At 44.6% G+C, this 143,390-nt stretch overlaps 5 protein-coding genes across 7 annotated transcripts; 3 read left to right on the plus strand and 2 right to left on the minus strand.

Moving 5' to 3' along the window:
• Positions 1 to 412: 412 nt before the first annotated feature.
• LOC128836481 (protein RIC-3-like) lies at positions 413 to 23,329 on the minus strand. Its single transcript, XM_054026807.1, has 6 exons — positions 23,101 to 23,329; positions 13,140 to 13,345; positions 8,249 to 8,318; positions 4,257 to 4,347; positions 2,467 to 2,576; positions 413 to 1,974 (listed from the first exon to the last, which is right to left on the minus strand). Exons 1-6 carry the CDS (start codon positions 23,255 to 23,257, stop codon positions 1,682 to 1,684), a joined length of 927 nt encoding a protein of 308 aa, XP_053882782.1. The 5' UTR covers positions 23,258 to 23,329; the 3' UTR covers positions 413 to 1,681.
• A 1,605-nt stretch (positions 23,330 to 24,934) lies between these two features.
• LOC128830567 (glioma pathogenesis-related protein 1-like) lies at positions 24,935 to 67,513 on the plus strand. Its single transcript, XM_054016430.1, has 6 exons — positions 24,935 to 25,111; positions 34,700 to 34,945; positions 43,918 to 44,021; positions 57,194 to 57,279; positions 67,195 to 67,221; positions 67,316 to 67,513. The coding sequence occupies exons 1-6, from the start codon at positions 24,935 to 24,937 to the stop codon at positions 67,468 to 67,470; spliced, it is 795 nt and encodes a 264-aa protein (XP_053872405.1). The 3' UTR covers positions 67,471 to 67,513.
• Positions 67,514 to 68,791: 1,278 nt separating this feature from the next.
• Positions 68,792 to 83,018, plus strand: LOC128830376 (glioma pathogenesis-related protein 1-like). Its single transcript, XM_054016198.1, has 7 exons — positions 68,792 to 70,030; positions 74,150 to 74,494; positions 75,443 to 75,688; positions 76,497 to 76,609; positions 79,197 to 79,279; positions 80,842 to 80,868; positions 80,965 to 83,018. The coding sequence occupies exons 2-7, from the start codon at positions 74,315 to 74,317 to the stop codon at positions 81,186 to 81,188; spliced, it is 873 nt and encodes a 290-aa protein (XP_053872173.1). The 5' UTR covers positions 68,792 to 70,030; positions 74,150 to 74,314; the 3' UTR covers positions 81,189 to 83,018.
• A 20,269-nt stretch (positions 83,019 to 103,287) lies between these two features.
• Positions 103,288 to 118,390, plus strand: LOC128836490 (glioma pathogenesis-related protein 1-like). Of its 2 annotated transcripts, XM_054026825.1 has the most exons (7): positions 103,288 to 103,427; positions 103,761 to 104,097; positions 107,522 to 107,767; positions 109,776 to 109,885; positions 111,869 to 111,951; positions 113,496 to 113,522; positions 113,611 to 118,390. In XM_054026825.1, exons 2-7 carry the CDS (start codon positions 103,918 to 103,920, stop codon positions 113,760 to 113,762), a joined length of 798 nt encoding a protein of 265 aa, XP_053882800.1. In that variant the 5' UTR covers positions 103,288 to 103,427; positions 103,761 to 103,917; the 3' UTR covers positions 113,763 to 118,390. The 2 variants fall into 2 exon arrangements, with proteins under 2 accessions (XP_053882800.1, XP_053882792.1); XM_054026817.1 differs by lacking the exon at positions 103,288 to 103,427 and having other exon boundaries at positions 103,685 to 104,097.
• Positions 118,391 to 121,798: 3,408 nt separating this feature from the next.
• On the minus strand, positions 121,799 to 133,022 carry KRR1 (KRR1 small subunit processome component homolog). Of its 2 annotated transcripts, none has more exons than XM_054026838.1 (10): positions 132,939 to 133,022; positions 128,738 to 128,913; positions 128,297 to 128,431; positions 127,831 to 127,956; positions 127,653 to 127,736; positions 126,370 to 126,426; positions 125,453 to 125,623; positions 125,235 to 125,312; positions 125,002 to 125,095; positions 121,799 to 122,997 (listed from the first exon to the last, which is right to left on the minus strand). In XM_054026838.1, exons 1-10 carry the CDS (start codon positions 133,009 to 133,011, stop codon positions 122,855 to 122,857), a joined length of 1,137 nt encoding a protein of 378 aa, XP_053882813.1. In that variant the 5' UTR covers positions 133,012 to 133,022; the 3' UTR covers positions 121,799 to 122,854. The 2 variants fall into 2 exon arrangements, with proteins under 2 accessions (XP_053882813.1, XP_053882821.1); XM_054026846.1 differs by having other exon boundaries at positions 128,738 to 128,910; positions 132,939 to 133,014.
• Positions 133,023 to 143,390: the final 10,368 nt, after the last annotated feature.

Consider the following 143,390-nt stretch of genomic DNA (forward strand, 5'->3'; position numbering starts at 1 on the left):
CACGTCGTATTACGGACGATTTGCGACCGTATCAAGAAATGTTTGAGCAGCTCAAGAGACAACAGCGACAGTGCTGATCACCATGTTTTTCTCGAAAAACAACCAGCAGCAGATGAGCCTACGCAGTCAACTTCTCGAGCTGAACCAGAGCCAATCACTTCATCTATGACTCACTCTCAGTCACCTCTGTCTCCTGGATCGACATCAAGCCCTGACGACCTCCCAATAGTGTTGTCAGGGGAAGAGGAAGACTACCCATCGGAGTGTGTACAGCACCCATCTTCATCATCTCATCGTTCATCATACAGGCGCTGTACTAATCAACATAGTCGTCGCATCACCATTGTCATAATCGTTGTACCACCATTATCATCTTGCTAGTCTACAACAACAAATATCCAGGATGGAGTGGTTAGGTTTACTGTTTTCCATTTTTATTCTTTCAATCTTCCGTCTCTCTCATGTAATTAAACTAAAGTTATATTTTGCATATGTACTCTATTATATGCTGTACATTACTATATACATTATACATACAGTATTACTGTACAGAGTTGTATACTGTACTTTATGGGCGATTTAAGGGATTTTCAAGGGTAATTTTGACTATATGCAATTTTCACCTTACGTGCTGACTTTAGAACCTAACCCCCGTGTAATATGTGACTCCTTGTAGAAGCAATAACAGACAGAACAAAGCAGATTACTGAGCAAACAAAACAAAATATGCAAGCTAAACTCAATATACTTAAACAGGTTACAAAATGTAATTTCTTACCCTAAGTGTTATTTTAGGCAGGTTGCAAAGTTTCTGTGGTTCAGAGTTCCAGGTATATTTCTTTTCAGACTGGACCCCTGTCTCAGTCGGGACTCCCCACTTGCCCTTCCTTCAGGTGTCTTTAGCATTCTTTCTTCCTGGGCAGACAGGCAATGGAGATGAGAAATCCCATTTGCCTTCCTCCCCACCCTTAAATAAAGTTTACATAAGGCTGGAATCCTTTGTTTCCCAAACTTGACCCCCTTTCCATTTCAGCGGAAAGTTACAAGAAGTCCCAGATAATGTTTAGTATCAGTTGACAAGACCACCTGACCTAGTAGTGTCACAGTTACATCCCTGGACGCCTCCCAGGAGGGAGAGAGACTAGTATCTTCACAGTTTTATTGTTCCTTCCTGATGGAACATCAAATCTGATGGCCTGTTTCCCTGCAGGGAAGCACAGGAATTCTACAAGGGAGCTATTTTCTGCAGGCACCAGAATCCCCCCTCAGCAGTATACTTTCTTCAGTTTGCATGTGCAACTCCAGAAAAAGACATTTAAATTACTCTAAGATTTCTATATTTAAAATAATCACTATGAGTTATATCCATTCCTCTTAGTTTTAATTAGGTATGAAAACAAATATTGTATTAAAATCTTGATGCTTTAGTGGAGCACCATGTGTAATTTCAGTGTATTATATACAGATAGTACAGAAATATTTTCTATAGGAAAAATAAATAGAACTATATATGTGTAAACATTTTGGGTGAAAGCCTGCCACCCACTGAAGTCAATTGCAGAACTCCCATTGACTTCAGTGGGGCAGGATTTCACCTCTACTTTGAAAGCATATAGCAGTGACAGAATATTTTAAAAGTGCATACAATGTTATGTGCAACAATTCTTTAATTTTGAACATTTTATATATGCATATTTAATTCATATCTATTACGCCGCCTTAATTCAGTCTCTTCTGGTTCCAGTATCTCTCTATTTATTATTTCTTGAACTTCTATCACCTTTGGCTCAATCAGCTGACTAAGTGTGAATTCACAGTCACACAGTTCATGCTCTTCCTTTCTGTAACCACCATCAGTATCTTCAAGCAGATCTTCAATACTATGATCTTCATTGTCATCTGCTTTTTCCTGAGTATGTTTGCCAAATGACTGAATGAGATCTTCAAGTTTCTCATTACATGTGTGATTAACATCTTAGTTTACAAAAAAAGAAAATGAAGATTTAAGATTAGTGACAGGGTTCTCAGTTTCAGAAGTCATTCTTAGAAGTTTCAGTTTTAATTCCTCCAAAAAGTCTGACTAATGCATTACCAGCCTATTGAGGTTGAGAGCTCATGATGCATTCCGTCAATTCCAATCTCTCTAATAAAGCAGCAGAGGACTTCTGGCTCTAAATGCAGCAGTGCATTCTGGTAGGATTGAGCTGTGTTCCCACCTCTAGAGATCCAACATCTCGATTTGTAACTAAGTACTCATCAGGTAAGTGAGCTGCTACTTTTATAGACAACTTGTGGCAAAAAATAAGATTTTAAAATACCATCTGATAATATCCACTAGTCTGGAAGTAAGAACCATATTGCATCCAAGATGTAAAGAATTGAATGTTCAGTTCATACAACTTAAGTAAGCTAAACACTGATTTACTGCAAGAAGGATCTACAACATTGACTGAAAACTAGAAGTACCTTTTAGTTTCATTTCTGATTTATCCAATCCACTTTCCTTCATCAGCTGTCTAATGGACTGGAGCTGTGTCATTATTTCATCTTTCTGTTCACAAGCCAAAGCATTAACACTGAAATGAAGAGACAAGAAGCTGAAGGTTCACCTGAGCAACAACTGGAAATGAATACTTGTCAAAATTGCACCGAAAATATTATTCGGACTCCAGAATAGATCGAACTATTTTTTCCAGGTGAATTACTACTATCGTGGTTGGATGAGTGACTAAAAACCAGTTTTAAAAACTTGCTGGCAACCATCACTACATTTCCTCTGAAGATTGAGGGGGAAAAAGCAAAACTGAAATCAGCCAGTAGCTATATTTCATTACTGAATTTTTATGATGGGTGTTCTAGTTGAAGAAGTGCCCACTGAAAGATGGAATTAACAATGAAAGCTATTCTAGACAACTTGTCTAAATAAGACCTCAGAAAGGGAACATTACAGCTTGGATAAAAGTGTCTTATCAAGATGTTTTGTTTTGAAGAGATTGCTGTTAGAGTATTAACCAGTTGCAAGTTTGACATTTAATTTTCTGATTTAATAAGGAGCTTCAACCTACTAAATTTAATGTATTGAAAGTTAAGTTCAAGAACAGCACCAAGGTAATACATTTGTTTTAATTTAATAACATAGTTCTCATGAAAGGTGTCAAATCAACACACAGCCCCTATCTGTGTGTGAACTGAGTACTCTTGATTGCTGATGTACAACACTCCCAATTAGTGTGCCTCAACCCTACTTCAGGGAAGGTACTTTTCTAGAAGCATAAGTAGCTCTTGTTAGTTATTCCCTAGTTTTCTACTGAGACTACCAATGGATCAGAAATTATGATAATTCCCTATGATATACATTCATAGCCACCTAAACCAAGTAAGATAAGTTCCTAAAGGCCAAATATGGTAGCTATCAAATGGTAGTTACTTTTGGTCACTACCCATGATCTTCAAGGGGAAGAAACTCCATATTATGTTAACAGTCATGAGCCATCCAATCCCCAGCAAAGAATTTCAAATGCTATTTAGGTTTACTTTGTATTTAGAAGAGATTTCACTAAAAACAATACTTATTTCTCCTTCCTCAGAATCTGTATTAAGTTTCAATTAAGATCAGTTTTTCTACAACTGGGCTTCCCATAATTTTGAAAACAATCTTTATTAAAAGTCATTTGCGAAACCAGGAATTTTACTTAGTACTTAAGATAGTAGTATTGTTTCTAAAGAACTGAAGCAAAATTGGTGAACATTTTTTACATGGGTGTTTTGAATGTGGAAAGACATGAAAATACCACTTTGCAGTATTATCATCCCATTACTATGCTGCTTACATCTGTATGTCAACAAGGGAACTGTCTGTAGTAATGCCTGTTTAAATCTGCAGCGTTGGCTACTGTATGTACAGCATTATACAAATGCTACATTACAAACAAGAACAACAAGGAGTCTGGTAGCACCTTAAAGACTAACAGATTTATTTGGGCATAAGCTTTCGTGGGTAAAAACCTCACTTCTTCAGATGCAACCGCCCAAATAAATCTTTAGTCTTCAAGGTGCCACCAGACTCCTTGTTATTTTTGTAGATACAGACTAACACTGCTACCCCCTGATACATTACAAACAAGGTTTCTCTGTACTTTTCACCTCATAAATAAGATGATCTTTTGAGATGTTTGTAACTCCCTAAAAAGTTAGGGGTCAATTAGTATAACTTTATTTAAGGCATAACCTGTATTCCCTATCCTGAAATTACTCACCAGTTCGACAGTGGGTCTAACTGAGTCAATAAAGAATTTAAAATTTTTTCTGTCTGTGCTAGATGCTGCTCCAGTTCCAAAAGCTGATGTTCTAAAAGAGAAGACAGTCTATTAGACATGTGTTTGCACTGCAAAATGGCAGCAAAGAAATAAAAGCCAAATTATGTTTTTGGTTAGGTAGACATTATCAAAAAGAAATAAAGTAACCCCTTCTCCGTAAAACTTTGGAGTGACTGCGTGTAAAAGTTGCTCAGCTCTTGGCACTACCTTACCCCCAAAAAAGGAGGAACTGGAGTAAAAAAGTAAACTCCAGTTATCAGACAAATGGGGGGGAAAATTGACTAATGAAAAACTATACACAAATATTTTCCTAGGCATGATGGGGAGGACACACTAATAGGTTACAGGGATTTGAAGGATGTAAACACGGGCAAAAGCAAAGGAGTTGGTTAGGGTAGTAAATAAAAAGGAATGTAACTAGGAGCAATAAAGGGAAAATCATGACTATAAAAGCAAGACATCCTGATAGTAACTATTAAGCTTACTTCTTAGGTTCCCCAAAGGACTTACAGAAACCACATGACTTGGTGTTTACACTAGGCTCAATAAGACACTAGAAAGCGTGTTGTGGGGAACAATCCCTTATTAGTATGCAATGGTAATGGATTACTCCATTACTCTTTACTACATCTCTTCTATAAAGCTGTTATGATTTTTAACTACACTAAAATTTGACATGCCCAGTCTGACCTGCTCTAAAAATGACATTAGTTCATTAGAGCAGAAGATCAATGAGCGTGTGACCCAAAAAAGCAGGTTGTAATCTACCTAAACCGCCAAACTCCCACTCTCAAAATTACTTTATTGGAGAGCATTCAACCAAGCATAAGAATGGCCATCCTAGGTCAGACCAATGATCCATCTAGACCAGAAACCAGTGTTCCAACAGTGGCCAATGCCAGGTGCTTCAGAGGGAATGAACAGAACAGGGCAAATCCCCTCTCGTCCACTCCCAGATTCTCATAGTCAGAGGCCAGAGACACCCAGAGCACAGGATTGCATCCCTGACCATCTTGGCTAATACCCACTGATGTACCTATCCTCCATGAACTTATTTACCTAATTTTTGAACTCTGTTATACTTTTGGCTTTCACAACATCCCTTGGCAACGAGTTGCACAGGTTGGCTGTGCACTGCATGAAGAACTTCCTTTTGTTTGTTTTGAACCTACTGCCTATTAATTTCATTGGAGGACTCCTGGTTCTAGTGTTATGTGAAGGAGTAAATACCACTTCATTATTTACTTTCACCACACCAGTCATGATTTTATAGACCTCTATCAATCATCTCTTTTCCAATCTGAAGAGTCAGTCTGATTAATCTCTCCTCATATGGAAGTTGTTCCATACTCCTAATCATTTTTGTTGCTCTTTTCTGTACTTCTTCCAATTCTAATTTATCTTTGAGATGGGGTGACCACATCTGTGCGCAGTATTCAAGGTATGGGCATATCCTGGATTTATATAGATTTAATGTCTTATCTTCTATCCTTTTCCTAATTATTCCTAACATTCTGTTAGCTTTTTTGACTGCTACTTTGCATTGAGTGGATATTTTCACAGAACTAGCCACAATGACTCCAAGATCTCTTAGGTGGTAATAGCTAATTTAGATCCTATTGTTTTGTATGTACAATTGGGATTAGGTTTTCCAGTGTGCATTACTTTGCAGTTATCAACCAAGAATGTCCTGTTACAGCAAGTTATTCTAGATGCATGATGGGTCCTCATTGCTAAACAGAACGAGCCAACCAAAAACAAAAGTCATGCCCTTGGCATTTTGAAACCAAAGGCTCACAAATAGCTCCTTAATAACCTGAAAAATGAAAAAAGGAATTCTAAAAATGTGGAAACATGGACAAATTGTTAAGGATGAACACAAAAGAATAGCACAAGCATGTAGAGACAAAAATCACAATGCCTAAGACACAAAATGTGTTACACCTAGCAGGAAACAGAAGGCAATATGAATAGGTTCTAGAAATACATTAGGAGCAAGAGAAAGCATTGGACCACTGCTTAGCAGGAGAAGGAGATCTAATAACAGTGACAACAAGAAGGCTGAGGTGTTTAATGCTTGTTTTGCTTAAGTCTTCCATAAAAAGGTTAACTGTGACCAAATGCTTAATATTAACAATAAGAGTGAAGGAACAAGTTAGAGAATATTTAGATAAATTAGATGCATTCAAGATGGCAGGGCCTGACAAAGTTTACTCTAAGGAACTAGACATAGTTTCCAATGGCTCTGAGATTGCTATCTTCAAAAACTCATGGAGGATGGGTAAGGTCCCAGAAGCCTGGAAAACAGCAAACATAGTACATATCTTTAAAAAGAGGAACAAAGAGGACTCAGGAAATTAGAGACCAGTCAGCCTAACTTTAATAACTTGTTCCAGTATTTTTCCAAGCATCAAACAATCAATTTGTAAGTGCCTACAGGATAACAGGGTTTCATGTAATAGCCCACATGGATTCATCAAAAATAAATCCTGACAGGCCCCTTCTTTGATAGGGTTACTGGCTCACTGGTTGGGGGGGGGGGGGGGGGGGAGGGGAGGAGATGGGGAAGAAGTATGTGTGATAGATCTTGATGTTAGTAATGCTTTTGACAGTGTCACGTGACAGTCTAATAAGCAAAACTAGGGAAATGTAGTCTAGAAGAAATTACTATAGGGTGGATGCACAGCTGGTTGAAAGACCATTCTCAAAATAGTAGTTATCATCAACAGCTCACTGTCAAACTGGGAAGGCATATCTAATGGGGTCCCTCAGGGACCAGTCCTGGGTCTATTACTATTCAATATTTCCATTAATGACTTGGAATGAAGTGGAGAATACGCTTGTAAAGTCTGAGGATGAAACCCCTCCCAGCGTGATGTCAAACATTTTGAAGGACAGGATTAGAATTAAAAACAAAATTGAAGAATTGGTCTGGAATCAACAAGATGAAATTCAATAAAGACAAGAGCAAAATACTGCACTTTGGAAGGAAAAAAATCAAATATGTGAACACAAATTGGGAAATAACTTGGTAGGCAGTAGTATTGCAGAAAAGGATAAGGGCGTTATATATATAGTGGATCATAAATTGAATATGAGCCAACAATGTGAATCAGTTTCAAGAAAGTCTAATTCTGAAATTTATTAAGAAGTGTTGTATGTAACACAGGAGGTAATTGTCCCACTCTAGTTAGCAATGGTAGGCCTCAGCTAAAGTAGTGTGTCCAGTTTTGGGCACCAGGCTTTAAGAAATATGTGGACAAGCTAGAGAGTCCTGGGGAAAACAACAAAAAGGATAAGAAGAAGTTTAGAAAACCAGAGCTATAAGGAAAGTTAAAAACAACAGGACATATTTAGTCTTGAGAAAAGAAAGCTGAGGGGGGACTTCAGTCTTCAAATATGTTAAGGGCTGGGGCTGTTATAAAGAGGACAGTGATGAACTGTTCTCCATGTCCACTCAAGGCAGGACAAGTAGTAAATTGTTTAATCTGCAGCAACGGAGATTTAGGTTGGATATTAAGAAAAACAAATCTCACTAAAGGATAGTAAGCTCTGGACTAGGCTTCCAAGGAAGACGGAAATCCCTACCACTGGAGGCCTTTAGGAACAGGCTGGACAAACACCTGTCAGTTATGATCTAGGTATACTTGGTGCTGCCTCAGCAGAGTTGGTGGGCTAGACAGCTGCTCTGAGTCCCTTCCAGCCCCACATTTCTATGATTCTAAGTATGCCACTACTGAGCATTGCTCTATGCCTATCACATACCCAAGCACCTAATTTTAAATTAATAGTCTTGCTAATGTTCTTCAAAGCATTTTAATAAATTAAGAGACTGGATTTTGTTCTGCAACTATCAATGAATGTATATGGTTTTATTTTAGAAGGAAAACTAAGCATTTTGCAATTATGCATGTTCTGAACTGATGCCTTGCCTGTTTCTTTTGCCTTATCTTCTGCTGTATTTTTCTCTTTCTTGGAAGAGCTTCCTTCTTGAGATTTCATCTTAAAAAAAAAAAATAGTGAAGTTACACTTAAGCCAATATAATAGCTTAATATGCGTTTTAGAAGATAGAAACCTTATTTAAGCATCTAAATGTATTAACAGTTTCAGCTATTTACTTTGTGATATTTTCATTCACCCTTGATCCCCCCCCCACTTCTCAAACTAAGTCAAACACAGCAAAACTCACTGAAACTATCCAAAGCTTTTTGCCAAAAAAGTGACATTAACATTTGTGAAATAATGTCCATAAAATGTTTGTCCAAATCACTCTAGTTTTGCTAGTATAGCAGGTGTACTGTTGTTTTCTGCAGATGCATTAAAATTGTTTTTTTTTTTAATATATATTTGTTTCATATAATCTCACCAGAAGTACCTACTTCTGAATCAGACAATTTATTGCAAGGCTGCCAGAAAACAAGCCAAGGATAACAAAGATGTGTATATCTTTGAAAACTACATTCAAGACCTTAAATATGTTATCCTATCTCCTAGAACTGGAAGGGACCTTGAAAGGCCATTGAGTCCAGCCCCCTGTCTTCACTAGCTGGACCAAGTACTGATTTTGCCCCAGATCCTTAAGTAGCCCCCTCAAGGATTGAACTCACAACCCTGGGTTTAGCAAGCCAATGCTCAAACCACTGAGCTATCCCTTCTGCCCACCCATTGTTTATCAATGCACAATATTTTGACTTCTACCTCAAATATGTCATTGTAAGCACATAGAAAAAAAACCCCTCTGATTTACAGTGCCACATTTTAGTCAAAACAGTTTATAGAACTTCTCAAATCACTATATGAACAATGCATGAAAATTATTATAAGGCTATTCAATTGGGGAATTTGTTTTAGCAGACACATTAACACCTTCAATTTACATTTAACCACAAAAACCTTCAGAAATGTAACCTCCTAGACCAGGGGTCAGCAACCTTTCAGAAGTGGTGTGCCAAGTCTTCATTTATTCACTGTAGTTTAAGGTTTTGAGTGCCAGTAATAGAGTTTAACATTTTTAGAAGGTCTCTCTCTAGAAGTCTATATTATATAATTAAACTATTGTTCTGTGTAAAGTAAATAAGGTTTTTAAAATGTTTAAGAAGCTTCATTTAAAATTAAATTAAAATGCAGATCTTATCAGTTTGTGATCCTTGCCCTTGCTTTTCCTTGCTGAGTTTTCATGGCTGCCGGGAGGGTAAGTGTCTTAAAAATAGTGAATTGCTCAGCTACTGCAGTGATGGGGGCCAGACAAGCCAGAGAGTCCAGGGCCGGACGGGACCACCAGCTTATTTAGCCTGGTCTCCTGCAAGTCATAAGTCATCAGCAACTGAAATTAGACCAGGTGTTACAGCCAAAGCTACAGAGGGAAGTTACAAGACTGCACAGTGCACTGCAAAAAATGGAAAGCCATTTGCAGACGAAACCCCAGGCCAGCAGCAGAGTGCCACTGAAAAAAAGTCAGCTCGCATGCCACCTTTGGCACATGTGCCATAGGTTGCTGACCCCTGTCCTAGACCATATGATTATGCAAGACAATTAAGACTCAAGTTTCTGACATATCTATGTATGCTAACTACCTCAACTACAGTATGTTAATAAAGCTCTCTATATAGCTAAGTGATGACAATCGCTAAGTATGCAAAGAGTATAAACACCAAGGGTGCTGAGGAATGCCAGCATATAGGGTGGTAGAGAGAAATCTCATTGGGAGTGATAACATTATTAAAAAAAGGTATGCTGAATGAATGTCAGGAAAATTTTCTTGATAAGACCTTCCGAGCCCTGGAATTCTCCTCCAAGAAAAGTGGTGGAAGCCCTATCTATATCTCTAGCTAGGGCTTCCACCATTTTTCTTGGGGAAAATTCCAGAGCCTGAAAGGCCTTAAGAAAATATATCTGGGGCATTTAAAAGGCAAATTGTGTTGGGGGTTTTGCTTTTTATATTGGATAAGCAACGACCTTTTCTCTCCAACCATACAGTTAAGTCTCTTGTAGTACAGGCCCTCACCCTGAGTCTCAATTACCACTACCTCTTCTTTTCCAGCTTTGAGAAACGCAGTCTGCTCCGCTTATATTGCTGCAAAAATAGTTTTCATGGCTCACCGCTTTGACTATGTCAGCCCCCTTTGCATTCCTCCCTCTCCTCACAGAAAACAAGCTCCCCTTCTCCTCCTCCCATTCAATCCCTGGCTCAATGCTGTCACCCCACTAGCTCCTGTGCCCCCACCCCAGTCTGTCCCCCCCACCCTTCTGAATCCCAGTCTATGTGACCCACAGCAGCCCTGTGTGCCCCACTCTGTCCATTGTGCCCCACTCTGTCCATTCCCCCCCCCCCCCCCAAATATCCTGCGTTTCTTCACCTGGCCCTGTTGATGGGGCACTCTGAGGAATGCAGTGTCTCCCCTTCTCCCTATCTGCAGCTGACTGCTCCAAACCCTGAGCCAACTGCCCTCTGTTCTGGTGTCACAGCAGCCCTTGGTGGGTAAAAGGTGTAACTGAAGCACCTCTTCAGCAGAATCTATTTTCTGCAGAGAGAAAAAAAAAAACCCCACACCCCACTGTGGGGGACATGAATTCTGCACGCGTGCAATGCCGCAGAATTCCCCAGAAGTACTTTTGAGGCCTGTCCTCCATTATCTCCTATACACATGAAGAGGTCAATTTCAGCAGCATCTGCTGTGACAATGATACTAGTCTTCGTAAATTTAACAAATGTGTTACAAACAAGCACCTTCATGCTCTCTCCCATATTGCTCCTCATGCATGGGAGGAGATTCCCCATAAACATCCACAAGACCAACTGATCAGCCTCCTTAAAACTCTTCTCTGTCATGATGCCCACAAAAGAAACTTCAACAGCTGTCAGGCAGCTAGAGTAATGTGACAACTACTTTTCATACTGTCCAGTTTTGACTTATAACCTTATGCTCCTTGTTTGTTGTACCCACCCGTAGTCTCTGGTCTCATTTAGACAGTAATCACTTCAGAAAAGCTGGGACTGTCATTTTATTATGTGTTTGTATAGTGCCCAGAATGCAGTTGTCCAGTTCTAGGACTGGAGATCTTAGTAGCTACCACAATGCAAATAAATATTAGGACCTCACTTTGCTAGAAACCTGGATTACTACTTCTCTTTCAGCACTAAAAATAGATATGGTGTTATGTTTTTTAAACAAAATTCTCCATTGTTGCAGCATAACTGTTGGGATTAAATGCAAAAAAAAAAAAGTCTAGACTTCTACTGCTAAAGATTTCAGGGCGAGTCTATACAATGCTGCTAGCATGCTCTAGAAGGTACTAATTACATGAATTAGGTACCTTTGGACCCTATTGGCATGTTCTAGGACAGGGCAGGTAGATTTACTCCTGAGAATTTTGCACCAAAAAAAAAAAAATCCTACCTATTTTATTTGTCAAAACACAGCAACAACAATAAAATCACACCATTTTCAGTTATTTTGGTAATTTATTTAAAAATACTTGTCAGCAAATAAATGAAAATGGTGTGATTTTATTGTTGTTACAGTGTTATTTTGACAAATAAAATGGGCAGAATTTTGCAGAAATTAAAGTTTTTAGGCACAGAATTTTTAATTTTAGGTGCAGAATTCCCTCAAGAGTACCAGGTGCAATTTAGAAGCAGGCAGCTCTGTAGGAGATCCAGGTGCAGAGGGGATCTGTATGCACAGGGATTCATTGAGGGATTCTGGGTGCAGGGGAGTACAGGTGAAGTTGGTTAGGGCTCTGTGCGGGGGGGCCGGTCTGGATGCTGGGGAAGGGGTCCAGGTGTGGTGGGCTACCGATGCAGTGTGTGAGGTTTGGGGGGGGGGGGGCTTCTGATGCAGGGAGTGAGGTTCGGGAGGGGCTCAGTGGGGGGCTCCCAATGCAGGGTGGCTGGGTGCATGGGCTGGACCAGGTGCACAGGGGTTGGGTAGACGGGGGGGAATAGCTCCACATACAGGACCCCTCCCCTTGTGGAGGAGGAACGGTGGGGCCAAGAAGTGGGGGGGAGCTGCTCCCCCCATCTGACCAACCCTCATACCTCTGGACTCACCCCATACATCTAAACCCCCCAATGAGCCTCACTCTCCCACATGCAGAATTCTCTACCCATCAAGCCTCACCCCCTGCACCCAGACCCCCCCACTGCCATGCAGAACTTCCTGCAACCGGAGGGACCCAACCCTAGTTGCTCCATGTGAGGGAGGGGGAAACTCCATCTCCGTCATTGTCCTCCTCCTCTGCCCAGCCGGGATGAATGTCCCTATGCAGCCAAGGCATCCACAGACACACACACCCCTTTCCCTCCCGCAGCGAGACTTACCTCTCCCCCAGCTGCTCCAGGTGCCTTGGCAGATGTGCCCACACTGCCAGGGAGGAGTGAGCAAGCACTGGTGCAGCTTCTCTTTGCTTCCCCACAGAAACCATTTTTCTGCGGGGAAGCAAAGAGAATCTGCAGGGGGACACGTTTCTGCATGGGAAGAGAGAGAGTTTGAGCCGCTACTTAGGTTATGAATAGTACTATTGTATGAGACTGTATCGCCAAAGTCTTGACCCAGAGAGAGAAGTTAGGATCTTAGATTTGAAATGTAAGAGACAAGAGGAAAAAAAAGAAGAGTTAGAAAGTCTCCATACACACACACACACACACACGGCAGTCAACAGCACAGTTTTTAATTTGCAGCTCATCTTTGAAGCCACATGGGGGCAAAAAACCAAAATAGGTGTATTTTAAAGAACAATCTGCATGGACACAGGGGAGGAACAAATGACCTGTTAGGTCTTTACCATCTCTCACTTCTATGGTTAAGATATTTAATATTTACCTTCAGGAATTTGTATGCTGCAAACACCCCCACACCAATAGCATACAAGGGCATGAGGGTAAATGCTAAGTCTTTGCCACTGCCTCTAGTTCTCTCACTCTTCCTGTCCTTTTCCATTACATTCCTCATCTGCTGAAAGCTTTGGTATGTTTTACTTTCAGAACTTCCTGAATTCAGATGAGACTGATGAACTCTCCCAGAGGCACCTGCAAAATGAAATATTTTAAAAGAAGAAGTTTAGCCTCGTAGTTAATTTCAAAATGAGACTGTTCTGAGATTTTCCTCCTTGTAGATTCACCATTTCTTTAATATTGTGTCAACCAATAGAACAACCACATACAAGGTTACAATAGACCACCCTTTCACGTATGCACAGTAAAGGATATATTTAAAAATTCTTCAAAGCTACTAAATAAAACACAGTACAAATTACCAGGCAATTTCTTTCTTACCAATGGAAATAATCTGGCAAAGTAATTGCAAACTGCAGTTAAGTTAGATATAACCAGTAATACACGGACATTAAAATCAAAATGCAAATAGCAATTTGGCAGTGAACTCAAACCTACTGGACCTTCTTTTTATTATCAAACTTTCACTAATTTTTCCATAAAAAGAGCTTTGATTTCAGTATTATCTACCTTTAGAAACAGAAATTTAATGTTTCCCTATCTGAGCAAGGGACATTCACTGAAATAACCAGATTAGCATATGTAAAATACAGGTTTTAGCTGTAGGTTCAGTGTTATTATGAATGCTCTTTTACACATATGTAAGAGTGTCATCTCAGTAGAGTTAAATATTTAGTGGAAAAAAGTATAGTATTACACATGTGCAGTACAAATTTTCCAAACACTTAACTATTTCTAAAAAGGATATCCATATGTCTAATTAAGATGTCCTACTGACGATTGAATCAATGAGTCTGAAGTTTCAAAAATTAGTATATTTGAAATTTGAATTGAGGAGAGCAAGAATAGTATTGAAGCATGAAAAGTCTGCTTCCCACATACCAATAGGATATAGAAAATGTCAAATGAAATTTTAGCAACCTTTACATGGCTAACAAATATATACCCTTAAAACGAAAATAAGCATGACGTTTCAGACTACAGGTTATTCCCTCCCCCCCAGAAATAAGTAACAAATGCATTATTTGCTCAAGTGCCACATCCCAGTCACAACTTCTAATATCCTTCAGAATACCAACACTGCTGAGGATTTCTAGTGAGAACAATGAAGAACATAATTACAGCCAGTTCTCATGTGAATCATAGTAAGCTTACTACTTCTGCCAACAGTTGCTAGCCTATGGCCATATTTTGCTGCCTATTGAACAACGTGCCTTAAATTTTCCAGAGATGGGAGCCTTGTTTCATTCAACACCACTTCACAAGCAGGTGATACTGTACTTGAAAAAACACACTCCCTGGTATTAGCTTACATGACAATAGCAGTGTCCAGTGAATGTACAAGTGGGATTCAAGCCTTAAACAAAAATAGACATTGCAATTTTGCCACAGTCAAAGGAGAAAGATTACTAAAATAGATTCCTTTAGGTGGAAGAGTGGTTTTGATACAGATTTTAAAAAAAAAAAAAGTCAAGAAGTGAAAATATGAACTTAGATGCAGAGAGAAGACACCAAACCATGATATTTTACAAATCTAGAATAAAATGTCTAATGTGAGAATGATTCTTAGAGGGTTTAGAATTATTTTAAAATGCCAAAGCCCTCACCAAAAAACATTCAGACCTCTAATGATGAATTGGAATTATAATTAAGATTAATATCAGCTCTTCAGTGGAGTGGTTCTCAACAGCCCTTCAAGTCCTGTCATATTTAATCAGTTTGCAGCACCTGAAATTTGAGCAACTTTTACATATCCAATTGTTGTTCTTTGGAACATGAAGTAGAGCTGGGTAGCCATATTAAAAGATATCACATGAACTACTCCAAATAATGCAGACAGAACTTAAGACAACAAACAGCTACCTCAATCAAGTTCATGGATATCCAGACAGAGCTAAAACAGTTTAAAATGACATTGGCAGGTAGCAAACAACATTTGAATAAAACAGTTAACTCATTTGGCCATTTGTATTAACTCAAACCCAGGCAGATTTTGGGTTTAAGTATCAAACTTTTGGCATAGCTCTGATTAACGAATCAATGTTCAAAATTAGAAAGCCTGCTTTTTATAGAGCCGCAGTATTTTTAATATAGTATCCAAAAGTCACTAGATTCTTTCCTAACATATGGATGACAAGAATTTATAGTCTTAAACAAAAAAGGGTAAGGTGACATGGAAGGAAGAGCATGCAATAATTATTTTTAAGATATATATTTCCCTTCACCTAGTTATTTTGCCCATTAATAGTTAGTCTTTACTTTCTGCTGTTTTAACTTGTGCTCAGTCATAGCCATTTGTACCTATTTCCAGTTTTGTTTGTTTTCAAAACATTTAAATTACTTTAATCTCTTATTTCCATTTTTTAAAAAGCCATTCATGTAAATATTTCTATATGCTTAGACTTTGTTTAGATCAATCATCTGATGTAATCCTCATGACTAGGCTACAATTTAGTCATGGGTATTTTTAGTAAAAGTCATGAACAGGTCACAGGCAATAAACAAAAATTCGTGATCAGTGGCCTGTCCAAGGCTTTTACTAAAAATACCCATGACTAAATCTGGGGGAAAGAGGGGGGCGGCAACACAAGCGGCTGCTGCTCGGGGGGCAGGGGGAACACCACTCCAGCAGCGGCCAGTGTAGCTGGCTGTAGAGCCACCCAGGCCCCAGAATCCATGTCTTCTGTGATCTTTGAAACACACACAGACAAGTTAAAGCACTTTCTTCTGTCTTCTTTCTTTTGCATAAATAACCAATGGAAAAATAGGCAGCCTGATTTACTGGCCAAACAGCCAAGATGTGCGAGGGTGTTACCTAATGTATGGGTCAGAGTTTGGATATTTTCTGAATTGGCACAGGGAACTGAATACGTGGGAACTGCACAGCCAGCTAAAGAGTTTATTTTACTTTGTTACCATACCAAAACACTAGCTCCAGTAGCTAATGCACAGGAACTGTGGGCCAGATCCTAGCGTCCAGTCAAACAGGATGACTTGATTTAACTCACCGATTTTGATCATGATTTAAATCAGCAAGCTGGAAATCTTTATTTAAACAAAGAATTTTAATCTCATTTTGCATTTGCACTTTTTAGTCCTTCTAATGAAAAGTTGAATCTCACTGGTTGGTAAATATATTGATTTTTAATTAAATATAGGCTTTACTCTAAGTTTGGTGGTACTTCTTGCTAACAAGGAGGAAATGCTATATCTATTTAATTATATAGTTTAAGACGTTTATTCAGATTCTTATTTTTATTATGTTAAAAATGGCCTATGGCATCTTATTTACTAAATGATTCATATGCTGCCTGTGATGTTTTTCCAGCTGCATGTAGATAGGAAATTGGAATTAAAGATAACTTTAAAATGGTGGGGTTGTGTGTTTTTCGTTAAATAAAACCCCATCTTAAATTCACTGGATAGGCAAGAAAAAAGTTTATCAAGATATATTTTACATTTAAAACTAACTTATTTATTAAATAAAGGAAGTATTAGCTATAGTTCGAATTGTTTCTGGTCATCGTGTACTTCCAGATTTTAAAACTAGTAGATCACATCCCGATTTTATTCATAGATTGGAAGAGAAAAAACAAGCTTTCCTGCTTTTTCAGCTGCCAATCAACATCTCAGTTTTGAATGGATTAGTCACTGAAATGAAATACATGAATAAACTGAAATGAAGTGTTCTCTCTACACCTGAAGAAGAAACTACCGCTGTCAAAAGGTAGTTTAGCGCTTCAGCAAACTCTGATTCCAGAGTGACTTCCAACATTTCAGCAGTTTGACTCCTTAAACTTTATCAGCAAATATGTGCTGCTTGAATATTTAATTTAATTTAAATAGATTATAATAAATTCAGGTCTTAACATACGTTGTCAATCTCAAATTTAATTTTGAATAGTTTTTTTTAAATGCAATTTAAATTTTAAAAATCCATTTTTAAAAGTATTGATTTTTATCCATCCTGCAGCCAAGCCATCTTCAGTAATGGGCATGGAACATACTCAGATGCAGGAGGAATCTCTTGAAGTTCAATGGAAACCCCTAACATTAATTATCAGGGTTGATGAGCTATAAAGAGTTCTAGTCTTTAGTTCTTCTTGGCCAGATGGATGATGACCAAATTAAGGTGTAATTCTCAAAACTCCAAAAGGGATTCAGAGGTACCTAGTAAAAGAGAAAGTTCTTCAAGGGATTGCCCACATGGATTCCATTCTTGGTATGCATATGCCCCATATGTGAGAGACCAGATTCTTTTGGCCAGCAGTGTCCTTTGTAGCCCCAGAGGTCCTCACACCCTCAAAAGGACATACAGGGTATATTTACACTGCAATAAAACATCACTGGCTGGCCTGTGTCAGCTGACTCAGGCTTAGGGCTACAAAACTGCAGTGTAGATGTTCAGGCTTGGGCTGGAGCCAGGGCTCTGAGAACCCATGAGGGGTGAGGTAGTGTTCTTTAATATTTGTATTAATCAGTTAGTTGTTAGAGTCTTATATTTAATTGCCCCTGGCTTAAACAAACAAAACAAACAAAAAACCACACACCTTTCCCAGGTAGGTTTCCTTTAGGCTAAACACCATTCCCCACCCCTGTACAGAGACAGCAAAAGCTGGTCTCCAGGATTCAAGATATATCCTCCATGCTTTGATGCCTATTAACCATAGGCACTCTCAGTGCTTACTCTGCCTAGGAGAGGGACATATCCCAAGCAATATTCCATATGTTTTTCATTCTCCAAGAATGGGGGAAGCCTGCATGAACCTATTTCTCCTCGGGAGATCAATGGAAGCCTCCTTGGACACCAAGCGAAGGCCACAGCCAGGCCAGCCATCTCATCAGTCTCTCTGTTAGGGACCCCGTTACCAGAAATACCACCTCAAGCTCCTGGGTCACATCTACTCAAAGGCCCCATTCATCTGCCACTGTTCCAGTGTCAATATCTTCGGACGGGGCAGAAGGGCCAGGGAGGAGCAGGGTCGACGAGGAGGGGGGGAAGCCAGGCCCGGAATTCCCCCCCCCCCCCCCAGCAAGGGCAGACCAGCTAAGCAGGGCCGACCGGGGGGGGGGGGGGGGGGAAACGGACGACACGACCCAATACAAGTTACCGGGGCACAGTGGTCCGGAAGGGGGCCCGGGTTCCCCCTCTCCTCGGCCCTGTTTAGCCGGTCCGCCCTTGCTAGGGGGCCCGAAAAAAAATTTTCACTGGGGCCTGAACCCGCTCTCGGCGGCCCTGGGGAGGAGCCAAGGTCACCCTCGTCAGTGCCTTGCAAGCAGACACACAAGAGTCACCAACTCTTGCGAGGGCCAAAATCCTGACAAAGTCCCTTCAGGTGCTCTGATACCAGTTAGCAACAGAACACTAGTGGTAGCCACTACATCTATGGACCACGTCTCTCCTGGCAGAGTTCTGGGATACTAAGGGTACGTCTTCACTACCCGCCGTATCTGCAGGTAGCAATTGATTTATCCGGGATCGATATATCGGGTCTCGTTAAGACACGATATATCGATCCCCAAACACGCTCACCATCGACTCCGGAACTCCACCAGAGCGAGCGGCAGTAGCGCAGTTGACGGGGGAGCTGCGACTGTTGATCCCGTGCTGTCTGGACCCCAGGTAATTCGATCCAAGATACTTCGACTTCAGCTATGCTATTCGCGTAGCTGAAGTTGCGTATCTTGGATCAATTCCCCCCCCAGTGTGGACCAGCCCTGAGCGTGGATTTAGTGATGGAATCACCTCTCCTTGAAAGAGAGAGTGGCAACATCCAAATCACCAGCCTCTGAGTCATTGGCTAAGAGGGTAGCCGCAGTACCAACCTTCCTTCCACAGAGTCATGGCATTCCTGACAGAAGAACCCCACCCTTGGAGGGAATATATTCCTCTCCTCATCCTCCTCTATGTACACAGGAACTTTTTCTCCTCCTAGGGGTTGCAGAATTCCATGTGAAGCAATTTCTTCATCTCCCTAATTTTTCCACAAGCCTCATTTAGCTGCTCATTTGAATAACGACCCTATTTCTAAAACCTGTAGAGCAGCTACTTGGAGCTCAGTACACATATTTACAAGATATTTTCTTTGGTAGAGGCTTCCAGATCAGTTGCCTATTTTGGTAGAGCTGTCCTGAAGACCTTCTTTAAGTAAGGCTTTTAGGAACCACCTCCAAGCAAACAGATAACTGGCTATTAGTCATCAAGATTGAAATCAGTGTGGACAATCACTTGAAGAATAGTTATTGTAGGGTTTGTAAACACTCTTTGAGATGTGTTTCCACATGGATTCCAGGACCCTGCCCTCTTTCCTTGCTACTGCAGAGTCCTACTCCTCTGGGAACCTGCATTGGCAAAAGAACTGGAGGAGGACTGGGCCCACTCAACCCTTTATACCAGGGGTCGGCAACGTTTGGCACGCGGCTCACCAGGGTAAGCACCCTGGTGGGCCGGGCCAGTTTATTTACCTGCTGACGCAGCAGGTTCGGCCGATCGCGGCCCCCACTGGCCGCGGTTCGCCGTCCTGGGCCAATGGGGGCAGCAAGAAGTGGCACGGGATGTGCTGGCGGCGGCTTCCCGCTGCCTCCATTGGCCCAGGACAGCGAACCGCGGCGAGTGGGGGGCCGCGATCGGCCGAACCTGCCGCATCAGCGGGTAAATAAACTGGCCCGGCCCGCCAAGGTGCTTACCCTGGCGAGCCGCGTGCCAAACGTTGCCGACCCCTGCTTTATACCCACAAGTAGGGAAGCACGAGGGCAGCTGGAGCACAGGCCTGGCCCCAGTGGACAGTATTGCCCAACAGAACCCAATCTTGGCTGCATGCACATTAAGAGTGGAATCCATGTGGACAACATCTCATAAAATCATTACTGTAGTAACTGTTCTTTTCAGAGATGCATTTTTAAAAGGGGCATCACAACTGGCAGCTTAAATTAGAGCTGTTATTTTTACTCAGAGGCATACATACGATCTTTCTTGTATCTTGACTGCACTATGAGCCAGCAAACTATTGATATTTACTAGAATCCAGCTTCATCATTTGTTGTTGAAGAAATATCCCAGCAAAGAAGCTGTGATTTGTGTATTTTTCAAGCCTCCATTTGGAGCATATAGTTCTCATAAGAGCGTTTGCATCAATCTCATACATCAGCATTGTAGATAACCCAGACCACCCCTCTACTTCTTCCTCGGTGATGCACACTAAGTTTTAAGCAGGGAAAACTATAGTATTTAGCTTGGCAGTGGTTTTACATTCACCACAGGAATGTCTTAAACCTTAATTTCCCCTCCCCAAACTAGATGGACGATTGCAACAGATTCTAGTTACCCAGACAATTCCCATGCGTACTATATACGGGCGCTTGTATAGCTCCAAGAATGGAGCCATTAGTGAGCATTGTTTATTGAATTTTTTCTTTCCCTATTTCTTTTTGATGCCAACACCTCACTTCAGTGGCCATTTAGAAAAATCTAAGTAAAAAACTACCTTGTATGGTGTATATAATCAGGATTTTAATTATTTATTATGGTGACATTTAGAAGCCTCAGATCCATTGTGTACAGTGCCTAGCACACGTAACAATAAGACATCCCTGCCTCAAAGAGAAAGGTCCAGAAAATGTATAATTCTATAGCAGGGGTCAGCAACCTTTCAGAAGTGGTGTGCCGAGTCTTCATTTATTCACTCTAAATTTAAGGTTTCACGTGCCAGTAATACATTTTAATGTTTTTAGAAGATCTCTTTCTATAAGTCTTTAATATAACACTAAACTATTGATGTATGTAAAGTAAATAAGATTTTTAAAAATGTTTAAGAAGCTTCATTTAAAAATTAAATTAAAATGCAGAGCCCCCCAGACCGGTGGCAGTGTGAGTGCCACTGAAAATCAGCTCGCGTGCTGCCTTTGGCACGTGTGCCATAGGTGCCCACTCCTGTTCTACAGGTTAAACCTAAGCTTTAGGGCCATTCTGAATGGCACATAAAGATTTACACATTGTATAGAGGCTCATAAATTGCCTGTTTTATTCCCAAGTATTCAACAGTGAATTATTAGAAATCATATAATGTTTATGTTATTTCTCCTGGTTTACAACGGCCTTCAACTTATTAAATCATAAGGCTGTCAAGAAGTTAAATTGATCTAATTAATTACAAATATTAAAATCTGAATCTGACGAAGTGGGTATTCACCCACAAAAGCTTATGCTCCAATAAGTCTGAGTTTATAAGGTGCCACAGGACTCTGTCACTTTTTACAAATATTAAAATGGACCACTTGCCTTCAGAAATATAGGGCCAAATCCTTGGCTGGCATAAATTAGCACTATTCCATACCAATTTAGACCAGACAAGGATTTGACTTTAGTGAACAGCTAAAATCTCAGCACAGATGAAGATTATTAGTTTTAAACAACCATCATCCCCAATGCCTGTTTGGGGGAACACATTACCCAACAATCAACATTATTTGATTTCCTTATTGAGATTGTAACACTCAGCTTTTTCACACTTCCCTGCATTCTGTTTTTACCAATTATTTGGAATAAAAAAAGACTAAGAACACCAGTTGGTTACAAGCAATACCTTTTGTTAGCCTAATAAAATGTGTGCTTTTGAGAACAGAGCATCATCTACACTATTAGGACAGGAGGAATGCCCCCAGTTACTTCTTCTCTATTAAATGAAACAAAGTGTGTCTTATCATTGTCTCTATTTTGTGATTCCTTTATCACAACTTCATTCTGTTGACTGCAAATACTTATGTTTATTTTATGCACCAGAACACTGGGCGAGTGTAGAAAGTTAAATAGTTTCACTTATCCCAAGTTGATTGTCACAAGACTCTTTTCAAGCTAGCCTCTGATGTGTAGCTCTGTAAACAACATGAGAACACAAAGCAATTCCAACTATTGGCCACAGATAAGTTTACAGAGAGGGAGGAAAAGGCCTAGTCTACACTATAGGGTTGCGTTGACATAAGCTGCCTTACATCACCTAGCTGTGGAAGTGTCTTCACTTAAATTTGACTCCAGCTGACATAAGTGCCTTGCTACACCAATTTAGTAACATCACCTCCCCAAGCAGCCTAGAATCAGAGTCAATGTAATTAGGTCAACACAGCATCAGTGTAACACTGAGTTGCTTACATCAACTACTAGGTGCTTTCAGGAGCCGCCCCACAATGCCCCACACTGGCAATAAAATTGATACAAGCATTCCTGGTGGTGTTGAGGACCCACACCACCAACACAAGGAGCCAAGCCTGCACACACAGGAGCAATCTAATGTGGTGGCTGTATACCAACATAAATTAGATCGACATAATTTTGTTGGGTAGACATGGCCTAAACAGGTTGTGGCTTCACCCCCTTCCACAGACCCTCCTGACGGGGGATGGAGGGCAGAGAGACCAGGGTCACAAACTGCGCCATCTCTCACACCCACAAGCTTACCCACCAAGCGGGGGTGGGGGGGAGAAGGGGGCAATATAAGAGAAGTCGCAGCCTATTACCCTTTCTCCCACCACCCCTCCTCCAACTAGGGGAACAAGTGCGGGGGAGGGGGAACCAGACTGTTACCCAAAGCCGGCCCGCCGGCCGGTGTAGCCCCACAAAGTGCTCCCGCTCCCGTTTTGCTACTTTGGGTGTACTGAGCATGCTCATCCCCTCCTGATTCGCAACCCCATGGACAGGCGGTAGCAATTTAACAAACAGTTTACCAAACTGCTACGCTGCGTGGCAGAAACCGCTCCCAGTAGCAAAAGGGGAGGGGAGCACTTTGTGGGGCTACACCGGCACCACTAGTCTTCCCCGCTGCCGGGACAGACTGTACCTGTGGGGGGCGGATCGTAGCGACCGGGGCCAGCCTTGCCCCCCAGCAAGGCTCTCCCTGCTCCTCCTCCGCCCCCGAACAGCCTGGGCACCGCCACGAAGAGGCAGAGCAGCAGGACGACAGAGACCATGCCCTGCTGCAGCGCAGAGACCGCCATGGCTTAGCCGAGCGCGCCCGGAACCCGGTGCGAAGCCCTGTCCTGCTGCCCCTTCAGGAGGAAGAAGGAGTCGGACCTGCCGAGGAGCTGCCAGGGAGCCCGGGTTGAGAGGCGGCTCCAGCCGTGCTGCGGCTCCTCCTCCCCTGTCGGTATCGCCCCCTGCGGGCTCCAGCCTCTCCTCGGCTAGCAGCGGGATCGGTCCTGCAGTCGTAGACTGTCCCCAACCCCTGTCATGGGATAATAGAGACAGGGAGTCCCGCTCCCTCATTGCAAAACAGACAAAATATACACAGCCCCAAAACACCTCTGCACGGGGCCAACTAGTGCCTTACAGTCCTCCTAATACACCCACCACAGGAACACCACGTGGTGCAGGACGGTCCTGTTACACCCACCACTGAAACACCACTATAGGAGCCATTTCATGCCACAGCCAGGTCACACACAAACACCGCAATACTGAGCCTTTCAGTGCAGTACAATTATAGTAAACACACATTCTTTAACTAAAAATAAAAATGAAGACATGATAAATACGCTTCATTCACAAAAACCAAGATTTAGTAACGTCAAATGCCTTTCCCCGTGAGTGTTTTAGATTGAGACAGATGAAGTCTTTAAGAAATAAAATAATTATTATTTATTGGACTATTGTAGCTGAATAGATGAGAAATTTCATTACGTAATGGGAAATATCATTTACAATTTCAAAATAATTCCTTTCTCTCTACACACATACACTCGCTTACTTTTAATTCAGCATGTATCTTTCTTATTACTCAACAGTGAAAAATGTAATTAGGCAAGAACTCGAACAGTTCAGGTAGTTAGAAAGAATGGGGATGGAAATCCTCTGCGCTATAACAAGTATATTGGGAATACCGGAATGGACTTGACACATGAAATGCTTCCAGACTGCACCTGTTTCAAACATTTTCCAAGAAAGATCTCCAGCGTCTAAGCCCTCTCTGATTTTAAAGCCACCAGCAAATTTAACTCCTCATCCTGACATCTGTTTGTCAGGAGCTTGTTTTTACCAGTTTGCAGGAGGTACCTATGCATTCCACGGAGGCAAAGTATATTCTCATTCATACGTCTACAGACTTGGTGGCAACCAGGGGCTGACAAATGCCCAGGGGAAGGGGCTCTTTGCTGCCGCAGAGATTGGCAATGCTGCTTCGGGGCAGGTAATAACAGTTTTGAGGAGGGGATGGTTTTCAGGGAGAGGAGTAGAGTTAGTGATGCTATTATGTGTGAGTTCCAGGAAAGGAGCGGGTGTCCGAGTGCTGTAGCTAGATGCCAATGGGAGGGAAGGGGGGCTCTGTTAGTGCTTCCAGTGACTCTTTTTGAGGGGGATACAGAAAACGCTGCTGGGGAGGAATCCTGATGCGGAGTAGAGTCTACACTTGGACGAGTGGCGGGGATGACTTAGAGGGGGACTGTCAGTGCATGGACGTTGTGAGGGGGCACAGTCAGTGCTGAGTGTTGGACGGGTCCCCGGAGGGGCTCAGTCCGAGCGGGGGGTCGGGCTCGCCTCGGGGCGGGAGATTCTCTCTGTGACCGTTGCAGCCACAGCGCGAGCGCGCCCGGGGAGCCGTTTGAGAAGTTGACTGGGGCCGCGCCAGGCGCCGGGTAGAGGCCGCCTGCGACTGCAGCCTCGCTCGGACCGGCGGCGCCATGCGGCTCTGGCTGCTGGCCGTGCTGGGGCTGGGAGTGCTGGCGGATGTGTGCCGCGCACGGCGCAGGCCGGTCCTGCCGATCATCACCAACAAGACGTTCATCGACGCGTGCGTCCGGGAGCACAACAAGCACCGCACCGCGGTCCGGCCGGCTGCCGCCAACATGCTCTACATGGTAGGGAGGGGCCGCTTGGAGGCGGGGGGGGGACACGAAGGGAAGGAGCAGCTGGGCTGGACAAGAGGACAGGTTGGAGGGGGCGCTGTCCCACGGGGGACGATGGGGGTGAGGCTCATTGGAGGGATGAAAGATCAAGGCTGGAAGCAACCTAAGAGCCAGAAATGAAAAATAAAAATATTAATGAATAATTGACTCTGAAATGGCTGGTGGTGCGAAAAGCACGTTATAAAGGGAATGATGACGAATAATTGTTCCTATTTTACAGATTAGACAAAAAGGCCTCATCTACAATGTAAATCCAGCGGGCGGGGAGCCATTTACACTACCATTAAATACAGATCAGCTGGTGCTGTGGACAGGACCAAAGCGTGTTTTAACCTTTCCAGCACATAAAGCTTCAGCCTTGAGCTTTGAAGAGTTGCTGCCCAGTTCAGGAACACTATTCAGCCCTCTCACTGCAAGGGTAAACCACGCCATAGCAGGGGCTACCCGGTTCTAACGGGGTTCTCCCCAGCCCGGGTGGATTTGCAGTGTACAGAGGACCTTTCTTGTTTAGAAGGGGATATTGAAAAGGGGCCAGGCGGTTGCAATTCTCCTTTACTAAAGTGGAAGCTGCAGCTTCACCTCAGGATCAGTCCTACACATTACATTCATCAGGGTTGAGTTTGAAGGAGTGATTAATTTATAGTTATATTGAATTATTTAAATATCTTATTTAATGGCAGCCGAGGAAACTTGATAAGAGAGATCTTAAAACAGGGAAATTCAAGCTACCTCTGGGACTGGGAGGTGCCACAGGGCATCTCTCTCTCTCTCTCTCACACACACACACGCGTCAAGCAGCTTGACTGGTGACAAATGTTTAGGGATCAAAGTGTGCATTGTTACTGGAGCCATGTTGGTCCCAGCATATGAGAGAGACAAGGTGGGTGAGATAATATATTTTATTGGACCAACTTCTGGTGAGAGAGACAAGCTTTGGAGGGGAGTTTACACAGAGCTTCTTCTTCAGGTCTGGGAAAGGTACTCCCAGCATCACAGCTAAGTACAAGGTGGAACAGATTATTTAGCATAAGTAGTTAACACAAATTTCAAGGGACTATTCAAAGTGAAGTGGCCAGTTAACACTAGGTCAAATGACAAAGGATGAATGTAAACAAACAACACAAGCATGTAGGGACAAAATTAGAAAGGCCAAAGCACAAAACAAGATTAAACTAGCTAGAAAACATTCTACAAATACATTCAATCAGAAGACCAAGGACAGGGTAGGACCTGTGTTCTTGGGGGGGGGGGGGGGGGAGACAATAACAAAAAATGTGGAAATGTCAGATTTAAGCAAAAAATTTAGTAGTGATTGGATGTCTAACATAGTGAACGCCAGTGAAAATGAGGTAGCATTTCAGGCTAAAATAGGGAAAGAACAAGTTCAAGATTATTTAGACAAGTTAGATGTCCAGTCAGCAGGGCTTGATGAAATACATCCTAGAATACTGAAGGAGCTGACTGAGGAGGGAGGGATAGCTCAGTGGTTTGAGCATTGACCTGTTAAACCCAGGGTTGTGAGTTCAATCCTTGAGGGGCCACTTGGGGATTTAGGGCAAAAATCAGTACGTGGTCCTGCTAGTGAAGGCAGGGGACTGGACTCAATAACCTTTCAAGGTCCCTTCCAGTTCTAGGAGATGGAATATAATTAAATTAAAGGAGATATAATGGCTCAGGATCTTTTAAAAACTCATGGAAAACAGGCTAAGTTCCCTGTAAGCAGGGCCGTCCCTACCCATACGCAGCTGCATACATAAGGCACCAAATTTCCTGGTGCTCTGCGCAGCGGTGTGCTGCTCCAGCCCCTGCCCTGCCTTTTTCCCATTGCCACCACCCCAGCTCTGCCTCTTCCCATCCCTGCTGTGCCCTAGCCCCGCCCCCACTCCACCCCTTCCCCAAAGCCCCCACCCTGCTCCTCCCCAGCTGCCACTTCCCTGAGGACTGCAGTAGAGTTGGCCCTGCACTCCCCAGCGGTGGGAAGTGCAGTGACCTGGCCTCAGCTGTGCTGCTGGGGGGTGGTTCCCCCCTGCCCTCCAAGCGAGGCCTGTCCCCCCACCCACCGTGGAGGCCTGGGGCTAGCCTCCCCCCATGGAGGCCTGCCCCCTGCATGGGGGTGTGTGCTGCGTAGGGCCCCAGAATAGCTAGGGACGGCCCTGCCTGTAAGCTGCGCGGCCACGCAGCAGCCTATTTAGCACCACGCAGGTCCCACCCTGGGACCTGCTGCGGTCGGGGGAGGGGCGCCTCTCCCCCAGCCCAACATAGGCCAGCCCCCAACCTGCCACAGTGCCCCCCCGGCCTCAACTATGCTGCGGCTTGGACCTTCCATAACTGGGGTGCCCCAACCCCAGCCTGGAGCCAGCCGCAGCCGGCGCAGCACGACCCGAACCTGGGCCCGGCCTGTACCTGTTGTGGGGCACCCCTCCCTGAATCCAGCCCCATCCGGACCTGCGGAGGCCAGGGGAGGGATGGCTATCCTGCGACCTCAGCCCTGGAGCTGCTGTGGTGGGGAGAGGTGCCTCTCCCCCCAGCCCAGGTGCTGCTGTGGGGAGAGAGAGCTGGGGGGAGACCTCACTCTCTGCTGTAGTCCCGGAGCATCTTCTGCACCCCTAACAACCTCATCCTCCGCCCTCCCCTGCAACAGCCTGCAGCCCCAGCCGGAGCCCTCACACCCCTGTACTCCAACCCTCTGCCCCAGCCCTGACCCCCCTCCCACACTCCGAACCCCTTGGCCCCACCCCCCACCACATGAATTTTGTTATGTGCATCGATATGAAGATGATGTGTCACACATCAACTCCATATTGGTGCACATAATTCATTCCGCACATGGTTGGGAAAAATTAGAGGGAACACTGAACACGGGAGAGATTCCAGAGGCCTGAAAAAGGGCAAATGGTCAATTTATAAAAAGGGGAATAAGGACAACCCAGGGAATTACAGACCAGTTAGTCAAACTAATCTAATAGCTTTCTTTTACAGGGTAACAATCCTTGTGGATGGCGGGGAAGTGGTAGATATGGTATATCTTGACTTTAGTAAGGCTTTTGATACGACCTTCCATGACCTTCCCATAAACAAACTAGGGCAATACAACCTAGATGGAGTTACTATAAGGTGGGTGCATAACTGGTTGTAAAACTGTTCCGAGAGACTAGTTATCAGTGATTCACAAGCTGGGAGTTCATATCAAGCGGGGTCTGATAGGGATTGGTTCTGGGTCTGGTTCTGTTCAATAGCTTCAGAAATTATTTAGATAGTGGCATAAAGAGTACACTTTTTAAGTTTGCAGACAATACCAAGCTGGGAGGGGTTGCCAGTACTTTGGATGATAAGATTAAAACTCAAAATGATCTGGACAAACTGAAGAAATTATCTGAAGTAAATAGGATGAAATTCAATAGGATAAATGCAAATACTCCACTTAGGAAGGATCAGTCAGTTGCACACATACAAAATGGGAAATGACTGCCTAGAAAGGAGTACTGCAGAAAGGGATTTGGGTTATGGTGTGTCACAAGCTAACTATGAGTCAACAGTGTAACATTGTTGCAAAAAATATTTTTAAAAAGCAAACATCATTCTGGGATGTATTAGCAAGAGTATTGTAAGCAAGCCATGAGAAGTAATTCTTCCACTCTACTTCATGCTGATAAGGCCTCAGCTGGAGTATTGGATCCTGTTCTGGGTGCCACATTTCAGGAAAGATGTGGACAAAGTGTAGAAAGTCCAGAGGAGAGCAACAAAAATTGATTAAAGGTCTAGAAAACATGACCCATGAGGACAGATTGAAAAAATTGGGTTTGTTTAGTCTGGAGAAAAGAAGACTGAGGTGGGACATAATAACAGTTTTCAAGTACATACAGTAAAAGTTATATGGCCCTTTACTAACTGGAAAGCTCTATAAACTAGCATTTCTAATCTTCATAGAAAGTCTGGTTTATAGTACGCTTGGTGTGGGGCCGGCAGGCTCCCTACCTGGCTCCATGTGGCTCCCCAGAATCAGCGACATGTCCCTGCTGCTCCTAGGCTAAGGAATGGCCACGAGGATTTCGGAGTACAGGAAGGGGTGCGGGGCTGTGGGTTGGGGCAAGGGAGGGGTGTGGGGCGCCGACTCTGGGAGGGAATTTGGGTGCAGGAGGCAGCTCGGGGGAAGGGTTTAGGGCACAGGAGGGGGTGTGGGGTGCCGAATCCGGGGGGGACTCACCTCGGCCGACTCCCCGCAAGTGGCAACCTGTCCCTGCTGCTCCTAGGCAGAGGTGCAGCAGGCAGCTCTGCGTGCTGTCTCTGCCTACAGGCACCACCTCCGCAGCTTCCATTGGCCACAGTTCCTGGCCAATGGGAGCTGTAGAGCCAGAGCTCGGGGCGGGGTGGGGGCAGCACGCAGAGCCCCCTCCTGCACCCAACTTCCTCCCAGAGCCCGCACCCCCTCCTGCACCCCAACCCCCAGCCCTGCACCCCCTTCCATACCCAAACTCCCTTCCTCTTAGTTAACCAGAATTTTTTACTTACCAGCACACCCCATTACCCCAACATGCCATATAAAAAGCTTTTACTGTAAAAGGCTGTTAGAAGGAGGAGGGCAAAAAATTGTTATCATTAACCTCTGGACAAGAAGCAATGGGCTTAAATTGCAGCAAGGGAGGTTTAAGTTGGACATTAAGAAAAACTTCCTAACAGGGTAGTTAAGCACTGGAACAAATTTCCTAGGGATGTTATGGAATCTCCGTCATTAGAGGTTTTTAAGAACAGATTACACAACACATGTCAGGAATGGTCTAGTTCAGGAGTCGGCAACGTTTGGCACGCGGCTCGCCAGGCTAAGCACCCTGGCGGGCCGGGCCAGTTTTATTTACCTACTGACGCAGCAGGTTCGGTCGATCGCGGCCCCCACTGGCCGCGGTTCATCATCCTCCAGGGCAGATTGGCAGAGGCCCTGGAGGTTTTTCGCCTTCCTCCGCAGCATGGGGCGGGGGTCGCTAGCTGGAGGATTCTCTGTGACTTGAAGTCTTTAAATCACAGGATTTGGGGACTTCAACATCTGAGTCAAGGGAAAGGGGGTGGGTCAGCTTTTGTGGCATGCGTCATGCGGGAGGTCAGACTAGATGATCATACTGGTCCCTTCTGACCTTAAAGTCTATGAGTCTATGAGTCTCTCCCTTTAATGCATACCTGGCAGCACAGGAGAGAAACCTAGTGTTCAAGGAGATGTGCATTGGTGAGGGTGCAGCTAACATTAATATTCCACTTGTGAGAATTATCCCAAACAGAGTCAGTCACTTGTGGTGGAATCAGTTCTGAATGTGCCTTAATCAACATTTGTCCCAGTAGACAGATACCAGGATATTCTGGACACAATTTCCCGGTATTTTCATGATTTCTGTTACAACTAATGGACTGCATTCATTTAAGCCAGTTTTCTTCACAGTAAGACTACACAAACAAGCCAGTCCTTATTTGTCAATAAACAAAGGATTAGAGTAGCCAATATAGTGGTGGGGGAGTGCAGTGAAGGGTGATGATCCCCAAACTGTGGGGCATGCCCCAAGGGGGGCATAGAGAAACATTCAGGGGGGGAGCAGTGAGGCCCAACCCTGCCCTGACCTCAGCTATGTGCCAGTCCTGCCTCAGCCCCGGCTGTGGCTCCACTTCCAGCTGCTGCCCCCACTGCAGCTCCAGACCAACTCCCAGGCGTGGCCCCACTCCTGGCCCTGACCGTGGCCCCCAGATCCTGGGGGCAGGGTGTGGACTGGTAAGAGGGGGCACAAGCAAAAAAGTTAGGGGACCCCTGGGGTGACCGTACATCCCGTTTTGACCCCAGATGTCCCAACTTCTTTGGCAAAACCAGTAATCAGTTGGCAAAAGCAAACGGGACAAATGCCCAGTTTTGACAAAAAGAGGCTTGGGGGGCGGTGAGCAGTGGGGCTCGTGGGGGAGGAATGGGGGGGGGGGGGCGGGCTTGGGCCAGCCCTGTGCGAGGGAGGAGGCTGGCTTGGGCGGGTGGCTCAGGCCAGCTCCACATAGGGGCAGGGGAAAGGGGTTTGGGCTAGCGCCGTGCCGCATGGGGAAATGGGAGCCGCCTCAGGTCAGCTGTGTGCCACATGGCGGGGCCCTTCAGGCCAGCTCCACATCACGTGGGGGAAGGGGAGCCCCTCGGCCAGCTCTGCGCAGAGCTTGGGTGAGCGGCTCCACACAAGGGGCGAATATGCTTACCCTACCACAGGCTCCATCTTCCAGCCTGGCCACAGGGTGGGGTTTCAGGGGGAAGAAGAGGAACAGGGCAGTGGGGCACCAGTTAGAGAAGAGGAGCAGGGGCCTGGTTCTGGTGCTCCTGCAGGGCCCCCAAATTGGCCGGGGCTCCTGGGCACAGGGCCCGTTGGCCCATGTGATAATGTGCCACTGGCTGGAGGATTTTATGTGTATTTACCTGTTTCCATAGGCTCTGTTTCAGAAAATGTGTTTTTTAAGAAGTAATACACACAGAACTGAAACTATGGTATTTATACAATTTGACATTTGCTTGATTGATATGTAAACACTAAAACTCCCAAATAAACTATTTGACAAAAAAAACAACCAAAAAAAAAAAACAAAAAACCACAGTTATGTGTGTAAAGTAATGTAAACAATTTCAGTAACTTCTTACTTAAAGATAAAAATGCATTTTTAAAATTTTATGCAGTGATTATTAGGTGATCTTGAAAACTAAGGCCATGTCTACACTCATGCCACACTTAGTACATTGCTTATGCGTATGCATACTTGGCTCCTTCTGGCGGCCGTGTGCATACTCACCAGGAGTGCTAGTATTGATGTAGTGTGTGGTGCATCATGGGTACGTATCTCACTGTGCAACTTGCCACCACTGGGATACTTAGGATCTCTTTTAATGTCAACATCAGTTGCCCAGGCACACAGGTGAGTGTTGCCTGCTACCAAGTAACCCAGGGAGGAAAGGGGTGGGGGTTTACACACACTTACAGAAGATTCCTTCCCCTGCATTGGCCCACCCCTGCTCGCCTGGTGGGACTGGCTGGACTGCAGGGGAGTCAAAAACAGATCCTGTCTCACTGCATCCGGTTCCCCTGGTTGCCTGTCTTCCATACACCTCCTCCTCCCTGTTCACGGCAGGGACCTGTGACTCGGGCTCTTTGGAGGTATCAGTGCTGTTGGGGGGGCGGGGGAGGGGGGGTCTCTGCCAAGTAGGGCATGCATCTCTTTGTAAAAGCAGGCAGGTTTGCATTCTGATTGTTGGCCTCCCTAGCCTTCTGGTATGCCTACCAAAGCTCCTTGGCTTTCATGCAGCATTGCTGGTCCCTGTTGTAGCCCCTGTCCTGAATCCCCAAGCAATATGCTCATAGATATTTACCATTCTATGGCTGGAGATCCAATACCTCCTGTCTGCGCATCTGGAGCATGTAGCTGGCATGGTCAGCTGGGCAGTTGAGTTCAACAGTGGAGAGCTGCTAGGTGTGCTCACCAAGCCAGGCAATCAGGAAAAGGAATTTCAAAAATTAACAGGGCTTTAAAGAGGGGGGAGGAGGGGGCTTCCAGTCTCTGTGACCTTTGGCAGTGGAGTTCACAGTGGTGACCAGAGCAGTCAGCACTGTGCATTGTGGAACAGCTGCTGGAGGACACTAATGGTCGACTTAAGTAATGCAGTATCTACACTCACACTGCGTTGACCTAAATACATGGCTCTATATCACTTGGGGACGTGGCGTTATTAAGTCGGCATCAGTGGCGTAGCCAGCTTCTAAGACGAGGGGGAGCAAATATAAAAAAGGCTCCCCCCCTTGGCTCCTCCTCCGGCCATGCCCCCTTGGCTCCTCCTCCAGCCGCCCCGCTCCTCCCTCCCATGGCTCCTCCGGCCCTGCCGTGCCACCCCCGTGGTCCCCCCCCTCGCTCCTCCGGCCACAGCTGCCGGCCGCTATGCTGCGCCCTCCCGCTCCTCCGGCCATGCCCACCGCCCCCCCATGGCTGCTGGCCACGCTGCGGGCTGCCAGTCTGCGCCCCCCCTTGCTCCTCTGGCCACGGCTGCCGGGCCGCTCTGCAGGCCGCATGCCGCGCGCCCCCCGCTCCTCCGGCCGTGCCCGCCGCCCCCCCATGGCTGCCGGCCACACTACAGGTTGCCAGTCTGCGCCCCCCCCTCGCTCCTCCGGCCGCAGCTGCCGGGCCGTGCTGCGGGCCGCATGCTGCGTCCACCCCCGCTCCTCCGGCCGCTTTCAGAAAGGCGGTGGAAGCGGCTGCTTCCCCTGCACCCCACTAGCTACGCTACTGGTCGGCGTAATGGGGCTCTTATGTTGGTGGGAGCCAAATTTAAGTGTAGAGACATGCACAACTAGGTCAACATAAGCTGCCTTGTGTTGACCTAACTTTGTAGAGTAGACCAGACCTAAGTTTTCTACAGCAACACAAGATAAAAAAGGAAAATGTTGCAATGAGTCATAGAAGGTGATTCATTCTATAACATAACAACTGTCTTTTGTTCTACATCTGCAGAAGTGTTAACTGCCCACTTCACTTTGAATGGTCTCTTACAACAATCTGTTCCTCTTTGTATTTAGCTGACACAACTGGATATATCTACTTAGCAACTGACACTTGTGGCTGGCCCATGCCAGCCAGCTCAGGCTCACAGGTAGGGTGACCAGACGTACCGATTTTATTGGGATTGTCTCGATATTTCCTTGTTTGTCCCGCATCCCGAACGATGTGCGGTCGGGACACTGGACAAACAAGCAAATACTCCGGAGCCCGGAAGTGCTCGCACCCCCCCCCCCCCGCCGCCCCGACTCCGCCCCCTCCTCCCCCCATTGGCTCCCTCCAGGAATCCCCGCCTCTTCCCCAAACTCGCCCTTCCTCCTCCCTCTGCAAGCTCTGGAGGGAGGCCCTGGAAACGCAGAGGAAGCGCAGGGCCAGGGTGAGTGAGAGTCCGGCCTGGCCCCGAGCAGGCAGGACTCAGTCGGGCGGTAGGGAGAGTAGGGGGTGGCCCACGGGGCCAGGCGGTGGCTGTTCTGCCCCCCGGGCAGCAGGACTCGGGAGCAGCCGCTGCTGCAGCTCCCACTGCCGCGGGGGGAGGAAGCAGCCGATGGCCAAGCTCGGCAGCTGCAGCTCTGGTGCCCCCAAGCCCGGGCCTGCTGCGGGGACCCAGCAGCGCGCACGCTGCGCCCAGCCCCTGGCCAGTCGCGTCTGGGCTGCTGCCCAGCTGGTGCTATCCCGCGGCGGCCCCAGAGTGGGGGCAGCAGGCCCCAGCCCCCCGTCCCGCTCGGGTCCCGCAGGGGAACGAACGGGGCTGGGCTGCCGATGAGTAAGTCAGTTTACATTTCTATACAGCTATCCTCAAGTTTAAAGACAGGATTTTGGAGTGCTTGACTGGATGACAGAAGGGGAACAAAATATTTGAATTGTATAGTTTTACAGAATTTACAGACAATTTTAGTCAAATTCAATATATAGCTATTCATTTTCTACTTTAATTTGTCTGATGGATACAAGTGCCTTAACTCTATGCATAGCTTCTTCAACTTTACTGTTTTGCAGACTTGGGATGCAGCTTTAGCACGGACTGCCAGGGCATGGGCAAAAAAATGCCTTTTTAAACATAGTCCATATTTAACAGAAAAATTTATGTCCCATCCTCATTATGGGCATGTTGGAGAAAATATCTGGACTGGACATTACGGGTTATTTGGTGTCACTGAAGCCATCAAATTATGGACCGATGAAGTCCAGCACTACAATCTTCAGACTAACAAGTGTACTAAAACATGTGGTCATTATACTCAGGTAACAATTTTAATTGCTAAAACAGTTTACACAGCTCAAAGCATAATCCTAAAAATAAGAATTGGTGGAGACAATAAATAATTACCAGTTAGTGGAAAATAGCTGTTATAATGAGTGAGCCATACCCCACTTTCTTTCAGTGTTCCATTTAGATACTTGTACAGCCCCCATCATCATACTGTCTGCTAACTCTTAAGATACAGTTTGAAAACCATCACCCTGGGTTACACAGCAACTGTGAAAAACGTCCTAGCTAATACTGCAATTATGTTAACTTTTGTAAACAGAAATCTTCTCTAACTTGGCGTTCAGTCTAGCCAAAGCACCTTGCTCCTCTTTTCTAAGTTTTTCAATCTTATAAAAAATAAAGAAAATTCTGTAGGGATAAATGGGGAGTGTGACAGGGCACAGCTCACCATGCTGATGACTCCTGCTGTCCATCTTGGGGATTAGCTCCGTAGGTCGGTATGCCCACTACCGGTGGAGCCATGCCCACCATCACTTCTGCTCCCAGACCCACGTCACTCCAAGGACCGCGGCATCTTCTTCATGACACAGCCCTCTGGCTGTATTATGCTCTATGCTCCCCCCTTTCAGGGGCCAGTACCGCAATCCAACTGTCCCAGCACTTCCCCAGTTGCAACGGGGGAGGGTATGGGGACCTGGACCCACCCATTACTCAGTGTCCCGGCACAGGGACCCTTTAGATGGCAGCCACGTGCTGCATCCCCTCCAACTCATCAGTACCTTTCCCTGGACCACTTTCCTGTGGCCCCAGCACCCTCTTTGCCCTTGCCTCAGGGCCTCAGCCTGCAAAGCCCAGCTGCCAGCCAGAAGCTCTCTCTAGCTCTCCTGGTCCCTGCTAGCAGCACTGCTTTGTCTAGGGTGCTAGCTTTTTTCTGCCTGACTAGGAGCCTGATTTTCCCTCCTTGAGCTCCAGGGAGCTACTGAATCTGCTCTGCCCCGCAGTCTTCTTATATGTGCCTGCCAGGCCCTGATTGGCTGCTCCTTGCAGCCCCTCTCCTATTGGCTGCTTTTCTCTCAGCCTCCCTAGGGCTCTATTAACCCCTTACAGGCCCTTGTGGGGCAAACGCCCCATCACAGGGGGGAAGAAAAGAGATAACTTGTTATTTGACAGAAATATAACTCTGTTTTATTTGTATCGAAAAGGTAAATAAGCTTTATTAAAATCTTAAATGATTGTGAATCCACATGAACTTTGAAACAGAATTGTTTTCCAGTATTGCAAATGTAGTCACATTTTACCTCTCTGAAGCAGTAGTTAATTTTGTCAGGCTCAAATTGTTAGCTAACAGCCAATAGAAGAGGATATTTAAAAAAAGACTTCATCCTTTATTTTAATTATGAAACACCAGATTGTGAGTTATGCTTATATGTTGATCATGCAGTGAAACCTATTAACAGCCACCAGAGTGACTGACAGTTCATCAAGTGACTTCTTCACTTATGGGACCAAGGCAGCTCTATTGTGAGCTTCCAGAATCTTTTACAGAGAAGTGTCAGTGGGGGCCACTTCCCTTCCCTCATATAGAGTTCTGAGGCTATAAAAGGGGGAGTTAGTCCCAACTGCGTGTTTCTTCTAATTGCCAAGGGTGCCAGATCATCTAATTGCCAGATCACACTCAATATCCTCAGTGTTTACTTTGGTTCCATTGTCTTTTTAAGATCCTGCAACAGGTTAATCCATTCACTTTTGAACTTCAGGTGCCCTGCTCTCTGAAGATTAATCTGGTGATTCACGTATCACTTTTGAAACCCTACACAGAAACCCTTTCCCTCACAGGACCCAGCTGCCTCATCCATCAGTACAGGTACAGGGCCACAAGAATTATTTATTTAATGAGATCCTGGACTCTAAATGTAAACATGTCAGACTCTGGTATCTTGTTGACTGGGAGGGGTGCGGTCCTGAGGAGCACACTTCAGAGTCTGTAGAAAATGTACATACTACCACACCTGTGTGGGTGTTCCACAGGAATCATCCTGAAAAGCCTGGTTTCACATCACACTGAGAGTGTCACTTGTGGAGGTGGTGATGTCATCAGAGACCACAGGGCTCTTAGGACTTGTACGTTCCAGCCTGCCATCCAGTGACCTACTAACAGTTTCCAGAATTGAAGCTGAACCCCAACAGAGATTTACAGTCCTGGAATCTAATTGGCAGAACGCTGAGGGACCTGGTTGGTTCACAACTTCTATATAAATCCAGCTCAGGAACAGGAATTTGTCCTTGCAACTAGAATCTCCCTGCTTAGGACTGCTTCCACTGCAATACCTGTTCTTGCTACTTGCCACTGATCTCCTGGTAACCTGACCCTGCCTGCCTCCTGACACCTGGCTCTCAGTTTTGCCCTTTGGCTTGCCTTGAACTCTGTCCTTCTGGTATCTGACCTGGCCTGACTCCCAACTCCTGCTCTGACCACTAGATCAGACCGCCCACGCTCTGGTCATTACAAGAGGCCTTGGTTCCCTTGACTGTATGTGCCACAAATGGTACTGAAATCTATGAACCTGAGTGGGTTGACAGAGTTTGGTGCTTATGTTCAAGCTTTGCAAAGAGCTGCTCAGTATCATGGCTCCATATCTGGATGGACTTGAAGGTCTGTGTTGGGGTTTCTCAGTGATCTGACTTTCATCCTAACTCTCCTGGGTCAGACCACAACTTGAGTTTTATCCTAGAACAGCAGGGGGAAAAGGGGTCAGGTCCCCCGTATCCCAGTTAAATCTTACTCACAATCCTGGTCTTTCCCCCATAGTTCACTCTGTCTCAGCTGCTACAGCATCTGTCTTCTTGCAGCCAGTCTCTCATCCACTCTCCCCATGCACTTGACTGCCAGAGCTTCCTTTTAAGCAGGTCCTCCACAGGAAGCATACCTGGCAGCTGCTGGGGGCAGGGCCTTCTTAGTCCAATACTGCTCCACCACTTCTTTTAACCTTAGTGTGGGGGCTGTAAGCCTCATCACAAGGACACAGAGCTTTCTCAGAAGCTGGTCAAGGACTCAAGGTGCATTTCTTTAGCCTTGCCTATATATATCAATCCGTGTGTACATATTTATTTAAAAGAAAAAAAAACACACTTACCAAAACACTCCACTCCACAATACTGGAGTTTAATGACTGATTTAGTGATAGTCTTTGTCTTGGATCGGCGGAGATTGAAGTCGAAGAGCTTGCCGTCCATTCTGTATTAGATGTGAAGTACAGAAGGGAGCTTGTCAGCGATGAGAAGGAGGATGACAGCAAGGAAGAAAGAGGGGTTGGAGTGATGACATAGTCTTGTTTTACTCCTGTCTTGACTAGGAAGGAGTCCGTTTTGTATCCATTGTTGACGACCATCACAGACATGTTGTCATGGAGGAGTTGGAGGATGGCAACAAATTTTGGTGGGCATCCAGATTTAAGGAGAATTCTCTACATAGCCTCATGATTGATGGAGTCAAATGCTTTCTTGAAGTCGATGAAAACCATGTACAGAGGTTGATGTTGCTCACTGCACTTTTCCTGAAGTTGGCAGGCAGTGAAGATCATGTCAGTGGTACCTCAGTGTGGTCTGAATCCACATTATGATATTGGGAGGATTTCCTCTGCTAGGGGGGCAGCTGGTTGAAAAGAATTCTGGCAAAAATCTTTCCGGAAATGAACAACGGGGCTATTCCTGGATAGTTTGCACAATCTGATTTATCTCCTTTCTTGAAGATGGTCATTATCATAACATTCCTAAAATCAGCTGGGATTTGTTCTGAATTTCAAATCTTGAGGATTAAGATGTAAAGCTGGTGAGCCATTTTTCTGCTCCTTCTTCCATCAGGTCCAGATGCCTTATTGTTCTTCATCTGTTTGATAGCTTTTTTTTTACCTCAACAAATATTGGTGGGGTTCTGAGGTCATCCTTGATAGGATATTAAGGGATTAAGTCAATAATGCTTTTGTCAGCATTGGAGACATGATTCAGGAGGTCTTCGAAGTATTCCTTCCATCATGCACTGATTGATTCATTGTCCTAAGGAGGTTGGCTCCATCCCTGGATCTGAGAGGGGGTTAGGGTCTGTAGAGGGCTTTGATGGCATTGAAGAATCCGCTCATATCATGGGTGTTGGTGAGTTGATGGATCTCCTTCACATTGTTCTACCACCACCTGTTCTTCACTTCCTTTAAACCTCAGCTTTCAGTTGATGGTGGACGTATTGCTTCTGGTTGGAATTGATGTAATTCTGCCAAGCACAGAAGGCCTTGTACTTATATTTGATCAGGTCTTGGATTTCCTAATTGTTCTTGTCAAACTGGTCTTTGTGCTTCCTGTTTGAGAAGTCCAGTGTTCCCTCATACACAACATAGACAGCCAATTTGAGCACTTTCCAGTGATCTTTGGGGTTCTCCATCTCGGTTTTGATATTCATCAGTTTCTTGGTGAGGCACTGCTGGAAAAAGGTCATGTATAGTTGGGTCCTTAGGACTCTTGACATTGATCTTCTGTCTGGCTGATTTCTTCCACATTTTTTGTTTCGATGCGAGTTTGATGGAAATAATGGAGCGGATAAAGTGATGATCTGTACAACAATTGTTGGCACAAGTCAGCACTTTCTTGATGTAAAGTCATCACAGTTACAAGTACAGACAATGCCATAGTCAATCAGATGCCAATGCTTAGATCGTGGGTGTTCCCACAATATCTTGTACTTGTTATTTTGGCAGAATATGGTGTTTGTGAAAATTAGGTCATGTTCTGTGCATATGGTCAGGAGAAGAATTCTGTTGGAATTGGTCTTGCCCACTCCTTTATTTCCAATTGTGCCATTCCAGAGGTCTGAGTCACATCCAACTTTTGTGTTAAAATCACCAAAGAGTATGAGCTTGTCCTCTTTGCAGATGGTGGAGAGAATTTGGTCAAGGTTGGTGTAGAATTCTTTTTTGGTTTCATCGTTAGCATCAAGGTTGGATTGTATGCACTGTTGAGTGTTGCATGCTGGTTCTTGGCAAGTTTAAGGTGGATAGTCATGAGTCATTCATTGATGCTAACAGTCATTGAACTCCAATATGCGGACGACTGTGCCCTATGTGCTCAGTAAGAAGAAGATCTTCAAAAAATATTTGACATTTCCTTGGAAGCCTACAACCAACTTGGCGTCACACTCAACACCAAGAAAATGTAAGTACTCCGCCAACAGGCTCCGAATCACAAGGATCCTGCTCCCATAATTCAGATTAATAAGGAGACCCAGGAGAACATGGAACCCCTTTTACCTCGGCAGCTATCTGTCACAGAAAGCTGACATTGACGAGAAAATTTGACACTGCCTTCAATGCGCCAATGCAGTTTTCGGACTCTTGAGAAAATGAGTCTTTGAAAATTGTGACCTCAAGAATCAAACCAAGCTTCTCATATACCAGGCCATTGTTATCCATGCTCTTTTGTACATGATCAAGGTTTTGGCACCGTACAGTAGACACTTCAAGGTTCTTGGACAATACCATCAACAATGCATCTGCAAGATCTTCTGAATCAAGTGGGATGACCAATGCACCAACATCAGTGTTTTGTTCCAAGCCAAAACCTCCAGCATTGAAGCTGTGATCATCTTCCACCAACTCTGTAGAGATGGTGACATTCTTTGAATGCCAGAGAATCTACTCCCTAAGCAGATTCTCACAATGGAGCCATGGCCAACAGATGAGGGGTGGGCAAAAAAAGCACTTCAAAGACACCCTCAAAGTTAACATGAACAAGTTCAATATTGACATAAACTCATGGGAAACCCAAGCCCTCAACCGACCAAAATGGAAAAGGACCTTTTGGCAAGGATCCCAGTATTTTGAGATCCAACTGAGATAACAGGAAATGGAGAAATGGGAAAGGAGGAAAGAATGCACCACAGCCTAACTCAACAATCCAGATCTACCTCTTCCATTGGGAAATGTCTGCCCCATCTATGGATCCCGCATTGGTCTCATTAGTCATCTGAAGATCCACCAGTAATAAGTAGCTATCGTTTTATGGAAAACAATCATCCTTGAACTCCGAGGGATTGACCACTCCACAAACCATTTCCCCCCGAAGAGAGGAAATGTAGTACATGTGACAGATGTTAGCCATGTTGCTTGATGCATTACTGGAAGATGTTCAAACACTACAGTGATAAGGTTGATACAAGAAAATATATAGAATAGAACAGAATACCTAATATCTGGTACTGGCTACTACCATCAGTGCTGTTTCGTGTGTTGCTGAGCCCTGCCTTGGTGCTACAGACTCCTAAGAACTTTCATCCTGGGTCTTCACTGAGCCCTTCTTTGAATGTGAGGAGTAAACAAGCTTCACATTTGAGAGGGTCTCTGTACCCCAGCTTAGAATCCCCTGATCTTGGAGGTGGCAGATATTCTGTTTCTGGACCGTGAGAAGTGATGAATATTTTTACACTCACTTGAACTTAGGTAAAGACATTGGCCAATGGGAAAAAACAACAGGCTGGAACTTTTGGATTCACACTTAGGGGTACAGACAAGTTGCCTAGGCTTATTGGTCTGTATGGTACATTCCTTGCCCCCGCACACCCCTCTGCAGGTGAGAATTGCCTGCTATAAAGCAGAGTTGGCTATATGACTTCCTCATCTCGGGATGCATTACCCTGTCATGTCATCTCTCAGGGAGCTGATTCAAGACAATGTCACTTTTCTGTGGATGACAGAGATAGACTTCTTGATTATTTCCAATCAGAAATATTTATTCTGCCTATGGTGTCTGCCCATCAATCACATTGAGCTAAAAGCAGCACATGTGATGAGACACCCTCAAAAAACATCTATTTTTATCTTAATCTGACTGTTCCAGGGAATGTACTCTGGTTTGCGTAGTAGGAGACCTCTATCAATAAAGCTGTATCCTACACTTTGGCCTTTCTACGGCACCAAGAGTTTTCACCAATTGCCAGACTGACATAACAATTTTTTCTCAGCTGTCAGGACATCCAAATCTATATCCAGACTTTGGCCCTCAAGAAAGTGTGCAGGTTCTTCTAGTCCTTGGAACTTCACACACGCAAATAATACTTTACTTTGATCCAAAAGCAAAAGGTAGATAGTCCTCCATATGCCATATTCTATATGGAAAATGTGGTCTTATGTGCATCATCACCCTAATTGCTGTCTAAAAAGGTGTCTGATTTCAGTTGCTTTCAAGTTACTAGCCTCTCTATTTCATCAAGATACATTAACATCCAGGGTGGTAGGCACCATAACTTGAATGTCCAAAGGTCCTTAAGTTATCCATCTGGGACCAACCTGGGGGACTGGATAGAGCCACTTCTCCCTTTCCCTTCCTTTCTCCCCCTTCCCTCCTCTCCACTACTCTGCACAGACCTGATTGGCTGGAGGAAATGCCATTCCAAAACAAGGCCACAGAATTAACTACAGACCACCTGGGAGGGTTTGAGCCAGTGAGGAGATGGCTGGGGAGAAGCAGGACAGGGAACAAGCCTGGGAAGATTTAGAAAGAAAGAAGGAAAGAACATAAGCAGCAACTCTGAGCTGAGGCAGAGACGGAGACACCACCAGAATGCAGGAGTGCAGAGCCTGAACTAGGAGCTGCTTGGAGTACAGCCAGCTGCTGCACTGGGGCTTGCAAAATAGGACTCTTACAGCTTGAAGCCAACAGGACTGTTGAGACCACGCAGCAAGACCCACCCTCACAATGCATGCCAGCATCAAAGCGCACAAACAGGTTGGGGGAGAGGGGAGATTTTTATTGGTGCAGAGAAGACAGTCAGTATGTGTCTGTATGTGTCTAGCTGGCAGGATGTGTGTCAGTGTGCTGTATACTGTATCGGGGCAAAGGAGTCTGTGTAGCCCCTACTACAGTTACTGACCTGGGCCTGTTCTTGGCTTTGCCTGGATTAAGTAAAAGGGCTGTCCTATTGTTAAATGTGGTACTTGTTCCAGTGGTTAACTCTGACCCGCTCAGAGGGAGGGTTGGTGTTTGTGCAGAGATGTGTGGTTGGGACCTGGGACCCCTCATCCAATCCTGGCATTCCCCTACACAACAAACCTAGCCACAAATTCCCTACACTATTAGGGGGATGAAATCAAGGATCAGTCCATCGCAGCTCAAAGACTGGCCAGGTGACTCAGACTATGAATCACAATTCTTATGACTTAGCATATGTTCAACTACTTGGAGATAGCAAAGTATACTCAACTAGATTCCAAGAAGGTTCCATAGCATTCCTTCACATTGTCGTCATCATAAAAATGTACAAGGATGTTAAGCAAAATTCTATACATGCATCAGGTAGCTCTTTTTGGCAGCTGAGGCTTCATTTAGGAGAGCGAGAGATGCTGTCACTTCTATTATACTCTTGACCTGGGATCCAGAGCTGATGCTTGTTTTGGCAGTTTTGCTGTCTTTGTCACCTAGAACTTCTCAACTTGCATTCCCAGTGGTTATACTACTCGCTAAACTCCCGTAAGTGGGAATGTGCAAAGGTCATTTGAAGAAGAAATGGTTATTTACCAGTAACGAGTTTTTGAAGATCAGCTTGTGTACATTTACACATCTTATCCACTTTCCTGGAGTCTTGGATTAAGAATTCCTAAAATTAGTGGAAGGAATTGAGGAGTAGTTGGGACCACTTCCCCCTTTTTACCGTGGGAACTCTACATAAGGGGAGGGGGAAACAGAGAATGAGTGACCAACTGACACTGCTGCGTAAAAGATTCTGGAAACTTCTGGTACACATTCCTTGATCCGACAAGTGCAAATGTGCAGAAGCTCATCCTGAAGAAATCCAGTAACTGGTAAGTAATTTTTATTTTTCTGGGTACCGTAACAGGTGGCTGTACAAAGCAAATAAATCGAAGAACTCTCATGAGAACTGAGATTCTCCTGCCTATTAGAATAGTTCACAGTGAGCACAGTTTAAGCTTTATTTCGTAAAAGAAAAAAATCTTATTTCTTCTAGGTTGTTTGGGATAATTCTCATAAGGTGGGCTGTGCTGTTGTTTTTTGTCATATAGCTGCAGGAATAAGAGATGCGGCACATTTTGTATGCAACTATGTACCAAGGTAAGCTATTTTAAAAACATTTTAAAATGAAGACAATATTAATAATATTTATTCCTCTAAAAATAAATTGGAATCCATACACATCAGTAGTTTAGTGTGTGGAATCAGGGAAATGATTCATTACTCAGTTAATTCAGGCATCTAAAGACCCATGAACTCTGATTAATGATGCTTGGCAGAGGTTGGTTGGCCCTCTAAACTGGTAAAAGGACCAGCCTACCTATGACAGGTTCCACCAAGGAGAATGGGGTAGCTCAGGTTCACATGGGAGTAGTTAACTGACTGGAGGTAGTTAGACAGGGAAGCACCTAGGCATGATAAAAGGTTAAGGACCTCAAAGGAGTAACTCCTGAGGAGAAAGGCAGTTTCCAGAAAGAGGATCCCTCCAACAGACTGGTGAGAAACTGCCTGAGAAACAACATTCCAAAGAGGGAGAAGAAGAGCGAGAGGCTTGGGAAGCCTACAGAGAAGGAGACGTAGCTGAAGGAGTGGCCAGGGACAGAGAAGGATTGGTTGTGGCTGTTCCAAACAGAGAGCCTGAGCTGGAACCCAACAAAGTGGACTTTGAAGAAGGACTTCGAAGAACGCTCTAAACCCAGAAGACCTAGGGCTGTTTAGCCACCACTAGAACCATGGAACTTCCAACTCCCCATTATCTTGAAGGGGACAGAGACTATTAAGAACTTATGCAGAGGGCTGGAAGACGAACACTTGAGTGTGATGGCATAAGGGGGATGGTGTCAGCTGGTGTAGCTTCCCATCTTGCCACAAAGGGGTGCTAAGGGCTAAAGGCCACATATAATACCACCTCTCAGTAGTTTTAATTTTGTGAGCTTTGTTAGTAAATCTTACACCTTCTAACAGAGGAGGGAACTTCTGCACTAGGAAAGGCCTTACATTACTCTCTGTGGATTAATTTCTAATTGCATGAACCAGATAATTGGTTCAAAGGTAGATGGGTGTTTCAGTGCCTGTAGCAAGACGGAGTGGCCTCCCTCTGAGACTGACAAGGAGGAACCATTCTCCGCTCTCTGGTGGGCAGAGCCAGGCCGGGCCTGTTCCTCATGCCAGAAGTGAAGGTGTGGGACAAGAAGTATAAGAGGAGGGGCTTCCAGCTCAGTTGAGCCAAAGCAGGAGCTTGCCACCTCTGCCTTGCTGCTGGCCCCTGCACCAGAGACTGAGCTGTACCGACCCCGCCCCTGGAGGAGGACCCTGAGGGAAGGAACTGCCATCTGCTAAGTACCCCAAGGAGCTGCTGGGACTGCCGGCTGCCAGGCACCCCGAGGAGTCTGAGAACCCATGAGCAACAGAGCCCTACAGACAGGGATAGGAAGTAGCCCAGGGAAACCAGACATTAATCTTGTTGTGTTGCTGAAACCACAGTTTGTGTGTTTCGGTAGGATCCCCGCTGACTCAGTGGTGGGATTCTGCACCACTGTTAAGGTCCTGGGCTGGGATCTGGTGGAGTAGGGTGGACCCCTACCTCCTGCTGCCAACCCCACCCCTAAGGTGGCAGCCTACCCACCTTAGGCTGGATGCCCTGCATTTGCTTGATATCTGCCCCAGCCACGGAGCTGGGCCAGGGATCGCTACTGCACTGTCATATCCAGAGGGCTTGAGCCTGACTGTTTGCTGTTTGCTCCAGCCCAGGAGCTGGGTTGAAGACTGTCAGTGTTCCCTCCCCACTCTGAACTCTAGGGTACAGATGTGGGGACCCGCATGAAAGACCCCCTAAGCTTATTTCTACCAACTTAGGTTAAAAACTTCCCCAAGGCACAAATTCTTCCTTGTCCTTGGACGGTATGCTGCCACCACCAAATGAGTTAGACAAAGATTCAGGAAAAGGACCACTTGGAGTTCCTGTTTCCCCAAAATATCCCCCCCAAGTCCCTTCAATCCCTTTCCTGGGGAGGCTGGAGAATAATATACCAACCAAATAGGTAAACAATGTGAGCACAGAACTTTATTATAAAGAAAAAGTAAAAGAAGCACTTCTGTAAAATCAGGATGGAAGATAATTTTACAGGGTAGTAAGAATTAAAACACAGAGGATTCCCCTCTAGGCAAAACTTTAAAGTTACAGAAAACAGGAATAAACCTGTCTCTTAGCATAGGGAAAATTCACAAGCTAAAACAAAAGATAACCTAACGCATTTCCTTGCTATTACTTACCATTTGTAATCTTAGATGCTTATTTCCAATACGGCTTTAGGAGATGTATTTTTCCTGTCCTGGTCCCTCTCTGTCCCAGAGAGAACAACAAAGAGAGCATAAAACAAAAACCTTCCCCCACAGATTTGAAAGTATCTTCTCCCCTTATTGATCCTTTTTGTCAAGTGCCAACCAGGTTATTTGAGCTTCTAAACCCTTTACAGGTAAAGGAGGGATTTTATGCTACCCTTAGCTGTATGTTCATGACAAAGACTAATTGCCCTGCTCTGCCGCAATGGGCCAGGGCCCTAGACTCTTTGCTGACACTTACCCTGCTAAACGTGTCCATTGGCTATCAGTTACTAGATGGTGTAGCGAGGCAGCGTGGCCTCCTTCAGAGCAGGGCCATCCTTCCCCATATGCAAAGTACGCAGCTGCGTAGGGCACCAGGAAATTTGGGGCAGGGACAGCAGCAGCTGCACAGGTGGAGCAGGGGGAAGGAGGGGCATCCCTGCTCCGGAGGAGTCATCTGGCTCAGAGGGCTGGTTGTCCAACTGCCCCCTGTAGCTCGGGTCTTCCTCCCAGCCCCCTCTCCAGCGCTGCTGCTTGTCTGTCCAGCTGGCTCTGGCAGGTCGGGTGGGAATCCAAACCCTGCGCACAGCGCCCTCTTCAGTTCTGGGTTTACAATGGCGTCAGTGGTGCCATGGAGCCGGACCCATGCTCAGAAGAGCAAAAAGCCCAGCCTGCTCTGCTGGTATTGTTCCCTACGACCCCGCCAGCCCGCTGGCTCCCCCGCACCACCACTTGCTCCTCTCTGCCCCCATCCGAGGGTTCCTCTCTGCCCCCTGGCCGGACCCCCGTGCACCTCCGGTTCCAGGCAGTCTCTGCTTCCCACCCTCTGTGGGGCCCCGCCTGCCTCCCCAGAGCTGAGCTGCCTGGGACTGGGGCAGAAGCCTGGCCAGTCTTGGCCAGTTGGGGGGAGACAGTGTGGGGGGCGTGGCTGGGCCCCTCCAGGCAAGTGGAGCCCAATTGCGCTACTCCCGAGGGGCCGGAGCAATGACCACCCCTGGTTGTGCTGCTGGCTCAGCCTGGCAGATATAGTCACCTCCCAGCAGGATGGGTGAGTGTGGCTGGGAGGCAAGGCATGGGGGAGTGGGTCTCTGTGTGGCCTGGGGCGGGTGCTGGGCTGTGAGGGGGCAGGGAAGAGCTGTGTGTGTTGGGGCACTAGGGAGTGGGGTTCCGTGTGGGGTGCTGGGCAGTTGTGGTGGAGCTGTGGGTAGGGAGGTGCTGGGCAGGGGTGGTGTTGTGTAGGGTGCTGTACATTTGTGGGGGGGAGTCTGGGGGAGGCGCAGAGCATAGCAGGTCCAGCGGGGAGGGGAGGCCTCTGACCATAGGGGTTGGGTGTGGGCGGCTGTTGCAGAGGTGCTGACTTTCTGATTTCCCTGGATGTGCTTGATCCCTGTTCTGCCTCAGACCCCGCCCCCCACTCCACCCTTTTTCCCCCAAGGCCCCATACCCACCCCACCTCTTCCTGCCCTCGCTCCACCCCCATCCCACACCCTTTCCAGAGTGCCCCCCTGCCTTCACTCTGCCTCTTTCTGCCCCTGCTCCTCTGTGGGTGTTCCAGCCCCAGAGCATGCACGGAGTCGGTGCCTGTGGTCTATTGGGCAGGGGGAAGGGGAGCTGTGTGGCACGGTATGGGCCCGGCCCCAAGGGGAAGGGGCATGCTGGCAGCACAGGGCCAGGCAAGGCGCTGTGCATCTGGATACTGCCGGTTTGTAAATAGTGCCCTCGCACTGGGCTGGGCAGAGCGGGGCTGCCCCTGCCACACCTCATTGCCCCGGCTGGCGCCTCACTCTGGGGAATGAAGTCCCCACACCATGCTCCATTGCCCCCACGGGGGCCCACAAATATGTTTGATGCTGGGCCCACAAAAAGTTAATCCGGCCCTGGCCCTCTTTGGTGGGCTGCCCTGGGCAGGGGCCCAGACAGCCAAAGGCCGGTCCTGCATACATGAATATAAACTTCTCAGCATATTTTAACAACTGGTAAAACTTTGTGGAAAACAAACATTCTTTGTGTTCACTGTTCTTCTTCCTCTATTAAAGACAGCTGCATTAAAATGCTACCTTTTTCTCCAAATAGAAAAAGGTAATGATTTATAAACCAAATCCTGCAGAAGTGTACAAAATTTCTTTAAAATGAATATCTAGCAGTAGAGCTTGGCTGCACCTGAGGTAGATATAATTGAGAATTTTCTGTAGGCAGGAAACTCAATACACTCCCAAAATAACTTTCAGCAAAGAGATCTGCATGCTCTTTACAACTGATTTAAATTCCTGAGATAAGGCTTTGCTTCACTAAAACATTTAAGAACTTGCTTAACTTGAAGCAAATAATCCTACTGAAGTCAATCGGACTTAAAATTAGAATATGCTTAAGTGTCTTGCTTAATTGGGACCAAAGTGCTTAATAAAAAAAGACCAAACCAACAGCACTGACTTCTCTCAGATCAGTGCAGGCTGTGAGTTGAAAATTAGGATATCATCCTAACTCTTGATGAAAGATTCATACGAAGGCTGTGTAACTGAAGTATGCTGGATCTGATAAATTCATCTGCCTGTAAGATTAATGCCTGAATATCACTCTGGAAGGCAAAGTGGAAGTAATTTCATACAAAGCAGATACCCCTATAAATGAACTAGTGAAATGGAGAGGAAAACTCAGATGGTAAAAATCAAATGTATTATGAAAGCTTGTCACAAATAAAAAGCCTCTGAAAGCAACATCCTTCTAGAATAAGGGTAACTTAAACTCAAATTTGATTGCAAAATGATTTGTTGGGGGGTACCAGTGAAACACATCCACACACCTTCCTATTAATGGAATAATTCCAGGCTAATTTCCTAGTTTTTTATTTTAAAGATCTAATGTGTACTGTAAAATGCTGTAGAATCCCATTTCTTCTTCCACCACTAGATGACACCCTGTTACAAAATTCACACTCACACAACAGATCCCTGTCTACTATTTTTCCAAACTCGTATGTTCCCCTGCATATGTTGCACTGTCTTTTATTGTTTTTACATCATCCTTCTATATTTGTTATATTGAACAAAATAAAGAGGATGGCCAAAAAGTCCCTGTAATTTGGAAGTCTACTTTGGACAGTATTCGGTGGCAATAAAGACCAGGATATCAGAAAGAACCCCAATATTAGGTCAAGGAATGCAGAAACAAGAAGCAAGTAAATCATTGACATTAGAAATTGAGAATTACGATGCAGGTCATCTCCTGGTCAATGCTGGAGTGTTCAGTACAGTTTGTAGTATTTTGTCCTGTTCACTTTAAAGTGTCCCGAGTTCTCTTTGAACATCTTAATAGATCTCATTACCAGGAAAGGTTTTTCCTGATATTCACCTTAAGTTTTCCCTTTCTCCCCTGCGTAGTTATAGCCCCTTGCACCTCCCTAAATAATTCCTCTGCCTTGCTTTAATGTCTGCACACTTCAAGCATTTGTAGACTGTTTTGGTGTCCACATCCATTAGTTGTTTTAAGCTATATAATTTGTCAATCTATTCTTCTAATAACCGTTGCTCTCCCTGTTTGCCAACCATCTCACTGGTAATGTGGCGCTAAGAAATGAATGGAATATTCTGATACTGTTGCACCAGTATCATATAAAACGGTCTATTATCTCTACTACTTAGCCTCTATGTATGCAGCCAAATATTGCATTGACCTTGTGGAGTTTTCTGCTACATTATCACATTGCAAACTCAGGTCTAATTTGTTGTCCACTATTGCCACTCCCACAGCATTACTTATTTGCAGGATTCTCTCTTCATTGCATATCTATGGGTTTTGGATTACTTTCCAAAACACAAGTATTCTCAGCAAATTTCATTTATATGCAGGCAGCCTTCTTTACCAGATCACTAATGAAGATACTAAATAAGATGACCTACACTGATCCCTGCAGTCCCCCACTCTACACCCCCTCCCCAACTTCATACCTTTTTTACTTACAATCCTTCAGCCAGTTTCTAATCTGCAACAGGAGAATGGAAGGATATTAAGGACAAAAGGAAAAGAAGCATGAGTGGGGGAATACTTGCAGAAATGAGAGCAGAGGGGAAAAATGGGGATGAGTACTTGAAGAAGGAAGAAGTAATCCAGTAAAAGGGAAAGAAGAAAACACTAAAAAGAAGAAGAAAAACAAAGTAAATAGTTTGGAAATGAGGAAGCAGCTGAGAGAGAGGGAAGGAGAATTAAATGAAGAGCAAGACAAGTTTAAATATACTAAACTAGATTTTATTTAGACATTTGTTTTATTCTAAAGGTCATCCAAGACTGAGGAAAAAGAGGAAAAGAAAGGTTGCTCACCTTGTGCAGTAACTGAAGTTCTCAGAGATGTGTGTGGGTGCTCCACTTCAGGTTGCACCCTGTGCCTTTTGACTGAAGCTCTTTGGTGATCATTGAGCCCATACATGTGCCCTACACATCTTCATGCCCCATACTGGGGCTATATAGGGCTGTGCGAGTGAACCGCCCACAGTTTCTTCTCAACTGCCTTCGGACAGAGATGCAGTTTAGTGTGTGCCTGTTTTCTCTTTAGAGTTAGAATATAGTATATAGTGTTAGTTCTTTAGTTAGTTTATAGTATTAGTGTTTTTATAATTGTTGGAATGGTTGTTCCTGTTTTTCTTAGGAAAAAAAATTGCTTTACCCCTTATTGAGGGATCAAATGTTTTCTTATATGTGATTCTGGCCTCCCCAAGTCTGCAGTAGAGAAGGAACAGAAAAAGTCCCACAGAAGGAACTCCGAAGCAGAGAGGATGGTGGAAAATTGAGCAGGATGGGATCTTTGTGCTAATTGAGACCTGCTGAATTTCCTTTTCTTTCCAGGTGTGCATATCCCCAGGGATCTAAGTGTAGCTGTAGAGTACTTTAGGACATGAAGTGAGTTGTCTGAGTCCACAAAGAGCTGGTGGCCATTAAATGGTAAGTGCTTAACAATTAACTGTATCTTCCAGGGGAAAAAAACAGCTGAAGCAACAAAGCTCAGGGCAGGCCCAACAAAGAAAGTAAGAGAACACCACTAGCCATCACCTACAGCCCCCAACTAAAACCTCTCCAGTGCATCATCAAGGATCTACAACCTATCCTGAAGGACAATCCCTCGCTCTCACAGACCTTGGGAGACAGGCCAGTTCTCGCTTACAGACAGCCCCCCAACCTGAAGCAAATACTCACCAGCAACTACACACCACCCAACAAAAACACTAACACAGGAACCAATCCCTGCAACAAACCCCGTTGCCAACTCTGTCCGCATATCTATTCAAGGGACACCATTGTAGGACCTAACCACATCAGCCACACCATCAGGGACTCGTTCACCTGCACATCTACCAATGTGATATATGCCATCATGTGCCAGCAATGCCCCTCTGCCATGTACTCTTGCCAAACCGGACAGTCTCTACGCAAAAGAATAAATGGACACAAATCAGACATCAAGAATTGTAACAGTCAAAAACCAGTAGGAGAACACTTCAGTCTTCCTGGACACTCAATAACAGACTTGAGTGGCAATTCTTCAACAAAAAAAACTTCAAAACCAGACTCCAACAAGAAACTGCAGAACTGGAATTAACTTGCAAACTGGACACCATCAAATTAGGCCTGAATAAAGACTAGGAGTGGATGGGTCACTCCAAAAAGTAATTTTCCCTCTGCTGATACTCACACTTCCTTGTCAACTGTTGGAAATGGGCAATGTCCACCTTGATTGCATTGGCCTCGTTAGCACTGACCCCCCGCTAGGTAAGACAACTCCCATCTTTTCATGTGCTGTGTATATACACTGCTTACTGTATTTGTCATTCCATTCATCTGATGATGTGGGTTTTAGCCCACGAAAGCTTATGCCCAAATAAATTTGTTAGTCTCTAAGGTGCCACAAGGACTCCTCATTGTTTTTGCTGATACAGACTAACACGGCTCTCACTCTGAAAGCTCATCTCATCACTATTGTGGTTGAAATAGACCTGGATGCATCAAGTATGTAGGGATTCCCTCAGAGACCTCTTTCTACTCAACTTCCCAAGAACTCAGTTTGACTGTAGACTTCATCAGTCATGTATCTTTATTTAGCGTACAGCAATGCTACACTGAGATGATCAGATTCAAATGAGTCACGGGGCAGGGTGGATGCAGGTTATATTACAATTTCAAAGTTACACAGAAATGCTCTCCCTTTATACACATTGCATCACACATTGGCTTGGTTACTTTGCAGGCCCAAGTCCCTGTGCAGCATGCTCCGTCTATGCATTGTTCGTGTTCTATATACTTTTCACCCTATGTCTAAATTGGACAGAATAAGTTAGTATTGTTGTTCATAGTAAATGGTTCCCTGAGTGTTCTTTCTGATCTTAGCTGACTCAGACAGTGTCTTCTAGCTGACTGATCCATTTACTTATTAGCACAAACATTCCATTTTCAACCTATTGACCTAGTTACCTCTCTAATCCTGTCTTCCAAGAAATGTGGTGTCCCCCATGTTTAGTCATGTCAAGCCAGACCTACAAAGTGAAGCCTGCAAAGATATCTTGGCCAGGAGCTGACCCTCATTTATTATGGCACTAAAACGGATCTCCATGTTCCTGTTTGCTGGATGGTCTTGGCTGGCTCAAGAAGAGCTTCATTAATTGGTAGTTGCTATCCATGCTGAAGTAGAAGCATGCAGTATGTCCAGGAGCTTATGATGGGAATTTGTCCCAGAAGAATCTGAAGTGTGTCCACAACCCATTTCATCGGGTCCTAGAACTGCCAAAAGTCATCAGCTAATGATGGGGCCAGTGGCGGCAGCAACATCTTGCTCCTCAAAATGTCTCCTCTATCGATTCAGAATGGGGAGAAGGGATGGAAAGTACCAGAGAACTAGGTTTTCTATGTTCCTTATGAGAATAGTGGGGCCTGGTGAAACTGCTGGAGATACACTGCCCCCCATGGGTTCTAATAAGGCCAATGAGAAGGACCATAAGGCAAGGGGGAGGTAGCCATCATTCATCGACCCAAGTATTGATAGGCACAGGTCTTGTATCTACAGAGGAGAACAACATCTCTTCGAATAAGCTGGAGAGCTTTGAACAGAAAGCTCTGAGTCAGAATGCCCTCCCACATATTGTAAAGGAGGTGACAATACCTCTTCTTGAACGGTAGATGTTGAGAAGTAGTGAGTCTCAATTGAACATGTGCGGCTGGTGATCAAGTACCAAGAGGTGTCTGGAAGTCGCAACGTGTGGAGTCTCAGGCTCATTAGGTACCATGAGGTCCATGGGTAGCAGGTGAAGCCTCCCCTTGCGGAGGTTAGCCCTGTGCTCCACCTCTTACAGCAGAGGCTATGTCTCCACTTGCTGCTCTAAGCCCCTCTCCCCATGTCCCCAGCAGGGGGAGGGGACTCAGAGCTTGACTCCTCCCCCAATGGCCCCGGGCGGGGGGGTAGGGTTAGATGATGCTGTCTGAGGTGCTGCTGATGGTACCGCAGATTCTAATGAGGCTACTCTATTTACCATCATGGGTACTGATGGTAGCTGTAGTAGTAGTAGTAGGCTTCAGTATCATGCTCTTTACTGCCAAGATATGGGTCTTAGATGAAGTCTTAAAGTGCATCACGTTAGCCAAAGTACTCAGAGCCTCATAGCACTCCTCTCTGGGCCTGAGGTCTCCAGTGACCAAACCTTCTTTGAGGAGGAATTCTATTCTGTTCTTCTTATCCCCCTCCTTAGTGTTTGAATGGGAAACCCTCAGAAACAAATTCAGTAGGTTTCAGTCAGTACTCAAAGCATGCTGGAACCCAGTGTTTTGATGCTGCCTTCACCTTGGAAGCTCTCAGTGACTCCTCTCGACGTAGACAGGGCACTAACAGAACTAATGGGTCCTGGTTTGGGGGGTAGGGAGGATTCTTTGTACCTGGGTCTGAAGCTGGACTTAAGGCTTGCTCCATCATTAGTAGTCTACACTTCATTTTCCTGTTTTTATGGCACCTTCCCTTAAAAGAAGTGTAAATCTTACACTTGCTGAGGAGGAGAGTCTCTCAAGCAACAAATACACTGAAAATGCCAGTTGCCGATGAGAATCACTTCTTGACAGAATAGGCACATTTTAAAATTCAGGGAGCCCAGCATCCCATTTGACACATTGATAAGGGGTTAAATAGTTTTTATTTTTCTAAGAAAACAGGAAGAACAGTTCCAATAACTATACAAGTTGTAAGAATCCTATAAACTAACACTATATAGTATATTCTAACTCTAAATAAAAAAACAGGCACACACTAAACTCCATCTCTGGGCAAAGGAAGTGAGGGCAGTTCGCTTGCACAGCCCTATACAGACTCAGTATGGGGCATGGAGATGTGTAGGGTGCATGCATGGGCTGAATGGGCACCGCTACCAAAAAACTCTGATCAAAGGTGCAGGGTGCATGCACACCTGAAGTGGAGCACTCACAGGAGCATTGCTCAAAGAAGAATTTACACATTCCTGGAAAATGTATAAAATGATCATGCAGAAAAGGTATGGTCTTAAAGTTTCTCAATAGTTGTCAATTAGGCTGTTGGTACCACTACATTTGCGTATCCCTTTTGTAGGGTGTCACCACCTGCCCCTTTCTGGGCACACAGTTTGTTCTATGTTTGTGCCTCTGGGTCACTAGTACAGCCCTTTTACCCCTCTGAGCTTCCTCTCAGGACACTTGCTTATAAATATTAGGCAATCCTGGTTGCTTTTCCTAACTCTGTCTCAAGGGCCCTGCAGCTCTCTTCAAAACCTCGCCCACTGATTACTAAACTTTTGTTTAACTGGATTACTAAAAGTAATAGTATATAATAGCTTTTAGTAACCCCCTACTACTTATTCCACAAGGAAAAGCCTGATTTATAAGAGACTAACAGTGATTCTGTTCTTGATCACAGTTTAGGTCCCCAGTCCCGTCTCTGATCATATTCTCCCCCATCAAGAGCCAAACAATGATCCTTCAAATTCAACCCCCCCAAAATTCTAAAAAGGCAATCTGACTGGAGCGTCCATCCAGGAGTGCAAGCCTCTAGGTACCCAGCAGCTTCTGTCCTTTTTGGTTTTCATCCCACAACACACCCCATCATATGTTTTTGCTTAACACTTATCCTATAACATCTCATTTACAAAATCAAATTAAAACAGTCCTTTATCTACACAAGGATATTGTAGTCACCAAGCATATTGGCAGCTGGGTTTGTGAGGACTTAACAGTTTCATCAATAGGCATCAGCTTTTGCAAGCATGGTAGATAACTTTGGAAAAACTGCCGAGACTAAACCTGTCCTCTGTTAACACGGACAAAATAAATAGGGAAATGAATGACAGAACTTAAAAGCTATGTTTTAAACTGGGTAGGTAAATTGCTTAGCCCAGGACCTCTGTTGCACTTTCTCTCAAAAGCTATGTATTTCACACTTCTGTACTGATAAGTGCATCCAAGGAATCCCAATTGGTAGTTGAGAAGATGGTGGAGAGAAGAAAGATTTAAGTCTGCTAGGCTCTGGTGAACTCTGAAGTGAAGAGTATACCAAAAAGATGATCAATGCTGTAAGCATAAGAGAACCAGGTTGGTAATAGAAAGTTTTAGGTTTGGAGAAGACATGTTAAACTAGGAGTTTGGGGGAAATAGGTAAAGTTGACTACAGTTCCAAAGAGAAGTCAAAAGGCAGCATTCAGTTTCCAAGGATTTTACCAAGAAAATTATTCAGTTTAAAATCTGATTTTACGTGCCTATTCTGCTTATGCTTTACCCTGACTCTGCTCATGGCTGTTTCTAAAGCCCAGTGAGGTAGAGCCAAGTCAGAGGAGTCCATTGGAGCACAGCACATTATACAGGTTTGGTTTTGGAGTAACTGATTTGACTAACAGTTTGCAAATGAACCGAGGATTTTCTGTTATAACCAAATTAATATTTTCTCAGTCAGATAACAAAAGGATTAAAACAGATTTACAAGTTTCCGAGGATGTTGAGGAAAGTAAATATTCAAGGATTAATAATGTCCCTGCCTCCCTGGACTGGAAGTGTCCGCCTGTCTGCTGTGGAGTGGCAGGGGCTGATGTCAGGGTGTCCCCCCGCAACCTGTGCACCCAATTTCCATTGACCTGGGATGACAGGACAGGGGGAATCTGTGTCTCTGCTGCTGCTTCTCTGGGTCCGGAGCTGCTGGCAGCTGCTTGTATCTGAACACAAGCCTTCAGGATCCTGACCTTGAGTGCTTTTTTAAAGAGACAGCACACTCATATACTCAGGCACACATACACTCCCCTGAACACAACACACACAACACCAGGGCTCCCTGCATTCAGGACACTTCCCCACCTGGGCTGTGCTGAGGCATCATCAGCTGCTGCTCTCCTGCCCTCTCCTTAGGCAGCTCTGGAGGTGCATGGGGCGGAGGAGCAGCAGTCCAGTGGGGGAGTGAGCAGCAATGCCAGCTGCTTTGTGCATCCAGGTGGGTCAGTTTCCCTACGTGGGTGCAGGAGGGGATGTGGGGGTAGGGGCTCAGGAAGGAGGCGCAGGGGCTAGGAGTGAAGGGGGCACAGTGCAGGGGTTAGGGGCACAGGAGGGGAGTGCAGGGGTTGGGGTGTAGGGGGCACAGTGCAAGGGTTAGAGGCTCAGGAGGAAGGTGTAGGGGGTAAGAGGGAAGGGGACACAGTGGAGGGATTGGGGCACAGGAGGGAGGTGCAGGGATTAGGGGTGAAGGTGGCACAGTGCAGGGGTTGGGGGGAAGGGAGGTTGGGGAGCCCATGGGGGACCAGGGACAATGGGGGGCATCACACCCATATGGCCCAGGGGCACCAAAATGCAAGTTCACCCAGGGTGCCATTTTCCCTAAGCCTGGCCCTAAATGTGTTTAATACCTTAATTATATGATCTTATTAAAATTATACACAGTGAAATTCATCTAACAGAATTTTCTTCTGCCTTTGTAGCGGCAATTACCCAAGAAAACCTTATAAAGCAGGATCATCATGTAGTCTGTGCTCAAAAGAGGACACCTGTGTGGACAATCTATGTAGTAAGTAAAAGTGAATTTATTAGGCACTAGGAAGAGGCAAACAATATCCACCCTACTGATAAACTGTTCCTTATATTCTTTATGCCATCTCTCATAGCACTCTCTCAGGTCGCAATTCAACAAAGCACTTTAGTGAATACTCGAGTCCAATCCTGTTCAGTAAAGCACCTAATCAAGTACTTCATGTCTTACTGAATTAGCATCTCAATGAGGATTGCAAACTACCAGTCTGGTCATAGCCAGTTATTACTGCCATTGGGACAAGATGCTACCAATCACTGACTTTCTGTTAAAGGCTAATAAGCAATTTAAAATCACTGATCCAAGAAAGTAAAGTTCCAGCTAAGCACTCTTTGGTCAGCTTACATTTACTTGTTTGCTAGTATCCAGTCACTTTTGGGAAACCATTGTGACTAATTCATGCCAGAGATGTAAAAGAGTAACCTATCCCTTCAGATGTGCAGCCTGCAGACAATTAATCTATAGGAGTGGGCCATCCTTCACAGGGCAGTTTCATATAAATTTAACATCCTTGTAGGTGGGAAAATACCAAAGAAATCCAACACAGTAGCAGTTAACTTCAAAAGCGGGAAACGATATAAAAATATGGAGGCTAGTTAAACAGAAATTAAAAGAAACTGTCACTAGTGTGAATTGCCCAGAAGCTGCATGGAACTCTTTTAAAAACCACCATAATAGAGGTTCAAACTAAATGTATACTCCAAATAAAAAACAAATAAATAAATAAACAACACACAGCACAGTAAGAGGGCCAAACATTTTTTTTTTAAAATGCAACCATGACTAAACAAAGTAAAAGAGGCGGTTAGAGGCAAAAATATATTTTTAAACTTGGAAGTCAAATCCTACAGAGAAAGAAAGGAGCATAAATTCTTGCAAGTCAAGTATAATTAGGTAGGCCAAAAAATTTGAAGAGCAACTAGCAAAAGCCACAAACTAACAGCAACATTTTTTCTTTAAGTACGTCAGAAGCAGGAACCCTGGTATCCAATCTATTTATTTCCACTCTGTATGCATCCGAAGAAGTGGGCTGTAGTCCACGAAAGCTTATGCTCTAATAAATGTGTTAGTCTCTAAGGTGCCACAAGTACTCCTGTTCTTTTTGCGGCTACAGACTAACACGGCTGCTACTCTGAAATCCATTTAAGGCACTCAGATTCTATGGTGATGAGTGCAGTATAGAAACCTACATAGAATAGATCTTGTTTCAAAAAGTTCTTACAGATATGTAAAAGAATGCCAACGCTAAAGGCCACAAACTAGAGGTTTCCAGATGCTGCATAGATGTCAAAATAAAGTGAGGACTTGAGCTTGGCAAACTCTTTGGCTACATTTTCTTTTTCTACCAAGAAAATGCAGATTTGGGTCAACCAAAGCGTTTTGTGAATTTGTGTTGATTTCAGTAGTTCTTTTGGTCAAAACAAAGAAATTTTGAAAATTGTTAAACTATTTTGACATTAATGAAACAGCTTGTTTTGATTTTCTAGGCTAGACTCAAAAGGAATTTAAGTACAAAAATCATTGGTGGAGGGGGTGGTGCCCCCCAACTGTCCAGGGGGCAAAAGGAGCAGTTTGTCCCAGTCCTCTGTTCGAGAAAGTCTCCAAGCCCTTTGAGTGTGTGGTGTTGCGATCTGGTGCACAGAGTTGCAGTGCCAGTCAGTGCTAAACTTCAGGGATGCTTGTGACCCTGTGTGCCAGGTCTCAGTGCCTGGTGTGGGGAACCAGGCTTGTCCCTGTGGGACAGGAGCCATTGCTGCAGGGTGAATGCAGGGGCAGGTTCACTTTCCAACCCTCCACCCCACCATGAGACCTCCCTTCAGGGGTTTTTCACCCTTGAAAGGGGGTGACCCTCAGTTTCAGATTTTGTCCCAAGCCCCTACAAAGCTCTATGTAGTCCTGCCACCACTCCTCCCCGCGTAACCTTTAGCACAGTGGTTAGGGCACTCCTCTTGGGAAGCCTAGATTTGAGTCCCTGCACTGGAGCAGGGATTTGAACCCAGGTCTCTTTCCCCCCCCCTCCAGTGAGTGCTCCAATCACCACCCAAGTTCTGGTCCAGGGGTCGGCAACCTTCGGCACGTGGCCCATCAGTGTAATCCGTTGGTGGGCAGCAAGACATTTTGTTTATGTTGACCATCTGCAGGTACGGAACCCCGCAGCTCACAATGGCCGCGGTTCACCGTTCCCGGCCAATGGGAGGTACAGACTGAAATCAAGACTGGGCACTAGGAACGACCTGGGTTCTCTTTGACAATTGCTTATTGCCTTGCTCAAGTTACATGTAGATTCATAGTCTAAGGCCAGAAGGAACCATTTTAATCATCTAATATTACCTTCTTAATAGCACAGGCCGGAGAACTTCCCCAACATAATTCTAGAGCATAACTTTAATTCAAAGAACAAAAAAGGAATATTAACATTTATGATGATACTTGTCTCTTTGAAGGTTGAGGTAACCTGTATCTGAACTGTTTAATGGAGAAATTACCCTGTGCTAATTGCTAGGATGTTTGGAAGAAGGAGAGTTAGGCCTATTGTTTTCTCAGGCAGAAAGGCAGCTGGAAATGTATAAGAACCCTGGGACATGATCCTACTTCACCTCAGATCAGCTTTGGGTTTCAAGAGGGGGAAACCTTAAGCCACAAGGATTGAGATCCCCAGTCATTGACTGGAGCCACCCTCAATATGGACATTGGACTATAACCTATAGACTATCTAAAAGGACTTTTGGCAACTACAAACTCATCTCTCATATGTATCTGAACCTCAAGAATTGAATTCAAGTCTGTATGTATATTGATCTTTTAACCAACACTCTTTCTCTTTTCTTTTTAAATAAATTTTAGCTTAGTTAATAAGAATTGGCTAGAAGCATGTATTTTGGGTAAGATCTAAGTTGTAATTGGACCTGGGTACGTGGCTGATCCTTTGGGATTGGAAGAACCTTTTCTTTTATATGATGAGATAAGATTTTCAGTAAGCATCATCATATGTTTGATAGGTCTGTCTATACGGAGGCCTGAGGCTGGATACTTTAAGGGAACTGCATTGTTTGGACTTCTAAGTAACCAGTGAGGTACTATACAAGCTGTTCTGTGCTGGCTTGGTAAATCTAAGTACTGGAATATCCACCAGCGTTTGGGGTTTGTCTGCCCCGTTTTGTTTGCAGTTCACCCTAATTGAGTGACCTCAGCGGGCTCCCACAGGCAGCACCGTCACAGCTTGTCAAGCTGGTCAATGAGGAAAAGGCATTTCAAAAATCTCCAGGATTTTTGAAGGGGAGTATGGCTTTCGGTCTCCATGACTCCTGGGCAGTGGAGTTCACAGTTGTGGCCAGCACAATCAGTCAGCCATTGTGAGAAAGTTGCTGGAGGACTGTTAGGGTCGGCATCGGTCACGTGGTGTCTATACTCGCACAGTGCCAATCACAGTAGGTCGACCATGGCTCAACAATGTTCAGGGAGGTTGTGTTACTGTGTCATCATAACCAGGTACTTAAGTCAGTGGGAGACAAATTTGAGTGTAGACACATGCACAGTTAGGTCAATGCAAGACAACTTGTGTTGACCTAACTTTGTAGTGTATATTGGGCCATAGCCTGTTGGCAAACAACACAAAAAGTTAAGCTTATTTAGTCCTAGTACTGGGGCTCTGAGCCTCATAGCTGGATCAAAGGCTCCAAGTTGGAAAACCTTCCTATCATGAGATGCAGTAATTTTTTTGAATGATGGGCACATTAAGTATGTCTTGTATAGGGGAAGGTCATATCATTACAAAATGTGTGTAAATCATTTTTCAAAATGCAACCAAATAGCCAGGCTCTTAAATCTTTTCCAGATGAAGTTGATAAGGGGAGCATTTGTTTCAGAAGTTGTCCTGAGGAAAGAAGTTCCTGATACTTCTTCCAACTCTCACTCGGTGCTTTATCCTCAATAAATGTCTCAGGATTTCCAGGGATCAAAGACAGCTCGTTTATCAGCTAAGAGCTCAAAGACTTCGTCTCAGACACCTCAAAGGAGTCAGTTACCACTGCTGTCTGTGGGAGAAAGGAGCATTGCTTCCTATCTCCGGTACTGGGTAAGAGGAATCCAGAGTTTTTATTTTAGAGGACTCTGCTAGGTCTGTAGCAAAGCCAGTACTACCCTTAACATCAGCCCCAAAACCATTCTCTTCTGAATAGCTGTCAGTAGGGATGATTATGATACCATCTCTCACATCAGCATCTACAGTACTGACAACAGGTACCCAAATTTATTCCAAAAGTAGTCTCAGGGTATGTCTACACCACGAGAGTAGTTCGATTTTACTTAAAGCGAATTTGTGGAACCGATATTACAAAGTCGAACGTTTGTATCCACACTAAGGACAGTAATTCGACTTTGTGAGTCCACACTAAAGGGGCAAGCGTCGACATTGGAAGCGGTGCACTGTGGGCAGCTATCCCACAGTTCCTGCAGTCCCCGCTGCCCATTGGAATTCTGGGTCGAGCCCCCAATGCCTGCTGGGGCAAAAAATGTGTCGAGGGTGGTTTTGGGTAACTGTCGTCATTCAACCATCACTCCCGCCCTGAAAGCGCTGGCAGGCAATCAGTTTGCGCACTTTTCTGGTGATTGACAGCGCGGACGCCACAGCACTGCGAGCATGGAGCCCGCTGCGATCATCGCTGCAGTTATGGCCGTTGTCAACACCTCGCACCTTATCATCCACCTTTTTCAGAGGCAGATGCTGAGAAATCGGGCGAGGAAGCTATGGCAGCGCGGTGAGGACATTAAGTTTGAGAGGGGCACAGACCTCTCGCAAAGCACGGGACCCCGCGCTGTGGACATCATGGTGGCAATGGGTCATGTTGATGGTGTGGAACGGCGATTCTGGGCCCGGGAAACAAGCACGGACTGGTGGGACCGCATAGAGCTGCAGGTCTGGGATGAATCACAGTGGCTGCGAAACTTTCGGATGCGTAAGGGAACTTTCCTGGAACTTTGTGAGTTGCTGTCCCCTGCCCTGAAGCGCAAGGACACCCGGATGCGAGCAGCCCTGACTGTCCAGAAGCGAGTGGCCATAGTCCTCTGGAAGCTTGCAACGCCAGACAGCTACCGGTCAGTCGTGAATCACTTTGGAGTGGGCAAATCTACCGTGGGGTTTGCTGTGATGCAAGTAGCCAATGCAATCATTGAGTTACTGCTCTCAAAGGTAGTGACCCTGGGATACGTGCAGGTGATCATAGATGGCTTTGCTGCAATGGGATTCCCAAACTGCGGTGGGGCTATAGATGGAACTCACATCCCTATCCTGGGACCGGCCCACCAGGCCAGCCAGTACATTAACCGAAAGGGCTACTTTTCAATGGTGCTGCAAGCATTGGTGGACCATAGGGGACGTTTTACCTACATCAACGTCAGATGGCCAGGCAAGGTTCATGATGCTCGCGTTTTCAGGAACTCTGGTCTGTTTAGACGGCTGCAGGAAGGTATTTACTTCCTGGACCACAAAATAACTGTTGGGGATGTGGAGATGCCTATAGTCATCTTCGGGGACCCAGCCTACCCGCTAATGCCCTGGCTCATGAAGCCCTATACAGGCACCCTGGACAGTGAAAAAGAACTCTTCAACTACCGGCTGAGCAAGTGCAGAATGGTGGTGGAGTGTGCTTTTGGATGTCTGAAGGGGAGATGGAGAATCTTACTGACTCGCTCTGATCTCAGCGAAACCAATATCCCCATTGTTATTGCAGCTTGCTGTGTGCTCCACAATCTCTGTGAGAGCAAGGGGGAAACGTTTATGGCGGGGTGGGAGGTTGAGGCAAATCGCCTGGCTGCTGATTACGCCCAGCCAGACAGCCGGGCGATTAGAAGAGCCCAGCGGGACGCGCTGTGCATCCGGGAAGTTTGAAAGCTAGCTTCCAGAATGAGCAGGGTAACCTGTGACTATTAAGTTTGTTTAAACAGAAGCTGAACCTGCCCCCGTTTCTTTACCCACTTACTGTTGACTATCCTCTCCAGTTACCAACCCTCTTCCCCCCCCTTCCAACACACCTTTAAAAATAAAATAAATGAAACTTTGTTCATTAACACTGTTTTCTTTATTAAGGATTTTGTGGTAAAGTGTTGAAACTGGGACGCAGACTGTGGTGGGGAGCGGATGTAGTGATGGAAAGGACGCTTCTAAACTCGAAGAATGACAGGCTCCTGCTCCTAGAGCGGTCCGCAGTGGTGAACTGGTTGTTTCAACGGAGCCTGCCACCCCTCCTTTTCGGGACTCTGTTTGTGGGGGCTATGTGACTTTGTGGCGGGGGAGGGCGGTTACAGATCCCCTGCTGCGTGGCTCTGTCATCCAGGCTAAGGACCGCTGCATAAGATCTGTAACTGCCCTCCCCCGCCACAAACTCACATAGCCGCCCCCCCCACCCCAGAACGTGAAAACCACCTCCCAGACTGACCAGGGTGCCTAGTGACTGCAATGTGTGTGAGACCTTCTGCTGAACCTGCCCCCGTGTCTGTACCCTGGTAAAGGTGACTGTCCTCTCCAATTACCAACCCCCTTCCCCCCCTTCAAACACACTCTCCTCTAAAAGAACATGATGGAAACAGTAATTAACAGAAACTTATTTTTTATTAACAACTACACAGTTGGGGATGAAACTGAGACAGGGGCTTGTGTGAGGTGCTTTTGGAGTGAAGGAAAGGACTTATCAAATCTTTGGGAATGAGAGCCTTCTGCTACATGAGCAGTCTGCAGGGGTGGAGTGACTGTTTTCATGGCCCCTGCCGCCCCAACTTCTTGGGACTTTGGGTGAGGGGGAGATGGGACTTTGTGGCGGGGGAGGGCGGTTAGAGAGAGAATGCAGCGGGGCTCTGTCCTCCTGCCTCCGGTCCTGCTGAACATCTACAAGGCGCCGGAGCGTGTCCGTTTGCTCCCTCATTAGTCCAAGCAGCGTTTGAGTCGCCTGCTGGTCTTCCTGCCGCCACCTGTCCTCCCGTTCGCTGTGTGATCGCTGGTATTGTGACATGTTGTTCTCCCTCCACTGGATCTGCTGTGCCGCTTCGGCTTGGGAGCAGCCCATAAGTTCTGAGAACATCTCGTCCCGTGTCCTTCTCTTTCGTCACCTGATCTGCGCCAGCCTCTGGGAGGGGGACGCCGGGGTAGCTTGGGAGACACTCGCAGCTCTGGGATGGGAAAAAGGGAGTGAATTCCTCAGAAAGATACAGTTTTGCGAACAATTAATATAGTCTTTCTCTGTGAACAAGATCATGCACAGCACCTATCACATGCGCACTCAGTACAAGGTCGAATTTTCGGCCTTCCCATTGAGTGCCTGGGGTCTTGCTGTACAGATCACACAAGCGGGGCCGGACAACGGAATTCGACTAGCAGGCGGACATGGTAAGCTGTAGACTTCTAGCTACTTAAAGCTTAATTTATAGCAGTGCCCTCCTTTCACGTTCCAAGCAATGCTCCTAGCGTTGGCCAGTTCCTGCTGCCGGCAATCTGGCCAGCATGAACTCTGCCCCTGTCCCACCCCCCTCACGGCTGTCCCCGGGAAAGATCCCTCCATGCTGCCCCTGTCACGCCTCCACCACGTGGCTGTAAACGGCCGGTTACAGTTATGTAAAGGAACAGGCAATCAGTCCCAATACTAACATTCCCCTAATTCAAAGCAGGTCACCATGAGTGATATCACTCTGATGAGGATTTCGGAGACAGAGAAAGACCGCATGCGGCGTGAATGCCAGCAAGCACCAGGGCCGTATGCCGCCATGCTTTGCGAGGCAATGATCCCAGAGTACTTGCTGCTAGCCTGGCACGGAAAAGTTTCCTACCATGGAGGACGCAATAAGGCCGCTCTCCCCAGGAACCTGATGCAAAGGCTTTCACAATACCTCCAGGAGACCTTCGTGGAGATGTCCGAGGAGGATTTCTGCTCTGTCTCCGGACATATTGACAGAATTTTCCAGTAGCTGCACTGGCAAGGACTAAAAACTAAAGTGCCTAGGTCAAACTAATCATGAAAAACCCATTGTTAAGATACCATTCCTATTCTGTTCAAAATAAATGTTTAAAACACTTACCTACTGATGTTTCCCCTGATTCACGGTCTGGGTTATCACCTTGGGAGGGTTGGTAAGGGATCTCGGTGAGGGTGATGAAGAGATCCTGTTTGTCGGGGAAATCAGCGTTGAAAGTGCTGTTGACTGCCTTGTCCTCCTCATCTCCTTCCTCATCTTCCCCGTCTGCGAACATCTCCGAGGAAGCGGCCGTCGACAATACCCCATCGTCAGAGTCCACGGACAGTGGTGGGGTAGTGATGGCGGCCGCACCTAGAATGGAATGCAGTGCCTTGTAGAAACGGCATGTGTGGGGCTGGGATCCGGAGCATCCGTTTGACTCTTTGGTCTTCTGGTACCCTTGTCTCAGCTCCTTAATTTTCACACGGCACTGCATTGCATCCCGGCTGTATCCTCTCTCCGTCATGGCTTTGGAGATCTTCTTATAGATCTTTGCATTCCGTTTTTTCGATCACAGCTCCGAAAGCACGGACTCATCGCCCCACACAGCGATCAGATCCAAGACTTCCCGATCAGTCCATGCTGGGGCCCTCTTTCTATTCTGCGATTGCATGGTCACCTCTGCTGGAGAGCTCTGCATCGTTGCCAGTGCTGCTGAGCTCGCCACGATGTCCAAACAGGAAATGAGATTCAAACTGGCCAGACAGGAAAAGGAATTCAAATTTTCCCGGGGCTTTTCCTGTGTGGCTGGTCAGAGCATCTGAGCTCGGACTGCTGTCCAGAGCGTCAACAGAGTGGTGCACTGTGGGATAGCTTCTGGAGCTATTAGCTTCGAATTCCATCCACACCTACCCTAATTCGACATGGCCATGTCGAATTTAGCGGTACTCCCCTCGTCGGGGAGGAGTACAGAAATCGATTTAAAGAGACCTCTATGTCGAAATAAATAGCTTCGTTGTGTGGACGGGTGCAGGGTTAATTCGAGTTAACGCTGCTAAATTCGACGTAACCTCCTAGTGTAGACCAGGCCTCAGACTTTCAGACCAACCGTTAGAAACATTTACCAGTGTTCTTTCAGAAACCTCATTCATCTCCAGGTGAGACAAGATTACACACCGTAGATGAAAAAGGAGCTATTACCTACACACGAAAAACTCTTTTGTAAATCACCAAGATTATTTGTGGCACATGGAAGCAAATCTAAAGGAAGAACTCTCATCTCAAAGATTTTTTAAATAGTTATCAAACTTTATTAGAACAGCCCGTAACATTAGCAAGTTGACTTCTCTGTCTTATGTTAGATATCATTCTACCAGAGCATAGGCAACCTCGGCAGCTTATCTTAGTAGTGCTCCCATAGCTGAGATCTGTTGGGCAACTACTTGGAGCTCAGTTCATATATTCACGAGCCACTATTCATTGATGTCTGGTGTCAGATCTGATGCCAAATTTGGTTGGATTATACGGCAATCATTATTTAGATAACTCCTCTAGGAAGCAAGAGATGGGAACTTAACTGCTAGCCCATGACCAGGATTGGGATATGCACATACAGACACTCAAAGAAGAAAGAATGGTTACTTTTCAGTAACTGATTCTTTGAGATGTTCTGTACATGTGGATCCCACAACCTGTTCTCCTTCCCTGTAGCTTGGAGTCTTTCATTTGGATTCTGGGTGGTGAAACACCTAAATAGCAATTGGCATCCCTCTGCCCTTGGGTGGGGGAGCGCAAAGGAGTGAGCAACCCCAATGGACACTGCTGGTCAATTAATTCTGAACTCTTGTGCATGCAGAGCGGGATCCACATAAATCATTTCAAAGAATCACAGTTACTGTAAGGTGAATAACTATTTGTTCCTAGCTGATTAAACTATTTTTTTTTTCCCCCTAGGAAATCCAAAACGTGATAAAATTATACGTATGTATTACAATTCTATACTATTACTTGAAGTTTAGTTCTTTATAAGCAAGTTGTGCCCAATAAGAATTTGTGTTTGTATGCTTGTTTATAGGTTACACAAGATGGTATCCACCCTGGGAGAATAGGATCGTATGTGACGAGTCCTGTATTGCTGTTGTGGTTTTAAGACCATCACTGATGTTATTGGCTTTTCTAATTGTTTTTCTTATGCAGAAGCGTTATTCAAATATGAGTATATCTAAATAATCTATTTGAAATATATATTTCATGAAAAGTTATGACAAGTCCTTAAAAGATTAATATCACACCCACCTCTTAATCAAGAGAATTCTCTTGATTGATGTTTTTACGGTGAATTTGATCATTTAAAAAAACATAAAGTGCTGTGGATGTTTAATGGGTTATAAAGAGTAAATTATTTTTACGCTAAGCCCTTACATATCTTATTTATTAATACAATATATTTATCTGTATTTAAGACATAAAAATGATAAAAAAGGCGAAATTTTAAGTTAAAGGTGACAGTCTGGCAAGAGTCATCAGAGGGATATCTAGTAAATGGCTTTTCCATGATGAAATTTTAATAAATAAAGGGGAACACCTGGCATCTAGAATTAAATAAGTAAATTAAAACAATGTATCCACTTTATAATATTTGTAATTTCCACTATATAAATATTTGAAGTGGTGACTTCTTAATTTAGATGTCTGTCTACAGAATCATACTGTTATGGATCTAATCCTACTTTTCTGGAGTCAAGTCAAAACTCCAAGTAAAATGGGAACACAATCAGATATCACTTCTATAAAAAGAAAGCATTTTATAAATATTCAATAGTACTAATATAGCTCTAGAAAAAATGTATATAAATTTGTAAATGGCAACTATTCATTAAGGTTTCAACTATTAAAAATAATTATCCTTCAACTAATTTGTTCCTAACTTATTTTGAATTTAGGAAAAAAATATGCAGTGAGTAAAATGCTCCAGTTTAGACTTTTCTTGTAGTTCCTGGTTTGCTGTCACAACCACTGTTATTTAAATATGAATATCTTATCTGTTTTTTAATGTAAAACAAATACAGAATTTTATCTGAGAACCATTCCAAACCCTCTGATAAATATATGTTTACCTCTATTTTATCCAAGAGACTTTAAAGGCATTAAAGGTATCCTATTTAGATATATGTTAACTTGAATTGCTGCAAAAGACCATATGTATTGACTCAGGGATTTTAAATTTTTCTTTTGCTATATAGTAAATTCTAGAGCCAAGATTGGTCCAATATGTCTAATATTTACTGAGGGCTTGTCTACACAAAAAACTTAGTTTGCTGCGAGCTGGGGTGTAAATCTACCCAGCAATAGCCTGCTGCACATAAATGTCCATGAGGACCATGCTGCTTCACACTAGAAGTTCTGTAGTGTGCTTTAATCTTCTCTTCTTTGAAATGGGAGTAGATTAAAGTGCACTACAGAATTTTTAGTGCACAGCAGCAAGCCCACACAGACACAGTGTGCAGCAGGTTAGCACAGGATAGATTTACACCCCAGCTCAATGCAAACTAAAGTGTTTGTGTAGACAAGCACTGAGGTTGCTTAAAGCAATTCTAGTTTACATGGTAAATATGTAACTTTTTACAAAATGTGTATTGTCTCAGGAATCTGTATTAGTTCAAAAGGTTTACAGATAGTGTTTGAATTTTTTTTTTTTTCCTTAAACACAAGGTCAAATCCTGCCATGTTTTCATGCCCAGAGCTCAAGATGAAGTTAATGGGACCTTCACACATGTTCATTTTAAGGAACAGTCGGCCCATAATACCTTTATATATTCCATTGTAGTTCTAAAACATTATACTTGTCATATAATACTATATTCAGAATTGTACTGATTCATCTTATAGAATATCCCAGAGTAAAAGTGAATCTGTTCATAAAAACTTATTTTAAAACAGTTATTGGACATAAATGCTTTTACATTTCTAAACATTTAGAACATACCTATTTCAAAACTAAAATTACCCAGAAGGTTGCTAATTTTTTTAAACTTGGCAAAATTTTTCACAAATGGGTGCCTAAAGTTGGGCAGGCAAAGTCATAATTAGGTACCTAAATAAAAGTCATCCAATATTCAAAGTTGCTCAACATCCGTAGCTCCCAATGACTTCAATGAGCTTCAGATGCTCACACCTTTGAAAATGTGGCTTAAAGTCCTTAATCCCTAACGCACAAAGGTTTATATTTGTAATAAAGCTGTTTAAAGTTTTAAGCTTTCTGTTTAATGTTATTGCATAACTTTAAGGCACTACTTTCTTGCAAGCAACAACAACAAAAATCCAGTAACATTCAAACATTACTCAACATAGGATTTCCTAGTTGTGGAAGATAATACAATTATGGAAGAGAATACAATTATACCTACTCAAACCACCAGGGGGAACTCCATCATCACTTACTAGCTCCCCTTGTAACAAAATTTGAGAATCCACTTATCTCATATGTCTCTCTGAAAACAAAAGAAACTAGTTTGAGAGCAAAGGAGGGAGGAGATCTGTTGTCTTCCAAGTTGTGTGAACACCCTCAGCACATATTGGCCAGACTTCTGCCAGCATGGTTTGAGGCTTGTAAACCTTAAACTCAAGGCACATCTTAAGTGGGTTTGAGGTTTGCTATGCATTTCTTGGAGAGCTCTAGTTACGAAGTCCTGAACAAAAACTTGAGAGTCACACAACTGCTTATCCAGCAGATAGTGGTGCCTGCCTGATTAGGAGACAATTACTTTACCATCAATTCCTTTTTCAGTGGGTAAGTTTTTCTGTATGCGTGAAGCTCATTTTTCACATCTCAGATGCTGAGCCTAGCATGTAATTGTTCTTTAGCTGTTTTCAACTAAGTTGTTTCTTTGTTAGTGAAGATAAAGAGTGGGATTGGAAGATGCCTACAGGTTAATCGAAATGGGGATTAGGATATGATTGACATGCTTTACACAATGCATGGTTGTCAGCTAACAAAGCTTTTTCTGAAGGGGAGACATACCATTTTGTGACAATCATTCCATGTTCAATTCAAATTTCATATAGAATGGGAATGTATACTCCAGATGGCATTGCACCTCTGTGAGCATGAAAAATTTGAAATGGATGGCCAAAGACACTCACCCTAAAAAGGCCTCCACGCCTTCTGAGCCCTTCACATGCCATCTCAAAAGATGAGAAGAGATGAATTAAGAGTCCTGAGTTTTTATCCCAACTTTTCCGCTATTTGTATGTTTGTTAATATAGTGTTAGTATCTAAAAAATTGTATAAGACAACAAAGGTTTTATTTACTGTAGATGACCACCTTATTTCCACGTTTGTTTGTTTCAAATAAATTCTTTTCACCTTCACAGACTGCATTTTATTTTACCATAGCCTGTGTGTCCATTGTAGACACCTAAGAAAGAATTACACTAGCAGTAATGAATTGGATAGTGACATTCCTGCAGTGTATGTGATTTTGATTGTATTTTAAAGCATTAATTATTTGTAAAGCGTCAGCAGTGTGCTTGGTTTTGTTCAACAGATTTTTCCTAGAAATATTACCCCCATAATTAGGCTGCAGTTCCACAGGAGCCTCTTCGCTAATGTACCTGTGTTGATTGTATTTTGGATTAAAATATGAAGGAAGGGGAAACAGGTGCATGAATTTCTTTTGGCATGTTATTATATTGGGGAAATCAAGCAGTTCTGATACATTTTTAGGTAGGATTTAAACTATTGTTTGAATGTTTCTGGATATGTGCCTTCCTGTAATTTCTGTAGCACAGATTTTTCCTCACTTTAACTTGAATCCGGTAGCCTCAATTGTCTTCAGAATTTGTTTTAACCTTATGTTCTTCTTAGAGTGCTTGCTCATGTCCATTCCAATGTATGTGTGTGCTCGCCCAGAGCACCACCACTGGAAAGTATTTCCCTCAGTGGTATCCGTTGGGTGGGCTCTGGTGCCCCTGGAGTTGCACACATATAGTGCAGATATAAAGGGTTCTCCTGACCCGCAGCCCCCTCGGTTCCTTCTTACTGCCTGTGAAGGTCACTCAGCTTTCCTTGCGTTTTCTGCAAGTACTCCTCTCAGTGGACTTTGATTCTTTGATTGTGCATAGTTATTTTATTCATAGTAGTTAAATTTTAGTTGTTGAGTTAGGTAGTTAGATTAGCGAACCCCGCTGGGGCATGCCTCGGTCTCAGGGGTTTAAGCTTTGTGCTTCATGCCACAAGCGTATGCCTGTCAGTGACCCCCATTGCGGCTGCCTTAAGTGTCTGGGGGAAGCTCACATGTGGGAGTACTGCAAAATCTGCAGAAACTTCAGGCCCTGCACCAAAAAAAGACAGGGACATCAGGCTTAGGTTCCTCCTCATGGAGGCAGCATTTCGCCCTCCCTTGGAGCCTAGTCACTCCGACTCAGCACTGAGTACTTCAGCCTCAATAAGAAGTGTCCTGGCTTCTATTAGTGATATGCAGCATTGTTCCATATCTCTAGAGCCAAAAAAAGACGCTTCTTCTGCTTCTCAGGACTCCTGGCACCGTCAGTCAATTCTGGGGAAGTAATGGGGAAGAGTAACAGGAATTCTTCCTGAGCGCCAACGTCCGGAAGCAGCGTATTCAATTCTGGAAACGGCTGTTTTTCGAATGTCTGGCCACTGCACATTGAAAGGAAGGAAGGATCTGTGGGCCTGAGAAGCTGTGGCCCTCAAGAGGTGCTTCTAAAGCCAAAGGGGCCTTGGCTAAGTTTGTGATGGCGTGACTTTGAGGAGGGTCTGAAGTGTGGAAGGGGGAGGGAAGAAAGAGACCATTGTTGTCAGAGAAAGAAGGTGCTGAACAGCCTGTCATTGAAGGAAAGGTCCCACACAGGTGCTGTGGAAGAAGGTGTGTAGCCCCCAAAGGCAGCCTACAGCCAAAGCCTTTGGGAAGGAGAAGAGAGCAAGGGATGTTGCTGCCTGGTGGGGCCCCTGGTGTGGTGTAAACTGGCCACAGCTGGTCTCTTGGAATTCCATGCAGTAGAAGGCCCTACCCTATTCCTTGTTAGTATAGTGGTGAGTATCCCCACCTGCCACATGGGAGACCGGGGTTCAATTTCCCCAATGGGGAGGACAACACCTTTCAAATGGGGAGAAAGAAATGCCAGTACATTCCTCACCTCCTGCTTCTATGGCAACTTCTGTTCACACCCCGCAGTGTTGATTTTCACCTCCAGAGAGACAATTAGCACGCAAGGCCACCCCGGCTGCTTACCCTATTGAAAGTCTCTATATTGCCTTCCACCACTGGGCCCAACTTCAAGACCTGCATGTCAGGGCACGTTTCAGGGTCACAAAGGGAAATACTCTGGCCAATGGCATGAGGACAATCGCCCAGCCAAACAGGGTGGAAGCTGGTCAAAGGGTGAGGAAGAGAGAAAAGCGGAGAGGCAGCAGGCTGGCCTTCTGTCTTTTTTCCTTTTGTTACAATTTTAACTAATGGGGAGACTTAAGAAATACCTGTGGCCATAGGTCAGGTAGGTGGCCACCCCAAGAGTGCAGATCTGAGCATTTTCTGCTGAGCTGCTGTGTCACTTGGGGGCTGGATGTGATCATATAGTGGTTAGTACTCTGTACTGTGGCCACAGTAAGCTCAAATCTGAATCACAGCATTGCTTTTGGTGGGGGATCTTCTGACATGTCTAGTGGCTCAGGCTGATTGTGTCCATTTGCAAAGAGCCAGCAGCTGGTCCCTAGTTTCTGCTTGGTAAAGGAAAGTCAATCAGAAAAAGAGTAGCAGGGAAGAGTACCAGGAATTCTTCCTGGGCACCAACATCTGGAAGCAGCATATTCCATCCTGGAAACGGCGGTGTTTCAAATGTCCGGCCACTGCGTGTTGAAAGGAAGGATCTATGGGCCTGAGAAGCTCTGGCCCTCAAGAGGTGCTCTAAAGCTAAAGAGGCCTTGGCTGAGTTTGTGGAGCGTCTGAAGTGTGGAAGGGTAGAAAGAGTCAGTTGTCAGAGGAAGAAGGTACTGAGCAGCCCATCGGTGAGGGAAAGGTCCAGGCAGGTGTTGTGGGAGGAGCTGTGTAGCCCCCAAAAGTGGCCTGCCGCCAAAACCTTTGGGAAGGAGAAGAGAGTCTTCTAGGACCTCTCCTGTCATCCATGAGTTTGCAAATATTGTTTGCACTGGAGATAGAGACTTCTTCCCCTCCCAGGAGACCAGTGGCCATGCTGGGGCTCCCTGACAGTTCAGAATGGGGTGCTGCTCCAACCAGACCATTATACACACAGTAGCCAACCGTTCCATTTCTGGGGAATAAAGTCAACATAGCCTCCGTGCTGCCTCAGTGCTGAGGCCTAGCAGTGAACCTGTGGGTCAAATGCACAATATTATGCCCTCCCACACATGCCCTCCCTCACAGTGAGAGGGGGCTTCTCCAGAACTGCCTGGTGTAAATACGTGCCCCTCCTCCAGTCACCTGGAAGGGTAGGCCTGCATAAACATTAGCTATTTCTGCTAACAGCCCTACTGGTTAAGCACTAACCACCCCCAAGCTGACAAGCCACACCGAATTCTGAGGTTGGGATCATGAAATCCAGCACTTCCCATGGGATTCTTCTGTAAATCAGAGTGCGGCATCACAAAGCTCCTGGAGGAGAGGTAGTGCCTCCTTGATTTCCAAAGATTAGCTGACCTAGGAATCCCAACCACGTTTCCTCATTTGTAAAGAAGGACACTGTGACATGAGGTCTTGTAGGAGGGGATTGAACTGTGGTCTCATAAAGGTAAGAAGGCATCTTCCACAGAGGGCAACTTGTTTTTTTGTTGTTTTTTTTTTCTTAAATTAAGCAACACTGAATTGACAAACCAGTTCCCTTACTTTTATGTTGAAGCTGCTGAAGCAATTCATTTCCTGTTATCACACAGGCAAGAATCAGCATGATTTCGTCTTAGGAAACCAAGGAGCGGAAGAGACAACCAAGTTTGAAACTGCACCCCCCCAGAGTGCTATGTTAGAGGCAAACAGCACCATATCCACCTAAGAGATTCTTCTTACAAAGTTTTGAGAGAAATCAAAAACAGTTGAGAATCATGAAAGTCAGATTGTTCCTTGGTGTTCTGCTATTACTAGACCTTTTAAGTTCCTGTTATTCTTATAAGACAAATACTTTGCCCGATATAGAAGATAGACAGTTTATTAAGGAGTGCGTGAATGCTCATAACAACTTTCGGTCCAAGGTGAATCCACCAGCCAGCAACATGCGTCACATGGTAAGGAGACTTTCACCATCTATTTGTGATGGAAATTGTTTTGTGCTGTTGAATTAATACATTTGCCTTGTACTTTTCTCACTAGTTCTGTGAATATTTTAGCTACTCCAGTTGTTAGTAGTTCATAGTAAATACCAAAAAAAAAAAAAAAGGGCAATTAATGATTACAGCTGGGTACAGACTTGTTAAGTATTCCTCATTTGAAAGGCGAGTCCTTCATTTAAGACTGGTTTGCCAATTTGTAGTCCTGCCTGAGTCAGGAGGGAAGTGCATTGCTGTGCTGCTTCAGGAGAAAGACAAGGACCAAATAGACTGAGTGCCCTTGTAAGCTGTGCCACTATTACTTGTCCTGCTGTCCTGGCTCAGGTGTGCTGGACAACATGTTGAAGTGTCAAAATTAAGGCTCTTCCCACTTCTTGCCCCTGCCCAGCCACTCCTCCCCCTGGTGACAGCAGCTACTGTCCTGTCACAGCCACACAAACAGTCTGATGAGTGGGTAGCTTGGGAAAGTAAAGGGGCTTCTTATGCCCCCTAATCCCTGTGCAGGTGCACAGCTGAGCTCATGACTGAGCCCTCGCTGTTTAAAAGCTGCCTTAAATTAGTTCAGTTATGGAGGACAGAATTTGCAGCGTGTTTCAATAAGACACTTAGAATTTCTCCCATTCAGATTGTCATAGCTTGACAGCACATCAGAGATGAGTGCACAAATATTAAATGTCTTTCAGTATATGAGGGACAGGCAGGAAAGAGTGGATTTTGTAGTGAAAGGGAACGAGTGACAGGTTTTTAGGAAAGACTAGATGTGGGGCAGGGAGACAAGCAGAGAAGAGTCCAAGATCACAGGCCTGGAAGGCAGGAAGGATTAAGAGAAAAGTTCCTGTTAAAGAGGTTTGAGTTTGTTCAAGTCATTGCATTTTAAGTCATTTTTGTGTCTTTTTCATTCTGCAGTCCTGGGACTCTGCTTTAGCTAAGAGTGCCAAAGCATGGGCAAAGCGATGCCACTTTGATCATAATGGCTACCTTAAAATATCAGGAAAAATGCACCCTAACTTTACTCCAGTTGGAGAAAACATCTGGACTGGCTCTCGCTCTCTCTTCTCTGCGAGTGCAGCTATCAGCAATTGGTATAATGAAGTCACAGACTACACTTTTGAGACCCGCTATTGTAGAAGAATGTGTGGCCATTACACCCAGGTGATCCTTTTGTTTCCTCCATCTTAATTTCAAATGAGTTGTGGTCTTTGAAGAGAAAAAGACACACACACACACACACTTTGCCTTCTACAGATCTTTGAAGAGAAAGAGACACATATTTTGCCTAAATCACTTACAAAATTGTGATTTACAAAAGTGTGGGTTAGGAGAACTTTGTTCTTTTTTCTTTGTTTAGCACAGAGTCAGGAGGGTGCTGTGCAGCAAGAGACCCACTGCCCTTGGTTTTGGTGTGGAGACACAGCATCTCCATGCAGATATTCCTCTGCCTCTCTGGGAGAAATCCACGAGATGGCTGGTTCTGGCACTGAACCTGCCATGGAGGGGGAAGGAGGCATGCTCTGACAGACTGGTCTAGAGAGAACTCAGTGAGAGGATATTTAGTTTTTTCTCCCCTGTCCTCACAAGCCCTGGGGGATTTTTCTGCAGGAAGGGGATGATCTGAGCTAAGTAGGGTGACCAGATAGTAAGTATGAAAAATCGGGACAGGTGGGGGGGTAATAGGCACCTATATAAGACAAAGGCCCAAATATCGGGGCTGTCCCTATAAAATCGGGACATCTGGTCACCCTAGAGTCTAAGAAAGATTCCAATATTACACAATCACAAACCAAATAGTAAATACAGGAATTTTTCATCTAAATGGCTCCATAGGCTGTAACTAATGCTTCTGTGGCTGCTGTTACAAAACACGCACACCCTCAATTACTTATTTCTTGTTAAATATCATAATTGCAGCAGTCTCTGGGTAGTCCTGGAAAAGTTTAATGTATTTTGGTTTTCCTTTTAGGTTGTTTGGGCCAGAAGTTACAAAGTTGGCTGTGCAGTTCAGTTCTGTCCTAGAGTTACAGGTTTTGACGGACTCATCAATGGAGCACATTTTGTTTGCAACTATGCACCAGCGTAAGTTGATGTTATTTTAAAAGATCCAAGAGCAGGTGATCAATTCCACTCTGGCTGATGTTTGGAGTGGTCCAGCCAGAGAGCTGCGCCCAGGTTTCCTTGACCTGAGGAACAGTTGCCATAGACCTTTGGTATGGAGGCATGAAAGGATATGCCCATCATCTCCTCCCCTGCTCACAGTCTGCAAAATAGCCCTTTCAAAAAACTGATTAGAGGTTATACAGATGCAGAAGGTATAAAAACTGCACTCGGGGAGTCAGGGGGAGGGAGGAAGTAAATCAGTTTGAAATACAAATTGCCAACTACAGCTTCACTGTGTCCCTCTCCATGAGGGTCAAACAGTGCACTCGTTTTAGTACAAGTTGGCAAATTGCAAACTAGCCAGTGTTACAGTTTTTCTGACAAGGGGTAAGCGTGACCATTTTCTAATAAAAACATACCACCCAATCACACCTATGCTGGGCATGAAATGAATCCACTCAGGAGGGATATCTTTTATATAACTAGGTCCTCAAGCGAAAAAGAGGCACAGTAAGTTCTGTGGCTATTCTGTATTTCCAGTTTGATTATTTATTGGGTCTTTACTACAGGAAGGCAAGAGATAGATACTGCCCCTCACTTTAGTACGTGTTGGCTAGCAACCCAGTAATAATGGTTTTTTTGTTGTTCTTTCAGTCTGACTATTCTATTGTACTTCTGGTTAAAACCACTAAAGAACCAATTAAAAAAAAAAAAAAAGTTACTTCCCCACAAAACCATTTCAGGTTCACCCATTACTAGTACACCAAAACAGATACAGTCCTTAATGCTCCTTAATAATCTGCTAACAGCCAACAAAAGCTCACTTCCTGGGAGACTTCTTATTTCCTCCATACTAGCTTTCTATTTCTGCCTAACACCTGCCTAATGTAGTTCCAGTTGTACCAAGATCCACACAACTATGTAAGTCTCATTGCTGTCAACATGCTAAAATGTGTACAAAAGGGGGCCCTTCACAAATATTTTTAATGCAAAAAAAGTTAGTATCTTAAAGATAACCCGCAAGGGATTTTTTAAATTGGGGTTTGTGCCCCTTTTAGCATCTTGATAATGTAACAAAGTTACTGAGTTTTGTATGTTTAATTGAAAAGCTGTGGGGAGAGCAGCTTCTGCTTCAACTCAAATCTCAGGAATGTCACATTTGTGCTTCTTTGATTTTGCTGGAAGATTTGCTGGAGATCTCAGCTGTGTATCGGTAGCTCTCTCATACCTATGAATGAGCGGGAGCATTGAATCTTCAACATAGTTCTCCTTTTTCCCAGCTGTTTTAGACATTGATAATAATTAGGTGTTGATAAAAACAGACAAGCAAAAACCAGAGTTTTAAACAGACTAAATATTCTTACCATCTTAAAATCACTCCGTTTTTACTCTCATCCCACTCATAGTCGGGGGTCCTTACAAGACCCAGAATTCAGAGGTGCTTTCACGTGGGTTCACACATCCCACCCCTGAAAAGGGAGCCTGCTGCTACCACCTCTACAAATGTGGTCATCTCCGCAGGTGCACTCTGCTGCTGCTGCCACTGTTCTCTCCACCACTGCTCACCTCTGCCTCCACTTGCTGCTCACTTGCGACTCACTGCTGCTGCATTCTGAGGGCCAGCCCCACTCTTAGTGATTTCACTGGGTAGCAGGGAACCTCTCAGCTGCTGCCTCTGTTGTCTTTTACGACAACACTGTTCCCACACCAGACATAAGACTAAGCCACTAGACCAGCTCATCAAGGATGTCAGCCGTAGTAACCACTGAACAGAAACAAGGACTTTCAATCGAGTCTGGTCATTTCTGTCTTTAAACACTGGAGTGGGGAGGGGAGGGTCAAATGGTGTATAGAAGACCCTTTGGGTAGAGTGCACATCATCAGCTGAGAACACCTGTCATTGTCCCTCTCATTTTCACTGGGATTTGGCATCCCTACCCACTTCTTAGCAAGTGAGGTTCAGTGTAAGGTGACCCAGTCAATCAGGGCATGCTAAGTACAATGCTGATGCCCTTTACTCATACAATAAGGATAACATGTTCCATTGCCCCTGCATTCAATATTAACGTGAATTGTAACCCAAAACCAGTCAAAATTGGGGGAAAGGGAGCAGTTCTCCACCAGGCTAGCACTGCAATCCTGCTACAGCCCCACTCAAACTTTGCAGCTACTGTAAATTCAAACTCCAGAAATAAGATAATTTCCATTAAAGAAATACCCTCAAATTACTGTCTTCCAGAATTGTGGTATAATTTCTTTAAATAAAACAGGTTATAATAATGCAGAGCCAGATTCCCAAACCCTGAATAGCACATTGCTCTCTAGGAAGTCCCATTCATTTAAATAGGATGAGTCATGTGAGTAGCCCCCAATGGGAGTGAGAGATTCATAGTCTGGACCAAAAGAAATTTGAAAAATAAAAATCAATTGTTTTAGAAAGTTACATATTTCTGGGTCCAGGGCTTTTTTTTTTCTTCCAGAATACTCTTATGTGATTGTAACAGTTCAAATCACATGATATATTAAATTCTTCCCCCAAAGGATTAAACATTTTTCTGCTTTGCAGTGGGAATTCTCCGACACAGCCATATAAAACAGGAGCAGCATGTAGTGACTGCAGTGGTGAAAAGTGTGTGGACAAGCTCTGTGGTAAGTGCAAGGGCATTCTATGGAGAGCAAAGTCGCATAATTGGCAGGGGAAATACGGCAGGTATTCAAGCTGTACCAGGTTAAATGAGTTATTGACATTATTCCATCAGCTGGAGTACTTTTCCTAGAATAGTTCCATCTGAATTCAGAAGTGACATGGAACAGAAAAGCCAACAATGAAGAACCTCTGTGATTTCTGAAAAATAGCAATAAAGCCTGATCCTGCAAAGGGGTCTGCAACACAGACCCTTACTGCTATGTAGCGTCCCACTGAAGTCAGGAACCATCTTTAATGTCAGTGATACTTTCAGTAAGTGCAGAGATGCTTAAAGTCAAACTCCAATACATAACATGAAAATATCTATTTTTAGAATGAATAGCCCCACTAACCAGGCTCAGGAGTGCTCCAACCACACAAATACTTAAACCTTTAGATTTTGTTTCCTGGCTGTGAAATCCTGCTGGCATGTTTTGCAATCCATGGCATCTGATGTCACAGACGAATGCATCAAGGGATTACCAGAAACATTTCACAGAATGTGAAAAGAATTTTCAAACGTTTAAGGCTAGATCCTGCAAATATTTCCACCTTTCTGATATGGAGTATGACTCACTTCCATGGGTTACGCCCAGGCAGATCCATTTGCAGGATTCAGCCACTAATGAAAATTGTTTCTGTGCTAAATGCTTCCCCCACATCCTGCCCAGTGGGGGTTTTCAGCACAAATGTCTGTCCTTATTGCACTTTTTAAAGTTATGTAAAGCCATGACCTTTTAAAAACAATAAATCCCACCTTTTCTTTTGCGGTTTCCTTCATCTCTGGGATACCAATTTTATTTACTGCACCTTCCACCATTTTTTTTTAAATCAGTTCACAGTCAGTGCCAAACTTTTAGATACCCCTCAGCTGGGGATACAGTTTCGTTGACACGGGTCATTTTTGTAGGACATTTGGAAATCTACCTGGGGTATGAGTGCAGACGCAGTCAGTGAGTTAGTCATCTAAATGGCATTTGCTGCTCTTCTTTTGTGCCTTTCACATCATGGGTTGCTTTATATCAGTGGTTCTCGAACTTTTGTACTGGTGACCCCTTTCACATAGCAAGCCGCTGAGTGCGACCCCCCCAATAAATTAAAAACACAAACACAATTATAAATGCTGGAGGCACAGTGGGGTTTGGGGTGGAGGCTGACACCTCACGACCGCCCAGGTATAACCTCTTGACCCCCAAGTCCCGACCCCCAGTTTGAGAACCCCTGCTTTATATGATTTGCTGAATGATCTGGCTCAAGTTTCTGCCACTTTGGCTGAAAGTGGGTGATGACCACATTCTAACTCAACAAGTCTCTGTAGAAATTTGCAGTTGTTGATCTTAGTACTTTAACACTCTTATAAAATTGAGGAGGATCATTAAGTATTACCTGCTGTCCAGGCAGGGAGAAAACACAAATCCTAGACTGTTATTCAGAATATCATCAGCACCAATGGGCTATCCATTTTTCATTAATAAATAAAGCTGAATGATAGCCATATTTACATTTCTTTCTCATCTCTCACCAGAAAATCCAGAACGTGACACATTGAAAAGTACGTATCACAATCTTATATTGTTACTTGAAATACTTAGAGTCTGCTACATATCACATGGCTTGATAAATACATTATCTCCTTTTTGTTTTCTAGGTTACTCCAGTTGGTATCCAGACTGGGACATACCGCCACACGCCAACCCCTCTGGTGCTCCACACCCCAACCCCTCCGGTGCGCCACACCCCAGCCCTCCACGCTCCTCGTGTGACCAATACTGTATTACTGTTTTAATAGTAAGGCTACTGTTTGTGTTACTGACTTTTGGTGCGGTCTTACTAGTACAATGGCAGTATCCCCAGATATTTATATATGAGTAATCTCCATTTGCCTCCTATTGTCGATGTACATAAGCATTAGTACCAGTCAGTTTTCCTGGGCTGCTCATGGTTGTTTGGGACAAGGAGGAGGTGGTGTGCATGTTAACTATTCAATCAAAGCCAGAGATTTTGTACCTCTCTGCACCCCAGGCGTACCTCTTTGTTGTCCATTCTTTTCCCTAAGAAGCACCTTAGAACATAAGGCGACAGCTTTAGACATTTCACTATAACTGCCTTCTCCTAACTGTCACCATTGTCAAATAATGATGTCCCATAAACACCTCATGAGAATCACCCCAGATACCTTCTCTAAAGGGTTCCGCAGGTAAAGGAGGGTCATTGCTATATATATAAAAATGCTGGTGTACAGAAGCATTGGCAGAGCAATGGTGGAGTTAGCTGCCTGTATGCTTGATAGCAGCAAGGAGCCCCATTCCAGCAAGAGCAGGTTGTGTGCCATGTCCTATACAATCATCTGTTCTCCTATTGTATCCTCATCTCTAGACATTACACACACACACACACTTTTTGAGAGCTGAGTGACTGTGGGGAAATAGAATACAGAGCATTTCTGCTTCACATCCAGAGCAAGTGACCGAGGACTGAAATTTTGTACCAACCAAATGACTGTTTGGTGGCCAAGGTGGAATGGATTTGTTATATCTCAGTCCAATTCCAGGAGGACAAATAGATTAAGGACCTACAAGTATAATTAGAATATTCAGTATGACCCATATTCCCTTATCTGTAACTCCAAGGACTCCACTCAAAGTTTACTTGGCTTAACCTGGGATGGGTTATAGAATCATGGGAACTCCCCTCTTACCTTCTATATCTTTCCCCAAGCTGTTTTTCCATACATAAGGTTTTAATAAGTGTCCATCCTCCCTCTGTCAGCACTGCCATGAGGCTCTTGTCTTGCTCACTTGGCAGCCTCTGCTCAGTCGCTCTGGACCCAGTGCTGCTTCCAGAAGTGTTAATTCAGCACAAGGGGCACAAGTGGGACTGCAGCAGAGGTAGGACAGAGAGAAGCCTTAAAAGACTTTACCAATGGGTTGGATTTGACATTAAACTAGCAACTAGCTTGGATTAAAATAACCCCCCCAAGTCCCTGCAGTTCTAGTTGAGGGGATGGGGGCAGGGAAAGAGCAGGAGAGGTATCTATTTAATGCACAGTAAACACCAAATTACATACCAAATGCGCTATACATGACTTTACTCACCTAAAATGTAAACCACCACATTGCAAGCCCAGTGTTCTTTTGTGATACCAGGCTAGACTTAATCGTCTCATATTAGGACTCTGGCAATGGCTCATACCCAATTATTTACAGAAAAATAACCCATTATGCAACTGACTGATTGTGCAATGCTTTATCCCAAGAGAAAAATTCCTCCCTGACCCCCAAGGCAATCAGATTGTCTCTGTAGTATGACATTTGGCTGCACTTCTCATGCTGAGCTATGGTACAAGTATTCTCAAGAATCATAAAATTAATGATAGTCAATATTGCTCTTCAAAAATATAGATACAGCTAAAGCATTGTTCAGTTAACTGTCTGCAGCAGGGAAATGCAGAGTTTGATATTACCCTGAAAAAAGGAATATTTCTTTTTTATTGGCTGTAAATTGATACTTCACCAGTCCGAGAGAAAACCAAGGGTCATGGTGTATTCTACATCACTGACAATTTTTAAATCAAGATTGGGTGTTCTTCTAAAAGCTGTGCTCTGGGAATTATTTTGGGGAGTTCTATGGTTGGCTGTGTTATATGGGAGGTCCCAATGATCTCTTTTCACCTTGGACTCTATGAATCCATTGAAGATACTCATGAATCTTTGAAATAAGAATGACAATCACACAGCTACAAAAACAGTTTAGTTGTATTTGTCATATATTGCTTTTGTATATAATAAAAAAAAATCTGCCATTTACTATTTTTAGCCTTTGAATCATTGTACACTAAAAGTTATTTTTGCATTTTAATTCTTATTATTTTAATTTCTGTGCCAGATATAATATAGCACTATCTGCCTTGAGAGGTAGCATCATTATCCTCGGGGAAAGAGATACTTGTGTTATTGAGGAGTGTGTGAGAGCATATAACAGTGGGGAAGTGGCCTTTATTGGATTGTAGGTTGGATAGATGCAGATTTGAAAACACCTGCATATGCCATTAGTAAACAGAAAAACTGGAAGTTTAACTTTAGGTTGTGTGATATACCATGGAAAGCCTGGAAATTCAAAATGTGAAGATGACAATGCATTCCTAATGTTCAACCTTGGGGGAAGAGGAATAGAATGGGGTGGAGAAAGTGAGCTAAGAGGAAGAGTCCGTCCTGGAGAGCGGAGCCTAACATTTTTGGGGAAAGACTCAAAGTTGTGATGGATTCAACTCTCTTCTCCCATTATTTACCCTTAATGCACCCTGTCCACTAATACGCCGGTTCACATATCTGGATACAGAACAATGAAGAGATTTAAAAGTTATATTTGCACACACAAGCCCCTTTACAATGGTTAATTTGTCAGTTTCAGAAAATGATATACAAAAAGACTTTTTACATTAGAAACCTAAATAAAACCTCATTAATTTTTAAAATAGTTTGTTTTAGCACCTGAAATTCTTCAAGCACTTTGTGTGTATTCCACTTTTGGTGCCCATGCACCAAGTGTGCTGGAGATTGGAACGCTTTAGCCAGCCATGTCCACCGGGCCATGACTACGCCCTTTCTGCCCTGGAGTCCCCCATCCAAGAGCATAACGGGGGCAAAGCAACTAACCAACCCTCAGTTTCATCTTACCACCTGGCTATGCGATGGAACCAGTTAGCAGCATCCAGTCTCTTGCACTTGCAGTTCTCCTCATTACGTTTTTTGTAACTACTTGATAATGTTGTGTACATTTGGTTTTAATTAAGGTGAACATTTCTCTTTGTTTTCCTCATCCAGTACCAGGAATTAGCTCCATGTGGGGCCAGAAGTCTCCTGGGCTTAAATATTGTTCATTGTCTGAGGTGGTTAAACCCCTCAGCAATGAACATTCAACATGTTTATTTTGCCTCAGACAGGGGCATGTTAAGGACAAATGCAGTTCTTGTAAAGATTTTACTGAAAGAACTAGCATCCATGGATTTAGCAGATTAAAACTGTGTCTCCTGGACAAATAAGTGAGGCCTGCCTCAGAACCTGGAAGGAGGCAGGATCCATCTAGTCCTCAGCACTTTTCAAATAAGAGCACCCCAGCAGCTGTTTATTCAGCCTCCAAGGCTGTTGCTGCCTCTCTGAAGGACTCCCCTACTATCTTGCTGGTTGTTCCTTCATCTCGTTCCGAGAGAGGGGTAAATCCCTGCACAGGTGTGTTGGAATGGATCTCTATGTAAGGATGCTCCTAAAAGAAAAAGGGATAAATCTCCTCTACTTCTGCTAAAAAGGCAGCACAAAGTCAATCTGTCGCCCCTCTTGTGTCTGAAAGGACTTAGCAGCAGGGCACTTGGAACTGGTGGCATCCAGCCCCTTTGGGATCGCTCAGGGGATTCCCAGAACTGATAGGTAGCACATCTACCTCATCATGAATGCTTTTGGCACATATCACCTGTGTGCCACCAACTCCAGTACCAGCGGGGTCATGGTTTGTCTCAGCACCCCAACAATTGTTGCCGAGCTTTATGGCACCAGAGGATTTGGCCACCTCTACTTTTCCTGAATCTTTTATGCTGGCTTCATAGGAGTCACAGATGTTTGTACCAAAGGCATCCTCAGTACCAGTCTGAAAGCCTTCTCCTATGCACTACCTCCAAACTCCAATAAGGACTGCTCCACTAGGGTTACCATCCATCCGGGTTTCCCCGGACATGTCCGGCTTTTGAGTCTTTAAATAGCCGTCCGGGGGGAATTTGTAAAAAGCTAAAAATGTCCGGGATTTCCCCCTGGATGGCTATTTAAAGACCCAAAAGCGGCTGACAGGGCAGCCGCACCGGATTGAGCCGCTCACTTGCGGCCTCTCTGGCAACAAAAGCCCCTCCCCTGCAGCTTCTGCACGCCGGCAGCACTGTGCGGGGCATAGGCACCAACTTTTTTAGCCGGCGCCGGTGGTTGCTCGCATTCCCCCTGCTCCGCCGCTTCCCCACCCCATTCCAACCCCTTCCCCAAATCCCAGGCCCCGCCTCCTCCCCCGGGCATGCCGCTTTTCCCGTCTACCCTCCTCCCTCCCAGACTTTTGTGCGGCAAGCCTGGGAGGCGGAGGGAGAAGCAGAGTGCTCAGGTGAGCTGGGGCAGGGAGGACTGTCTGCAGCAGTTAACTGGGGGCGGGGGGGCAAGGGAACCGCTCCCCGCCACCGCTCACTTCCGCTCCGCCTCTGCCTGCTGCCTTGAGCGCGCAGCCGCACCGCTCTGCTTCTCGCCCCCTCCGTCCCAGGCTTGCCATGCAAACAGTTGATTCGAGGCAAGCCTGTGAGGGGAGCGGAGAAGCGGGGCAACTGCGCGCTCAGGGGAGTAGGCACAGGCAGAGCCGGAGCAGAGGTGAGCTGGGGTGGGGTAGGGTGGGATGGGGTGGGGCAGGGAGCGCGGCGAGTCAAGGAACAGGGAGCAGGGGGGTTGAATAGGGCAGGGGTTCGGGGGGGGGGACCTGTCAGGGGGCGGGGGTGTGGAGAGGGATTGGTGCAATCAAGGGACAGGGAGGGTTAGATGGATTGGGGGTTCGGGGGGGGCAGTCAGGGGGCAGGAAGTGGGAGGGAGTGGCTAGGGGGCGGGGCTACCCCCTCCCGGTGTGTCCTCTTTTTTGAAAGTTCAAATATGGTAGCCCTATGCTCCACCACTGCAGGAGGAAGGAGTATTTTCCTCCTCAGCCACTGGTAAAAAGAATTTGAAGAGCAGTTAGCAAAAGATGACAACTAACAGCAATTTTTTTAAAAGTAGATCAGAAGCAGGAAGCCTGCCAAACAATCAGTGGGGCTACTGGATGATTGAGTTACTAAAGAAGCACTTAAGGCCATTGTAGAGTAGCTAAATAATTCTTTGCATCAGGTTTCACTGCAAAGGATGTGAGGGAGATTCCCACACCTGACCCATTATTTTTAGGTGACAAAGCTTAAGATGGCAATAGAGGAAGTTTTAGAACAAGCTAATAATTTAAGCAGTAATAAGTTACCAGGACCAGGTGGTATTCACCTAAGAGTTCTGAAGGAACTCAAATGTGAAATTGCAGAACTACTAACTGTGGTATGTAACTTATTGCTTAAAATCAGCCTGTGTACCAGATGACTGGAGGATAGCTAATGTAATGCTGATTTTTTTTAAAAGGCTCCTGGGGCAATCCTGGCAATTACAGGCTGGTAAGCCTAACTTCAATACCAGGCAAATTGGTTGAAACTATAGTAAAGAACAGAATTATCAGGCACATAGAGGAACATGGTGCATTGAGGAAGAGTCAGCATGGCTTTTGTAAAGGGAAAACCATGCCTCAATCTATTAGAATTCTTGAGGGTGATAAACATGGACATGGGTAATCCAGTGGCTATAATGTACTGAGCCTTTCAGAAAACTTTTGTCAAGGTCCATCACCAAACGCTCTGAAGCAAAGTAAGGAGTCATGGGATAAGAGGGAAGGTCTTCTCCTGTATCAGCAACTAGTTAAAAGATAGGAAACAAAGGGTAATAAACTTTTAGATAGCCAATCCTGTAATAAAACTACAGGTGTTAGCTTTGGTGCAAGATCTAGCGTACCAATTGATCTGGGGTAAATGACTGGTCTCTTAGGACTGGGAGCAACCTGAATATAGTGTGATTTTTGATGTAAGAGACCATTTACCCCTAAGTCCAGTTTGTCTGGGTGGCAAGATAGACTTCTAAGAGGATTTTCTGTGACTCCATGGTAAGACTGTTATAGTGATGCAGGAGTTCACATTTGTTACTGGGTTGGTGAAATCTAATAAAACACACCACCAGTTAGGGGTGCCTGCAATGGCGTAGCCAGGTTCTAACATCGGGGGAGCGAACACATTAAAAAAGGTGCCACCCGACATATCAAATTACTATTTACATACTTTTAAATTCGTTATACATATTTATTTTGTACTTAAAATAAAAACACAAGAATGATATTGTTTTACAAGTACGTGAGCCCACTTGATAAGTTTTATTGTCCTGAGTCTGGCTTCCATCCCCTCTCCAACTGTTGCAGCTGTCTGGAGGTGCCTGCCTTCCATACCTTCCTCATTCACACATCATTCATTCAACAGGGCAATTCATTAACGGGTGAGGGGAAATCTTAGTCTATTCTTAGCAAAGAGACATTTTCTTCTATCTTATTCTATCCTTAGGGGCTGTAACCAAGGTTCAATGCAAAGTTTCTATATGAGGCTTTGATACAAAGTTTCATGAAAACAGAGGTCACACGTAGGTAGACCCACTACAAGCACTACAAGGTTATATGAAGAGGCACAATGTAAAGTCATATGAAAATTATCAGAGATTTATCTACAGAAGTCCATCATTGAGGAATCATGGGGGGAGGGGGGACGGGGCTGGCTGGCCCTGCTGCTCTCCTGCTCTACAGGAGCAGAGGTGACTGTAGGTACCATCACCTCTCTCCAGTGCGCCATTCAGTCCAAATAAATAAAAATAATTAAAAAAAAAAAAACTTTAAAAAACCCCTAAAGGCTAACAGAGGGAGTTTGCCTGGGAGCTGTCCGAGAGGAGGTACGCTAAGTGCTACATTAGGGGGGCTGTGTTGGTGAGTATCTGAGTGTCTGCTGCTGGGACAGTTGGTCAGTTTGACCGTGTGCTTGATTGCTTGCTTGTTTGTTTGAAAAGTGTGAATTGGGAGTGCTTTGTTCCAGCTGGGCCTTGAGTGGGCCTGACTGGTATATAAGGGCAGTCAGCAGCGAACCAGCTGAACAGCGAACAGCAGAGGCTAACAGAGGGAGTTCGCCTGGGGAGAGCGCACTGAGGCTTTCATCTGTGGGTTTCTCTGAGTAGTTCCTGCAGCAGTTGAGGAAGCTCCTAAGAGGACGGTGATATGGAAGGTGAGCGATCAGCTGTTGTAACCTGCACAGGATGTGCCATGTTTGTCTTTCTTCCATAGGACAGAAGCGACTTTGTCTGTACAAAGTGCAAGCTGGTCTCCATATTGGAAGAGAAGGTTCGAGGGCTGGAGAAATGAGTATCGACTCTGCGTTGCATAAGGGAAAATGAAGATTTCCTGGACAGACGTCAGGAGATGTTTCTACGGCCACAATGTTCTGAAGATTCAGAGCAGGCGCAGCAGGGACAGAAGGATTGTGAAGAGGTTTGGCAGCATGTGACCTCCAGAAGGAGAAAGAGGAGCGTCCATGCACCAGCAATGGAGATACAGGTGAGCAATCGTTTCCATGTTCTCTCTACAGGTGCTAATGCGGAGAGTGGACTAGATGACCCATCTGAGGGAAGGGAGAAGAAGGAGACTCCACCGATTGGAAGGCAAAAGATGCACTGTCCTAGGGATGGGGGTTCCACGACCACCACTCCCAAGAGGAGGAGGAGGAGGGTGGTGGTGGTCGGGGACTCCCTCCTCAGGGGGACTGAGTCATCTATCTGCCGCCCTGACTGGGAAAACAGAGAGGTCTGCTGCTTGCCAGGAGCTAGGATACACGATGTGACGGAGAGACTGCCGAGACTCATCAAGCCTTCGGATCGCTACCCTTTCCTGCTTCTCCACGTGGGCACCAATGATACTGCCAAGAATGACCTTGAGCGGATCACTGCAGACTACGTGGCTCTGGGAAGAAGGATAAAGGAGTTTGAGGTGCAAGTGGTGTTCTCGTCCATCCTCCCTGTGCAAGGAAAAGGCCTGGGTAGAGACCGTCGAATCGTAGAAGTCAACGAATGGCTACGCAGGTGGTGTCGGAGAGAAGGTTTTGGATTCTTCGACCATGGGATGGTGTTCCAAGAAGGAGGAGTGCTAGGCAGAGACGGGCTCCACCTAACGAAGAGAGGGAAGAGCATCTTCGCCAGCAGGCTGGCTAACCTAGTGAGGAGGACTTTAAACTAGGTTCACCGGGGGAAGGAGACCAAAGCCCTAAGGTAAGTGGGGAAACGGGATCCTGGGAGGAAGCACAAGCAGGAGAGCGCAAGAGGGGAGGATTCCTGTCTCATGCTGAGAAAGAGGGACGATAGATGAGTTATCTTAAGTGCCTATACACAAATGCAAGAAGCCTGGGAAACAAGCAGGGAGAACTGGAAGTCCTGGCGCAGTCAGGGAACTATGATGCGATTGGAATAACAGAGACTTGGTGGGATAACTCACATGACTGGAGTACTGTCATGGATGGATATAAACTGTTCAGGAAGGACAGGCAGGGCAGAAAAGGTGGGGGAGTTGCGTTGTATGTAAGAGAGGAGTATGACTGCTCAGAGCTCCAGTATGAAACTGCAGAAAAACCTGAGAGTCTCTGGATAAAGTTGAGAAGTGTGAGCAACAAGGGTGATGTCGTGGTTGGAATCTGCTATAGACCACCAGACCAGGGGGATGAGGTAGACGAGGCTTTCTTCTGGCAACTAGCAGAAGTTGCTAGATCGCAGGTCCTGGTTCTCATGGGAGACTTTAATCACCCTGATATCTGCTGGGAGAGCAATACAGCAGTGCACAGACAATCCAGGAAGTTTTTGGAAAGTGTAGGGGACAATTTCCTGGTGCAAGTGCTGGAGGAACCAACTAGGGGCAGAGCTTTTCTTGACCTGCTGCTCACAAACAGGGAAGAATTAGTAGGGGAAGCAAAAGTGGATGGGAACCTGGGAGGCAGTGACCATGAGATGGTAGAGTTCAGGATCCTGACACAAGGAAGAAAGGAGAGCAGCAGAATACGGATCCTGGACTTCAGAAAAGCAGACTTTGTCTCCCTCAGGGAACAGATGGGTAGGATCCCCTGGGAGAATAACATGAAGGGCAAAGGGGTCCAGGAGAGCTGGTTGTATTTTAAAGAATCCTTATTGCGGTTGCAGGAACAAACCATCCCGATATGTAGAAAGAATAGTAAATATGGCAGGCGACCAGCTTGGCTAAACAGTGAAATCCTTGCTGATCTTAAATGCAAAAAAGAAGCTTACAAGAAGTGGAAGATTGGACTAATGACCAGGGAGGAGTATAAAAATATTGCTCAGGCATGCAGGAGTGAAATCAGGAAGGCCAAATCACACTTGGAGTTGCAGTTAGCAAGAGATGTTAAGAGTAACAATGAGGGTTTCTTCAGGTATGTTAGCAACAAGAAGAAAATCAAGGAAAGTGTTGGCCCCTTACTGAATGAGGGAGGCAACCTACTGACCGAGGATGTGGAAAAAGCTAATGTACTCAATGATTTTTTTGCCTCTGTCTTCACGAACAAGGTCAGCTCCCAGATTGCTGCACTGGGCAGCACAATATGGGGAGAAGGTGACCAGCCCTCTGTGGAGAAAGAAGTGGTTCGGGACTATTTAGAAAAACTGGGCGTGCACAAGTCCATGGGGCCGGATGCGCTGCATCCGAGGGTGCTAAAGGAGTTGGTGGGTGAGATAGCAGAGCCATTAGCCATTATTTTTGAAAACTCATGGCGATCGGGGGAAGTCCCAGATGATTGGAAAAAGGCTAATGTAGTGCCCATCTTTAAAAAAGGGAAGGAGGAGGATCCGGGGAACTACAGGCCAGTCAGCCTCACCTCAGTCCCTGGAAAAATCATGGAGCAGGTTCTCAAGGAATCAATTATGAAACATTTAGAGGAGAGGAAAGTGATCAGGAACAGTCAGCATGGATTCACGAAGGGGAAGTCGTGCCTGACTAACCTAATTGCCTTTTATGAGGAGATAACTGGGTCTGTGGATGAGAGGAAAGCAGTGGATGTGTTATTCCTTGACTTTATCAAAGCTTTTGATACGGTCTCCCACAGTATTCTTGCCAGCAAGTTAAAGAAGTATGGGTTGGATGAATGGACTGTAAGGTGGATAGAAAGCTGGCTAGATCGTTGGGCTCAACGGGTAGTGATCAATGGCTCCATGTCTAGTTGGCAGCCGGTTTCAAGCGGAGTGCCCCAAGGGTCGGTCCTGTGGCCGGTTTTGTTTAATATTAATGATCTGGAGGATGGTGTGGACTGCACTCTCAGCAAGTTTGCAGATGACACTAAACTAAGGGGTGTGGTAGATACACTAGAGGGTAGGGATCGGATACAGAGGGACCTAGACAAATTAGAGGATTGGGCCAAAAAAAACCTGATGAGGTTCAACAAGGACAAGTGCAGAGTCCTGCACTTAGGACGGAAGAATCCCATGGACTGCTACAGACTAGGGACCAAATGGCTACGTAGCAGTTCTGCAGAAAAGGACCTAGGGGTCACAGTGGACGAGAAGCTGGATATGAGTCAACAGTGTGCTCTTGTTGCCAAGAAGGCTAATGGCATTTTGGGCTGTATAAGTAGGGGCATTGCCAGCAGATCGAGGAACGTGATCGTTCCCCTTTATTCGACATTGGTGAGGCCTCATCTGGAATACTGTGTCCAGTTTTGGGCCCCACACTACAAAAAGGATGTGGAAAAATTGGAAAGAGTCCAGCGGAGGGCAACAAAAATGATTAGGGGTCTGGAGCACATGACTTATGAGGAGAGGCTGAGGGAACTGGGATTGTTTAGTCTCCAGAAGAGAAGAATGAGGGGGGATTTGATAGCAGCCTTCAATTACCTGAAGGGGGGTTCCAAAGAGGATGGAGCTCGGCTGTTCTCAGTGGTGGCAGATGACAGAACAAGGAGCAATGGTCTCAAGTTGCAGTCGGGGAGGTCCAGGTTGGATATTAGGAAACACTATTTCACTAGGAGGGTGGTGAAGCACTGGAATGCGTTACCTAGGGAGGTGGTGGAGTCTCCTTCCTTGGAGGTTTTTAAGGCCCGGCTTGACAAAGCCCTGGCTGGGATGATTTAGTTGGGAATTGGTCCTGCTTTGAGCAGGGGGTTGGACTAGATGACCTCTTGAGGTCCCTTCCAACCCTGATATTCTATGATTCTCCCAAGTTTCATTTACTGCAGCAAAATGTCTTCAAAAGATCAGACAAAGATATTACCAGTGACATGCGCAGAATATCAACTACAAACCCATTTGGGAAGGCAGTGAGCAATTCCAAGTGGCTGAAGGCTTAGTGCAGAGAGGCAAGAGAGATGCCTGAGAGCTCGGATTAGGTCTCTGGGTTTTATTGCTGGAGCCTACATTGTGCATAAAAGAACCTGTGGCGAGGGGTGCTGGGGAGCACCCCACCAACCCAGATATGCAGGGGGACTGCATGATATGTGAGAGGGATTCAGTGGGGACCAGGCCATCTTCTGTGCCGGTGTGGGGGAGGAGGCTGACCCTGGATGTATTTTTAGTGAAAGGGGAGGGGAAATCAGATTCACTCATCTATGGGTGTAACCATTGGGTAGGCTGTGGGAGTTGGTATTTGTGGGGCTATAGGTCCAGGGTACAATCTCGGGGGGGGTATTGTAAATATAGCATTTAAAGCAGCCAATCCTGCTGCTGCTAGAGAAAACTCAGCTACCATCTTGGAAACCGGGGGGTGCAGACATGAGCTCTGGAGCATTTCCCATTCTTTAGGGGGCATCTGCAGCTTAGGGGAGGGGCTTCTAGATAAGGCAACAGACTGGGTCTTGGGAGATGTAGGTTCAGTTCCTGTCTCTGCCACAGACTCCCTGGGGGGACCTTGTATGAGTCACTTAATCTCTCTGGGCCTCAGTTCCCGGTCTGTAAAATGGGGATAATACTCCATCCTCTGTCTGTTTGGAGTGAGGGGACTTTCTCTTACTAGCACAATGCCTCATCTAGCTGGAGCCTCCAGGAGCTACCTTCCTAATACCAGAAGGTTTTTTTCAGACCGTATAGGCCTCCTTCCATAAAGGCGATTTGAATGAGTGGAACAAGAAGGGATCAAACCCAATACGTATGTGGGAGGTGGCATAGGTCTAGTGGATTGGGCACTGGACTGGGAATCAGGAGAGCTGGGCCCTGATCTGAGCTCTGCCACTGTCCAATTAAGTGGCCTTGGGCAAGTCACTTCCCCTCTCTGTGCCTCTGTTTCCCCTCCCAACCTGGGCCTGGGTTGCCCACATAGATTGTAGGAGTACTTGTGGCACCTTAGAGACTAACAAATTTATTAGAGCATAAGCTTTCGTGGACTACAGCCCACTTCTTCGGATGCATATAGAGTGGAATAAATATTGAGGAGATATATATACATACATACAGAGAGCATAAACAGGTGGGAGTTGTCTTACCAACTCTGAGAGGCCAATTAAGTAAGAGAAAAAAAAACTTTTGAAGTGATAATCAAGATAGCCCAGTACAGACAGTTTGATAAGAAGTGTGAGAATACTTACAAGGGGAGATAGATTCAATGTTTGTAATGGCTCAGCCATTCCCAGTCCTTATTCAATCCTGAGTTGATTGTGTCTAGTTTGCATATCAATTCCAGCTCAGCAGTCTCTCGTTGGAGTCTGTTTTTGAAGTTTTTCTGTTGTAAGATAGCCACCCGCAGGTCTGACATGGAATGACCAGACAGGTTAAAGTGTTCTCCCACTGGTTTTTGAGTATTATGATTCCTGATGTCAGATTTGTGTCCATTAATTCTTTTGCGTAGAGACTGTCCGGTTTGGCCAATGTACATGGCAGAGGGGCATTGCTGGCACATGATGGCATATATCACATTGGTAGATGTGCAGGTGAACGAGCCCCTGATGGTATGGCTGATGTGATTAGGTCCTATGATGATGTCACTTGAATAGATATGTGGACAGAGTTGGCATTGGGCTTTGTTTCAAGGATAGGTTCCTGGGTCAGTGGTTTTGTTCAGTGATGTGTGGTTGCTGGTGAGTATTTGCTTTAGGTTGGGGGGTTGTCTGTAAGCGAGGACAGGTCTGTCTCCCAAGATCTGTGAGAGTAAAGGATCATCTTTCAGGATAGGTTGTAGATCTCTGATGATGCACTGGAGAGGTTTTAGTTGGGGGCTGAAGGTAACAGCTAGTGGTGTTCTGTTATTTTCTTTGTTGGGCCTGTCTTGTAGGAGGTGACTTCTGGGTACTCGTCTGGCTCTGTCAATCTGTTTTTTCACTTCAGCAGGTGGGTATTGTAGTTTTAAGAATGCTTGATAGAGATCTTGTAGATGCTTGTCTCTATCTGAGGGATTGGAGCAAATGCGGTTATATCTTAGAGCTTGGCTGTAGACAATGGATCGTGTGGTGTGTCCTGGATGGAAGCTGGAGGCATGTAGGTAAGTGTAGCGGTCAGTAGGTTTCCGGTATAGGGTGGTATTTATGTGACCATCGCTTATTAGCACAGTAGTGTCCAGGAAATGGACCGCTTGTGTGGATTGATCTAGGCTGAGGTTGATGGTGGGATGGAAATTATTGAAATCATGGTGAAATTCCTCAAGGGCTTCTTTTTCATGGGTCCAGACGATGAAGATGTCATCAATAACATAACAATAAAAAGCCCGATGCCAACTCTGTCCACATATCTATTCAAGTAAGGTGCCACAAGTACTCCTGTTCTTTTTGCGGATACAGACTAACACGGCTGCTACTCTGAAACCTGTCATAGATTGCAGGCTCAGTCTCTTTCCACGTGACTATACTGGGGGTCCAGATCTTTGTTACGCTCTCTGACTGCTCCTATATCACACATCCTGCAATGGCAGAACACTTCTGAACTGTTGTAGTCCAGACCCAAGACAGCAGCATCTCCCCTGACCTGGGCCACAGAGGGCCATGTTTCCAGAGGACCTAGTTCACTGTGTCAGCAGGGGCTCAGGGACGCCAGCAGGGGCCAGGCACCTCGCACAAACTCTGCAGCCTCAGCGTGCCCAATAAAGATCTCTCTCCTACAACTCTGCCTGCCCCCCCCCCCCACATACCCAGTAGTGTTGCTGAAACAAACCTGAGGGGTCATCGTTCCCCCTCCTTCAGCCCCCACTCCAAATGCCAAGGAAAACTTGATACTCAAGTGCATGGAGGGGGTGTCAGAAGCTTGTCCAGAAGAAAATGACACTGCTCAAAAATTATTTGGAGGCACCTGTATCCGGTGGTGAGCTGGAGCCGGTTCCCTGCCCCTATTGGTCCCCTTCCCAAATCTCTGCCCTTGCCCCGCCTCTTCCCCAGCATGCTGTGTTCCTCCTCCTCCCGCCCTCCCAGGCTTGCCGCGAATCAGTTTCACAGGGCAAGCGCTGGGAGCCAGGGCAGGGGAGAAGCAGAACACGGTGCTCAGGGGAGGAGGCAGAGGCGGACTGGAGGTGAGCTGGGCAGGATCTCGGGGTGGGGACCGGGGAGCTGGGCTGGGCTTTCCCCGTGGGCACTCCCTCCAGCCCCGGAGCGGCGGCAAGGCGCCACCTTTGGTGAATATGCTCAGTGGGGGAGCGGCTGCTCCCCCCCTAGCTAAACTCCTGGGTGTCTGCCCTGTTTTTTAATCTCTGCCCAGAGGTAGGCATTCACAGTCATGAACCATTCTGGACAGTGTGACAATGGGATACAGATATTATAAGTGAGATTAACATACGCAACAACTCACAAGCATTTCATAAAGTCCAAACACATTCTTATAACTCTAATATCTATTTTAACAATACAAACACACAGGAAAGCCAGACTGGCTTCCAGCTATGCATTTGTCAATGTTCAGTGAGGCCTACGGGCCTTTACATGAGCCTGCACCTGGTCTGCCAGCATCACGACCACTTAAGCAAGAGATCTTAGAGCCATCATGGATAGTTCTCTGAAAGCATCTGCTCAATGTGCAACAGCAGTCAAAAAAGCTAACAATAGGTTAGTAACCATTAGGAAAGGAATAGATAATAAGACAGTAAATATCATAATGCCACTATATAAATTCATGGTACACCCACACATTGAATACTGTGTACAGTTCTGATCACCCCATCTCAAAAATGATATATTAGAATCAGAAAAAGTACAGAGAAGGGCAACAAAGATGATTAGGGGTATGGAACAGCTTCCATATCAGAAGAGATTAATAAGACAGAGACTGTTCAAGTTACAGAAGAGATGAATAAAGGGGGATTGATAGAGGTCAATAAAATCACGACAGGTGTGGAGAAAGTGAATAAGGAAGTGTTATTTACCCCTTCACATACCACAATATCCAGGGGTCACCCAATGAAATTAATAGGCAGCAGGTTTAAAACAAACTAAATGAAGTACTTCTTCACATAGTACACCAGGGGTAGGCAACCTATGGCATGTGTGCCAAAAGCGGCACGCGAGCTGATTTTCAGTGGCACTCACACTGCCCAGGTCCTGGCCACCGGTCCACGGGGCTCTGTATTTTAATTTAATTATAAATGAAGCTTCTTAAACATTTTAAAACCCTTATTTACTTTACATACAATTACAGTTTAGTTATATATTATAGACTTATAGAAAGAGATCTTCTAAAAACGTTAAAATGTATTACTGGCACGCGAAAGCTTAAATTAGAGGGAATAAATGAAGACTCAGCACGCCAATTCTGAAAAGTTGCCGACCCCTGTAGTACACAGTCAACCTGTGGAATGCACAGGGAGGGGGCCCGGCCGCACCATGTGACCGATCAGGGCCAGAAAACCCTGGCAGAAATCTGGTAGGGCAGGTGATCCTTCATGCCTCTCCCTCCTCCCCTCTGCCATAACATGTCGCCTGTGGGTGTCAGATTGCATTAGGATGTGTGATAAATCTAAAACATCCTGGGAAGAGTAAAGCACCCTCTGCCAGAGCACACGCAGCTGCAGCTTCTTTTAGAATCAGTCCTATAGCTGACAGACATAAAAAACAAATACCTGGAAGACCATACCTAACTTCGCAAGCAGTCTGTCATAGACGGATATCGATCTGATGCGGTTTTGGCAGGGCTTACCCGCAATCTTTATTTAGTTAGACTCCAAGTACCCCCCACCATTGACTGACTAGTGCTTCTGAGTCACTAGGAGTGGAACACATACAGACAACAACTCAAAGCAGAAAGGGAAGTTATCTATCTGTACATAACAGCAGTTGTTGATATGTTGTCTGTGAGTGTTCCACAACCCACCCTCTTTTCCCCTTGACTGCTGAGTCTAAGGGCATGGCTACATTTGCGAGTTAGAGCATATTAAAGCAGGCCCGGGCGCCCTAACTCATAAGAACATAAGAGCATTAGAACGGCTGTACCGGGTCAGACGAAAGGTCCATCTAGCCCAGTATCCTGTCTACTGACAGTGGCCAATGCCAGGTGCCCCAAAGGGAGTGGACCAACAGGCAATGATCAAGTGATCTCTCTCCTGCCATCCATCTCCATCCTCTGACAAACAGAGGCTAGGGACACCATTCCTTACCCATCCTGGCTAATAGCCATTAATGTACTTAACCACCATGAATTTATCCAGTTCTTTTTTAAACGGTGTTATAGTCCTAGCTTTCACAACCTCCTCAGGTAAGGAGTTCCACAAGTTGACTATGCGCTGCGTGAAGAAGAACTTCCTTGTATTTGTTTTAAACCTGCTGCCTATTAATTTCATTTGGTGACCCCTAGTTCTTGTATTATGGGAATAAGTAAATAACTTTTCCTTATCCACTTTCTCCACATCACTCATGATTTTATATGCCTCTATCATATCCCCCCTTAGTCTCCTCTTTTCCAAGCTGAAGAGTCCTAGCCTCTTTAATCTCTCCTAATATGGGACCCATTCCAAACCCCTAATCATTTTAGTTGCCCTTTTCTGAACCTTTTCTAGTGCCAGTATAAAAACTCACGATGCGTCCACATTGGCAAGGCATGTAGCGCTCCTGGTACTCCACCTGGAGCGCTCCTGGTACTCCACCTTGGCGAGTGAAATAACATTTGCTGTGCCCCGGCTGGAGCACCACAGCGCCAGTGTGGACACCCTGGTCTGTTAATGCGCTCTGATCGGCCTCCAGAATTGTTCCACAATGCCTGTTCTAGCCACTCTGGTCATCATTTTGAACTCTATTGCTCTGCCCTCTGGTGACCAACCGGGAGACCCGCCCTTTAAATTCTCTGGGAATTTTGAAAATCCCCTTCCTGTTTGCTCAGCCAGGCATGGAGTGCTCTCAGTGAATCTTTCCAGGTGACCATGCCTCCACGCACCAGGCGAGCCCCAGTATGGAGCAATGGCAAGGTGCTGGACCTCATCAGTGATTGGGGGGAGGGAGCTGTCCAGTCCCAGCTGTGCTCCAGCCATAGGAATTACCATACCTTCAGGCAAATATCAAGGGATACGATGGAAAGGGGCCATGACCAGGACACACTGCAGTGCAGGGTTAAAGTGAAGGAGCTGCAGAAAGCCTACCACAAAGCCCGTGAGGCAAACCGCCGCTCCTGTGCTACCCCCGCGACCTGCCGTTTCTACAAAGAGCTGGACACAATACTTGGGGGCGACCCCACCTCCACTTCAAGGACCACCACGGACACTTCAACGAGGCAGGAGGAGGAGGAGGAAAGCGGGAGCGAGGGTGCTGAGGAGGCAGGAGACAGCCCGGCATTCCTAGATGCATCCAGCCAGGAACTGTTCTCAAGCCAGGAGGAAGGTAGCCAGTCGCAGCGGCCGGTGATTGGGAAAGGACAAACACCAGAGGAGGTGCCTGGTAAATAGCTTTTATTTTGGGAAGGAAGTTGTTCAGTGCAGGCTCTTGGGGCAAGGAGGGTTAGGGCTGCATGCATGCCTAGATGTGGAATAGGGTGTTGATGTGCTCTCTCATATCGTGGTAATCGGCCTCGGTGATCTCTTCAAAGGTCTCATAAAGAAACTGGGCAATGCACTTGAGCAGGTTCCTTGGGAGAACTACTGTGCTCCTAGTCCCAGTCAGGCTAACATGTCTGCCCCACTGTGCCATGAGGTGGACCATTGCTGCACACAGGCAAGCTGCATATGGGCCAGGGCGGAAGCTGCACTGTAGTAGAAGACCCTCCCTTGCTTCCCAGGTCACCCTCAGCAGCGAGATATCTTCCAGGACGAACTCCTGTGGAAAATGTGGGGACAGTGTTCAGTATAGGGGCACCATGCAGCTATTAGCTCTCCCCAAGGCACAGAAACCCAGACCATGAAACAATCAGTATGACCATGAAACAATCAGTACCCCTTGACCCTGTGCGTACTCACCATTTTGGGCTCCCGTGTGTAATGTGCGCTGGCTTTGGGAGGGGCAAATTCTGCTATTGTGTAGACTGTACTTGTCTTTAAGTACGGGGGAATCATTGCTCTGTCTGGTGTGAACAATGCTGCCTCTGTTAAGTGTTGCATTTTGCCTTTACAGATGCAACCTTGAGATCTCAGCCATCCATGTTATCACCGGCCGAAAGACTCCAAAGAATTAGGAAGAGGCCACGTAGAAGCAAAGAGGACATGCTGCATGAAGTAATGCAGCCGTCCTTAATGAAAATCAAAAAGCGCATAAGTGGTGGGAGAGTGAAAGGAGGGTCCGCCAGCAGAATGCGGATCACCGGCACCAAAGCACAGAGCAGCAGCTAAGCATTATGGAGCTCCAAGCAGACTCGATACAGGTGCTTGAAGCAATGCAGGCTGAGCACTACCGCGCCCGTCCCCCCCCCTCCCTCCGCAGCTCTTGTCCCAAAACTCTTTCCCTTGTGCCCCCATGTCACCTCCAACCCACTTTCCCCCACATCCGGGTTCTTATCGCCACCAGCTGCCTCCAACCTGTAGCTTCACCTGTAGCTTCACCACCCAGCCCTGCAAACTACAACCCTTACCCACTGCACTCAACCCCCATCACCATGAATTTTAGCCAGCCTGAAGTGCAGCACTCATCACACAGCACTCCAGACAGGAAGGCTGAGTATGATAACAGGACATACACAAATCTGTGATTGAACCATTCCCCACCTGTCGCGGAGTGTGGGGGAGTCAGGGCCCTGCACCCCCGGCTTCCTACGATTCACCATGACTCTCAACCATCCAGTAAAGCAGAAGGTTTATTTGGATGACAGGAATACAGTCCAAGACAGGTCTTGCAGGCACAGACAACAGGGCCCCCCTCAGTTAGGTCCAGCTTGGGGTCCCAGGGCATCCCAGCCCACCCCCCTTTGGGGGGTCAGAGCCATCTCTGCCTCCCAGCCATCTCTCCAGCCCGCTTCCAGCACTCTGCCTTCAGCGACCCCTCCCACCGCCTTTGTTCAGTTTCCCGGGCCAAGGTGTCACCTGGCCTCCAACCCCTTCCTGGATTCTCATGTTACATGCTCAGGTATTCGCCTTCGGGCAGACTCCCAAACCCATCCCCCAATGCAGACTATCCTAGCCACACTCCCCGGTCAGCATTCACAGACCACAGTAAGAACAGGCCCAGTTCGTCACACCACCCGACCCCCTTTCCCTTTCTGTTTCCCAAGAAGTTGTGTTTCTTTTCAATAAATGCATTTTTTGGCTTTGAAAACATTCTTTATTATTGCATTAAGTAAAAGATACCTTAGCCCAGGAAAGCAACAGGCACGGCAAGTCAGTGTAGCAAACAGATTCCTAATAACATTAGAACCACCTCTCTTCACTCCTGTGCAGGGCATTACTGGTGGCTTTCAGCCTCAAATTTCTCCCTCAAGGCATCCCTAATCCTTGCAGCCCCGCGCTGGACCCTCTCTAATAGCCCTGCTCTCTGGCTGTTCAAATTCAGCCTCCAGTTGTAGAGCCTTCGAGTTCCTTGCCTGAGTGAATCTTTCATCCTTCCCTTCACAAATGTTATGGAGGGTACAGCACGCGGATAAAACCGTGGGGATGTTGTCATCGGCCAGGTCCAGCTTCCCATACAGACAGCACCAGCGGCCCTTTAAACGGCCAAAAGCACACTCCACAGTCATTCTGTACCGACTCAGCCTGTTGTTGAACCACTCCTTGCTGCTGTCAAGGCTCCCTGTGTAGGGTTTCATGAGCCATGGCATTAAAGGGTAAGCGGGGTCTCCAAGGATCACAATGGGCATTTCGACTTCCCCTACCATGAGCTTCTGGTCTGGGAAGAAAGTCCCAGCTTGCAGCTTCCTGAACAGGCCAGTGTTCCAAAAGATGCATGCGTCATGCACCTTTCTGGGCCAGCCTTAATGTCAATGAAATGCCCACAGTGATCCACAAGTGCTTGGAGAACCATAAAGAAATACCCCTTCCGATTAATGTACTCAGAGGCTAGGTGGACTGGTGCCAAAATTGGAATATGCGTCCCATCTATTGCCCCTCTGCAGTTAGGGAAACCCATTTGTGCAAAGCCAGCCACAATGTCATGCACGTTACCCAGAGTCACAGTTCTTCTGAGCAGGATGCAATTAATGGCCCTGCAAACTTGCATCAACACGATTCCAATGGTCGACTTTCCCACTCCAAACTGGTTAGCAACCGATCAGTAGCTGTCTGGAGTTGCCAGCTTCCAGTTTGCAATAGCCACCCGCTTCTCCACCATCAGAGCAGCTCTCAATCTCGTGTCCTTGCACTGCAGGGCTGGGGCAATCTCATCACACCATACCATGAAAGTGGCTTTTCTCATCCGAAAGTTCTGCAGCCACTGCTCGTCATCCCAGACTTTCATGACGATGTGATCCCACCACTCGGTGCTTGTTTCCCGAGCCCAAAAGCAGCATTCCACGGTGGCGAGCATGTCTGTGAATGCCACAAGCAATCTTGTATCATATGTGTTATGCGAGTCAATATCATTGTCGGACTTCTCACTGTCAGTTTGTAGCTTAAGGAGTAACTCGACTGCTAAACGTGACTTGCTGGCGAGACCCATCAGCATATTCCTCAGCACTTTGGGCTCCATTCCTGCAGACCGAAAGGGAAGGCAGAGCACGCAGTACAAAAAATGTTGAAAGATGGCGCCAAATGTGGATGGAAGCACAGGGATTGCTGGGATGCGAAGCGATGCATCACAGGGCATTGGGACAGAACCCAGAATGCCCCGCCCCCTTCCCACAAGCCACAGTGCTAGAATGGGCATCTGAAGAAGTGAGGTTCTGACCCACGAAAGCTTATGCTCCCAATACTTCTGTTAGTCTCTAAGGTGCCACAGCCTCTGTTGCTTTTTACAGATTCAGACTTACACAGCTACCCCTCTGATACTAGAATGGGAAGAGGTGCTCTGTGGGATAGCTGCCTATAATGCACCGCTCCCAATGCCGCTGCAAGTGCTGCAAATGTGGCCACGCCAGTGTGCTTGCAGTTGACAGTGTGACCACACTGCAGTGCTTTCCCTACTGTGCTCTCCAAGGGCTGGTTTAATTTACAGCGCTCTACATCTGCAAGTGTAACCATGCCCTAACATACTGACTTGGTACTAGTGAAGGAACTGAGGGTTGGTCGGTTGGTTGTTTCATCCCCTTTTATGCCCCCTTTGCTCAAAGGCATGAAGGGAACAGGTGTGGCCCAAGGAACACTGCTGCCTGTAAGGTTCTGATTTCTGGCACACACCGTGCATAGATTTATAGACTCCAAAGCCAGAAAGGACCATTGTGATCAAGGCCATCCTTAGGATTTATGGGGCCCTATGCCCGACAGCAGCCCGGACTCGCATGTGTGTTTTAGATAAGGGTGGTCTTTTGAAGGATTTATTTAAAAAACTATATGTCTGAAGCTCCAAGCATTTAAGGCTAAAGATGAATACTCAGATTGTGCATCTAAAAATCTATGCAAGGATTTTTTAGAGCTGTGTTTCTATAATGTTCAGCAACACACTAATGAAATATTTTTAAAGCAAATTTTAAACTAAGGTCCTGTAGACTAACATGTTCTGAGTAAATATTACAGCAATGCACAACTGTTTTTGTCAGTAAATTCAGAAACTGACAGTATATACCTGGGGGTTGGCAAATGCCTGTTAAATGCTTCATTACCACTTGAATGGCTCTTTAACAGTTTCAGTGTTGTGCTAATAGGTCTGGCAGGCTTTTTCACTTTTAAGAACTAGATCCCCTCCAGAGGAAGACTCACTGGGCTGCAGCAGCCAGCTGTGGTTGGAGCCTGCAGGAGGGATCAGAACACAGATAGGAAGAGCAGGAAGGGTGGACACTAAGACCCAGGGGTACCCCAAATTTTCGATGCGTATGTCTGAGGACGGCCCTGACTGTGATCATCTAGTCAGACCTCCTGTATAACACAGAGCAGAGGACTTCCCCATAATAATTCCTAGAGCAGATCTGTTAAAGTTATACCTTATTTTCAGTCTGAAACAAGAAATGAAATACATGCAGACAACAATCTTGAAGAACTCCAGTTGCTATGCAGGTAACTAACATTTATGTAAGAAGTGCATTGCTGTAGAGTTCACTAATTTGGGCCATTCTAAACTCTAGACGTTTCTGTCTGAAACTGAGGACGGGGTGGCAGTGGGGCGGGGGACGTCCCCTCCCCGCTCCCCACACCACCAGCTGGATCAACGCTGCTTGTTCCTCCCCCTTCACCCCCGCCAGGAGCGACATCGCATGCTCCTCTCCCCCGCCCCTCCCTGGCCTATTCTTTGCCCTGCCAATACAAACGCTCACTAAAACAGAAACTCACAGCTTTAGTGCAAAATTTATTTACCACAATTTCCTCATTCTTTTTTTGGGGCTGCTGAAGTTGATTCGTTTTCTGTTAGGAACACCCTATTAAGCAGCTGTAATTTGAAGATAAAACTCAGCTTTCCAGCCAAAACACCGTCTGGGGAGCTAAGAGCACCGTATATAGCCAAAATATTCTGCTTTCAAAGTTGGAAGATCAGAGAGACTCGAGAACCATGAAAATCACGCTGTCCCTTCCTGTGCTGGTAGTACTGGCTCTCTCAGTTTGCTGCTACTCTTATGAGCCAAGTACTTTACCTGATACAACAGACAAACAGTTTATTGAGGAGTGTGTGACGGGTCATAACCATTTTCGGTCCCGAGTGAATCCAGCAGCCAGCAACATGCTTCACATGGTAAGGGGACCTTCAACAATTTTACACAATTTTACTCATCTCTTGCACACAGACGGTGAATGTTGCAATGGTGTTAACTGTTCTCATGAGGATTTACTTTTGTAACTGGCTACGAAAGCTTTTCAGCTATGCCACCCCTCCTTGAATCATAGTTTAAAAACAAACAAACAAACAAACAACACAACCCCAAAGCCTCGAACCACTTCAGTAAGACTCCAGTTATCACAGCTGGACACATACCTGCTCAGTCCCTCTCCCAGGGTTCAGATGGATTTTTCAAACCTCACTTTTACGCTTGAGGTTTATGCGATGAAAATCCTCCCTGTTTTAAACTGTCACAGCTCAGCAGCCCCTGTGTGATTTATGTGAAGCACTAAATATGCCCGTTAGTTGGTTTCCCCCGCGCTCTCTCTTCAGTGTTGCGTGCTGTAAATCTACCCTGGAAGAGGTTACTGTCATCAAGTCACTTTGTAGAGTTTATAGCTGTTTGGTTACCTGCAATGCTGTCTCAGGACTTCATCCAAAAGAGGGTTATTCACAACTGCTCCCCGCCCCCTGACAGGACCCCCAGAACTCCCGACCCATCCAACCCCCTCTGCTCCCTGCCTGCCTCGACCCCTCTCCACACCCCTGCCCCCCGACAGCCCCCCCAGAACCCCCGACCTATGTAACCCCCCCGCTCCCTGTCCCTGACTGTCCCAACCCCTCTCCACATCCCTGCCCCCCTGACAGCCCCCCCAGACCCATCTAACCCCCCTGCTCCCTGTCCCTAACTGTCCCAACCCCTCTCCACACCCCTGCCCCCCTGACAGCCCCCCCCCCCAGAACTCCTGACCCATCCAACCCTCCCTCCCTGTCCCCGGACCAGGGCCGGCTTTAAAGAGCCCAGGAATCGGGCTGAGCTCCGGCCGGAGCTCCGCCCAGGGTTGCGGGGCTTGGGACCGGGCCGGAGGTGCTCAGCCGGGGCCGGGCGGGTGCGCTCGGCCGGAACCGGGGCCGGCGCTGCTGGGGCCCGAGCTGGACTGGGCCCAAGCCGGCACTGCTTGTTCCTCCCAAAGGCCATTCAAATCAGTGGACAGACTCCCAGTGACTGCAATGGGATTTGGATCTGTCACTTTCCTGCAAGTATTCAGCAGTTTTCAGCTGTTCACAAACTGTTCACTTTGGGTACGTTGACACTTTTGCAGGTACCGTGCTTCCCAGCACAGGTAAACAGACAAGAGCTAGCTCTGCTCGAGCTGGTTCGCTAAAAATAGGAGTGTAACTGGGCTAGCATGGGTGGCAGCTTGGGCTAGCTGCCTGAGTGCAAACCTGCCCACAACCTCAAGGTACAGAATATGGTGGCCAGCCTGAGCCACCGCCCATGTTGCCCTGCTACACTCCTATTTTTAGCATGTTAGCAGGAGCAGAGCCAGCACATCTTTCCACCCACACTGGGAAGCGTGCTCCCAGATGCAATGTAGGGCTATTCTTTGCCTGTTTGTTACAGTGGTGGGCCATTGGTCACCCAAGTCATATGGCATTGTTTCTGCTCCCTAATTTGATGTGTGAATTATTTTTAAATGTGAGAACAAAAGTGATGAGGAGTTAATGAAAAATAATGAATATGTTTTCCATGTGGTATTTGTACAAAGACCAGCCATTCCTCACACACTCCTATTGGCTTTTCACATGAATCAATCTTTGTTTATGTGAACAAAGATGCATTCACACAGAAAGCAAATAAGAGTTATAAATATGGTCAAACAAATCTGAGTGTTTACAAACACTGTTTTTGCAGGGGTCAACCAACTCTAGCTAGAAGTAGTCACATAAAGAGGAAAAAAAACAGATTTTTTGGGGGGTAGAGGAGAAAAATTGAATTGTAAAGAAGAACAAAAACTACAGAACTGCTCCCCCAAACTCTCTGAACCAAATTCACTACTCGCAACCATTGACTGGGTCTCTTTCTTATAATTCATAGGGGTTGCACAGATGTAAACAGGAGCATTACTCTTAACTTGCAATAATATTAAGGCTGGAATTGGAAAGCAGTCTCTTGTAAATATTCGTTCAAGCAGATCTATTGTATTTGTTCTCTTTAAAAATTAAGGAAATATCAAGTAACAGTTTGTCTAAATTACTGACAAAAGCTTGATAAACCGAAATACGAAAAAACAAACTTAACTAATATTTTGTCAGGCAAGTTGTTTTTATATCAATTTTGTGAGACAAATCCAAGCAAAGTCAACAATTTAAACCATAAAAGCTGACATTATAACTCACTGTTCTGAAAGGAAATCACCTCAACTTGAGTTAGTGACTAAATGGTAGATAAAACTATCTTAGCTTTTGTTGATTTATGCACAATTCACTTTTACAGTCTTAGCTACAAAAAGAAAGGGAAGAAATATATGTTTGCAGTGGGTTATAAAACATCTCTCTAAAAATATATTTAGAAATGACCTCAGTTTAATACTACTGTAACATAATACAGTTTTCAGCATATTTCAAGTACTGTACTTAGATAAATGTCATAAGCTACATTTCATAAAATGTACAGTCTCATTGGGTTAGTTTTACATTTCTAGTAATCATTTAGTCCTTGACAGAGTAGTCAGTATTGATAATTAATTTGAAAAGAAGAAAGTTTATTTACAGAAGATGCAACAGAGAAATTCCACAAGTTAAAAATTTTCTAAAAACCAAAATACCTCATGCAAGCATGGAATTGATTGGGTCACTGAATTTTCACTATAAAAAGAGGTCTTTTTAAAGATACAACTGTAAGATCCCAGGGTTGAGTTTTCAGAAAGACACAACAACTCTACATTTGTCCCAGGAGGCTTTGTGTGTACAAAGAAGAAAAAGCAAAACCAAACCAACACTTGTGCAAATAGGCATTTGAGTACACAAATTTCATAGACAGCCATTTGACTGTCTGATTTGCATAGGCAAATTCATATTTGTTTATGCAAATATGGATTTGGAGCCAACATTTGCACTCACAGAACTTTGCTGACTGTCCATAAAACTGGACAGATTTGCTCTGAAATGCCTATGGTGCTCTTGAAAATTAGTTCTTTAACACAGTAATGAATCCCCATTTTTTACTAAAGAGAGCTTAAATGCCTATATTTGTTTTCCAAACAAGTTTAGTGTTTGTCTTATAAATCCAGGAGTCCAGCAAAAACAGAAATTTGATGTGGCTGTCTGAATGAGTGGTTAAACTTATCAAAAATGAGTACACAGGACTGTTTATCAGCTAGTTCCATAAAATTCCCAGAGCCCTTTCTTGGAAATCTCCAAGGAGGCCAGGAATGAATGGATATGCAGAACATATGAAATTTTCACATCCGTGAATGGCCTCTCTAGGAAATTCCTTTGCATTACTGTTATGCCAATGTAACTGAAAATGGTTTGTGTCTATCTTTACATTTGGCAGAGCTGGGACCCAGATTTGGCAAAGACAGCCAGAGCATGGGCAAAGAAGTGTCAGTTTAAACATAATATCTATCTCAAGATACGCGGGAAGGCCCACCCTACCTTTACTTCTGTTGGAGAAAACATCTGGACTGGCTCTCTTCCCATGTTTTCTGTGACTGCAGCCCTCACTAATTGGTACGATGAGTTCAAACACTATGCCTATGACACTAACACTTGCACCAAGGTGTGTGGCCATTACACTCAGGTAAGTCATTTGCTACATTTCTCCATCTGAACTTCAGAATTATTTTTGTCCATTGTAATTTAAAATGGGAGATTCCTATTCCAGTTCAACAAACTATTTTCTAAGTCTTGTAATCACATTGTGCACATGCTCTTTTTATTTCACTGTTTTAGAAAGGGCCCTTGAAATAAAGAGGATTTTTTTTTAACCCTTTAAATTTAATCTTATTTTTGTTTCCCTGAAAAAGATTCCCTTCTAGCGAGGAATCAGATACAGACCCTCAGGCTAGTAATAGCAGTACAGGTTATTTAAGAGTTTGCTCAAAATCAGAATGGGGCAAGACTGGAAATTGGCTACAGGATCTTTCAGTTTTAGGTCAGCAATTCAAAAAATCAGGCTCAGATTGGTAATGACTAAAAAATAATTATTACTGTTATCAGCTGTGTAATCCAGAAGCTATTTGCAATGCACAACTTTATTGGTTTTATATTTATGAAAAATATGCATCATTTTTATGTGCAAGTAGGAGGTTTGCTTTATATCAACTATCTAAGTATTCTCACATATATACAGCTCTCGCTTTTATAAAGAGTCCCATTAAAAACTGCCTTCTGGCTGTACAGTGGAATATATGTTAAATGAATTTATGGCATCAGTCCAGTTCATAGCAGATAAGGTTCATGTCTCTTGTTTGCAGTCTCACCGAAAAGAGACTAAGGATCATGCGGACATGAAGGCTGAGCTGTTGAGCTTTGCCTATAGACAAAAAGAGGATTTCAGTTTCTGGGAGTATCATACCAGCATTTTTTGTGAGCAATAAACTCACTAAAGCTAGTTATAAAAAAGTTTAAAATAGGGTGGAGGAATGGTTATCGAGCAGAAAGTCACATTCCTGGAATGTTGAGAGGCAGGAATCCAGCTGAGAGCCTTTCATTCTCATTGGATAAAGGGTAACTTTAGGTACTTTGAGCCAAACTGTGCTCTTAGATAAATGTACATAACCCAACTGACTTCAGCATATGGAAAAATTGAGCTTAGTGAGAGATGAGCTGAATTGGGCCTTTATTGCACGTCATGTCTTTGAACTGTTAACACTTTTCCAGATAGAAAAGTAGTGCTGGTCAGTGGACTACAATTAAGTAAATGAGACAGATTAAAAACACCTAACCCTCACGTTTGCTAGAAGACGTCAACTACCCTGGCAAAGTTATTTTCCTAGTCACACAAGATCAACATATGAAAATGCATCAGTAGAAAGAATTCCCGTTTGCCAGTGTTTTCAAGAATTTAATGTCTTCTCCGGCATTACATTGTGTTGACTATACATTGCATTACATATTTTGGGACTGGCTTGGTTACTTTGTAGAAGCCAATCCCTGTACCACATTCTCTTTCCACACATGACTTAGGCTCTGTCTACATTAGCACTTGTTGGTATAACTTATGTTGCTCAGGTGTGTGAAAAACACACAGCCCTGAACGACATAAGTTACACCAACAGAAGCACCAGTGTGGACAGCACTATGTCAGCAGGAGATGCTCTCCCTCCAACATAGCTACTACCACTCATTGGCGGTGATTTAATTATGTTGATGGGAGAGCTTTCTCCTGTCGGCATAGAGTGGCTACATGGGAAATCTTACAGCGGTGCAGCTGCATCGGTACAGCTGTGCCAGGGTCAGGTCTCTAGTGTAGACATGGCTTAACTTGTACCTCATCTTTATGTGCCTGATTTATCCATTGTAAATGGTTCCCTGGATGTTCCACCTTTTCTTAGCTAGTACAGACATTCTGTTTCCAGCCTGCTGATCCATTTACCTCCCTAGTCCTGTCTCCCAAGAAATGAGGCCTCACCCATGTCCAATTACTCATGTCAAGCCAGGCCAACGCACGGGACAAGTAAAGAGTCCCTTCAGATACATTTTTCTTAGTTCATCAATTCTGTGTGTCACAAGTACAGTAGCAGTCTCTCTGTAGTCCCATGAATGTTAAATCAGGTATTTTATTGTAGCTTATATCTTCTTTTCAGATTGTTTGGGCAACAAGTTACAAAGTTGGCTGCGCTGTTCACTTTTGCCCTACTGTAACAGGGTTTGGGGGATCTAATGCAGCACATTTTATTTGCAACTATGGGCCAGCGTAAGTCCTCTCATTACAATTATTTTACAAGGCTGTGGTGTGGGGGAGGAGTGACTCATGTTACTTTCTGGTAAACTCATATGGATAATGCTTGAAGCAGCAATGGGATCCTCCAGAGAAAGCCATGCCCAATTCTCTTTGATCGGGGAGAGGGCTACCCACTGGAATCAATAATGGGGCCAAAGAAAAAGGTAAAATAGGGGAGATGCTGGAAGATGGACTGCATTGAATATTTGAGCAACTGATCTACTGACTGGTGTGTCACTGGCAAACCATACAGATGATGCTACTTCTGAGCATGCATAGAAATTTAAGACTTTTGGGGGGCTCAACCCAAATTTTGAAATTTAAATTCAGGGGATTTAGCCCTAAAACACAGAGCCTTTATCTGTGTAAACCTCTCCACTCCTTTTATCTATTCAGTGGCCCTTTGGGGGAGGGGAGTAGTTCTTCAACTTAACTATGTCATTCTACACATAGGGTATGACTACACTGCAGTTGGAGGTGTGGTGGTAGCTTGGATGGACATACCTGAGCTAGCTTTAATCGAACTAGAGCAAGTACTAACAGCAGTAAAGCCGCAGTAGCAAGGAGTCTAGCCTACGCATGCCACCCAAGTAAGTACTTAGGGTTCCAGGCTCGCAGACCAAGTAATTACCCAGGGTCTTGGGCAGGCTTGTACAGCCCCACATTGAAGCCCATGCTGATGTGACTTCACTGTACTCCACTCTCAGGCTAGTTAGTTTACATGATGCACTTATCCCTCCCTCACCCCCAATTGCAGTGCAGACATACCCTAGGGTAACCAAGATTGACTATAATACAAGACTGTACTCGTAAAATATCTCAAAACAGTGCTGTATAAAGTGTAATGCAGTATCCTTGGACTTCTAATACATCTCTTGATACTGTGTGAGCCAGCATCCTATTGGTGTCCTTTACCGCTGCTGAATAGTGGATTGAAACTCTATATGCTGTGTTTCTTGTACACCCAAATTCTATCCTTTAGCATGTGAGTTAAAGGAATCAAACGATACTTCATTTGGGCATTAGTTCCACGAGTGTGCCATTTGATTTAGTGACATTCAACCCTATGCAGGGGGAGAGCACAAAAGCTATGGACCACTTAAATTCCACTTAATCCTTCATTGGAGTGCTTTGTCCTCAAGAGGGTTTACTTGAGATAAAACAAATAAATCTGGGGTGAAATCCTGGCCCTATTGAGTTCAGTTGGGCTAGAATTTCACCCAGAAACTCTCTAGAAAGGAAGGAGGGTGCGAAAAGAGAGAGAGGGAGAGACAACTGATTCCTATAACAGTCTGATATAAACTGAAATAAAATCGCTCCCTTACAGATTCCCAGCCAGCCTGGCAGGGATTCCTCTATATTAAAAAGGTGCCATGTGCACAAAAGAGAACAGTAACTCTTTCAGTGGCATAGCTAAATACCAGACTTCCAAAGTTCTCAGCATCTGGAAGTTGAAATCTGGCAGTGTTAAACTCAGGAAAGAAGATAGTTTTAATGAAGTTTTGTCTGAGTTCCTAAACATGGGGTCCAGTCAGGGCCGGCTCCAGGGTTTTTGTCGCCCCAAGCAGCCAAAAAAAAAAAAAAAGCCGCGATCGCGATATGCAGCACTTCCGCCGTGACTCTACCGCCGCCGCTTCATTCTTCAGTGGCAATTTGGCGGCAGGTCCTTCCCACCGAGAGGGACTGAGGGACCCGCCACCGAATTGCCACTGAAGAGCCGGACGTGCCGCCCCCTTCCATGTGGTGCCCCAAGCACCAGCTTGCTACGCTGGCGCCTGGAGCCGGCCCTGGGTCCAGTCATTCCTGCTCTCCTCCATTTCACTGCATGTTCTGTGTGCAAGGGACTCTGCTGTAGAATTTCCGCATGATAAAATAATTGCAACAAAATATGAACACAAGATATTCAAATTCTTCCCAAGGAGGTCAATATCAGAACAAAGTTGTTCCTCTTTGCAGTGGGAATTATCCAACACAGCCTTATAACGCAGGAGCAGCATGCAGCAAATGCAACGGTGAGAAGTGTGTGGATAAGCTATGTGGTAAGTAAAAAGGAAAGTCCCTAACTGAATGATATCATATGGAAAGACCCATATATAAGACACAATATCAATGGACCATTGTCATAAGACAATGGTGGCTTGCTCTCAAGTACGTTTGAGATCCTACATCCAAAAGCCAAGTATGGTGGGGATCCACATGGAGGAGGAAAAGAGAATATGAAGAACCCCTTTTCCACCCCAGGTAGCAAGAGACACTAGTGAGCAGTAGGATGGAGCCAGGCTAATACCCCCACCAGTGCAATAAAACCGCAAGGGAGTGGCTAGCCAGCCTGGGATCACAGCTAGGCCCAACCTTCTGTAAGCGTATGATTCGCTCCTCAGCATGTGCTTGAGGTGGTGAGGCAGAGAGGCAATATGCTGGTTTTTCAAAAGGAACATGAAGCAGCCCAGCTGGAAAAGTTTTCAGAAAATGTTCAGCCCAGTGACCGTACCACTGTGGATAAATACTTAATAGTCATTGGGCCAGAGACAGAGAACACCACATTACAATCCACCTGGGGAGGTGGAAGACCCAGGGTCCAGTCCCCTTGCTCCAATCTCTCTTTTGTTATTCATCCACAGTGGAACAGCTTCAATAGAAGAGACTGAGGGAGCCCCAACATCATAATATCCCAAAGCGCAGGGGTTAGAACCTGCTCCCGGGGAAGGGGGAGACCCCTGTTCAAATCCTTCCCCTCCTCTCAGAGAGGGAGAGTGGGGAATTGAACCTAACTCTCCTACATCCCAGAAGAACACCATAACCACCGGGCTAAAAGTTATAAGGTGGGTGGCAGCACCAGCATCACTTCCTCCTCTGGCTGTTTTGGGTGGAGCAAGGCAGGCACCTAACTCATTCCTGCAAGAGGTGCCTAAACTGCCTGACTCCAGGCTGTGGATTCCCATTCATGGATCACTAAGTAAAGATAGGGCCTAAGACCAGGCTGCAGGGAGATGGGGCTATCTCAGAGGGAGTGGGGCTAAGGACACACCCCTCTCATCAGCATCTCCTATTGGCTATCTTAGGCTGCTCCCCATCTAGTGTATTGGCTTTTGTGGAATGCATTAATAGGCACTACTCTCTCCCCATTTATTGCATAGGGGCCTAACTGAGACTCTGTGGATCAGTGTTTGTTCTGTGATTTTTAGATGCCTAAAAGTTAAGTGTTGCGACATTCAGCGTTGCAGCTCCTAGGTCCCTTTGTGGCTCCAAGCCTAAGTAAACAGTAGTAGCATTAGTTGCAGTTATCAAAACGTACTTCCTCCATTTCAGCTACTAGGGGCTAAAAGAAGCAGGTGGTTATGAGCAAGTTCTGTCTCAGCCAGGCCCGGAAGTATCATTGTGGAAATACATTATTCTCAAGTTTCCTCTTTTGGGCATTTTTCAATGTTTTATTAAAGTGAAACAGACATATTTGTATTACACCCAGGTGAGAAAAGCAAAGGTCCTGGAGCTTCTCATTATGTACTTAAGTTCTCAATTATTTTTCATTAAAATGGTTTCTAACAGGTAAATAAGCTTATGTTCCTTTCTCTTCTCTTGCCAGAAAATCCAGAGCGTGAGAAAGTCATAAGTATGTATCACAATCAGATATTGTTTTTTGAATTTGTTACCTTAAGTACAGTTCTGCTTGAAAATAATTCCTCTTGTTTTATTTATAGGTAACTCTGGGTGGTATCCAGACTGGGATAAAGCCATGTGTGACCAATACTGTATCACTATTCTAGTTTTAAGGCCATCATTAATTGTATTGACTTTTGGAGCTGTCTGGTTTCTACAGAAGCATTATCCCCAATTATCTATAAGTGACTAATATGCATTTGAAAGATTGCAGGAATACTTCAGGCTATTCTACTCCTATTCCACATGTAGATTTCCCCTATTCCACGTGCAGATTTATTAGTGCAGGGAAATCTAACACAATGATCTGTAGAATGAGGCCTAGTCTATTAATGATGAGTGCATTTATCTATTTTCAAATCACATGCAAAAAAAGCCACCCACAACCCTTAATCCAAGGTAATTATCTGAATATAGGTGAAGGCTCACTGTAATTTGCTTGGTTAAGGGCCAGAGTTAAGGGCATGCATTCACCCTTCTCTTTTATGTGCTCTGATATTTGAGGACCTAACTGCATAAGCTTGATGACATATTAACATGTAGCTAATTGCTGCTGTTCTTACCCAAAGGAGTAGTCCAATAGAAGTCAATTGGACTACTCATGTGAGTAAATGAAGCAAGATTTGGCCTGTAACCTTTTGCATTTGACACTGTAGGTGTTTAGTTTTTATTTAAATGTTTGAGGGGATGATGAGAAGAGTCACAAATTCCTTAGCTAGCAGGCACCCTCAGTCCAGCCACAGGCCATCTGGTGCCAATCCTCATCTTCCTGCTCCTCAGTCATATGTGCATTTCCTGACAGGCACCAGTTAGCAACAGGCGACTAGTGTTTGTTAATACTGCGCGCTGAGCACCGGATATACCTGCGCATTTATTGAAATGCGCATTCCCTCCCACAGCATGCGAAGTGTAAACATTTGTAACTGTAAAGCTACTGATTAGATTTTCTTCACTTAGATCTTTTGATTAGATTGTGAGCTCTTTGAGACAGGGACTGGGTGGAAAGCACCTAGCATGGTGTGGGTACTACCATATTATACCAGAATATAAAGAACAATAGGCTCATGCATTTTAGAGTTTAATGAAGTCTAAAAGCAAGTCAAATAGAAGAAAATACTTCAAACGTTCATTAAAAGTTACCGATTTCATTAGAGCTATATACTCATATCCTCTCTTGAAATGAGAGACAAAATTAGCTAAGAATGATTATATGCAACCAGTTATAAGTCAGGAATGAACACTGGGTGGGCATATGCATCAGTTTAAATTGTTTACAGAAACATAATTAGGCATTTCTTGATTTTCCAGTATATCACCTTTCTATCCCAAACCCCCAACCATAAAAGAAACATAATGAATTTTAAAATACATAACTCTTCCCCAAGCAGAGTTCTTACTCTGAAACAGAAGCGACAGAGATTCCATGAAGTTCACTGGGGACTTAGTTATTGCTAGCGATTTTATTTGGCAGGTGCTCACATACTGTAGTGATGGGTGGCAATATAAAACCCGAAGATCGATAGGGCTTTTTCTTTATTTTTTCTTTTTACTTGAACCATAATTTTGCATTTCTTGGCTCTCTCTCACTCTCTCTCATATATGCACTATATACTATTTTTTTAAAATCTCACTTATCAAAGTTTCTCTGGGGAAAGCAACATTCTGAATAAAATGCAGTCATATCTAAAGCCAAATTTCAGCACAGGTGACATGATCCTTGGCTGAAAAAGGAACACCATCAGCTTAACAAAAAAAACCCTGCACAACTCTGTCAAAGTTCCTCCTTCTCCCCCCCAATCCTACTGTTGTTGCATTCATTAAAAAAAAAAATCTGAATAGTTGTATCTGTCAGCATTTTATGCCTAGTTAGTTTCATTGTTCCCCTGTATAGGTAAATAAAGACCAATTCCGTATACATATATGTGAATAACTTTACTTCAGGCCAATGGAGTAGTCCCATCAAATTCAGTGCACAAATGACCCACCTGAGTTACAATTTGAAATTAATGGGGCTACTCTCACATATAAAGTTGTTCATATACATAAGTATTTGGAGTATTTGGGCTTTAGTTAGTTTCTACTGTTGTCTAATGGGTCTTTCAAACACTTACAAGGAAAAAAGAAAGTATGTTTAACAACTGGAAAAGTACAGTTGTAAAACTACAGAAGCAAGTAGGGATGCCAAGGGACAGGTGCTGTACTCCAGGCTACTTTTTGAACTCATATTTTAATTTACTAGATTTCATGTTGACAGGGTCCCTTGAATATGTTCTTGGCAATTTATTCTTTTTACTCTCATTTCTATTATTACAAGATAGAAGGTTTTTGGGTTTTTTTTTTGTATTTGATTGACTAGTTTCAGTGTTGCATCTGTCATACAGTAAACTAAGATTGAGAAGAGAACTATCCCAGTAGCTTCAAATATTTCCAACTATAAATGGAGACAAGCCCAAATGGTTGAGAAAGTGGCTTCTCTACATATATGTGAAATCTGTAAGGTTAGTGACAGGATTAGGAAAGAAAGATTAAATTAAAAGCATCTTATTACCAACATCTAAATAAGTACATTGTAAGACTTGTGGGAATAAAAGTTTCAAGTCACTGAACAGTTGCAGCCACATGACTCATTAGAGAAAAATCAAACAGAAATGTTACCTCAGACTCTAATCTCTGAGAGCACAAATTGCAGGTGTATGACAAAAACATACAACGGTTCAAGCATTACACAGTGCTATTTTATAACCCCAGTCAGGCAAGACAATCAGATACCAGAATATCAATACCAGAGTATTTTGAGGTCTAACTAACAAACATTTACAGAAGCCACTGAAAACAAATGGACATACTTACCCCTTTTTCAGGATCTTAAACAACTATGCCCCATAGTCTGTGATGGGGTGGGATCTGAGTTACTACAGATAATTCTTTCCTGGGTGCTGGCTCTTGAGTCTTGCCTACCTGCTCAGGGTTTAACTGATCGCTATATTTGGGGTCGGGAAGGAATTTTCCTCCAGGGCAGATTGGCAGAGGCTCTAGAGGTTTTTCACCTTCCTCTGCAGTGTGGGGCACAGGTCACCTGCTGGAGGATTCTCTGCACCTTGAGGTCTTTAAACCATGATTTGAGGACTTCAATAACTCAGGCATAGGTTAGGGGTTTGTTACAGGAGTGGGTGGGTGAGATTCTGTGGCCTGCATTGTGCACAAGGTCAGACTAGATGATCATAATGGTCCCTTCTGACCTTAAAGTCTATGAGTCTATAAAAAAACGCTGATTTCTAAGTGAAGTTAATCAAAAAGTAATAGTTTTAGATTAGCAACATTTGAAGAGACCTTTATAAATTAGCAATGTCCTTTCCCCAAAGGAAAGAACTGTCTGTTAATTGCTGACTCTAATTGCTCAGAACACATTACTTAATAATTAATTCCAGCTGGTCCAATCCTGCATTTAGCTAGCCTGAATCTCCACAGCCTTGCAACCTATGTTATTCCTGGGGGAATTCTGCACCAAAAAAATTAAAAATCCTGCACACAATATTTTAAAATTCCGCAAAATTCTGCATATTTTATTTGTCAAAATAACACAATATAATCATGCCAGTTTCAATTATTTTGGTAATTTATTTCAAAATACATGTCAGCAAGTATGTCTATAACAATACAGACAACAAAAAAGATTCAGGAAGTGTTTTTTGACAAATAGATTCCTTACTAGGCATATTAATACAGAATTCTGAATAATAATTCATTTAAACTACAATACAGAAATGTATTTCCTGCACCCCTCTGAAGCAGTGCAAAGGCTTGGGGGAGTCAGGGGTAACGGAGAAGCTGAGGGAGAGGAAAGTAATTGCTAGGAAGGAGCCTGGGTGTAAACTTGAAGGGTGTTGGGTGTGGGTGGGAAAAGTATGGAACAGGGTTCTTTTGGGGGGAAGGGGGAATTGTTAGGGAGCTTTCCCCATACAGACCCTGGCTGACCCCTAGCCTATCCCATTCAGTCAGGCACAGCTGCCCCTGTCCCCATGTGTCCCTGCACTCCCCCCACACAGATACCCACTCTCCCAATCGCATGTGTCCCTGCACCTCCTCAGCCAGCCCCTCCCCTCATCTCCATGTACCCCTGCACCCCGACCCAATGTGTCTCTGTACCCCTACTCAGCCATCTCCCTCCCCCTCTACACATGTGACCTTGCACCTCCTTCCCACCCTTTTGGCCCTGCACCTCCACTCCCATTGAGCCCCTGTCCCAGTCTGTCCTCCCGCACTGGTCCTTATGAGCCCCTGTCTGACCGCCCAGCAGCCCCACAATGTCTGTTTCCCCTAACCCCTGCCTCCTGATCTGGCCCAACAGGCACGGTGAAGAAGGCAGGCTCTTTCTCTTTCCTATCGTAGCTGGGGCTGTCCAGGTGCAGCTGCTTTGTTCTAGCGCCACACACCCTCTGGTTTGTTCGCTGTGGCACAGAATTGCCCCAGGAGTAATACTACGTATTCCTTTGCAACTGTGCAAAGTAGTACTATTCAGCTTTGGGTATTCGCGTACTGTCTTTACTCTAGGAGAGTGAACATCACTGTGCCAAAGTTTGGATAGACCTTATACACTCTCACACTCCATAGAGTAGGCCATCCAAGACTTGATGAACACACTTAAATAAATATTTTAAGAGAAAAACAAGACATGTTTTTTAACGCAATCAATTTGATATAAGCCAAACGTTAACAAGGATACAACAATAATAAAGCAGTATGCAACACACATGTGGTTCTTACCATTATTAAATAACTTGTCCGTATCAGTGGTGCCCATTAAACCTACATTGACTGTCATTAAGCCTCCCTTTTCAATTTGATTTTCATGGTGGGTAAGTGCGCCTGGTCCTAAAGAGCCTAAGGATTCACTTTAGATAGGACTTAGTTTTTAGGTAATTTTCATATTGAGCTTAAAGTAACCATACTTTTAATTAGGCAGTCTGTCTAGATAATTTTTTTAAAATTAGATTAACCTTTTAGGTGATTAAAATTTCTTCATAATCTGTCCACTAATATACAGTAACTAGATAGTATCGTGCAATGTGTTTCAACCAATTGGTCACAATCTCTGGGGGTGACAGGTGTCATTGTAACTGAATGCACCATGTAGTCTCACACTACACAGTATTAATCTTTATACAAAGTATGCCTTGTGTGGTATCATTTGAAAACTAATAACTTACTGATTAATAATATCATGGTGAAATGTGTAGCAACATTATATGTAACGTTATCAACATAAAATGAAATTATGACTGAAATGTTGCTACCAGTCACATCTGGGGAATGGATAAACCTGTTTCTCAAAGACAAAGGACAAGCTGAGGCCTCTAGCCAGATGTCATCAAAGTTGATGGGCAGTCACCTGTCAAGGGGCCATTTCTTGGCAAAGAAAGGGGCAAAAACCAATCGATCTACATTTTAGCAAACAGCAGCATGGAATCTCTTTTATCACAAGGCTCCATGACTCATAGAAACTGGGTTTCATAGAATATCATAGAATATCAGGGTTGGAAGGAATCTCCGGAGGTCATCTAGTCCAACCCCCTGCTCAAAGCAGGACCAATCCCCAGACAGATTTTTGCCCCAGATCCCTAAATGGCCACCTGAAGAATTGATCTCACAACCGTGGGTTTAGCAGGCCAGTGCTCAAACGACTCCAATCTCACAGCAGGAATTAACTTTATCTAGGGGTAACCCTCAGGAAAATGCATTTCAAAGAGTGACTGGAATATAAAAGTGAGGGACAAAAACATTCCAAGATATTTCTCCCTACCTCTCTTTCTCCTAAGATGACAAAAGCAACAGCCATTTGACTTTGGGAGAGAGAGCCCAACCTGAAATTTGGTCAGTCCTGTTACTAGGAATGTGTTGTAAGAATTTTCTCTTGAACCAAGTCTAGTTTGTTAAGTTTTAGCACTAGAAAGCATTTCATCTTTTTCTCTCTTGTAACCATTTCTGACTGTAATGCTTTGTACCTGTACTCATTTAAACTCTCTCTCTCTTTATACTTAAATAAACTTGTTTTATTCTTTAATCAAAACTAAGGCAGTGTGGCATTCCAATTGAATTGTTTGGGTAATTCCATTTAAAGTAGCAAACCGTTGGCTATTGTTTCCTTACAGGGGCAACAGACCTAACATATCTCAACTGTCCAGGAAAGGGCTGGACAGTGCAGAATACACATTATGGGGGAAAACTCAGGTCTGGGAATGTGTTGGGATCATCCTGCAAGTGGTCACCAAAGCTGGTGGAAGCCAGAGTGTGCTGTCAGGCTGCAGCTATATACAGACACTCCAAGTGCAACCTCCATGCTGTTTGGCTGCTTGTGAGGGACCCACGGTGGGAGCTACAGGAGCAAAGCATTGAGGCACCCCAGGTTGCCCGGCAGGTGGTGAAAACCCCTCCCTGGTCTTGATTGCACTCCAGAATGTCAGTCACACAGTTGCAAGGTATTTAAAGTTTTATTACTATCTAAACCAAAGAAAATCTCACTCCCGTACTTACCCCATCCTTCCCTTCAACCTCAGGTATTCTGACATCTCAACATACATGCAACTAACTAACTTAGGCTTATCATTATGACTGATTTTTTAATACTTACTTTTAAAGTAAATACAAGGGAGTTGTGAAAATGTTCAATTTCAAATAAGGGGTCACCAAGCTGAAGAGGTTGAGCAGCATTGGTCCAGTAGGATGGTTCTTGCTTTGAATGCAAGTAATGATGGGTCCAAATCCCATCTACTCTTTCACAGACATGGGGGAAATGTACTTTATGAGGTCTATTACTTGTGGTATGTAGGTGACCAGACTAAATGATCACTAAATGATGTTCACTTCTGGCTTTAAAATCTACAAATCTCAAGAGTATGAACGGAATGCCAGCCAGTTGGTTACTCCTGGGAGTTTTATTTCAATTTAATCTCCATTTACTGAAATAAAATAAAAAGGTCCTGAACATGTTTACAAAATAAAAGGTTTAATTAAGAGAAAGGCCTACATATATTTATTAGTCAAAGAAAATGAACCGAATATTATTATGTCCCTTGGGTATGTCTACACTTACCTCTGGAACGATCTATCCAGCAGGGGTCAATTTATTGCGTCTAGTGAAGACGTGATAAATCAACTCCCGAGCGCTCTCCCATCGACTCTGGTACTCCACCAGAGCGAGAAGCGTAGGCGGAGTTGACAGGGGAGCGTCAGCAGTTGACCTATGGCAGTGAAGACACCACGGTAAGTACGTCGACTTCAGCTACATTATTCACATAGCTAAAGTTGCATAGCTTAGATCAATTCGCCCCCCAGTGTAGACCTTAGAAATAGCAAAAACTGGAGTAAAATGGCTTAACTTTCATTTTTAAGAGATGCTTTATATATAACCCTCTACAACCAGGGCTCAAAAAATTAGGTACTTATCTTACAATGAACTCCAAAGGGCAAATCTCTGCATCATGCCTCATTCCCTTTAACAACCTTTAAGCTCAGTCTGATCAAGTCATCTGATCAGTTTAATCTCCACATTAAGATTTTCTAAGGTTTTTAGATATTCCCTCTGAGTCATCAGGTCCTCGAAGAAACCAGTCACACCTACTCACTCGGAAAGTTAAATTAAGAATTGAGACTTAATAAAGGGCAGTTCTGATGGTGGCACCATATGTTGCATGATGTAGGTATGCTACTCTTAAGAAAAATAAATTAAATGGTAACCAATAATTTTCACGAGTTAACTAGTAAGGGTAAGAACTAAATTTTAGTTACGCACTGCTTTGATAGTGCCATATCCTTGTTCAACTTTGATCAGCTAAATAATTGTTCCAAAATTCTTTATTTTTAATGGAGAAATATATACATAAGTACTTCTATTATTGAGTTCCATGTGGGCTTGCCAGTTGAAATCAAAGTGGGGCCATTCTATGGAAGCAATCCACTTGCACAGAGCTCATTATAGGGCCTACACTTAGGCTAGGTCTACAATAGAAACAATTTGCCAGGATGGCTAGCCCGACAAACCCACCTAGCATAGACCCTGCTTATACCAGTAAAATAAGCTATACCAGCAAAACAATTGTATGCCATCATATAGCTGTAACTACACTCGGACTTTTGACAGTATACTTGTGTTGAGAAAAAAAAAAAAACCCCACACCCCTAGTCAGCATTACTACACTGGCAAGTTTCTAGTGTAGACTTAGCCTTAATGAGTGAAGTTTAAATTTTTTAATTTCAACTTTATATGCAACTTGAAAACGTAAAAAGTACCTCCACATCACCACTCCTTTTCTGACTTATTTGTATTGGTTAAACCTTGTTTCCTAATGCCATTTTATAAATAAATAATCACGTATGGCCAACACTGGATGATAGACCATCATCCAGGCCACCTATTTTTTTTATTAGTATGTTTCTCAAGCAGTTACTTCTCCTTCAGTATTTTATTCCCTTGGCCCAGAGTTAGGGTATAAAATGTCAGTGTCACGCACTGAAATTTGCATTATTTCATAATGCTTAGTTTGTTTCAAATCTGCTTCCAGAAACTGAAGAAATTAAACAAGTGTCTTATGATAGGTACCTGCATACTCTACATGGAAACAATGCCACATACCTTGCAGTCACATTATAATGTGTGGAAGACAAATAGTTAAGAAATACACACCACACGTGTGAAAAATAAATATTAGCTCTGATAAACAGAATGACATATAATATATAAAAATACAACTGGTTGCTTTTACAAAAGTTATCAGATTTAACATCTCCATATCTGAAGCTTGTTATACAGTGCCAGTCTGTTAGAGAAACGTTTCTTCAAAAAAAACCAAAACAAACAATCCCCTTCCCCTAACATATTCCTGTCAAATTCTTATGGCCTGATGTTTAGCGTTCTGTACCAACCCCCCTTCCCCAACTTGCTTTTTGTATTATGCAATACTGAAAACCTTCATGTAAGGTTTAAAACTCCTAATCGCTCTCACACATATGATGTGAATGGTGAAAAGATACTATTGTACCTTTTCAGTTGTTTATGATGTGACAGAGGATACCAAATGATTTTCTTTTCAAGCTCCAAAGATTTTACACTGCTTATTTAAGTCCATAAATCCCCAAAATATTCTCTTTGTCACAAACATGTTTTTGAATCTTTTCATCAGTGTTCACTGGCAGTATAGCAACGCTGATAACCCCAAGTCTTAAATCTTCAAAGTACGAAAACAGTTCCTTTGCAAGTGTAAAAGAAATACAAGTGTTCCAGCTGGCAAATCATTTCTTCTTCTTCTTCTTCTTTTCATCTGCTGCAATTTTTAATTTAACTTCTTCCACTGGAAGTGCTCCCAGCTTCTTTTTCTTTGCTTTCTTCACCTTTTGCTTGATTGCTTCAATATCAATTTTTGTTTCAGTAGAAGCTACACAATAAAAAACAACAAACAAATATGAGAAACATCCCTCTTAATTTTTTTCCAGTATCTACTGGAAACAGTCTACAAAATGATTCCATGTTTATACACAATGAGCTGTGTCTAACAATGAACACAGAAAGAAAGAGATGGGGGGATGGCAGGTTGGCATGTGTGTGTTTGTCTTCCCCAGCCAGTGGCCTTTGCAAGCAGTGATTTTAATAAAAGGGTTTTAATACCACATATAAACCAGAACTGTGGGATTTCCTGCGCCTGCCTTTCTCTTGGGCAGAAATCATGAGATAGGATCAAGTGTTCTTATCTCACATAAGCTACTTCCTACTTGAGCATAGGCTTGAGCTGACATTTTTGGATCTCAGTTCTTCTCTTTTACTTCAAAAATGTTTTTGTAATTTATTTTGGAAGGCTGACAGATTTACATTAAGTATACCCAGTAGGTAAAAGTAGAGCTAGTAGAGAATTATTTGACAAAATCTTTTTTCATGAGAAAAATACCCATTTGTCAAAACCTAAATTGTTTGTGCAAAAGGGTTGGTTTTGATGAATTTCTTGTTTCTACATTTTTTGTTGAAAAACGTTTCAAAGTTGCCAAAAGTGTCCCATTTCAACATTTTCTAAGTGAAAAATTCTGATTTTCAGTCAAAAACAACTTTTTGTTTAGCAAATTAAGTCATGGTAAAATGTTAAAAATAAAGAAGGTTGAAATGTAGAAGTTTCAAAAATATTGAAACAAACATTTTGATTGATCTCAACCAAATTTGTTTTTCCAGATTAACATTTTTTTGCAAATAGACAGAGTGTGACCTTTAGTTCCAATTCAGGACGGGATACTTTTTCAGCATCTCAATTTTTTCCCTGCCCAGCCCTTGAGCTCCTGGCCAGGGAGGCTAGTTCCCAGCCCCTCCCCTGCTGTTCCCCCTCCCATGCAGCCTCAGCTCACTGTGCCGGCAGTGCGGCGGCGTGGCTGGCTCCGCCCGGGCGGCGTGGCTCAGGGGCAGATTTACCAGTGAACACAGGGTGTCCTGGCATGGGGCCCCCCAACAGGGGGCCCCTGGGCCGGGCACTCGGGCAGCTCAGCACTGGCACCCCCCCCACGGTGGGGGGGGGACGGACAGGCTGCACTGCGGGGGCAGGGGAGCAGGCGGGCAGTGGGGGTGGCGGGAACGTGGAGACATGGGCAGAGGACTCAGAAGGAGCACCAGGTGGCCGCACAGCCGGCTGGAGAGAAGAGGAACTTTGAAGGGGAAAGCAGGCTGCCCCTGCTCTCCTGAGTCCTCCACCCATTTCGCAGGTCTGCATTCCGGTTAGGGGCAGGGGTCCCGGAAAGTGGCGATCAGGGGACAAGGAGCAGGGGGGTTGGATGGGCCAGGAGTTCTGAGGGGGGCAGTCAGGGGGCAGGAAGTGGGAGAGGGCGGATAGGGGGCGGGAGCCAGGCTGTTTGGGGAGGCACAGCCTTCCCTACCTGGCCCTCCATTCTGTTTTGGAACTCAGATATGGCCCTCAGGCCAAAAAGTTTGCCCACCCCTGCTCTAAGTGGTGTCTTTATGCTTCAAACATCAACCAAGTATGATTAGCAAGTTCATCTTTTCTTTTAATTTAAAGAAACTGTTAAAGTGGAAAAATCAACAGACCTTCATAGCTCCTATTCTAGCACACAGACTGAAGTAGCAAACACACCTTCGGCATGCCTGATGATCCAGTGGGTCCTTGCTAGCTTTTCTCCCAATGTCACTCTCTAGAGTCGACACTTTGTTACACTAAACGTTCAAAGACAGCACTGCTGTAGGCTGCTTCATCTATTCCGTTGCCCCATGCAGCTCCACTGATGGATTTAAATAGCGAGGGGGCCTTGCACTGAACCTCCTCACCCACAAGGTGAATTTCATACTTAACGCTCCATATACCTCGGTTGGCTAAATAGCCACCAACCAAAGGAAAGTAGCTTTAAAAAAAACAGTAGAAAGGATTCTAGAGACAGGAAACAAACATTACCTTTTTTAGGTTTTACAACTAGCTTTTCCTTGGGAGGGATAAAAGCTTTATTTCTTTCCTCTTGTCTCCTACTAATGGCTTCTGCTTGTTTTGCCTAAAATACAAAAAAAAAAAAAAAAAGGGTCAAACACTTGACTTACCAGTCACATCAGACAAAATGAGAACTGTACTGACCAAAAAAACAAACCCATTTTCTTTTTGCTGAAGGCTGAAACAAATCAGAACTGCCTTACCTTTATCTCTTCCACCCTCTTTCGTTTCTTCTGGCTTTCTTTCAAGAAGTATTCACCACTTGCCAATTCTTTATCAACCTGTAAAAAACACATTTGTGTGTTAGAGACTGATACTGAGGAAGCATCCAGCATCAACTGATCAATGTTCCCAATTACTTACGAGCAAGATTTCAGGACCTTTTATCTTTCCTGTCGAATTATACAAGGCTTAGACTGACCTGGCTTTCTGGTTGCGGAGGTGGGAAAGGTGTGTATTCCTTCTTAACATTTTTCTTCTTTGGCTCCTTACGTTTGTTCAAGTTCTTGTGTTTGAACTGAGGCAAAAATCGTTCCCAACTTTGTGTTCTTAGTTCAGGGTCCTTTGACAGCTCCCGTTTAATCATGAGAGTCTTTAATCATTTCAAAATATTAAAAAGAAATATTATTTAAAACATATAATTGAACTTAGGAAGTGTGTCAGTTATTTAAATACATAGGTGAATCACCTACACTCACAAGGAAATTTGGTGGTTTAAGCAGGAGCAGTCAGACATGCGAGGTAATTACACCTCTACCCCGATATAACATGAATTCTGATATAACACAGTAAAGCAGTGCTCTGGGTGGGCGGGGCTGCGCACTCCGGCGGATCAAAACAAGTTCGATATAAACACGGTTTCACGTATAACGCGGTAAGATTTTTTGGCTCCCGAGGACAGCGTTATATTGAGGTAGAAGTGTATGTCTCAAGGAGTTCGTTCTACAGGGGCTCAGAGACATTAACAGTACCAGGGAAGCTGCCTTGATATAATATTAATGAGTATCAAGCTGCTAATCATGGAGACACACAGATGAATATGCACTTTTCCTTTGGTGCTTTGTCAGGTACTGTTATGATTACACTGACTGTGTACCCTAATACACAGAAGTATATTCAAAGCAATATACTGCAAATGTTTCTTTAAAAAATTTCATTATAGGAGAAACCCTCAAAATAAAGTATCACAGGAATACTTAATTTATAAAAAGCTGTATCAATTAAGGTGCCTTGTGACAAGGAACATACCTTAATACAGAAAAATAGACAAAGATGCAACCCCTTACAAAATGCACAGTAATGTACTAGCCTTAATAGAATACACCGGACCACACCCACCTTTATATTATATATGGGATGAATATTCTTCATAGTGTCCAGGACCACTTTTCTAACCTAGGTTTAAAAAAAAGCAAGGGGAAGGGAAAACACAATCAAGATTCTAAATTATCGTACATGAAAGTCCTAAATATACAATGATTTCTTCAAACTCCTTTGCATAAGTGGAACTTTAGAGAAATATTTTTCTCTAAACCTTTTTGAATTACTTATCTTAAAACTAAATACTTAGTAGTTCCCCATAACAAAAGTAAAAAACTTTCAGATAGAAATATGATTTTTAATTTTTTAAGTGATATCTTCAATTTTAAAAAGGCACAATTTACCACCACGTTTAGATTTTTATCAAACAAATGGTTTACAATACCCACAATCAACAGAAAGGTTTCCACGAATTGTGTTATAATTCCAGTGGAAACAACTGCTTATAACATTCTCCTGCAGAGCTTGCAACTCAAAACAGCACTCAATCTGACAGTGAAACCAGTTTCACTGACTCTGAAAAATACCGGTACTCATATACCTTTATATTTATTATCATCGTTTGTATTGCTGTAGCACCTAGCAGCCCCTGCCACGGACCAGGAGCGCACTGGGCTAGGTGCTCAACACAGAACAAAAGCATGGCCCCAAGGAGCTCACACTCTAAGTAAGAGACAATAGATGGATGCAGACAGAAAGACAGGGAAATACAAGGAAACAATGAGATGGTGTTGGTTAGCTTGATAAGCAAATGTCTCCGAGCAGTATTTCCATCCTCATGAAACTCATGTATTTCTGCATTGTTTCTGCCCCTACTGTGTATGATGTAGGTTGACCCACTTACCTTTCCTGCGATCAGACAGCTAAAAGCAGGAAGGGGTCAAGTTGAGTGCAGATCCACATGTGACAGTCATGCAAATTATTCAACGAGTTAATGTGCATGCCAACAAATAATTTGAATATAACTATCAACTTCACCTGATGGTTAAACACACTGTGCCCCAAGTAATGGCAGGGATAGCACATGGAAGGCAAGTGAGTACTGGGGTAGGTCAGATGGAGGCTATCTAGGGATGCTTGGGTTGGTTGGTAAGTGGGTGGGTCCTGGAGGGTTTAAAGAATGCTCAGGTTGTTGGGATGAGGAGTTGTCTTGGAAGTAGCTACATGTTAGCTAGCTGCTGGGGGTGGGTAGGTGCTGGATCCTAGCTGGAAGGTTAGTGGGGGTGGGGTGGGGTGGGGTGGGGCGGGGCAGGGCTGGTGGTAGGGGTCTATTAAAAAAGCTAGTGCGTTCTCTCTCTCACCTCTTTTAGCCCATTAAAAGGTCCCAGAGCTGAAACAGTGTTCCCCTGAACCATGATATAACAGTTTGTTAGCAGTTCCAGAGCCTACACAAAAAAGGGAATAAATTAGTATAAATTGGTGCTTAGATAAACAACTTCACACAATTAAGATCTTGATTATTACATTTGTAAGATGTACCTTCAGAGTGGATCCTTTTGGCCCAATGAGTCTTTGTCTTCTTTTTATAAATCTCTCTCTGTTTCTCACTAGAGACCCTATTTTAATGATGTCACACGCAGTGTCATCCTGAAGGATGCGTACTGCCTAAAAAGGACAATCAAAGCTATGTTAGAAATAAAAGAGAAGAGCAAACATATAGGCAATCAGCACTACCACCAGCACTATGTCATTGTGAGCACAAATTCATCACTTATTACTAAATGAAAGTCAACTGAACACTCTGATTTAAGCACAGTTTCAGTATTCCCAGATGTACTTTTTCTTTTGAAAATTATATTTTATTCTCCACAACTGACTTTATTTGAAAATCATAAACTTCTTTAAAAATAGGAATGTAAAATTAACATAATTTAATATAGATAAATTCAATATTAAACTTGAAATACTAAATAGTTTATATAAATTAGTGGCTTTAGCTACAAACCTGTTCAAACGGAACACTTCTTGCTAAAAGCTTTATTAAATCTCTTGCCCTGATGATCACATATGGATCAAAAGTCTTCTTAGTTGTGGTGACAGTTATACTACCTTCAATTAAGTCCAACGTCGCATTCACATGCTGCAATATTTATAAAGAAATTAAAAATAATGGTCAATCACACGTAGTCAATTGTCAGAATAAAACATTACTATTTTTATGCTGGGTGCAGGTTTGATTTCTAAACTGACTGTCAACTTAATACATTAATACATTAAAATAAGAGTGCAGAATTCCATTCTTAATTCTTAAAATGTGAATTAATATATTAAGAAATATATACTTAAAATATATTTATGATTTTGCTTTAAATAATTAACATTATGTGTAATAAATCTTTGAAATGGCATAAAATAAATTTCTTATATATCTAGGAATTATTCATACATGTTCATTCAAGGCTTTCTGCACCAATGGCCAACACTCTTTCAAGTAAGCTTCTCTGTATTTCGGAAACAGAGTTGCAAAGCTGCTTTCTTCCAGAAGCCCTCTAGGATTATCTTCTCTTGTAAAGGCTGGTTCTTTCCATCCATCAGGAACAGTGAGAAGTTCTGACTCATCTACTGTTACAAATAAAAAAAATCACTTGATTTAGAGTGCTTTTCCCTGCAACAATTACTATTTTTTCCCCCCATATAATTATTACAAAAGGAACTAGATTAACAGTCCTAAATCTTGGGGTGGGTGGGTCTGATTTTTGGGGTGTGCTGAGTATCAACAACTCCCTCTGAAATCAAGAGTAGCTGTAGATGTACAAGACTATTAAAGGAGGATCTTAAATTCCTCTATTTATACAAGGAGCAGATAAGGAAGGTCAGCGGCAATGAAGACCTATGGATAAGAGAGGCTTCAATCTTTAGTAGTCTGTTTGTTCTGCTTAACAGATATTATAATAAAAACAAATGATTACCAGGCAGACAAGTTTAATGACAGTGTGTAGTTAGACATTTTTCTGTGCAGAAAACAAGAAAATAAGATTTGGTGACAGACATTTGTGGGCTAATTTTTATTTAGTCATTAGGGTGAGCTCTGAGGAGTGGGAATCCACAATAAAATTATTTAGTGTGTTGTTCAAACTGAGTAACTTAACATTTCTTTATTATCTGGAGTGGTTTCAGGGCCGGCGTTTCCATTTAGGCGACCTAGGCGGTCACCTAGGAACCAGGTTTGGGGGGGGCGGCATTTTGGCAGTGGGGGGTCCTTCCGCTCTCCAGGTCTTTGGCGGCAATTCTGAGGTGGGTCCTTCACTTGCTCCGGGACCTGCCGCTGAAGTGCCCCAAAGACCGGGAACGCGGAAGGCCCCCCCCGCCGCAGAATTGCCGACAACGACCGGGAGCGCGGAAGGACCCCCACTCCTGAGTGGTTTAGAGAGGCAGGTGGAAAGAACAATCTGCCTTTAAGCACCTCACTTTCTTGTTACAAAATAATTCATACCAACATTGTCAAAAGTTCCTCATAACTGGAGCAATTGGTGCAATAGAACTCTAGCAATCAAACCTGTTATCAGTGATGGCAATGAGAACTCTCGCATTGCTAAATATTATGTATGTGACGAAGGGTAGGTCTACACTACTACTTAAGTCGATTTAATTTGTGTCGCTCGGGGGGTGCAAAAGAAATCTCCCTGAGGGACGCAAATTACAGAGACGTATGTGCTGTCCACACTTGCGCGATGTCAGCAGGAGACGCTCTTCCACTGACATAGCTTCTGCCTCTCACAGGGGTGGAGTAACTGTGCTGATGTAGAACGGCATAGAACGTCTTCACCAGACACACTGCAACTATGCCAATGTAGCGCTTCTAGTATAGACCTGCCCTAAGTCTGCAAAACTAGGCCTTTATTTAGTGTAGTGTTTTAAAACAAACTGTATTTCCAAATGTTTGGCAAAGATGACCACCACAGTGGGAGTGGGAAATCGGTATAAATGAGGGAAAAAAGCAGAAAGCAGACAGTAATTCAAAATAATTAAAGACAGCCCTTCACCCCTAACATTTAGTTTACAGAGGACTGGATAATTCTTGGCCCATTTATGTCTGAAATTCTTGGTATTATTTGCTTACAAGTAACAAGGAAGTATTTGAAAGACAGAAAATCCATTAATCTCCATGTCCCCACCCTGCTTCCCCTTTCTCTGTAACCAACTATTGGTGTCAGATATGATCTGAAGGTATAGCTATACTTACAGTGGTGTGTAGAATACAGACACAGCACACCCAGCTAGCATGGGTATAAATGGCAGGGGAGATGGTGAGGCACAGCTTCAGCAAGTAGAATGCCCTGTATGCCTGAACCCTCGGTGTATGTACCCTACACAGCTCTCTACACGCCCCATCAGTGCATCCCATGTCTACACTGCTATTCTTATCTGTGTAGTGTCCTATCACCTCCTTGCTGCCAGAGCCTTTACCCACCACAATGAAAGGCTCTGGCAGGGAAGAGGCAGCACTGCTTCCCCCCGCCAGAGCCTTTCACTGCAGTGTGTAGCTAGGATTCCCAACTTTCTAATTTTTGAAAATCAGCCCCCCCATCCCACCTCTCCCTCAAGGCCTTGCCCCTTCACCAAGGCCACATCCCTGTCCTGCCTTCTGCTCACTCCTCTCCCCTCCCCACGTTGCTCGCTGCTCTCCACCTCCCTTCCTCTCCCACCAGCTGAACCCCCTCTGCTCTGGGGGGAGGTTGCCCTGGCTGAGCAGGGCTGGCATGGGTTCATGACCTGGCACACACACCCCTCCCACGCAGCAATCGGACTTTTGGTCTCCAGTTAGTACATCTGGAAACCTTATCTGGAGCTACATATGTAGAGATAAATATAAACATAGTCTGCGTAAATGTAGACATGGTCTGCGATACACCCCTGGGGCCTGACCCCGGACAAGGGTCAGTCATTATAAATGTTATCTGGGGACGTCTGCATGAGAAGCAACTGGGGTGTTGGGATTCAGATGCAAATTTTGATTTTATTCTGTTTATTATTTTTTGGGGGGGAAAACAGAAACAGGAAGTCATCCATGCCCACCGTACACTGAGCATCCCTACTAGCCACCCACCCTGGACCAGTTATAGCCCTGTATCATTACCACACCCACTACTGGTAAATCCCTACGCACACTCATTCTATGTCATGTCCCATTCCTGGCATGACTACAGAAGTGTAGTGCCAGTGTGACTCTGGCTTACACTTGCCCCAAACAGATGTAGAGTAAACAAACACCTTGTAAGAGCAACCATTGCTTACAAGCAACATTTCCCCTGGGAACACTTTCCCTACTGTGAATTGTCCAATTGGTAATAGCAACATAACCGCCGCATAAAACCAACATTTATGACATTGTGATGCCACATCCAGGGGGGAGATGTGGAGGCATGTAGAAGAGTTACCCCCCCAAACTGCATCTTTCCAGTCCCCTCCTCACCCTGGCCCTCCAGCACAGCTCCAGGCACACTGCCCTGCCTGACAGAACCTCCATGGAGAGCATGTGTAGGCGGGAAGGTCTGAAAGAGAGGAATTGGGGGGGGGGGAGTGGGAGTGCACGGGAGACAGGGAACTGGGATCAGAGGAGCACAGACACAGCTGGAAGGTTTCCTGCTCCCTTCCCCAGCATGTGGGGCTTGTGAGCAGCAGAGGGTTGCTATATTGCAGTGGGGAGTATCAGGGACCCCTGTGCACTGAGCTGTCCCCTCCATTTCAGTTGCCAGTGGCAGCGTGTGGGTGTACTGTTTTGCAGTGGGGGCCAGGTGACCCCTCCTCCCCAGGCCACTTCCCTGTGGGGCCTCTCTACTGTCCACGCTAGGCGCCACCCCTTTCCCTCTCTCCCCCTCATTACAGGCTGCACACAGTGCGGTCCCCAGCCATCCATCCCTTGCCAGAGTGGAGCATGAAGCTGCCAGAAGGAGCATCCTCAGCAGCGGGGCTCACTCTGCCAGTTTGCCGACTAGGGGCTCCCCTGCCCCATTCCGCCCAAAACTTGGGGTTCCCACACCCGCCAAGGTGAAACACCCTTAACTCTTCATACGGCTTTGGTCAGCCGCTTAGGAGCAACATAGCAAAAGAGCACCGAAATGTTGCTGCTAAGCGTCTACTGTATTGTTCCCGCCCATTGAGTCTCTGCCTGCAGCCCACGGGCAGGGCACAACACATGGCATCTCACTGCTGATGCTCAGGACAGGTCCCCGAGCAGCACGGGCCAGGTGTGCATGTTGCGGGGGGGAGGGCTGGCCCGGCAGGGGACGGGGAGCTGGGCTGGCTCAGGCAGTGGATCCTGGTTGCACATCATGGGGTGGGGGTGTTCGTTTTCAGGTCTCCACGTGCAGCTCACCCCAACCGCACCAACTGCCTTACAGCAGGCCGCGTGTTCACCCTTCCCCCCACACAGAGATGAGCGCGAGCACAGCCCTCCCCGCAGCCCAGAGGGGCGAACACGCGCGCAGGCCCCCAGAACGAAGCGGCGGCGGCGGCAGCAGCAACAACGCGCCCCCCGGGTGCGCGCGGAGGGGTCCTAGGCCGGCGCGCGGGGCCCAGGCCGAGCCGTCTAACTGCTCCGCCACACACGACTCCCGCTCGGATCCCGACGCGATGCTCCCCTTTACCTGCTTTCTTTTTGCCCCGGTCCTTGGACGCCGGAGCCACCTGGCCGCTCTCTGCTTTCCTGGGGGCCGCCATGTTGCCGTCACCCCCGTGACCTCTCACCCCACGCACGAACGGACGCTCCGCGCGTCCTGGGCCCCTCCCCCTCCAGAAGCGTTGTCACTACAATCCTGCGGCTGGGCCAGTTGCGCTGCATGCTGGGGCTTGTAGTCCCCCCCGCCTGCGTGCCGGGCCGCGTGGCGCGCGCAGGCTTAGCAACTACCGCCTCGGGAGTCGGGCGGCGGCCAGCTTGGGTATCGCGCTGCCTAGCAACTCCTCCTGGAGCGCCTGTTCCATGCTCCCAGCCCAGCCTTTGTTGCCAGGGCCGGCCTGCTCTACTGTTTTTGCTGCCCCAAGCAGGGCGCCGATTGCCGCCGTGGACCGTGGGGGCAGTCTGTGTGCCCTTGGGGTGACACACGCGTTTCCACGGTAGCTTCTGAATTCAGCCGGAAGACAGAAACCGCCGAATTCCCGCCGCGGCACAGGGACTGCCCCTGCCATCCGCCGTGGCAATTCGGTGTGCTGCTTGTGGCGGCAAAAACACACGGACAGCCGCCCCTTGCAGATTGCCGCCCCAAGCACCTGCTTGGAATGCTGGTGTCTGGAGCCGGCCCCGTTTGTTGCTCTGCACGAGGAGGTTCTCTCCAGGGTAGCGAGGTGTTTATTGGGTCCCCAGTGCTGAAATATCCAATTTAGCACTGCCAAAGAAACCATAATCTGCCCGTTTCTCTTTCAGTGGACCCAGAATGCCGAAAGACAGGTTGCTAAACTGAGGATTTCATCAGGGCTGCCCGGGGGGGGCAAGGGGCCGCAGAGGCCCACAAGCGAATATAGTATTCTATAGTATTGCAACCTTTTTTATGGAAGGGGCCCCTGAAATTGCTTTGCCCCAAGCTCCCTGAATCCTCTGGGGGGTCCTGGATTTCATCACATGACACAATCTTCAATTAAAGATTAATTTTTAATTCTCAGAGACTCCAAGACAATCCTGGAGGGCTGGTAACCCTACGAAGCCAAGGAATTGAAGACACGTTTGCTTTTAATCCTGAAGTTGTGGACGTGTATGTTCATCTTTGTGTTTTCTGGGAACCTCTGAAGGCCTCATAGGAAAAGTAAAGCAAATGAACACTTGCAATAGCTATTGTTCCGGGGAATAAATACCCTTTACACTGTGAATACTCTACTAGGCTACAAACCATGAAAACAAATCACTAACGAAAATAAAAGAGCAGGAGTGCTTAAAAGGTGTTTTAAAAGGGGGGGAGGGATAGCTCAGTGGTTTGAGCATTGGCCTGCTAAACCCAGGGTTGTGAGTTCAATCCTTGAGGGGGCCACTTGGGGATCTGGGGCAAAATCAGTACTTGGTCCTGCTAAGGAAGGCAGGGGGCTGGACTCAATGACCTTTCAAGGTCCCTTCCAGTTCTAGGAGATGGGATATCTCCATTTAAAAAAAAAAAAAAAAAGTGATTCCCCACACCCCGAAACTTAAAAAAAATAGTTTTTGATGAGAAAAATTGATAAAATTTTACTTTTGAAGAAAGGAGAGGAAGATAATGAAGAAACATAAACCAAAGGATTTTAGGATTTTAACATAAATGAAAGTTTTCTGGCAAAAATTTGGGTTTTTTTGGTAAAGGTATTTTCTATAAAAAAGAAATGAAAATTCAGCTATCTCTATAAAAGTTAATTAGCGAAATGGCACCTCTTCATGTACTCTGCTTTCTTGAAAGAGTGGGAAAGTGTGGGGACTGGTGGACTGCCAAATGTGGTTAAACCAGAGGTTCCCAAAGTGGGCGATACCGCCCCCTGGGGGCGCTGGAATGATCCAGGGGGGCAGTAGTCGCCTTGGGTGCAATTGGGGGGCATTGAATAAAAATAAGGGGGCGGTGGAAGCATAAAGAGAATATAAGAAAATTTTGAAAAAACATTCGTACATGTTTCATCTGTTGTGTAACATAGAGTTAAAGTTGTACTGATTACTTTATTTTCCAAATAAATTCACAAATTATAACCGATCAGGTGTCAAGTCCGCCAACAGCTCTTAACAAGCAAGTGTTGGCAGGCGAGCGTGTCGCGCATTGTCGGGAAGTCCAGCATGCATCGGCAGGAATATGTGCGTGTAATGACTTGTTTACAATACAATACTATAAATAGGCGACATGTATGAAATCTAATTTAGATTGTTTCTGACTTGCGTAAAAAGCAGTTAACAATAGTGCAATAAGTATTTAAAAATTTTTATTCATATTCGATACCTTCGATCTTTACGGATTACGGATCACATACAAAGCAAATTGTATTATTATTGTTTCAATAAAACAGCAATTTACACGTGAGTATTTTTATACATTTTCTTACAGATCTACCGTACATTTCTGTGTCTCTAGTGCTTACTAATAAAATCATAGCAGGCTTGTGTCGGTACAGTACTATTTGAAGTGTACAGTCAATATATTTGTCATATTTTATTACAATATTAACAAAAACGGGGGAATGAAATCGTAAAAAAACTGTTAACTATTAACATTTATTTATATCTATCGAATCATCTGTGTTAAGTGGTAAATAAGGCGTGTGTTAATAAGGAACAATTATTTAAATAAGGGCAAACTAAGTTAAAACTATTAACTGATTTTTAATTGCATGTTGATTATTTTTTAAATTAATTATTTCTTGATAAATTTAGTTTGATATTTGACAATTCAATATCAAATACATATATCTAATGCTGAGCAAAGAACAAAACCCAGTTTATTAGTTTCATTAGTATTTTAGTTTGGTTGTCTTTTGTCGTCTTATGCAAAAACCACTGTATACCTGATGTGGGCGATATTCTAATAACACATCTTTCTTTACTATATTGTAGGACGTAGGTAGAAATATAGGTACATAAAAGAACGCAAATTTGTCACTGCATCTTTCTGTTTGTTCGCTTAAAGAAGGTAGATTTCCAGGGAGGCGCTGAGTAATTTTTTTTCTGAAAAGGGGGCGGTAGGCCAAATAAGTTTGGGAACCTCTGGGTTAAACTATTCTAGTACTCCACTTAGGGTAGATTTATATGTACAGCGCTGCAGTGGCACAGCTGTGCTGCTGCAGCGTGTCTAGTGAAGAAGCTCTGTGCTGACAGGAGAGAGGTCTCTCATCAGCATAAAAAACCCACCTCCTGTTGACATAGCTCTGTACATATGAATGCTTATGTCGGTGTAACTTATGCTCAGGGGGTTGGAATATTCACACCACTGAGCAACGTAAGTTTTGTCGTCATAGACTGTAGTGTAGACATAACCTTAGTCTTTGACACAGTTATAATTAAATTTCACATGCTGGTAACATGCTTACTGTACACAATGCACTATATTCTGTACTAAACCATTTGAAATAGCATACAACAGGGTAGAATGTAATCTTCAGATTTAGATTTAAGTCCTTAAAAGTAACATACATGTTATAAATTGCCATCAGTATACTGTCATCGTAATATAGCCCCAGGGTTTGATACTTGTATATGTGTAGCTAAACAAATAGAAAAAGACAGCAGCAGCACCAAGTGGATTGCTGCTGACTAACAGCATGACTGACTGCGGCAGCATTGCAGGATGTGGGTATTGCAGCCAAATGATCAATGAGTAGGGTTACCAGATAGCAACTGTGAAAAAACAGGACAGGGGGTGAGGAGTAATAGGCGCCTATATAAGAAAAAGTCCCCAAAAACAGGACATCTAGTCACTCTATCAATGAGTCATCATGGTTGCATTTCCATAGGGTAGTATGATCAAACCGTTATAGGTGTTGCCTGTGCTGTATCTCTTCAGAAGACATAGGACTAAATTCTGAAGTGTTGTCAAAACGGCAACTTTATTTTAACAAGGAGACCTTGTGGCACCTTAGAGACTAACAAATTTATTTGGGCATAACTTTCATGGGCTAAAACCCACTTCATCAGCTGCATGGAGTGAAAAATACAGTAAGCAGTATAAATATTACAGCACATGAAAAGATGGTAGTTGCCTTACCAAGTGGGGGGGATCAGTGCTAACGAGGCCAATTCAATTCACTTTTACCTTAATTGAATTGAATTGTTAGCATTGATCCCCCCACACACACTTGTTAAGGCAACTCCCATCTTGTCACATGCTGTAATATTTATACTGCTTACTGTATTTTTCACTCCATGCAGCTGATGAAGTGGGTTTTAGCCCACAAAAGCTTATGCCCAAATAAATTTGTTAGTCTCTATGGTGCCACAAGGACTCCTTGTCATTTTTGCTGATACAGACTAACATGGCTACCACTCTGAAACTTTATTTTAATAGATATTGTGGAGATACTCTTCTATTAAGAAACTTCAAAGATCTGGTGAAACTGAATTTAGGCTAAGGACTTTGGTTTTAGGTTCTCTAGGAACACAGGAGATTGAATTATGAGTGACTGATCTTTGAAAGTGATTTTGTAATTTGGATACACAGTAGCAGACATTTTCCTATGAAGTTGTCCTTCTCCAGAAACAAAGGTGAAAATAAAGTTAATGCAAACATGCACTGATATATTGGTGTGTTTCAAAGTGACAAAGAGAACAATGTTGACCTAATTAAAACTACAATACATGTAGTCAGGTGCTTGATAATTCAAGATGCATGACAGACCAAAAATAATATCTGCTCGCTCTTTGTGAATGGAAAAACTTAATTGTAATCAGAATGACCTTTATTTTAGATTGAGAACAGCAAAACAAGAACCAGCAAGAACAAAGGACTTTTCAGACAGTCTGAACTCTGATAACAAAATGGTTGCTAAACTGTGCATCCATGGAGAGAATTTAGAAACATAAAGGTGCAGTATAGAGGAAAGAGAAGACTATCACAGTTTCATGACTACATATGCCACACTAATCACATAAAGTGGACAGGTATAGAACTTAACATTCACCCTCCCATGCAGTAACCATAATATCTTCCTAAGCATGGAATAGGAGATACAGTAGTATCACAATCTCTGTAAAGTGGAAAATTCTCTGTTTTTTTTTTATGTGCACATACTTTTTCTCCCCCTCACCTTGTTTTTTATGCCTCATTACTGCCCCCCCTCCACACACACACACTATTAACCTAGAGAGGTCTGAAAATAAGTGATCAGAAAGGTTCCCAACTGAGTTCAGGAAGAGATTATTCAGATTTTCTGAATTTACTAGAAAGCAGATTTTTTGACCTGAAATGCATGTCTACAAGTACAAATGCCCCTGACAGTGAAGTGTGTGTAGGGGAGGGGAGGAATAGTAAAATCAATGTGAAATGCAGGCACAAGTGCCTAGATCCACAAAGGGACTTTGATGTTGCAATGCTGAGAGTTATAGCACCTAACTTTTAGCTGCTTAGAAAATCACAGGAACGACATTGTGATCCACAAGCCTGAGTTAGGCCCTTAGGCTCCCTGTACAATGAATGGGGGGAGACAGGTGCCTTAGAATGTGATCCACAAAAGCCAACATGCTAGGGGCCAGCCTAAGCTAGCTAGTTGGAGATTCTGATGAGAAGGTTGTGTCCTAAGCTCCTTCCTCTCTTGGTGATACGTGTCTAAGGCCTAGTCTACACAATTTAGAGCTTATCTACACATAAACTGCAATAATGGCACTGTGGCACCACTGCAGCTGCACCGTTGTAGAGCTTCAATGAAGATGCTACCTACACCAATGGGAGGGGTTCTCCTGTCTGCGTAGGTAATCCACTTCCCTGAAAGACAGCAGGGAGGCTGACGGGAGTATTCTCCCATCGACCTAGTGCTGTCTACACTGGGGGCTAGGTTGGTTTATCTCTGTCACTTGGGTATGGATTTTTCACTCCCCTTAGCGACACAGTTGTATTGACCTAATTTCCTAGTGCAGACCAGGCCTTAGGTCAAGCTAGATATGTTCTCAGGGGTATGATACATTTGCACTCCCGGGGGAAGTAGATAAGTCAACCTAAACCCCAGCATAGACACCATTATGTTGACACAATAATTCTTCTGTCAATCTTGCTACTGCCTTCTGAGGGGGTGGGTTTACTAGAGTGACAGAAAAATCTCTTTCATCACTGTAGCAAGTGTCTACACAACAGAGCTAAAAGTGGCAGAACTGTAGCTGTGCCGTTGTAACAATTGTAGTGTAGATGTACCCTCAGTCTGGGCTACAGGGAGACATCTATCTCTGCTTAGCGATCCACAAATGGGAAACTGCTACTGGTGGTGGGTGGCTTGGGCAGCCTGGGGTATGTCTACATTGCAAAAAAATCCCTGAGGCAGCAAGTCTCAGAGCCTGGGTCAGCTATTTCTTTGGGAATGAGTTAGGTGCCTGTCTTGCTGCCTCATAAAATAGCCAGAGGAGATAGTGCCACAACCCATCTAATAACTTTTATCCCAGTGGTTAAAGCACTCTCCTGAGATGTAGGTTCACTTTCCCTGCTCTGCCAGAAGGGGAGTAAGGATTTGAAGAGGGGTCTCCCACCTCTTCAGAGAGATCTCTAACCAGTGGGCTATAGGATATTCTAATGTGATGCTCCCTTAGTCTCTCCTGTTGAAGCTGTTCCACTGTGGATAAATAATGGAAGAATGATTGGAGGAGGGGGACTAGACGCTAGGTGTCCCAGGTAGGTGCTCCAACCACTGGTCTACAAAATCATTCTCATTCTCTCTCTCTGGCCCAATGACTATTTAAGGAATTGAACCTGCCTCTCCCATATCCCAGATGAGTGCTCTAACCACAGGACTAAAAGTTATAAGGCAGTAACAGCACGTCCTCCTCTTCCAGCAGCCAGATTTTGAACTAGATCTGAGCTGGTAGGCAACCTCTGAATCAGGCTCCACATGCTACTTAGGCATCTGAACACCTGTCCTCCTTGCTTCATGAATTGTTCTGGGGCTTAAGCTGGATATAGCTGACTGGATGCCTAGGGCCTAGAGACCATGTGCATGCCCACAGGCAGAAAGTTAGGTGCAGAGTGAGATTAAGTGCCTACAGTGTTCGGCAGGAGTTTTGTGGATCAAAGTCAGAGCCGGCTGTAGGCACTAGCTAAGGAAGCAGGTGCCTGGGGCGGCAAATCTGAAGGGGCGGCACTCTGTCCGTTCTCGGGGTGGCACTCTGCCATTCCCCCCCCCCCCTCCTTCTTCGGTGGCACTTTGGCGGCAGCTTTTTCTTTTTCTTCTTCGGTGGCAGCTTTTTCTTTTTTCCTTTCTCAGCGGCACTTCGGTGGCAGCTTTTTCATTTCTTCTTATTCGGCAGCAACATTTTCATTTTTTCTTCTGCAGTGGCACTGCTGCAGCCACTTTTCTTTTTTTTCTTTGCTTCGCCACTTGGGGCGGCAAAAAAGGTAGAGCCGGTCCTGATCACAGTGGAGCCTAGAACGGGAACTTAGGAATCTAAGTTTCTTTGTGATTAGAGCCAGGGTAACTCCAAAAAATTTAAACTGAGGTGAGAGAGGAATATGCAAGATAACCCCTCTTTTCTCCTTTTTTTGGGGGGGGCCGCAGGTTTTCAGTCCATTTTTTGGAACTTTGAAGGCAGCCTTACTGTTATGCAGCACGAAGGGAACCCCCCCCCAACCCCCCCAAATTAGAATTCAGGTATTTTAGTAGTGCTTGTATCTAAGAAAATATAACATGTCCCTGAAGTGATGCAATTTTTCAGTTAAATAATGCAATTTAAGATTCACCAGATGAATATTTTTCTGTTCTTTAGATAATACATAGCAAAGACCCTCCTAACATCTGCCCCATTAAACTCAGAAACAGTCATTTGAATTCTGCATCTACAATTGGTCAGTTTTCTGAAAGAAAGAAAAAAGCAAGAACATGCCTGTTGTTGTCCATTATGTGGTCCTTTAGAGAGAGTATATATCCACAGGAACCCTACATTGTTAAAAATAATGTTCTTTGCGAGAATGACAAACTGGTTATACATGAAAAGAAATATTTCATGGGTCAGGTGATCATATTCCTATTGTAGGTTATACTGCAAAACTCAATTACCTGAAGCACAGTGAATGAGGTTTCTTTGCCAGTATATTTCGGTTATGTGAGCTTGCCTATCTTCTGCACTATTACAATTTCCTTTTCTTCAGTAAATCAAATATATAGAACAGAAATTTCTCTTAAACAATTTTTAAAACAAATTAACATCTTCCTGAATGAGAAAAAGCTACAGCTCCATTGTATTACCTTCCACTATAGTAACATTTAAATGCATGTATGACTATTCAGTTGCATCAGTGAAGATGAAATATACTGATCTGGCTAATCCGGGGTGGTGAATTATTTTATGCATGTTGAACAGATACACAGCAATCCTTTATTTGCATGTAGAACACATCGGTAGCTTGAACTCTACTGAAAAGCAATCAGCCATCTTCACTCATTATGTTCATTTTATCCTTTGTGACAAGAGGCACTGCAAACAAATGTTCAGCACCAAATTATTCAGTTAAAAATGTTTTAAACATTACATTAATTTTGCATTTTAAAAATTACTTTGAGATAAAAATTAAATATGGCTGTGTTTCAAATTCAGTATTGTAATTGGTTAGTTCAATGGTTAGCATTGTCTCCTATAACAGACAAAGGATGGGGCACCAGGGTAGGAATCAGTTTTGTTTCCAGTTCTGCCATTATCTTCATGCATGGTCTAAGGCAAGTCACTTTAACCTTTGTGCCTCAGTTTCCCCATCTGTAAAATAGGAATGATGATGCTTATTCACTTTTATAAAAGTGATTTAAGACATGCAGATGGAAAAAAAATCAGTAGCGCTAGATCTATAAAGGGATTTAGGCATCTAACTGCCACTTTAGGTGCCTACAGATCCTCAAAACTTCCACTCATCTGCTGCCTAACACTGTGGGCACCTAAATTATCTAGGCACCTAAGTTTCCATTCATGAAGTCCCCAGGTGCCTAAAAATCTGCCAGAAAGCACATGCAACACTGCCTAAGTCTTAACATCTGGCACCTATCTTACATCTAAGCCCCTGCAGGGTACTCAAAATAGGAATTCCCCTGCCTATGTTGTCTGCGGGACCTGATCCGATAGGCATTCTTATCAGGCTGTGTCTACACTATGGATGCTACATATATGGTGCTGCAAATGTGCTGCTGTAGCATGGACACTTGCCACATTGACAGAAGGGGTTATTCCATTACTGTAGTTACTCCACTCCTCCGAGAGGCGGTAACTAGATCAAGGAAGACTTCTTCCGTCAATTTAGTGGTGTCTACACTGGGGCTTAGGTCAGCTTAACTAGATCTCGCAGGATATGAATTTTTCACACACATCCCCTTCACCCCTGAGCCATTTAGCTAGGTCAACCTAAGTTTTAGTGTAGAACAGGCCTCAGAGATTGCCTAACACATTGGCCAAAAATACAGCTGATACTGCCCTCCCCCCTTTTATAACCATTTCCCCAGTGGTTAGAGGTGCTCACCCAAGTAATGGGAGACCTGGGTTCAAATTCCCTGTGACACTTGGTACCTCAAAGTAGCACCCTGGAAGCCCCATGGTGATATGATTATGGTACGTTTTGTCCAAAATATGTCTTCTGAGGTATCATTTTAAAAGTCCTGATCTGTTGAACATGAACATCCTGTCAGATTGTATGTGCTGTTTTTCTATGTGTGTGTTGTCACTGTGCCTCCGTGGATCACAACTGAGGCCTTGGCTACACTGGCGCTGTACAGCGCTGCAACTTGCTGCGCTCAGGGATGTGAAAACGCCCCCCCCCCCCCCCCCGAGCGCAGCGAGTGCAGCGCTGTAAAGCACCAGTGTAATCAGCGCCTGCAGCACTGCACGCTCGCTCGCAGCACTGCAAGCTATTCCCCTCGGAGACGTGGAGTACATACAGTGCTGCGAGAGAGCTCTCGCAGCGCTGGCGCGTGACTACACTCGTGCTTCACATTGCTGCCGCGGCAGCGCTGTGAATTCTCAAGTGTAGCCAAGGCCTTAGAATACCAAATTCAGGACAAACTGCTGAGAAATAGGGCAGACACACCCCTATCTTATCTGGTCACCAGTCCTAGCCAATATTCCTCCTCTTTACATCTGGCATCTGAATGCAGCCAATAAACTGATCACAGGGTACAGCAAATGCCACACTTGCCACTGGATATATAGGTTGTACCCTGCCACACACTGCATAGTAGAAATCCTGTCTGGACAGTGCTGAACACTTTGCATCCAGCTGACATCATCATCAGCTCGCTGTGGTGAGCCGCTGCCTCTCCCAGGAACTTTCTGGCTTTGGGCTTCCATACTGCCTCTGGAGCCAGCTTAACAGCTTCAGGTGTGGAGTGGTTCGTTGTGCTAAGACTAGCCAGGCCTGGGGCATCCAGGACTGCCCACTGTGCAGCTGTGAAGGATGCTGCATACATGCTGGATGGTCGTTCTTTTCTTAGGCCTG

The sequence above is a fragment of the Malaclemys terrapin genome, chromosome 1, assembly GCF_027887155.1.
Source record: "Malaclemys terrapin pileata isolate rMalTer1 chromosome 1, rMalTer1.hap1, whole genome shotgun sequence".
Taxonomy (NCBI): domain Eukaryota; kingdom Metazoa; phylum Chordata; order Testudines; family Emydidae; genus Malaclemys; species Malaclemys terrapin.

Bases quoted from the DNA above. Each gene is read 5' to 3' on its own strand.
- LOC128830567 (XM_054016430.1), top strand. From the start codon at position 24,935: ATGCGGCTCTGGCTGCTGGCCGTGCTGGGGCTGGGAGTGCTGGCGGAT. The intron at 25,112-34,699 runs GTAGGGAGGGGC...ACTGTTTTGCAG, and splicing joins CCGCCAACATGCTCTACATG to ACTTGGGATGCAGCTTTAGC. The intron at 67,222-67,315 runs GTATGTATTACA...GCTTGTTTATAG, and splicing joins AAAACGTGATAAAATTATAC to GTTACACAAGATGGTATCCA.
- KRR1 (XM_054026838.1), bottom strand. From the start codon at position 133,011: ATGGCGGCCCCCAGGAAAGCAGAGAGCGGCCAGGTGGCTCCGGCGTCC. The intron at 127,957-128,296 runs GTTTGTAGCTAA...TGTCCTTTTTAG, and splicing joins GAAGTGTTCCGTTTGAACAG to GCAGTACGCATCCTTCAGGA. The intron at 125,313-125,452 runs GTCAGTCTAAGC...TGTTTTTTACAG, and splicing joins CTCCGCAACCAGAAAGCCAG to GTTGATAAAGAATTGGCAAG.
- LOC128830376 (XM_054016198.1), top strand. From the start codon at position 74,315: ATGAAAGTCAGATTGTTCCTTGGTGTTCTGCTATTACTAGACCTTTTA. The intron at 74,495-75,442 runs GTAAGGAGACTT...TTCATTCTGCAG, and splicing joins CCAGCAACATGCGTCACATG to TCCTGGGACTCTGCTTTAGC. The intron at 76,610-79,196 runs GTAAGTTGATGT...TCTGCTTTGCAG, and splicing joins GTTTGCAACTATGCACCAGC to TGGGAATTCTCCGACACAGC.
- LOC128836490 (XM_054026825.1), top strand. From the start codon at position 103,918: ATGAAAATCACGCTGTCCCTTCCTGTGCTGGTAGTACTGGCTCTCTCA. The intron at 109,886-111,868 runs GTAAGTCCTCTC...TCCTCTTTGCAG, and splicing joins ATTTGCAACTATGGGCCAGC to TGGGAATTATCCAACACAGC. The intron at 111,952-113,495 runs GTAAGTAAAAAG...TTCTCTTGCCAG, and splicing joins GTGTGTGGATAAGCTATGTG to AAAATCCAGAGCGTGAGAAA.
- LOC128836481 (XM_054026807.1), bottom strand. From the start codon at position 23,257: ATGGCGGTCTCTGCGCTGCAGCAGGGCATGGTCTCTGTCGTCCTGCTG. The intron at 8,319-13,139 runs GTAAATATTAAA...TTTTTTTTTAAG, and splicing joins CAGCATACAAATTCCTGAAG to ATGAAATCTCAAGAAGGAAG. The intron at 4,348-8,248 runs GCAAGGCATCAG...CTTCTCTTTTAG, and splicing joins AGATAAGGCAAAAGAAACAG to AACATCAGCTTTTGGAACTG.